The sequence below is a fragment of the Phragmites australis genome, chromosome 7 (genome assembly GCF_958298935.1).
Source record: "Phragmites australis chromosome 7, lpPhrAust1.1, whole genome shotgun sequence".
Lineage (NCBI taxonomy): Eukaryota > Viridiplantae > Streptophyta > Magnoliopsida > Poales > Poaceae > Phragmites > Phragmites australis.
Window position 1 is genome coordinate 37655880 of NC_084927.1, and position 102693 is coordinate 37758572.

The window sequence follows — 102693 nt, forward strand, 5'->3', positions numbered from 1 at the left end:
TTAAGTTACCAAAGGACAAGAAGGCAATGGATCGTGGCTATTTCTGCCTTGTGCTAGCAGGCAGATACCACTGGACGGTTCCCAAGGGGAGTCCATCCTGTAAAAGTGACCGACGCGACGCTATACCGGAAGGCCTCTTCGGGGGTTATATAGAAGATATATCTCCTAGTGTTAAGTGGGATGTACAATCATGAAATTAACTCAATGGATGCCACATGTCAGTGACTGTTAATGCATCTGCAGTTACTGCAGAGGATCCCCACGGCACTTATATACGTATGTATGATTCCTTTCAAGATTGAATTTAAAAAAATACAAATATCCATACTAAATCTAATATTCGAATCTAGATGGATAGGTTTCCCCGCAAGAAGCCAGGCTTGGCTCGTGGGGATCGATTGGGTTCGGGGTGAGCAAACCAGTTCGGCTGCTAGGCTCCAGAACCTTCTTCTGGCTCAGTGGATTAGATCGGAAGCCCAGCAATTAAGAATGGTGATCCACTGAAATTATTTTTATGATGTGTGATGATTGGGTACGATGCATAGCTGTCATGTTACTAATTGTTGAAGTATAATTGAATGGTTCATATTTTCTTATTAATTTTAGCTTCTGTATCAATTGTTTGGTGCATATAGTTTAATATGATATGAAAAAATAGAGTTTTAAGTTTGAGTTATGGTTGACGTAATTTAAATAATAGAATTTTTGTGTCAAAAAAAAAGAAAATCGGCGTTGCTTCTTGTTTCACAAACGGTATACACCTGTTGAACAAACTTAGTTTGAGGTATATATGCCAATAAAGCGAAGATGCTTCAACATGCAGTAGTGATGTGCCGCGTGATGGAACTGCAATGCCCGAGTTGGGCTCTCGATCAGTTCATGGCGTGCTCGTCTGCTTTCGTACCTCGGCGTTTTGCTGTTGGATCAGGGCCACCGTCCAAACGTGCCATTGTCCGGCGTCTGCAGGCATGTGTGATCCGGACGTTGACAGCATGGTGCGTCACGGAGGCACCGCCCTGTTTGGATCGAATTCAACAATCATCTCCTTTCTTTTTCCGGAATTTATAACGAACTGATCATCTCCTGCCCGTGTGATTCATGAGATGAGACCATATGGCCGACCCATCCATTAACCTAGAAGAGCAGGCCAAATACTTCTACATTCACCACCTCTTCTCTTTTTTTCTTTTCTTTTTTTGGAAAAGAGAGCATCATTAATCGAGTAATAGCGTCATTACAATCCTGAAGCAGGACAAATGTGACACAATTCGGCGATTGCGATCTCCATACTACACAATGCACCGTTCTAATGGCTAATTGAGCAACTCCATGTGCCACTTTATTACACTCTCTTAACTAAACAAATTTTACCTCCAGAAGTAATGGCACAATACCTTTAGCTTCACGTACCATCGAGCTCCATCTGGACCCATCATCCTCATTATCTTTATTTGTCTATAAATCAAGTTTTATTAACTTTTATCGTTACATAAAAAAGATATAACAGTATAAGATTTCACTTCTAATTTTTACATAGCTGAGATGCACATCACCAACAAAGAGAAGAAAAAGAATAAAAACAGAAAATGCGCAAGGATGTCATTTGCAAGCAATCAGAATTCTACAATCACCCTTTGGCATGCCCACTCCGCGGCAAGTTTTCGCTGACGCAGCTGCAGTCTCTCGATTCGCCAAGATGAAAGGATGACTTGACCTTGATGATCTCTAATAATAATACCGATACTAGCTTCTCCTGTATTTGCCCGAAATGCTCCATCAGCATTTAATTTAGCCCATCCTAGAGGAGTAGTTGCCCACTTATGTTGCTTTTTCATACTGTCATCGTTCTTTGTAACACACCGCTTTCAAATTTCACTTACAGTCCAGCCCGTATTATATTGAACGGACTCATATATGTATAGCACATCTCTTACACTTTCACTCTCGTTTCGTATAAAAAGTTTAACCCCAAGGTGTTATGTTCGGAACACAACGGCTTATAAGTCGGTCTCAATCTATTTAAATTACCAAAGTGATATTAAACTCACTATACCGAAACACTTAGCCATACGAGTTAAAACCTGAACACTAATAGACTGAGTTATTACTGTCTTCTTATTAATTGCCTTCTCGTCTACCAGCTTTGCATTGCCCTTCCCACTTGTATCACGTTTTTGCCGGATCTGAAACAGTGACTCGCAATACTTATGCAATAAGACAGCGGAGCCTATCACCGAGACCTCTCCTTCAGCGAATATGATAGCATTACGCATATGCCAGGATCTCCATAGCATCATGAGAATATGGATTCTAATGTCGCGCCTTCATCAACTGAATCAAGGAATATTAACAGCCAGTCAGGTCCACACTTTCTGAAACACTCCTCTTTCGGCAAACACCAGGATTGTCGCATGATATCACGCAACGCCCTGCGTTTTGTAAAGTTGACCATCTCGTGACGCCTATCCTCCTCCTCCCTTCCACACAAATTTTACATGTAGCATCCAGGATTAGTCTCCTGCGCGCCTTCGATTGAGTTGTGTAGCTAAGCCTTCAGTAGCAAGTTCCCATGCAAAAGTTCACACTTTTTGTGGTACATTTGTTTTCCGTATGACCTGCCAAAGCTTCCTATCGCCACTTCCGGCACTACTACTTTCTCCTATCTGATTATTTAAATCTCGCAGCTGCAGCCCAAGTCTATATGCATTCCGAACAGAAAATATGCATGTTTTCTCATGTTGCGATGCTAGAAAACCATCTGAGGGAGCTGAAGACAATCAAATTCAAAGGATTTCTTTTGATTGTATTGTGATAAAGAATTGTTGGATCTTTCTTTGAGAAACATGTGTGTTGATGCTGGTGAGATGCACGGGTTGTAGGTAGTCTTTCACATGGAGTATTCCAAGTTTATCGTATCCACAATGATCAATGAGTAAACCCAATAATATTAGCTACTTTATATTAACAGATTAGTTCTATTCATGAATGCAATTGTATAGAGATGTTGGACCATTGCAACAGATATGAAACAGATATATCAACAAGCCATAGCTACATATTAATTAAGCTAGCTCTATCTCGGTAGCTTATCACTTGTGATTCTTATCCAAAAAGATAATTATTGCATGATATATGAGAAGTATTTTTAAATCTATTATTTCCCTCGGTTATCACCTACTAAGACCACATAGACTCCCTAATTCTTTGTCGCGTCGTAGGATAATTTAATTCTATTGGTTTTAGTGAATACAACCTAGCATGTAGACTCGCAACTAATAAACGTTGGATACATACCAAAAGTCTATAAGGCCAGTATAAAACTAGGATCTACCAGTGATTGACTAACAGGTCTAATCACCACGATTATATTTACTAGCTAGTCATCTAGTCGCAAACTAGACAAAGAACAAAACATACTATGATGATCAAGACCGAAGGAAAACAAGATCGCCAGCTTATGATAAAAGCAAATAATACTTCTTAATTGATACATGCACTGTCGTCGTCTGCATACCTTGATGACGATAGATCTAACTCTGAACCTCAATCTAATTAGAATCCAAATGTTTAATTAGATCGTCTAGACCAGTCTAACTAACCTAAACAACTAAAACTAAAGGGGTGTGAATTTTCACAAATGTAGCCCGGAGGTACGATGCCCACTAAAAAAGAAGTTCCACTAAAGACACTATACTAAGGAGACAATCCCTTTTTGTATAAATAACATGGACTCTTGCAGCTGTCTAAGCAATACTGATATCTCCTCCTGCTTAAATAGCAATTGGACTGACATTGAGAACTAGAGCAACCAATCTATATAGGAATCGTCGCCAGTGTGTCATCCGCGCCATCGAGCCATCACACCACCGAGCCCCTACGTCGGTGGCCACGTCGTCATCGCCTCTCGGCACCATCCACTTGTTCTCATCATCGTCACATGCGCCAATTCAAGTCAATGCCTTCTGCCGCAACTCTATGCCATCGCCGCCTCCCCGTCGAGGCCTCCGCTACGGCAACCAGTCGAGTCATCAGCCAGATCACGCTAATTTTGTGTACCTATGCGCCCGTGCTGGTGTTTTAGGCTTGCACCCCTCTCCATGACAACGTTCACGGCACCCTGCTCTCGGCTACCTCGGCAATAAAAATGCTACCATCCGCATGAGTTACTCATCGGTTTCTCCAGTCACAACATCTGCATCATATTGTTTCAGCTGCGGAAGATGTCATTCTTCTTTTTCTTCAGTCCCATCGTCTGCGACGCTCCCGCTGCGAGTGTGGAAGGATGTTAGAGTATATTTGGGATATGATAGTTTATAATTGATTGTAATCTTATAATACATGCCTTATCTTAGAAAAGATTTCTTACCCTTAAACTTTCTACTCTATATATTTCATGATTAAACCTTAGTATAATACATTGAGCACGTTAACCAATCCTGTATTCTATCTTCAACCATCTGAGGAATGCCGTGGCCCAGCATTTTGCTAGTTGGTTGAAACTTAGACAGCCAGACAACGTCGCACCGAGCGCCGCCCGTCGGCAGACGACGCATCCTCCACGCAACACACACACCGGCGCGGCGGCGACACGACCTGGCATGGGCTGGGTAGGGCGGTAGCCGTGACCCGGGAGACCGAAAACGCAACGCACGGAGCTGGCGACGGCGACTTGACCGAACGGGGACCGGCGGAATCAGCAAAACCACGGCACCGAAGCAACCGCCAAGCAGTTGAAGTCCGCCCGTGAGCCGTGACCAACTCACCGCCACCATGCCCGGTTGTGCTGTACTTGCACATGTACGAGGGAGCACTGGAATGCTAGTTGCTACGCACGTCCCGACTTGCGAGGTCGCGTGGTCCACGCTGAAGCTGAGGCTGAGCTGCTAGTAGAGTAGTGAGAAATTATTATTAATTTTTTTACTCTTATCTAGATATTTGCTTACCAAACCATATGGAAATAATTTTTATTTTTAAATTTAGATATTTATGAATCATATTTGATATGGGCTCTTGGTTTTCGAATTTAGCTATTTATTAATTGAATTTGATATGGGTATTTGATTTAATCTAGACCGTTAGATGTTTATAATAATAAATGGTCTAGATTATTTTTTTATTAATATGGTTATTTCGTGACATTGAGAGCCAACGTGGTGCCTTCTTTTTACCTAAAAAATAATATAATAGATTTTTCGTCACTATTTAGATGATGTTTTAAAGGTTGAAAGTAAATGAACATAATATTTTAATGATTTTTGCAAATATCGACTGTTGATCGGGCTATTAGGCTTTGTCGTCCGGCTTAGGCGATAGGGGTGTATTTCTTTTTTCAATTAATGTGGTAATTTTATAACTTTGAGAATGAATCTGTGTCTTATTTTTCTACTCAAATAATAATATAATAGATGTGAGATGCACCTCGATTTGCTCTGGTCCAGTCTCTTCACTCTGCTGCAAGACTGCAACTCGATTTGCACCAACAAGTAGCTTGTGCGTGTTGGCGACCGTGCCGTGCCATTTTGGATTGAACCGGAACTGTTTGTCCATCTGGCTGGAGCTTGGCTGCACACACTCTGGAATCTGGACTCTGACCCTTGTTCTGTATTTGGAACAGCAGATTCGGTCCCCAGCGGATGAATCCTCCTACCTGTCTAATCTTATCCCGAACAAAGACGAAAGCTGTTGTAATGCACTAGCTTTCTGACAGTAACTTACCTGCTCAAAAAACTTTCACAACGGAAAGAGGGAGCTGAGATCATGGTATGTCCAAAAGATGCATTTTTATCCCCCTTATGGATGAAATCACAGTGAAGTTGCAGAAAAAAGAATACTAGAAGAAAGCAACAAGGGACAACGGTAAAAACTTTACATCCCTTTCATTCTTGCTCATCTATCTCACTCACAACCGGCACAACACAAAGGAAAAGGATCAATGCACCACCGAATTATCTTTACAAAAGGGATCAAGAGAAAAATGCAAGCTATGTGACAACCTCACCAAAAAAGATGTTGATGATTCTCCATTAGCACAGCCTCGGCAAGCCTCTGCCACCGGTCTGATGGCAGGACTTGCCCTTGGCCATCTTGGACATCTGGCCCTTCATCTCCTTGCACGCACGCTCCAGCTCCACCACCCGGCTCTGCATCTTCTGCAGGTTCAGCCTGAGCAACTCCTTCTCGTCGCTGGCGCCGTCGAGGTCCACGCTGCGGTTGCGCGGGCCGGCGCTGGAGCGGACGACCCTCCGCGGCGTCTCGGACGGGTCGTGCCTGCCCTCCTTCGCGGTCGCGGCGGGCTTGTTGATCTGGAGCTTGGACTGCTGCGATGCCAACGCCTGCACCGCGACCCCCGGCGGGATCCTCCGGTTCTTGGCGAGATCTTTGCACGCCTCCAGAGTGAGCTTCTCGTAGTTCACGCATCGGCACAGCGTGGTGCGCTCCTCGAGGGATAGTGCCGGGTGCGACTGCATGCAAAGGGCGCAATTAAGAGCAAATTCAGCAAAAATTTTCATCGACAATACTCCTCTTCTGCTAAGTTTTGCCAATGGTACTAGCATATTTCCTGATTGTGGTAAGCACAATGTGAAGTTCAATCATTCAGCAAGCACTGGATAATGTTAAGCAGCAAGAAAAGAAGAAAAGTGCAATGCGCGAGGTTTTCTTAGCACTTTTTTATTTTTTGCATGGGTCTTACCATGCACGCTTGAAGGAAAGACAATGGATGCGAGGGAAAATGCAGTGCACAAACATAAGGAAAGTAGGGAGATGATTAAAGAAGAGCCATTTGCACATAGAAAGCATCAAAGGCCCGAGTAAAGGCAATCTGGCAGATGGGGCACTGAAAGGCTCCCTTGGTTCCATTGCACCAGTAATAAACAAAGGCGAGATCTTAGTTGTAAAATGATCAGAGATCAAGACAAAAGGGGAACCAATTCGATGCTAATGACAAGACGAATCAAAAGTGCACTGCAAACAGGGCAAAAGGTTAAAGTTACGTTGCATGCATGCAGATAAAGTTTTAACAGCCATGTTAGAAAAAGAACTCTTGTATTTGTCCGTGTAAGTTACTGAAAATTAATTGCACAAAAACTCACTGAGCTGCTAACACAATATCCTACTCGTCACAGCAGAGAATGCTCATAAGTTAGAACTAGAAGGAGACTGGAGACTGAAAACTGTTCTGTGTTGCTGAAGAACAAAAACTGTGCAGAAAAGGGGATGCTGATGTGTCGAAGTGTGCTAGCTCTACTGGTTCCCAGTAAGTTGAATTGATTAACATGGATCGAAGGTTAAGAGTTAAGAGACAGTCACGAAAGCAAAGACATGTACTGTGGCCTAGCATAGCAGCAAGGTTTGCAGATTTTGAACCAAAAGCGCACGCTTGCACTGTGTAAAAGGGCTAAAGGCATGTCAAATTAAATGGTTCCCGCCATAACACAAAGTACTAGACAATCTATCTGTTCACCATTAGCATCCCATGATAGTACTGCCGAACTTTATTCAGTTGCTTTCTCATAGACTGGACAAAGCAGCCCGTCAGGCTTCTCCTTCTAATTAATACAACATGTAGTTCTCCTGCCGGTTCTTTCGTAGATTGGACAAAGAACCGTCACCAACATATGGGCGAAAGAAAAAATAAATAGGCAATGTCTGAAAGAAAAACAAAAGATACTGGAGAAGCAGTGTGATCATCTCAGGAGCATCAAGAAGAGAAGTACCGAAATGTTTTGCCACCTGTAACAGAAAGTACAACCCCTGAATCCCCGAATTTTTACCCTTCTCACCGTCAGCTTATTCTGAACAGCCTAGTGCCTAACTCGTCATGACACCAATCATAAACTGACAGGATATTCGCTGCCAGGTGAATACTGTCTATCTGATCATCACCACAACCTTGCTCAGTCAGGACGCATGAAGCCAGAGTAATTGGCACCAGGTGAAACAGACTCGCAGCAAAAATGGCAAATTCAGAACTCCAGCATGTGGTTTCTCAGAAATTTTCAGACCGTGGTTTCTATAAAAAAAAAATCAGAATGTAAAGCTGGTGATCTGCCTGACAACGAACAGGGCATTCCGAACATTGCAAAGGGGTAAAGGTAAAAAGTTACTAGTTCCTAATTCCTAAGGTATTTTTTTTACTAGGGTACCAGAAACTACTGCCATATCTGCCCCTAGCACCATATGATTTTTTTTTAGGAGACTAGCACCCTATGATTAGCTGCTCAATAGCATCAGCTTCAGTTATCATTCCCCAATCATGATTCGAAACAGTAACAGTACAATCAAATCCACTACCAGGATGAAAATTGGCATGTTTCACTGGGGAAATGAACTTAGTGAGTCGATGCAACTTCTAGAACAAAACTTCTGAAAAATGTTTTTTTTTCTGAAACGAAATTAGCCGAATAGTTTACCTCAAGGTAGATGTCCAATGCCCTGTACACGCCGTCGTAGCAGTCCCTCGCTGAGTCCGGCAAGCTCTCGGCGACGGCGAGGAACTTGGACACCTTCAGCCCATGGTCCGGCGAGATCTCCCCGAGGTACTTGTCGATCAGCCTCCCCACCTTCCTCATCCTCTGCGACGGCGCGTTGGCTTCCTCTTCGGAGCTCACGAACACCCTGACCAGCCTCATGACCAGGTTCACGTCGTAGACGCCGCCGTCGTCGCCCGAGATGAGGAGATCGTCGAGCGTGGCCTGGTCCAGCATCAGCCCCATGAGCCTCTCCAGCTTGTGCCTGCACTCCTTGCTCAGCCCCACGGCCGACACGATTCTCAGTACCCAGAACAGGCCCCGACACGAGAACGCCGTGCCCCCGACCAGCGCCACGCCGTGCACTGCCGTGTCCGCGAGGCCGGCGAGGGTGCCCTCCTTGCAGAGCGCCGGCCTGCGAGTGGCCGCGCGGAGGTAGTGCAGCAAGAACCGTGTCAGTATCAGGTTCTTGTTCTCGATGCCGTAGCAGCCGAGCACTCGCATCACCTTCTCGATGGTCGGCGCGGATAGGGACGTCATGTCGTCGAACCACCACTCCCTGCCGACGCACGGCTTCATCGACTCCGGCGTCTTGGTGGATGACGACCGGCCGAAGCCCACCGTGTCCGGCGAAGAGGAGCACGATGACGAGGAACGGTTCGGTGTCCCCACGGCGGCAGCGGTGGGCGTCTCTGGGTTGGCGGTGATCTTGGAGAACAGAGCCGAGATGAGCTTTTGGAGAAGGCCGGAGGCATCGACCGCCGTGGCGAAGGGCTCGCAGCTCTTGACCGCGGTGAGGACGTCGGTCCAGGTCCAGTAGTAGAGCCCGTTCACGAAGGCCTCCGCTTGGCTCAGCAGGTTGCAGGCGCACACCTCCTCGGTCATCTCCAAGAACACGGCGGCGCAGTGCAGGAGCGGGAGGTTGGAGGGGCAGAGCGGGACGCGGCCATTGTTATAGCAGAACCTGGCAACGAGCTCGAAGCCCTCGGCGCCGCCCGGGAACTCGGCGAACTTGATGCACAAGGCCTCTTTTCTGCTCGTCTTCTTCTTCTCCTGCTTCACCATTGTCCTCAGCCTCCCCGAAAAGGAACACATGACGCTCTGTTACATTGCAACGACGGTGAGATCAATTCAGAACCAGGAAAAGATGGTTTCTTGATTTGAGACCCCTTGGGAAGAAGAATTTGGCAGGTGGTACGTGCCTGGTGGAGATGAAGCGTGTGATGACCGTTGATGTGCACCTTGAGGTCGCAGAGCTCATTCATGGCTCACGAGACGAAGAAGAAATGAAATGGGGAGGCCGTGGGACGTGCAGCCAATGGAGTATAAAATCTGGGAAGGTGAGAACTGAGAAGATTTGCTTTTGCTTGCTCAGCTGCTTGGGGCCTCCTCAAGGCACGCACAGTCACAAGCTCACAGTAGTGTAGGCTACTGTGAGATGCAAGTTGTGTTGTGCATGTGTCCCGTACAAAGATATTGGGTGACTCACGCATGATTCCTAAGAAGAAAACAAAAGTAAGTCTTGGTTTGGGTAGGCTCTAGGTTCTCAGATCTTATTCATGGCTACTGTGGGTTGAGCTTTTGCATTGTTCAGAATCTGCACGTGACTAGACGTGGCAGGACTTGATTGATACATCAGATTATGCAACAAAACTATATCATGCCGTGGAGTTGTTTTTTGAAAAGAGCATACCGTGAAGTTTGCAATAGCAGTATATTTCAAATAACCCTATGACTTTGCACTGTTGAAAATCTTGTCTGAAAAAACATATAGAGCAAAGAAGACAACAGGACACATCAGCCTCCACATTTAATTTACTTGTGAGGCCCTGACAATTTGTTCAGGTATATGTGCTTTGTCAGGAGCTGGTGCAATTGCAGTGGATTTTAGTCCAAAAACTAATTGTGCCAGGTTTGTCACATTGACGCTTGGGCCATCCAAGGTTTTGTATTTGTGCCCCTAAGGCAAGTCTTTTGTTTTTTAATTCACTGTAGACCCCCCCTCCCCCCCCCCCCACAAAAAAAAAAGAAAACTGTTTTGCTAAGGAGGAGGAGCGAAAGAGCATGGACCATTGCAATTTTGCGATGTCTTTTTGGTGACACGTCAATGGATGTAGCTGAAGAACCTACAAACATGAGGGAGAACAAGCATGCAAAAAAAACAGCATCTTCTAGTTCAAGGATGAGCTGTCATATTGCTACACTATTACAGGTAAGCATGGCAAGATTTGCTGAGCGTTTAGCTCTCAAATCTGGAGATTTAAGCCTCTGATATCAGGTTAGCCGATATACATTCGGAGACTGACAAAGGGACAAATCAACTGAAGGCTAGGTACGTGCGTAGTTCAGTATTCTAATGGTGTCAGACAGGATTCAAAGAGGGTTAGGACGAACAGCACGATTAGGGAAATGCTGCAGATGCCTCCAGGCTCGGCGAGAACAACAACATGCAGCAATTGCACTAGCTAAGGAATCAATTGGCAAGTGGCAGAAGAAATGGCTCTGATGTCAGTCTATCAGCAGGTGTGCAGCAACTCCAAAATGTGCAATCACAATACCACCACCAAATACATCCACTGGTTATGATGGAAATTAACCACCTAGGGAGTATGGACTACAGCCATTAGGGACAGTTTGATCAGACAAAAATCTGACCCTAAATTTGGTTCTGACCCTGCTGAACGTAGCTAGTTAACACATAATTTGATGAATTCGAATTCGACGCATTTATCCTAAAACCTCTGAATTCAACGCATCAAAGACATGCTACTGAAGAAAATATGTGTTACCTGCATTATTAGCAATTTGAATACAGTACTAGTATATTTCTATATTTCGGTATGTGGACAGATAAAATCTAGAGGCAACAAAGACCAATGCCAAGAAGAATATTGATACTGAATAGCTAAGGCAGTGACCAATCTACATTATCATACATGTCCATATGGAACAGATATCCACATTTCGCGGAAATTATTCCCGGGGATGGATCACGGGAGATGCTTTGGGGGACAACCATAGGTTGGCGTCGGCTAAAATAAGGTGTTGGGAAGCGGAGATGAATGTTCTCTTGGTTCCACTCACCAACTGAAATGGATAGTGATGATTCCCTCGGCGCCAAGGCGTTTTTGCTGGGTTCACGAGCACTGAAAGCAAAAGGCGGGCGGGAGAGGAGAAAAAGGAAAAAGAAACGACGGACCTATCGTTTTCCTTGCATGGCCATGAACATGTATGGTGTCCTACCTAATTGTTGCGAAGTCTGGCTAGATGGTGAAAAAAAGCTTTCAATCGTTCAATGTCGTTGTAGTGGTAAAAGCCTGAAAGTGAATCTTGCAGACAATCTGTCAAATCATCTCTGCGTCATGCAACCCCACCATTCGGAGCTTTCCAACTCTATTCAAAGAACATGGTGAGCCCAGGAATCTGAAATCCAGGATAGGCCATGAAGGCATGAACGCATGACAAGACTGACAAGACATTGGTGTCAAGAGCAGCATGAGATGACCTTTTGTATGCAGGAATGCGTAGTGTTTCGTTCTGCAAGTTTATGTGGCGATCAGTTGAATCACTTCACGGGGCTCTAATCCGCAACTGGTTATCTAAGCAGACGAAAGGAACATGCAATTCGAGAGCAAAGAGTCACATGACGAAGAAAAGAGAGACATGAGTTAGGTGCTCCTCGCGGGGGAAACAAGATCCGTTGGGAGCATTTGGACATGGACGGCGGTGCCTTGATCTTTGCGTATTGCGGACAAACGACCGGCCATAGATCTCCAAGCAGCGCCTCAACGCCGGCCGTTCACTCCGATCATTGGCTTATCGGTATCATCTTCTCCTCGCCGACGGCTGCTCACACGAACGGCATCGTCATCCGCGGGGTGGAGGCATGCACGCCGCCCGGGAGCTGAACCGCTGGACCGCCATGAGCCCGTGACTACATTACACGAGGAAGCCGGGTCGGGTCCATGGGCCAACCCAACAACCGAATAAGGCCACTCCCACCGAACGCGTGCCGTCCCGGTCGGGCCAGAGAAGCAGGCTGGCCAGCCAGTTTTGACCCTACCCCTGCCTCCGTCGATTTTTTATTTTTATTTTTAATATTTACAAAAAATACATGTTTATTTTAAAATATTGCCTAGATATACAATATTTTGAAATAGACATGTATTTTTAAAAATATTAAAAAAATAAAAGAATTCTGTCTCTATCGCCATCGCACTGACCTCTCAACACTGCCTTTTCACTCCCACAAAAGTATCGTCCTGTCGAGTGTCGAGGTCTTCCCAATTGATTTTTCTATTTTTATATATTTAAAATCCTAAATTTGCAAATATATACTTTCTATTCTGGATCATGAGAGATTTTTTAAATTTAGCATTTTTGCTTCTCATTATACAAGTAATTGTTTGCGTTGAAATTTTTTAGAGAGCTAGATGATAGCATCATCTATATTAGAATAATAATTTAGAAATTTTTATGACTATTTTAGCAGTATTTTGAGTTTTGAGAGTATTAAAACGTTATTATTTAGTCCCTCTCGCCCTTCCGGAGTATAGAGTTGTAAAATTTTAAAACGAACAAGTATATTTCTAATTTTCGGATTTAAAGAAATAAAAAATGTCTTTTCCAGTTCCCACCCTAGTGATGGGGAAATAAATTCTATGCACACCCGGGAAATAAATTCTAAGCATTGGTACTACAGAAGTATCCTCATGCAACATCACTGAAGGTTCGCTATTTATTTTTAACGTAGATGTTAAAGTGATAATAAGATCCACTCAATGTTAATTATATATATTAAATAATAAGTATATAGAATATTTTTTTATTTTGACGGGAGTCACCGTTTTGAGATTCATATTAAAAACAAATAACGGTTAGATGCTGCTGCACAAGTATACATATATAGCACCGCTGTATACAATTTATTTCCGGTGACGGCGGCGAGAGTTGAAACCGGAGAGAAGAATTTGCAGGAAGCTTCGAGAGGGGAGGCTACATTTCCTAATTACCGCCCCGACGTACGAACCCAAAACCCAAATTCGCTTTCCCCAATCGAGCCACGGTTTTCTCCGCCGTCGGCTTCTTCTTCTCAGGTATGATGAATCCATGGGCGGCAAGAACCCTTTGATAATCGGATTCCTCGAACGGTCTCGCGGAGGGAATTCGTCTTCATCGTTTCCCCTTCGGGTTCCCGGTTGCAGGTGCTTTCGACTGACACCATGGCTGCGGCGCTCGCGGTGACGGACGAGGTGGCGCTACCGATCCGGGCGGTGGGGGATCTGGCGGCAGCCGCCGAGGTCTCGCGGGAAGAGGTGGCGGTCATCACCCAGTGCGAGGCGCTTGGTGAGCTTCTTCCCGTCCTACCCCTTTCTTATTCGCGCATGGCCGCAGAAACAGATCGATTTATTCTCCTGTTTGTTTGAAATAGTGAGCCATCTGGTTTGATCATACATGTTTGAAATAAAATCTTGAACGGAGATTCGATTCTTAGGGTTTAGTCATGTAATTTGGAATTAGGTCCCAACTTCGTGACAGTTGAATCGGTGGACATGTCCTCAGGCCTTTAGAAACTTGTTTCGCGTTGTCTTGTTGAACCTTTCTTTGTAGTTCCTTGCTCGATGGTTATGCCTGTGTTTCATATGCTAGTTGCTAATTCAATAAGTTCACAAGTGTTAATCTGCCTATCCATCCATCATGCACACACAAAGGAAAAGGAAGATAGGAAAGAATGGAGGCAGATATTTTTCACAGAGATAGAGAAGAAATATAGGATAGTTTTATGAGAAAATATATGAATTTTTTTTATTTGTGAAGGATGTCTGAATTTATGTATCAAGTAACATATATATGCTACCCAACAATGGATTTGAGCCCGTTTCTGTAAGTTAGGACAAGCCAATGCTAGTTTTCAAATTTCGGGGGCCTATATTAGACATTTAGACGCATCGGTGATGTTCAATTTCGAGTTGTGTTATGCTTCAATATGTCATATCCTTGTACCTACTTTTGTTTATCATCATAAATCTGTTATCTAACTGTTGTCAATGGCATGGATCAGGTGGCAAGTTGCCCTTTGATGATGCATCAGTTGGTGCTGTTCTTGCGGTCATTAAAAACGTGGAAAGCTTGAGGGACCAGTTGGTTGCTGAAATTAGCCGCGTGCTGAAAGCTGGGGGGAAAGTACTGGTGCAGAACTTCGCGTCCTCCTCCAGTCAAAATGTAATTTATTTGAAATAGCCTTCCTCACATCCCTTATCTAGCACTGTTAATATAGAATGTCCTAATTCTGATTGTCTCTGTGTTAGCCAAATGCCAATATTGAGCGCAAGTTACTGATGGGGGGATTTGTTGAAGTGCAAGCTTCTGCTGCAAGCACGCAGGACAGTGTGCAATCTGTTACTGTGAGTTGTCCAGATTCATGTGTTACAGTATGTCAGTGGTGCTGGGCAGGCTCAGTTTTGGTGCTAACTTGAACCACTTTGCAGATTAAGGCAAAGAAGGCCACCTGGAGCATGGGTTCTTCTTTCCCCCTTAAGAAAGTAACAAAGGCCCTTCCTAAGATTCAAATTGATGATGACTCTGAACTGATTGATGAAGACAGTCTCTTGACCGAGGAGGATTTGAAGAAACCACAACTTCCAGTTGGTAGTGTCATCAAACTGTTCAACTTACTTCGACATTTGTAATGATGTTCAGTTTAGGTTTAGATCCTAAAAGGTTCTCTCATGTTTCACCAGTTGGGGATTGTGAAGTGGGGGCAACAAGGAAGGCATGCAAGAACTGTACTTGTGGCAGAGCTGAGGCTGAAGAGAAGGTGGAGAAGCTAGAGCTCACTGCAGAGCAGATCAATAACCCTCAGTCAGCTTGTGGCAGTGTAAGTATAAAGTATTACTTCTAGAATTATAGTGGCACTGGTACATTCAGGTTACTGATATATCTCTTTATGTTTTTCTGTAAACGATAATTGCAGTGTGGGTTGGGTGACGCGTTTCGATGTGGTACCTGTCCATACAGAGGCCTCCCACCGTTCAAGCCTGGCGATAAGGTATTGTCTTCTTCTTTCTCCTCTAAATTCAAGATTCATGAGGAGATCAAGGTTGTCAATTGTGATGTCAGATGCTCACTCTTTTCTGATTGGCAGGTTTCCTTGTCTCTCAACTTCCTTGCCGCTGACATATGATGGTAGCTGGTAGAGAACAGCAGCGCCATTGGGAGATAGAAATTGCCTTATTTGATTTGTTCGTTCGTTAGGACGATACGTTGTTCGTGAAGTATGAGTGATGTTTACCGCAGAACCATTGCATTTGAAGTTGTTCCCGTTAGCTTATGCGTTCTGCATTTGAAGTTTGTCCTCGTTAGCTTTATACGTGTCAGCGTATGTGTGTCGCCTATGGATCTTTTTGGGAATATGCGTGTCATGGGATGGGAGTGGATGGATGGGGCTATCCTATATTTTTTTTCATGTCTAGTTGGATAGATGGGGGTGGTTAGGAGAGGAATATTCTTTGAAGATGTTGGATAGGCGATCCGGCTAAAACAAGTAAACAACAGTCGGACCGAGCGATCAGGTTGGCTCGCATGCTGGATGGGCGATCCGGCCGAAACAGCCGGACGGAGCGGTCCACGTTGGCTCGCATGCTGGTTCGTGTTCGTACTCACGTGTGTTAGTATTTTTTATTTAACTTTTGATTTTATTTGTAAGTACAAAAGTGGTCTAAAAATTTATATGTTTTGATGAGCAAATTAGAGCTCATTAACAATCTATTTTAATTGGTTTGATCTAAAAATTTTAACTTAATATTTAATTAAAATTCTTCAAAGAAACCTATTTTTATAACTTTTAGTAATTTTTGTATCTTAAATAAATTTTTAAAAATCAGAGAAAATCACTAATATTCTTTCTATGTGATGTACTAATTTATGAAAATATTTTAACTCTTAAGTTATTTGATGAAAAATTGAGTTCTTTGTAATGCTTTATTTCTATGTATTTTTTATCATTTCATGTGATATTATATTTTTAATTTAATTTGAATTAAATAAATTTAAACATGCATAAATTCATCTAAATGTTTTACGATCAATGGGTAAGTTCATTAAAAGATACTCATAACCAATTCAATTTATCCAATTCCTTTAATTAAACAGAAAATTAACTTATTCTATATACTTTAATTCTATCAACCAAATAAAAAAATGCTTTTCATTCTCCAATCAAATAGAAAATTAGATCTTTTTATTAAAAAACAAAAATGACTCTATCTCGTACAACTTCATCCTCCCATCAAATGCACCCTTGCAACACATCCGTATATGTTATCTGCAGATTTTGCAGGTCTCGATATGGAGACCTATGTCCAGGGACATGGCTCGTTCGTCCCAGTCTAGATAGGTCACTCGTCGTGAATTCAGTCCCTGTTGCGCTTTCGCACTCCGAAGTGCTGAAGCTACTGAGCTAACAGATCTCTGATGGCTCTGAACCTCCAGAATCCAGAGCCTACACACCACTATCATTCTGCTCGATAGCTTTTTTTTTTTTTTTACGGGAAACGGCAGAGGCCTATTCAGAAATTGCAAAGTTACTTTTCCAGCTTTTTTTCACTAATCATCGCTTATTTTTACTGTTCCCTTCTCATCCTACTCCCTCCACTTTTAATCAAACACGTATACCAACATATACTAAGAGTAGTACTAATTTTAAATAGAAAATGATAAAAATGCTCTTAAAAACTAGCCCAAATATTTAGAATATACCGTAAATAGGTAGGTAAGAGATAATTTATAAGGGTAAAATTGGAAACACGTCTTAAAAAATATGAAGTGATAAGTATTTAAAAACAAATGAAATGATGAAAAGTGATAAGTATTGAAAAATAGAGGAAGTAACCTAACCAGTTTCCTTCAATAGTTTATTCCAACAAGCATACCCTGCCTCCAGTTTACCCCATTTGTTCTTAAATTGACGTCTTTGGTACGAAATATCAGTCATCTATCGAAACTTCTCAATCACAATTTTTACCCTACGTTGTTCAAATGGGTACTCGAATATTTTACACACTTCACTTGTTCTGCAAATAACTTACAAACAATACAAGTATTATCTAGTATTCTCCTCGGACCAATCGGCAATGTCCGCCATCTACATTTCGCAGTTCAATGAACGAAATTATGTCAGCCGAAAAGAACAAGCTGGTCATGCATTCATGGTCACAAGCATTCTGATTAGCAAGATTCAAACGACAAATTGAAGTTAGGAGGTCATTTACCCATGGCGAAGAAAACTGAATACTACAGTGGAGTATTGTGGAACGTCATTTTCCGTCAAAGTCTGCTTTGTAGATAAAGAAAATTGTTCTGTTGGCGCTAGAGTCTGCTTTGTAAAAACATTCTCTAGTTTTAGATTCGAATCAATTGTCAAAGGCACTTGATAGGGATTTCACTGATTTTCTGACTGGAATCCGAAACGTTTCTTGCTAGCAAACGCACGCCGCGCCAATCGCTACACCACTCAGCTCGACGGGTGCGATACTAATCTCTTGTGCACCAGACGCTCCGCATCGCGAAGCTCCACCTCGCCCGGCGTCACACCGCCGCCACCGAACAGCGACTCGATCTGCTCCAACGTCTTGCCGCTCGTCTCAGGCACAAACAGATGCACGAACACCACGGACAGCGCTGAGACGGCCGCGAATGCGGTGAACGCGCCGGCGACGGATAGGGCGCGGCAGATGGAGAGGAATGACATGGCCACGGCGCCGCTCGTCATCCTGTTCAAGGCGAAGCCCAACCCCACGGCCTGCGCTCGCAGCCGCAGCGGGTATATCTCCGAGCTCAGCACCATGTTGATGGGGCCCATCCCCACCGAGAAGAAGGCCACGAAGCCGCACACCGTCAGGATGGCAAGCCCGATTGCCGCGCCTCTCGGTAGCGCGTCGCGCGCGAGCAGGGAGAGCGCCGCGGCTAGCACGGCCAGACATGCCGTGATGCCAATCGTGCTGATGTAGAGGAGCGGCTTCCGGCCGACGCGGTCCACTAGGACGATGGCGATCACGATGAGTGCCGTCTTGGAGAACCCCACCGCGACGGTGGCGGCGAGGAGCTGGCTTTCCAGCGTGATGCCGGCGTCCCGGAAGATGGTCGGGCTGTAGTACACCAGCGCATCGATGCCCGTGGCCTGCTGGAAGAACTGGACGCCCAGCCCGGTGATCAGCATCCGACGGATCACCGGCGACGGCCGCAGTAGCTCCCGCCACACCGCCTTGCCGGAAGCAGTGATACGCGCGGCCTCCTCGATCTCGGTGAGCCTTTCTTGTGCCTCTTCCTCGCTGTCAGTGACCTTGAGAAGCACCGCACGAGCATCGCCAGCCCGGTTCTGCATCACCAGCCACCGCGGTGACTCCGGGATCACGAGCAGCACGAACGCGACGGAGATGGAGGGCAGGATGCCTGCACCGAGCATGACGCGCCAGTTGATATGGTCGGGCAGGCCCGCGAAGACGAGGTTGGAGACGTAACCCAGGAGGATTCCGAGGCTGATGAAGATCTCCGGGAAGGACGCGAGGGAGCCCCGCAGCGTCGCCGGGGAGATCTCCGAGATGTACACCGGCGCGACCATGATGCCGATGCCGATGCCGATGCCGGCCAGCAGCCGGCCCGCCATGAGCACCGCGAAGGACGGCGCGAACGTCATGATGGCCGCGCCGGCCTGGAACACGGCGGCGGCGAGGCCGATGGTCCGCTTCCGGCCGATGGCGTCCGATGTTCTGCCGGCGGCGAGGCTGCCAAGAAGGGAGATGAAGCTGAGGCACCCAACGAGCATTTCTTGCTGCACCTCGGTGATGTGGAGGTCCTTCTGGATGAAGATAATGCAACCGCTCATCACACCCACGTCTGGACACATCAACACATGAACACTGTCACTTAAAGATCACACATTTTTGCAGACTGCGGAGTGAATTGGAGAACTAGTCAGATGCTCCACCCATTTCCAGGTACCTCATGCAATCTCGGTATGAGAAAACGGTTTGACAGTCGTAATTCAGTAGTTCCAGTTTGAGGTTGGACATGCTAGTAATTAGTAAACGAGACTATCATCTGAATCTGTGACACATCAGTTCCATATAATCTCAGTATGAGAAATTAAATAAGATTTCTACAGATCTGTTGATTCCTGGTTAATGTGGACATAATACTGACGGTCACGAACAAACACTTGGCAGCAGGAAACTTTTCGAAACGTGCTTTTAGCAAGTTATTCGAATTCAAAATGGGAGAAACTTTTTTTTATCCTGTGAGAGAGAAATGGGCAAAATATGGTTTCTCTCATTTCTAAATAACTCATTTCTTATTTACAACTGCCATCCTCTCTTAAAAATCAAAATCCATCCAACTAGTCAAATAATTGCATAAAAAAAATTCTAATTCACCAAAAAATGGTTTCCAAAAGAAACCGACATCAAACCGTTTTTGAGATAATCCGTAACCTTATCAAACTAGCCCTTAGTTTCGTCAGTAAAAAAACCAGTAACACAGAGTTCCCATTTTCCAGCAAAAAAAGTCAACGCAGTCTACTAATTGTAACCCAAGTTGTTAGTTGTTTAAACCACCAAAGAAAGCAATAGCCATGTCTGAACTGAAACCAAATCTGCATCAAGAAGTGCCATTTCAGTAAAACTCACCGTAGCCGAGCAGGACATGGTTGAGTGACGCGAAGACGGAGCAGGCAAAGACGTATCTCCTGCAGCTGCCGCTGCCGCGAACACGGACACCACCGCCGTCTTCTTCCGGCTCTTGCGGAAGCACGTCGTCCATGCGCGCGTACCTGCTCTTCCTCCCCAAGAAACCCAGCAGACTGTCGCCGCCGGCCGCCGCCTCGGCGGCCTGAATCCCCATGATATCTGTCTGGTACTCTGCCTTCCTCAGCCTCTCCTCTTCCTCTGCCTCAGCTTGTGAATGGGAAGAGAACAATGGATCTGAGGAAGGAAGGAAGGAAAGAGATGGAGGAGGAAACAAGGTGGGATTTGTTTAAGACCACCTAGGTGTTTTATATGTTTCAGCGATTTTCAGCTCAGGCGATGTGGTATCTCTGCTCATTTGCTCAACTCAAAGGAATCAGGAATCTGCAATCGTTTTCAAATGCAAGTTTTCCTTACCGTCCCGGAGTTTTGGTGGCCGGTGATGCTGCTGTGAACTATCAACTTGTACACGGTGTACACTGTCATGCAGAATCCACATCTTCTAGGCGCCCCCATCTGCAGCGATGGAGGTGTAGCTTTTTTTAATGTTCTAGTGCTACGAATATTTCGTTTTTCTAGCATGCAAGTCAATTTTGCACTGAAATCAGAACATTAAGCAATGTGAAACTAGAATGTTAGTACAGTAGCATCATGCACATCCTATACGGTATCAACAGGCCTGAAACTAGAAACCACAGAAATGACGTTTTTGCAAATTTAGTATGTGTATTTGTTACCTCATTTACCGAAAATAGATTTTTGATACACCGTGCATCGAAAATTCTCTGGTCCCATCTTTTTCAATACATGAAGTGCTGAATACGACACTATGTACCATATCCAGCATTTTATGTGCTGAAAGGTCTCCATATTCGACATATGAGATGCCAAATATGACCCACCGTACCGTATTCGGCATACGAGGTGCCGAATATGACCTACCGCGTCATCACATCACTTTGAATGCTGCTTTTGTCGTGTCACATCGCTTCGGCGCGAATGGCCCGCGAATGTTGCATGCTCCTGCCTTTTGCTCACGGTGCCTCGCGCATTACCCGCTCAAGGCTTTTGGCGCGCATTAGGCCGGCGTGCTGCTGCTATTTCCTTTTGTCACATGCAAGCTTTCGGTGTATGAAGTGTTGCCGTTGTCGCGTTAAAGCTCTATCATGTGGTCAATTAGTGTCTAAAGCCTGAGTTAGGATAGAAATATTGTCATTATAGGCTTACATTGATGGTTGTTCTTTCCCGTTTAAAGCTCCGTTGTGTGGTTACTTCGTGTCTAAAGCCTAATTTGATAGATTATCTTATCGGCGTAGAGCAATAATAGTACCTCACATAATTGGCAGAAAAATAGACATATTGCATAGCTGTTGAATACCTAAGATAATCTCAATATGGTGGTGGAAAGTGGTGAAGCAAATTAGTGGTAGAATGATAGTTGTGTCAGTTAATGCTATCAGGGAAAGGTGTTTATCGTCTCGAAGTTGATGATAAAAAGTTGTAAGGATGTGTATAAGAAAATCCACCTTCATCTCTAGGGTCGTCAGTGTCGTCTCGAGATAGAACCCTCGGAGGGATGAGTCATTATGATATGAAGTCGTTATCGTCATCTTACGCTATCACGATAAAAATATGTCCTATATCATTTTTCGTTGTCAGTGACCTTGAGAAGCACGGCGGCAGCTTCTATCTAGGCAAGCCTCTTTTAGTCTCGTCCTCGCTGTCAGTGACCTTGAGAAGCACGGAGCGTGCCTCTTCGTCCCTGTTGTGCACGACCAGCCACCGCAGTGACTCCGGGATCACGAGCGCGCAAAGGCGATGGACACCGACGGGAGGATGCCGACGGCGAGCATGAAGCGCCAGTTGATGTGGTCAGGGAGGCCAGAGAAGGCGTAGTTGGAGATGTAGCCAAGGAGGATCCCGAGGTTGATGAAGATCTCAAGGAAGGAGAGGAGGTAAATGAGCCCCTGGACGCGGCAGGGGATATCTCAGCGATGTACACTGGCGCGATCATCACGCCGAACCCGATGCCGACGCCGGCCGAGGACTGGGAAGGTCGGAGCGAACGTCATGATCTGCTAGGCCCACTTCCGGCCGATGGCGTCCGATGTCCTCCCGCCGGCGAGGCTGCCGAGAAGAGAGATGAAGCTGAGGCACCCGACCAGGACTTCTTGCTGCACCTCGTTGATGTGAAGATCGCTCTGAATGCACAGAATGCAGCCGCTCATTACACCATGATATTTGGACTTCGGCAGGTACAAAAGGTTTAGCAGCACCCAACTCGTACTCTCATCAACGGCCGCATTAGGTTGCAGGTCAGTTCGAAGGATGCCAAAATTTAAACCTCAAAATTAAACCAGAAATTGTTTGACCACACTCATAAGCTGATGAGTATACATTAAGCACCTACCTCGGGTGAAACAACATAGTGCTATCAACTCTTGGATTCAGGATAGTTAAGGTATTGCGTGTCATGCTGCAATACTGATTGATTGTATTTCAATGCCAAGAACTCATGCAAATAGTACACGGTTGGGGATCAAGAGTCCTATCATCACCCTGTGAGCACTGACTATGGACTGTGTACAGCAAAATCAATTGTTACAGATAATAACATACATGAAACCACCAGGATTCCTGAATTCTTGTAGCTCCTCAATTGCGTTTCCAAATTCCTTTTCCCTGCTCCAGTGGCAGCAATGTGGTTCTTCAGAAGAAGCTTCTTGCTTATAGTTACATTTACAAAACTAGAAACATCGGACAAGTATGACTGACGAAACACTTGCTTTGATATGACACCAACTAAACTTTTTGCAGCATATTTATGTACGTATAACTTGAGAACATGACAAACAATCTTCTATACCTGCAGGAATACATGGAATATGTTGAATTGTTGATTTTCTTGCATATAATGCACAAAGACATAACTAATCAATTTTCTTATTTTCTTTTGAGTTCTGAGATAGAAAATCGGGGCTGTTTATTTAAAAAACCTGACAAACTTATGATCTTTTATACAACAATGAGCTTCCTTAACTACTGAGGTAAACATGATTCCCTATTGTTTCTCGATATGGCTATTGATAGATGCCAACTTGATATTATGATGGCACCTAGTCATTGACTCTGTATGGCCATGATATGTCATGTGGAACCATATGTGGATACGATAAAATCAGAAACTTCATTTCAAACTTATAAAGGCTGAGGATTGACCTCCAACATTCTATTTAAGTTCGTTTCTAAACTCAGATGGCAGAAATGATGCTTTCTCAGTAAAAATGTAGACAACATTGCAAATATAAAACTTTTATACTTACCAAACCCACTGGCTTTTGTGTGCAGCCATTGATTGATAGCTTCTGGACGGACTACTGTTAACTAGTGTATAGATTGGTCGCTTTGAACTTGAGGAGGAGATCAGCGAAGATAACCAAATGTCAACCGGACCACTGTACTTGCGAAGAATGTTCAGGCTTGCCTACATTTACAAATAATCCAACATGGATCATCTTAACTCCAAGCTAATGTGTTACTCTCAAGGAAAAGAAAAAACAAGAAGAAACATGGTACAATCAAGACAAAAAGAGAGAGTATACTAAAAAATAAGCCAGAAATTTTAGCATTAGCTTGAAACTTTTGCAATGCAGAAATTGCCTTCATTTATCAAATAGAAAAGTCACAAGCTTTGTGTTCATCCAATATATGTATAGCATAAGCAATCAAACTATTTATTTCTCTCCCATGTCAAAACCCATTCAATTGGAGGTCAATTATCCTAGTGCCAAAGACTCTCAAAAAATTAACACTAAAAGAGCTAAGTCGTCAACCCAATATAGAAAAGGCAAGGGTATCATTATTATTTCTGCCTTTCTGATTCCAAGGAAAACTATGAGATCAAAACAGCTTTAAGCACAGCATAGACAAATTCAAGAAAGTAACACATATTCTATTCCGTTCTACAACGAAACAATAGGAAATCAGTCTGACAAGTAAATCCAAAGAAGACGGTCCAAGGATTTCAGGGAAGAAACTTACAAGTTCCCAAGCTTCAATGTTTCCTTGCCCGTTCTCATGCAAAAACTTGCTGTTCATACAGATGGAGACCTTTTAAGACCCTTGAGCAACAGAATACAAATATACCACATATATGTGGCAGGCATATATGCAATTCAAAAAGCAATAAGTGAACGAAATGTGAACAAGTAGTGCACAGTCAAAGACAACAACAACTCATATACCAGTCATATTGGGATCCAAATCTAACAAACAATTTCAGCAATTCAAGTCTATGGTACGGTGGCTACCCATAAAGTGCTAAACCAGATAATTGAAGTATTGAACTAACCATATGCCGTGATGAACATCTTGGTGATTTGGATGGCCTGATACTCCATAGGAATCAAAGGTCACAATCTAAGATGGCATCAAATATTGCATCAGTAAACAGAGGCAGTCGAAGGAAAATAACTAAAAAGTTTTACATAGCAAATGAAGGTAAAGTGACAAAATGTATGTGTTTCTTCAGTGTTGGGCAGGTATGCAACTTGCAACCTCTATCTGCGCAAGGAGAGCAACTCAAGGTGACGGCACGATTGACCAAGGAGCGTAAGGAGAGGACCTGTGAGAGAACAAGTGCAATTTCTACTCTGGCGTGTTGCTGATAACTTTCTAGTTCTGTATCAGGATAATTTCAGTACTTAAGCTTTGCTGGATGGTGATAGGCTTAGCTACATTTGTTTCAGTTCTGATGTGCATGTGTGCCACCATTTACTTTTGCACTCGTGCTTTTTGCTGGGATGAACTCAAAACTGTATGGTTTCGGCCTAACTTTTGTGGGTCCCTAACAAAGGAAACACAGAGTTGGATTTTCCTCTCTTGATCAAGAATTGCGCATCTTGCAGTCATATGCTGTGCAATACTTAGTAACTATTTGCAGAGAAATCATGTTGAGATTTGAAAATGATGGTAACTAATATAGATGTACCAGAAAACAAGTCTTCACTCTAGATTAAGTAGAGTTCACAAAAAGTTGTCAAAAGTATCTTTACTTAAAAAAAAAAGTGAGAAAATTTGAACAAGCATATCCCCCAATAAACGGTGTTCGCTTAATCATTCAGGAGAAATAAAAAGAAAAACTGATACTCCCTCCGTTTAAAATTAATGGCGTATTTTATCTTGGAAAAGTTAAAGTTTGTATATTTTGACCAATAATTAGTGAAATTATAAGTATGTTTAGCTTATAAGAATTATATAACTAGATTCATGTTTCAAAATACTTTCACACTATATTGGTTTTGTAGCTATAAATGATATATTTTGTGAGAAAACAATGGTCAAAGTCTAATTTTGAAGATTGGGCCACAATAAAATACACCGACAGAGGGAGTAACTTGGTGAGAATTGCTTCTTAAACATCTCTTATATCGAACAAATTACTTCTAAAAAAAATAGGGCAGGAGAGCTGCCATCCATATATTGCACAAATCGCAGACCAGCACATTTTTGTACTCTAACATTCATGTTCCTTCAGTGTGATAATTTGGAACATGAAGGAAACATGCATATTTAAGGCAACCTAATACAAGTGGCAACGTACAAAAAGAAGAACTGCACTGTACTATAGAGTTCATTCATATGGTCTCTGAGGTGAAGTCATTACCGTGTCAATGTCCCATAGTTGGACCTGCTCCAAGGTATGTTCTGCTAATAGTCCATGGTCCCATTTCTCAAGAAATCCATCCTACGATATATAATGGGTCAAGATCGCATACATTTCAAACGGTATGTACAGGTATGCAAGCATAGATTCAAAATAATGTACCTGCAATTTCGAGTGGTCCAATACTATAACTTGTTCACGTGGAATCTGCAATTGTGAGAGCCATTTCAGGAACCAAATAAATTGCTCTTTGAGGGTAAAATGGAATAGTGTAGGACTTGAGTACCTTAAGGGTGTCGCAGGCATGGTACAGTTCTTCCTTTCGAGTATTTCCAAGACCATCAGCATTACCTGTGGAACAGTGGAAGGGGTACGTTAGTTCTGGTGATCTACTGTTCACATGGACATGTCAAGCAAAAAAGTACTAGAAAGCTTTGATCTAAAAGCTTCCTTAGCACTTGAGATATATTACACTTCGTCAGTTACCATCATCATTGATCCACTAAACATCATGGATATAAAGTGGTATTGCATGCTTAAGCACCGTGTATCATGCATCCTAGCAGAAAACGGACATCATGGCTTCCTATGTGCTCTTGGATGACAAAATGCACGCTGCATCCTTGCAGCCATTGAAACAACCATGCCTATGCCGTGCTGGGGCTGAATGAATAGATGTGCAGAGTATTGTGCTAGGACAACATAAATACACATACATCGTCAGACGCTAGCCATCTTACCCTGAGAAATGCACAGAATGTGAATGCTGTGACCATTTGCCTTGAGGAAAAGAATAGTTGGAGCGAAGAACCTGTCGTAGTAACAACAAGAGGATCCAATAAGATATCAACCGAAATAGCAAATTAGAACTAAGCAGACATTTGACAAACTAGACTATTGAGCATTGAACTTCAAGACAAGGATAATAAGGTTGCCTACATTTGCAATGCAATTAGGCATTTCGTCGAACATGTGTCGTGCATCCACACGAAGGGAGAATTACCAAACCACGGCGCTGTGCAGGGAGGCCAAGGCATCGCATGCTCACCATTAACTATGCAAACCTCTCTCAAGGACTGGTATACACACACAGAGAAGGATTCAATAGGGCGTCACGTACATGGACTCGTCGTCGGGGTGGGCGACGACCAGCAGCACGTTCCGGCTCCTCCTGCCGCCGCGAAGTGGGGGGAGGAAGGGAGGGCTCGGGGGCACGCAGGACGACGCGGGAGAGGAGAGGATCCGCCCGATGGATATCGCCCACAGGAGCATGAGCATGGCTCCCGCCGCGGAGAGCATCCAGATCCACGCCATGGACTCGGGCGGCCGGCGCGCCGCTGCTCGTACGGGCCAGTCTCAGCGTAGTTGCCGGGCGGAGGCGGGAACTGCGATTACGCCTTCGGAGTTCACCAACGCACTTAGAGCAGCGTGCGTAATAGAGAGGAAACGGCTCGTTACAATGTAAGCGATGCTAGCCGTCCATCAAAGGCCCAACGGTATCAAACCCAGCCCATGAGGAATTGGATCGCGGATAGTGATCGCGATCCTGTTTCAGCCCATAGGTAAATTGGATCGCAGATAACAATCGCGATTTCGTTTAGGCCCATAGGAAACAGAATTGCGGATGGTAGTCGCAGTCAGCTCGGGCCCACGAAAAGCTGGGTCGCGAATAGGCAGTGCGGTCTGATTCGGCCCATGAAGATTCCAAGAAGTTGCAGAGTACAGCAGATGAGCTCCATCGCAAGGGTTTTTTTACCGATAAATAAAATTTAAATAAACATAAATAAAATTTAAACTGATAAATATGACGATTTTTTCCTACCAAGATGCACAGGTAGACTCGGTAAACCGAATATATTGGATATATTGGGCCGAATTTTTTTCCGTAAGACACAAGTCACAAGTTCCTCTCAGAAAAATCCCTCACAAGTCACAAGGTCACATGAAATCCATGGCTGCGGCCTAAACAGAGACGTGTCCGTTAGCTTTCAAGCTAAATTAGCCTCAATTTTAGATCAACTGCTGCCATGCATTCCTGAATTTGTTCTTGGCTAGTTGTACAAAAGTAGAAATAAGAAGCAGAGGAACCCAAAAGATGATCTCAACTTAAGCCTGTTATTTTATTCCATGGCTTGTGAAAAAGAATTGTACAGCGCACGAGATCGATCTGCTCGTAGATAATGACAGGCATGGTCTCATCACCAGCTCCTAAACACAAAGGTTACTACTGATCGTGCACATCAAACAACGGAGCAAATTAAAGCTGCCCTGCTGATCCCTTCCCTGCTCGACGGAGTTGTCACCCCGGCCCGCCGACGACGTCCGTCCGCCAACGTACGTCAGCTAGCTCAGGCGAGGCCGACGAGCTTCTCGCTGATCTCCCAAAGCTTCCTGGCCTTCTCCGGGTCGCTGGCTTCCTGCGACAGCTGGTTCTCGAACGACGCCGAGTCCTTGTTCCAGCTCCAGTACACGCCGGACTTGGTGAGACTAGGGTCGCTCACCACCTGCGCCAGCCTCTTGCCGGACTCCGCCTCCGACACGAACCCCTTGGTGATGAACTTCTGGAACGGCGGGAACAGCAGCCGGAACAGCGGGATGTGCTCGCGGAATAGCCCCGTCGTCGCGATGCACCCTGGGTACAGCGACGCGAACGTGATGCCCGTCTCCTCATGGAACCGCCGGTGCAGCTCCTGCATCGTCAGCATGTTGCAGATCTTGCTGTCCTTGTACGCCTTGGCGCCGTCGAAGCTCTCCGCGCCGTCGATCATCGCCGACCCGTTCTGCCCGCGCAGCCCGCCGGCGAGCCCGCGGAGGTCGCCCAGCCCGGCCTTGGGCGGCACGTTGCCCGCCAGCGTGTTGGTGTTGCCCGTGATGGAGCCCAGGATGATGAGCCGCCGCGAAGGGTAGTCGGACTTGTTGAGGTCGTCGAGGAGCAGCCGCGCCAGGAGGAAGTGGCCCAGGTGGTTCACGCCCACGCTCATCTCGTACCCGTCCGCCGTGAACGTCGGCGTCCGCGCCGTGGGGCGGTAGATGGCGGCGTTGCAGACGAGCGAGTCGAGCGGCATCCCGGAGCGACGGAAGCTTTCGACGAACTGTCGGACGCTGTCGAGGGAGGCGAGGTCGAGGTGCATGATGGTGTAGCTGCCCTCCGCCATCCCCGCCGACTTGGCCGCCTTGGCCGCCTTGAGGAAGTCGCGGCACGCCATCACTACGTGCCACTTGCCCGTCTCCGCCAGCGCCTTCGCGGCGGCCAGGCCGAGCCCGGACGACGCGCCCGTGATCACCACAACGCCCTGCCGCAGCGTCTTCTTGCGGTCCGCCACCGACGTGCTGGACCCCGGGGTGGCCACGGGCGCCGTCGCCACCTGCGCTCTCACCGAAAGCGACGGCACCTGCAGCTTCTTTTGGGTGACGCTAAGGAACGCCGTGTCCTTCACCACCGCGCCCAAGCTGCCCTGAGTTAACAGCAACCATGGATAAGCTAGCTAGCAATTGTGTTAGCTGAACAAATTACCCACGAAACAATGTACTGACTCCAAACAACTACAATTTGCGTCAATTTGCATGTTCGAAACGATCGATCTTGTGGTAGAGTACCTTCTTGGGGTTGGGGACGGAGAGAGTGCAAGGGAGGAGTGCAGCCTGCAGAGCCATGAGTGGAGCTTGGAGTGTAGCTCGCGAGCTCAACTGGGAGGAGTTGCACTGGTGTTTGCGGCGAGGTGACTACGTTTGCTTGTGTACTCTCCGAGGTGGCGAGTGGCAGTGAGCTCGGGGGTGGTACTTATACGCGGGCCGAGGAGTGAGGAGCGCCACGGAGAGAGGATAAGGGAGTGGGCCCACCTGCCGCGGTGGCGGCTCCCCAGCCAATCACAGCGCGTGGCCCGGATTTTCGTGGACGATATTTTCCTCGAGACATCGCTTCAGCCGACGCAGGGGACGGCGACGTCACGGGATCTTATGTGCAGGCTTGATGCATTTCTTGTACAACTTTGATGACGTAGTCGTTGCTGATTGGTGATTCCGGTGGGGCATGCCGGCATGGTGATGTGCCCGAGGGTTTGGATGGTGCGACTATGTTTGGGGCCAGAGCATTGGATCCGAAGCCTGCAATTATTATCCAGCATGGGGAGGAGCGGCTACTGGCGGATGGGACCAGTTCGTACGTAGATCTGTTGTTTTGCACGGATCGCGATGCGGCTTGGGCGTCACAAGTGCCCACGTGGGCGTGCGGCAAACGAGTGGCTGTGGGGCGTGACACGTAGGAATGACCCATTGGGGCTTTCGCTGATGTGGCATCCTACGTGGTCCCATGATATTGATATTTACACTTTTCACCTGTGCCAAAGGCAGCGATAAAATCCTAACGGTTACAACAAACGTGGAAACTCTATACAAAATGGCATACAAAAACTAGACTTGGTTGTATGAAGTTCAGAAAAAGTGTAGTGTAGTCCCGAATAGGACTGTGTTCTACGAACTGCTTAGTTTATCGTCCCTGTCTTTGTTAATGACCATTAAGCAATGAACGAGAGAGAGTTTTACTACATTCTTCATGCAAAAAGAGAAGGACTCCATAGCTCGCTATTCAGTACAATTAGGTGAACCCAGGTAATCCATCAAAATTATATTCTACAGGGATTGAATCGCAGAGTTAGAAAACGAACAATGTGTGTATAAACATAGCAACATAACTGACCCCGTGCAAATTAAACTAATAATATATAAATTTATATCTAATATTAAACTACTCATTGGTGACATCTAAGATTTTTAAGGGTTCCCGGGCATATCCGAAACACCCATAGCTCCACCAATCACGAGGAAGGTTTAGGTATCACTGGGAACGTACGGTAGTGAATTCAGAGGCATACATCAGATTGCATTGTTAGCCATATGCGCTAATCAGAACCGCATGGATGCTCCTTTTGAGTGGGCTCCAATATATGCATCATTAGTATTGGTTCTGGGACAGATTCCCAACGATGACAGACAGGCCACAGTAATATATGCCTAAAACTTTGCAAGTTTATCTGTCTGAACTACTTGAGAATTGAGGCCTTGCGAAAGAATTCCGTGTGAAATACCACATGGGGCTGCAGTGTGCTCTAGATTAAGAGTAGAATGATCAGCCATGAATGGAAGTAGCACGCACAGATCGAGTATACATGTTGGGAACAGAGACGAGCCGATTGGAGTAGTTCAGCATAATATGAGATATACAGTGAGAGAGGATTTGAAGGCGAAGAGATCTAATCTAATAGTGAGAGGCGTCTGTAGAACATCTTTCTTCACAAGAAGCAGGTAGCCTTGATTTCTGACATGGCGTTCTCACCATCTCTAGCCAGGCAGGCCTGCATCCTAGCAACAGCGTGAAACGGAGGCCACCCCGTCCTCAGGCTGCTCGGATCTTCAGGCTTCTGCAATCCGTCTTTCGTCTTCAGGCAGAACTTGGATGTGTAATCTTAGCTCTCTTGCTTGTTGCTGTAACAGCTGCTTCGGAAGCAGGGCCTCTGGATTGAACACAAAGTATACTGAAGCTACATTGAACGGTCGGCACTTCCTGCCTGGCAGTTAAGCAGAGGTCAGGTCGCTTACTGATGAAACCGTGACCCCATCACGCATGAATGACCTGTCTTTGCAAAGGATGTAGAAGCCTCTCCATGTGAAGACTGAAGAAGCCAAAACACATCAAAACTAGGGTTAACAACTTTGTCTGCCTGTGAGCGCCGATGCAGCAAATCGACGCTACTGTTTCATGGGCTCAACCTAACAACCTAGACAAGTAGTGCTTCCCCCAGCAATGATCAGAAGCAGTGACCTTGATCCATTCTCCTTGAGGGCCGCTTAGGAACACATGATTCGCAAAACACAAGAATAGGAAAAACACATGATAACAACACCCTAACACCTTAAATCCAATGGAATGGAAAAACACAAAAAAAGTACAAGAATAACCGTTTGGATGTAACACAGGAAAAACAAATGAACTTTTCCATAAGTTTGGACCTTATGTTAGAAATCCTCCAAAATTCCTATGGAACAAGTCATTCCATAGGATTTTCATACGAATTTGACAAGCCAATTCCTTTGTTCCGAAGGACCCTTATAGGAAAAGTTACTAAGGATTGGACTCCTCTAAAATTCCTATGAAAATCCTACAATCCAAAGGGCCCCTGAAACGTTTACAAGCCGCCAGGAGTAGAACTAAGAGATCATCCACCCACTGACCCACCCATCAGTTCAACAAGGCAATGACTTACAAAGAGCTAATAGATGCAAATGAAAGAATTAGATACCTATGCCCCAATATAGTGACAAAAAAAATACTATAATGTATTCCATTACTGCCCAGCATAGGTAAATACAGCTGACGTTCTGACAGAGGGAAGGCTGGAGGTTCCTTCACAAAGAAAAATGCTGAAGGACCGAGTTTCTTGATTGCTTATTAAGGCACACTTACAGTTTACTTGATGTGGATTCTTTCTTCATATTGCTAGTGTCCCCCATCTTGTGCTCTACGCATAAATAAGGGAGATTCACTTTCCATTTGGAGTAATCATCTATCACCAAACATAAGATTGTTTATTTGATCAATACTTATGTCTGAAATGGGTTCAATGGGACTGTCCGCTTCCATTGCAGGAGAAAACGTCACACGCTCCCGACTATTTTCATCTGCAAATTAAAAATGGCAATAATATAAAGAACAAGAAGAGATTAACAATTGTGAAGAGTGAAGAGTATAATATAATGGAACCAATGTCACAAACATCAAGGACTGAGCTATGCATGTATATATAGGAGGTGTGGATCAAAATTGAATGAGAATGTATTGTTCAATCAGCTGTGCAATGTCAACAAGCATTACGCTACTGGCGTCAATCTGTTGCATTGTTGGACAGAGGTACAAAATTTCATGTGTAGGGTTGATTATGAGCATGGGGAAGCTCAAGTGTAGAGAATTTTTTTTTATGGAAAATGTAATAACCAAGATCCAACAATGCGAACATAGGAAGGAGGAAGGGAATTCGGTCTCACAAAAAATGGTGTTGAAGGAAGTTGGGGGCGGGTGGCGAGGAAGTTGAAGCCCATAAAAAAAACACTGCTATAATGTATTCCATTACTGCACAGCACAGGTAAATACATCTAAAGATCTAGACCGAGGGAAGGCTGGAGGTTCCTTCACAAAGAAAAATGCTGAAGAACCGAGTTCCTCAGCTGCTTATGAGGCGCACTTAAAGTTTCTAGATGTGGATTCTTTCTTCATATTGCTACTGTCCCCCATCCTATGCTCTAAGCATAAACAAGGTAATCCCATTTTCTGTCTGGAGTAATCATTTGTCACCAAACATAAGATTGTTGATTTGATCAGTACTAATGTCTGAAATGGGTTCGATGGGCCTCTCTTCTTCCATTGCAGGAGAAAATGTCATACACTCCTGACTATTTTCATCTGTGAACCAACATGGGCAATAATAATTACAACAAAAACAAATTAACGATAGCAAAGATTAAAGACCAAAATCTAATGGAACAAATGTCGCAAACATCAAGGACTGAGCTACCCAAGTATATATAGGAGCTAAGGATAAAAAATGAATGAGAATGTATTGTTCATCAGGTGTCCATGTTTAGCACGCATTAAGCTCCTGGCGTCGATATGTAAATTCATGATGGCATGAACCTGCTTCATGTGACGGATAGAGGTTTACAAGCTCATGTGCCGGGTCGGGATAGCCTGCTGCATTCTACTAAGATACCCGAGGGTGTTTTGCCTAGTCTAAGTGATAGTTTATTAGTTTGGGTTTCGTTGGTTGACACAACCAAGTATTTTGGGGAGGTATCAGATCTTGGTAGTGTCCTGATCAAACTATACTTTGAAGTGTTGTGAGACTGTGGTTCTCTTAATAAGAAAACCAGGGGACCTTTTTATCTAAAATCATGTTTCAGGGTTGATTACAAGCATTGTGGAAGCTTATGTGTAGAGAATGTCTTAAAAAAGGGAAGGACAACCAAGAACATGCAGAACAATACGAGCATACAAAGGAGGAAGCGAATTCGGTCCCACCGAAAATGGTATTGAAGGAGGTGGGGGGAGGAGTGGCGAGGAAGTTGAAGCCCATATAGATGACCATGGACAGCGCCACCACCACAATCACAAACGATGGCACCGCCAATGCCCAATACCTGAACGAAAGTACAGCAACCAAGCAAGCCTTCAGTTAGCTAGCAAGTTACATTCATTCGACTTGATCTCACTTGACAACTACAAGTAGCAATCCTGCCAATGCATGCAGGTTTGATTTTATCTGAATTTTGGTCATCTAATGTCTATTCCAGTGCAGTAAATAGTATATGATGATACAAAAGTAGCGCGTGAGCTAAAACCAAATAGAACGAAATGGTCATGGACAGACTGGAGCAGAGGAAGCAAGGCCGGGAGGGTAAGAACTAAGAAGATAGAGAAGCAGTACTTGCTAGGGTAGTAGGTGATGCCAAGGGAGCGGAGCCATGGCTCGGGCGTGTAGTCCCAGGCGAGGTAGACGGCGGTGGAAATGACGGTGGTGATGGATCCGACGAAGCCGTACACCTCCGACGGCTTGGGGCCGTGGTCGCGGCGGCGAAGGAAGGAGACCTCGAGGAGGGATCCCAGTCGCGGTGGGGGCGGCGATTGCGGAGGAGGCTGACCGTCTGCCTTGGGCTGCGCACCACCAGCGACGGCGACGTCGTCGTCGGCGGCGGCGGCCACTCTGTCGTCTTCCTCTCCCCCTCGTCTTGGGCAACAGCGAAACGGGTGGTGCTTGCTCTTCATGGGCCAAGGGGGAAAATGGGCCATCAGCAAGTCGAGAACATGGGCCTTAAGATACATGCGCTCTCCACACGGAAAAGAATATATATATATATATATATATATATATATATATATATAGAAAAACTAGTATATACTCTTTACTATAATATATCATATAAATAAACTGGATATACTTCTTTATCACTATAAGTATATTTATATAAATATACTCATTCTAAGATACTCTAATACAAATTACATGAAAAAATCGAAAAGAACTCCATCAATTTTAATAGGTTTTGATAATACTTTTATATTTATACATAAAATGTAATATAGTAAAGAAATATATAAAAAAAATATACATACCACTTGAATGATCTTATATACTGACATGCTCTTCATGGGTCTTCATGGGCCAAGGGGGAAAATGGGCCATCAGCAAGTCGAGAACATGGGCCTTAAGATACATGCGTTCTCCACGCGGAAAAGAATATATATATATAGAAAAACTAGTATATACTCTCTACTATGATATATCATATAAATAAACTGGATATACTTCTTTATCACTATGATATTTATATACTCATTATAAGATACTCTAATGTAAATTATATGAAAAAATTGAAAAGAACTCCATCAATATTAATAGGTTTTGATAATACTTTTATATTTATACATAAAACGTAATATAGTAAAAAAATATGTACAAATAAAAAAAATATACATACTACTTGGATGATCTTATATACTCACATGCTCTATGTACGTACCATTTATCACATTAGACTCCTATGTTACAAGATACGTATGTGAGAGTATATACTCCCGGAAGTATCAAATATGTCCCTTTAAAAAAATTGTATAGGTAGGCTATCGTTGCTCGTTCAATGGGTGAGAACAAGATCTCACCCGTTGAACGGGCGGGAATTTATGAACTTCGGCGTTTAGTGTATTAAATAATCAGAGAAATGAACATCTCACCCGTTTAGTGACCGAAAACTTGGTCTTGCCTGCTGGAACATCTCACTCGTTCAGTGAGAGAGAACATGCTCTCGCCCGCTGAACGGGTGAGACAAAATTCTTTATTAATATACAACAGCATAGGCATATGTATAATTATTTTTTCTAATATAACCTTTGTATATGAAAATTTAAAAAAATATTGTATATTCATTCAACGAAAAATACAAGTTTCATAAAATCACATATATGTACACCATAGTAGTTGTGAAGCACAATGATTATATAACTCAGCACATAGGTTACATGTGCTAATAAATATTACATGGGACATGAGGTTTATCGTCGCTGCACGAATGGATCCTAACAATAAAAAATGACGGCAACAAACGTTGGCATATATGGTACGTGTAAAGACTAACCTAATAGCATATCACTGCTAAACCTAAAATGTCTTAGGGAATAAAAATAGATCGGATTACAATAGATACTCTCTACTAGGTGTATATATGATATTTGCCTTTTCACATGGCATCAGGGCCCATCACCTTAGCGTGATGGGATCTCTCTCACTTCTTTTCCCTCTATGATTCTCGTGCTTCAGCTGCAGCACGCTCCTCCGTTGCCTTCCTCATGCGCTCCTCCTCCCAACGCTTCAGCCGTAGTTCCTCCTGTTGTTGCTCGTACTCCCGGTGTTCGTATGCTTCCCTCCTCCACCGCATGCTCATGTCGACCCACCGCTTCTGATGCTTATTTTACTACATGTCGAGTCATTTCATAAAATCACAGATAGGTGGAGGAGACTGAACAAACAAAAAAAGATGGGAGATTAGTAAGACAGTGCATGAAGTCGTATGAAAAATATCACATGAGTGATCTATATCGCTATACCAGTAGGTACTTGTATGGTCCATATCGAGGAGGGTCGTATTGGTAGTTGACATATATGAAGAGGCTATGGGTGTAGGAGATGTCCTGGGACTCACGAAGCCTACAAGGATCACCACAGAACCATATCGGTAGTTCGACCCCCTAAGGGATAGAAATCCCTCAATGTTTTTTGGGTAGGTTTGGTGGTGTTGAGGAAGACATTGTAGTTGAGAGAGCCAAAGAAGTAGTGATCTATACATGATTGAGGGTGAGGTTATTTATGGTGGCTAGGAGCTGGTGCATGGATTGAGTGCATGGGCATAGCTGCGAGCTAGAGTATGGGATTCCCTGTGAAGGCTAGAAGAGTTGTGACATTGATGTTTGGCAGAGATAACCTATGAAAGTTGTTACTTAGTGTGGTCATTTCATTCTGCAAAAGTTTAGAAAAGAGTTATTGTTGCCTCTCGTGGAAATGTGGTTCAACTAGTGCAAACCATTGAGTTTGTTACCGCCAATGTATTTCACCTAAGGCATTCGTGTGTCGTATGCTACGTGTATCGTACTATTGTTGTTGCAGTTTATGAGAGTATTGTCAATTCAGTATGACTAGAAGCAACATACCATGATGTACTGTCTTAGCCTTACGTAGTATTTTATTGTACCATGTTATTTGTAATTAAATAAATTGTACCATGTCATATAACATTGTATTATGTTTGCACGCGTGTTAGTGGTAAGGTTTATAATGCGAATGGTTTTGATGTGGAAAGTTGCAAGCCAACGATTAATTGCCTGACAGGATGACACTACTACTCTGACCATTGCCTCTGGCATGCTTTCACCTACATGATGACGCTGGTTTTCACCTTAACATAGAGTAGGTTTCAGAAACTATACAGTTATCAGGGGTACCCCTAATAGGTTGGTGTAGTCTAGCGAATAGACTTTTCGATACTACCCTTAATAGGTTGGTGCAGTCTAGGCAATAGGCTTTTCAGTGATGCCACATATATCCACTACCGTCGGGACTTCATGTATATAAACAATATTCAATCGATTCTCTACTAACACATCTCCTGATCTTGAATTGAATAGAGATAATGGCGTATCCTCATCCTCCCGATGGTCCCATCGATGCAGCGCCTCCACATCCTCATTTAGACGTATGTGGTACAGATTACTATGGAAACCACAATACTCTTCCTTGCTTGTTTTGGCCGCCATGTCGGCATGGATTTTACGTTGTAGTCCAAGTTTATGAGCATTTCAGTGATGCAGGTCGTCGATTCTTCCATGTCCATATTTCAGAGTACGAATAAACAATAGTCACTTTCTTTCATATTATCTCCACACCATTTACTTATCTCATCTATCACTTTTTCTAAACGGATGATTGTGGGTTCCAGTACTAAATTGACCCCCGGATAGAACCACATATTCAAGAATACATCCGTCACCTTCACGTCGTCATTGAGGAACTACATGAACAATTGTGCCAAGTGAAAGCCAAAAATGTCAGAATATGCTATATCCCGCCTCGTATGGCGGGTCGGAGGAACAACTGTGAGAAATATCGATGTGTTCTAGCTGTCGACAATGGATTTGATTTCATATTTGACTTGTACTATTTTTCTTTCCCTAAGGCATGTTAGGTGAAACATCGGTACACCACTAGGGGTATCGTACATGCCATCGTTCATTCGATCGATATGTTTATTATGATTGTTATGGAATGGTGGTTGTACGAGTCATTGGTCCGAATAGAATCACAAAACAAAAATACGGTACATGAAAGCTATTATGGCAGTAACAATAATATAGTAGCATGCTCAGGCCATCCACCTGGTTAGCTGAGTACGTCAGGTGGTCTGGTGGAATGATCAGCCGCTCAGGACATCCAGCGGGTGGTGGAGTGGCGTACTCGTCTCGGAAGGCTGTGTCCCTGGAGTGGTGTGCTAGGTAGTTACGACACACCAAGCTTGTCGCTCTATCTGAAGATGAATTCGTACCCAGGGACCTGAGTAACGTCACTGCTAAGCAACTCCATGTAGCTACCATAAGCCTCTATGTACTCAAGAGGTACTGGTTTGTCCTTTGGTTCACTCATGAGCCTCCCTGCACGCTCATGTGTTTACTTCTTCGTCAGCTCATCTAGTATCTTTCAAAGAGCACCAAACTTCTGTTGCTGGTTCTGACCGCACAGCCTCTTGAACATGTTCACAAGGTTTTTGTTCTTAAATTGATGGAAGAAGTTTGCACTCAAATACCTCATGCACCACCTACTCTGCAGATCTAGCCACACAGGTCCAATCAAGCCATCGTATGTTCCATTTTGTAGATCCTTACTTGTCGCGAGCATCCCAGCATACCAGTCATGTATGAGGCACACGTTCGACCGAGAACCAATAATTATAATCCTCACATGATATAAGAACCAATATCATCTATTGGTGTTCTCACTCTCCACAAATACAAAGGCCAACAGTACAACTTGGTTGTTCCCATCAACCCCAATAGCAATCAGGATCTATCCCGTGTACTTGCTGCTAAGAAAAGTGTCATCGATGCACAGGATAAGCCGACAATGCTTGAAAGCTTTGGTATATGCTCCTAATGCGAAGAAAGATCGCTTCAGGACGTACTTACCAGATTTGGACAATAATGAGTATTTATTAATGTTGTAATATATCCCTGGATTCCTTCGAGCAATGGTCTGCAGCAAATATGGTAGATTGTCATATGATGCTTCGTAGGTCCCGAATCTCATCTCAATTGCCTTCCTCTTCGCCCTCCATGTCTTATTGTAGCTTATAGTGTATTTGTACTCTTCCTCAATTTGCCTGATTATGGACCCTAGTTCGTAGTTCATGTTATTCATAATCTGAGCATAGATCACATTGGCGACAAAGGCTGAGGTAATGTTTATGTGGCTGGGCTTAAGTTTGTCCATCATATAAGTGTGATCGATCACAATCAACACCTCCCAATAATCAACCCACTTCTCCTTGAAACCGTGCACCCGCCATGGACAATTCACCTTCACGCACTTCACATCATATTCCTTCTTGCTTAACTTCACAACATAAAACTGTCGTCGAAGCGATGTCGTCCATTGAGTCACTGCATCCTTCATAGTTTGATTAGTATGATACCTAGCATCCTAGGTCATCTCATTTTTCATATACTCTCAGGCCACCTAATTCCCCTCATTCACTAGAAGATTGTTGAAGTTCGTACTATTCCCATCCGCAGGAATATGAGCATCATCCTCATCATGTGAGATGTCATACTCAGGGGATTCGTCAGCCTGAAGATCATCCCGCTTCATCTGTTCAATTAGAGAAGGGATTTGTTCCCCCTTGTCTGCATCACCGATAGATTCAGTTAGATACTCCGATGAATATGCACCATCTGGATCGACATCATCCTCATGCTCTTCCTCATCACCCACCTCCTCCGTGTACCCCCATCCTGCATCTCTCCCACTGCCTTCTTATTCTTCCATTGCACAAGCAATATAGGAGGCAAACCTCTGTGCACAATATCCTGCATGTACCTTTTCCACATTGAATCTTCCCAGAGAAGGTACACCTCTCGGTACACACCATCTCTCACTCGGTTGCCCACAATGTTAACAGTTATCTCGTGAACCTTGGGGTCTATTTTGAAACCCCGCATCAACCGAGCGTAAAGTGTCCGACACTTTTGTGCATAGTACTAGAGATACCCTTATCCATTTGGTGAAATACGAACAGTACTACCCCTTCCGGACCATATAGTATTTCACTGTATCTATAAAAAATCCTAAACTACTACATATCCAACATATCTGGCAACGATCAACAAAAATACTAACATTATTATGATAGAACAGAAATAATTATGTAACACTACATCTACAATGAAAAATTGATTACAAACATAGCATATAATCTATACTGCAACAAAATATTTTCAGATCGCTACATCAAACACCTCTAAATCATACATCTATTGAACCAGTTATGACTACACTATATCCAAATCATATATCTATTACCTAACATATGTCTAAATACTACATCTAATTGCTAAAAAATACATATAAAAAGGATCTAATAACTAAAATATATCTAACCCTAATTCTAAAACTAAATCTACATTCTAACATACTGTTTAGTGGCTATCCTACCAGGTTTGTAAAAAAATTCTAGATCTAGCATCTGACCTATGTCAAAACCTAGTATTAGTGGTTATCCTATCGGGTTTGTAAAAAAAAAACAGAGAAAAAATCATACATCTTTCCTCCTGTAGGGCTTCGCTGCACAATTACCCTCTCCCCCTCCCCTCCCCTCATCTCCTCTCCTCTCCTCTCCTCTTGGTTGTGTTGGTATGAAATGAGTGGTTGACGTCGGCAGGGTTGGCATGATCAGATTAAATACCCACAATATCTCGCCCATTCAGCAGGCGAGACCTTTTGGGTGGGTTTGCAACCACGGAGATCTCGCCCGTTCAGCGGGCGAGACCTAGTTCTTGCTCACTGAACGGGCGAGATGTTCATCTCTCCAATTATTTAATACACTGAGCGCTGAAACATTTCTCGCATTGATAAACGAGTGGCAATAGCCTACACATACAATTTTTTCAAACGGACATGTATTCTTAAAAATTATATATATATATCCGTGAAACATCCATCCACAGTCCCAATGTCTCCCTCCCGGATGATTTATGTGAACTCCCTAAAAAAAAAGGTCACACTATTTATCAACCGTTGTTTTTTGTTTTTTTCAAACGATCCAACGACTCACAAGCGTCTTCAACCTCCCACTTGCTTCCCATCCTCGCCTCCGTCTTCAACCGCCCACTAGCTCACAGCCATGCTCGCTACGCTACCTCTCGTCCTCCTCCACCCGGATCTGGCGATGCTTCCGCCGCTGGATCCATCGTCATGCTAACCCACCCTGCCACTAGTCCACCAGCCGTCCTCTCTCCCAAGACCTCTTCTAAGTCCAGCGAGACAAAGGAGCCCAAATCAACCCCTCTAACACCGTCAATACTGTCGCGAAATTTAGGATGCGTAAAAAAAATAAGGACGATTAATGTGAACGAACAACCTCATTTTTTTTTGGGACTTTGACGGTTGCATCTAATCAGACGATGCATATTCTCCTCTCAAAAGAGAAATGAAGATGCATATTCTCCTCTCAAAAAAGAAATTAAGATGCGTGTTCTACAACTTCATTTTCTGGACCTTGTTGGCAAGCTTCAATCAAGATCATGATTTGTCGATCGTATTCGTACGTTCTTAGCTGGTTAATTAGATGATTATCTGCTCATCTTTGACCAGCAATCGTCCTAATCATTGACCAAGGACAAGAACTAATCACGTGCTAATCCTGCACATAGTATGTGACTCCAGTATCGTGTCGTGTTGTAACACAAAAAAGGACAGGATGATCGATACATGGGGAGGCGTGCATACACGAGCAAAGACAGGCTGATATATAATCCGATTGCTCCCGTTGTTGGAGTGCAACTTGCGATTTCATAATAGACTGGTGATGATCCATATCCCCTTATCATGCAGGCGTCGCCGTCACCACAAGAATTATTGGTCAGGACACCAGACTCCCAGAGTTTTAAATAGCTGTGTATATATATATATATCATCATGTGCAGCAGTGCTGCATGTTTTGTAGGAGATTATATTCGGATAAGTTTTGTTACTCCGGTTCAACATTCGGGAGTAGTATTTGATCAAGTTCTGACCAACACCTCATAGTATCAGCAGAAGTGTGTAATCACTCCATTTCAACTCCCTTTTCAGACTAAGGCTGTGTTTGTTTGCTGCTTCTGAAACTGTTTCTGCTATTGGCAGAAGCTAGAAGTCAGAACAAACGAGGTTCTGGAGAAGCCAGAAGCCTGTTTCTGAGTAAAATGAACTAAAGCTAAGAAGCTCGCTGAGATGTGCTTCTCTGAGAAGCTATGTGCTAAGAAGCCAAAAATTTACTGTAGAAACCAACAAACTATTTCCAAAAGCAGCTTTTCAGATAAGCCAAAAGTACAGCTTTTCAGAAAAGCTCAAAAGCAGAAGCTCAAACAAACACGGCCTAAGACAGCGATGTATATACACTCGCTCGTAGCTACTTGACGTAGAAAATAATATACTCCTTCCATTCAGAAATAATATACGTACCTTTTAGGTTCGGTCTTCGAAGATGAATTTTGATTAATATTTTCTTATAAAATATATCATTTATAGTTATAAAATCTATATAGTGTGAAATTATTTTAAATTATAAATCTAGATGTATAATTTTTATACACTAAGTATTCATATAATTTGATTAAATATTAATCAAAATATACAAATATTAATTTTTTAAAAAATGCATCTACTATTTCTAAATGGTGGGAGCATGTACATGTGAATAGCAGCACTACTCGCTTTGGTAGGAGCATGTGTGGCTGCAAGATTATTGTTTTCTCATACATACTATTATTCTGTGCAGAAAAGATGGCTGGTAAGAGAACTGGGAATGCTCCACGGCTCTCAGGTCAAGGCGGCAGGTGAGGTTGACAGCCTTGCGCCGCCCGCCGGAGTTTTTAGCCGAAACTGCTGCCATTTCCCTTGTTGAGTGCTGCGCTCCTACTCGCTAGTCTTTTAGCCATGCAGTCAATGTATGGGACACATCGGTCGTCTTTCATCTAAAAAATAAGAGTCACTCGGCTTGCAACGCCGGCCGATCGGTCTGCCTCGTCACGATGGACCCAACGCGTTTCACATGCACTGCATGCGTGCTATGGTAATGTGTTGCGAGTATACGGAGTAAAGAGCACAGTAGCAACGTTGGAGAAGAAGCTTTTTACTGCCAGTACGTGGTTAAAAATCTGCATGCATGCAGCATGCAGGTAAACAGGACTTGGGAACCCAGATAGATCCTGGCCGGTTTACTAGAGGAGCTAGAGGACACAAGCATGGGGTGCAGCGAGGAGCCACATCGACGACCAAACCAGAGCAGCACAAGGTGTGCCCTCTGCTCGTAGCATTGGCCATGGCCGACGCCCCCACATGCGGACCAAAACTCGGGCTGCGACGACAAATGGAGAGTACCCGACGGCGACAGCGCTATCGAGCTTTCGCGGGGCCCAACCCGCGTAGGAAAGCCACCGACCAGGACCCACCCCCGTGTCCTTTCTCTCGCCAACCTCCACGGCGCGGGGCCCGTGGCCGATCTCTCCGGTCATTTACGCCGCCACGTACGTGATCCCTTGCCGCCCTGCCCTGGCCTTGGCCTCTTCACGCCCGCCACTGTAGTGCGAGCTGGCCGTTCCCAATGGCGGCGCAATAGGCCAGAGCACGGAATAATTGCCCGGAGCTGCAAGCATCACACTGCTCGCGAACTCTCTCGGCTCGACAGGGCCGTTTCCTCGGAAACCGCAGTGCTGAGCACGGCGCGCGATCGTTGGCGCCGACGACCGATCAGTGTAGTCGGTCACGGAAGCTAGCTAGCTTAAGCCGGAAGGAGAGCATCTGCTGCGTCAGCCGTGGGCTCCACGGCCACGCTCGTTTTTCCGGCCGCCTCTCCATACGCCATAGTGGGCGCACGCGTCTCGAGAGAACCAACCCAACATTGCCGTCCAGCTCGGACTGACTGCTACACTACGCCTTACTGCTAGGATCTACAAATAGCTTTGCCGGCGGCTACCTAGCTAGCCCTCCCGGTCATTTCCTCCTTCCCGGACCCAGAGTGACTGAGATCACGCGCCCACAGCACACAGGTCTCCAAGCTAGGTAGCTGGCCTAGCTGATTGCGACCGCCGCGGACGCACTGGCTGGTTTTAAGCCGACGACGTCCGTCCTCGGCATGCGCTGTTCTGCTCGCCCGGGAAATGGCGCCTGCAACTTCGATCCTTGCCGCCACCTCCGGCACCGCCGCCGCTTCCAAGCGTCCGGCCGATTCCGACGCTGAGCCGCTCGACTCCTCCGCCCTCCCGCAGGTCAGTGATGATGCTACTGCTAAGCATGGCGCGTATGCTCGCTTCTGCCATTTGCAAAGCTGTGAAGGAAGTGACCACTGACGCATGCGACTGTGGCTGATGTTGTAGGGTGATGAGGCTGCGCGCAAGAGCCAGCAGCCGAAGCAGCAGCTGGAGTGCCCGCGCTGCCGATCCACCAACACCAAGTTCTGCTACTACAACAACTACAGCACGGCGCAGCCGCGCCACTTCTGCCGCGCCTGCCGCCGCTACTGGACGCACGGCGGCACGCTGCGCGACGTCCCGGTCGGCGGTGCCTCCCGCCGCAGCGGGAGCAAGCGGCGCAGGGTCTCCGCCGAGCCGTCGTCCGCGTCCTCGCCGCCGCAAACGACAACGCGGGTCGAGGGCTCGTGGCCGGACCTCGCGACCAACTTCCCGTTCCTCAGTGACGGCAGCTTCTTGCCGCAGTTCGATCTCGGCGTTGCACCGGCAGCGTTTTTGTGGCCGTCGGTAGTCTCGGATTTTTATGACGGGCTCGCTCCGTGGGACGATGGAATAGGCGCCGACGGTGTGACGGGCGCGTGGGGCGACATCACCGGCCTCGAGCTCAGCTGGCCACCGCCGGGCAACTGATCAAGGCAGCCGGTCTAGCAGCGCGACCTCAGGTAGTGTCCTTCCCAGTATGTTTTGCCGAGCTAGGAATGTAACCAGCTCAATTCTCTGATGACTCCACTGTTTCTTCTCGTGCTCATTACGAAATGAAGCGGTAATTATTACTTAAATCAGTGAGCCGTGATCTGTAGCTAGAGCAAGTAACATATGTGCAGTGATTGTGACAATAAAATTACACACTTGCTAATGTTTATGTGCCTGAAACTTCGGAATCCTTCTGGTGATGGTGTGAACATGCGCCGGAGAAGAAAAAAGGCTGACGGCGAGGTTAGCGGGCAGGGTTCCAGTGGGTTCACCGAGTGCGTCCACGGGCTGGCCTGAGGGTGGTGGGCGGTGTTAGCGCGGTCGTGGATGGCGAATCCGGTGGCAGGAGAGCCGGAGACAATAGGGGGTGAGCAAACGCAAGATTTGAGCGTTGGGGGAGAAATAAAAAAAAAATAGGTGGGCGTCGGGAGATTGAAGATAGGCCGTGAGAAAAGAAGAGATTTCAGGCGGTTAAAAATTAGTATCGCCCATAAAAAATTTTCAGAACAGCATTGTGTTCTTCAGTCAAGCATGTACTATCATGCTGATAGCTAGACAACACAATGCTGAACAGCATTGATTGCTCAAGCAAAACATAAGGACAGGGAGGAATGGAAGTAAACTGCAAACGCAATTCGTGTATGTGAAAACATCTTCGTATGTCACTGTATAAGGAAAGAAGTAAAATATGAACAAATAAAGGTATTGGGTGCACAAAGCTTTGTATCAACAGTGAGAATGATAGTGTGGTTTGAAGTGAGCTCTTGAAGCATCCAACCAGACAGCGAAACAGAAGGAAAAAAAAAGAACTTTTAGTAAAAGGCCCTAGGACAACCGTTAAAGAACTAACGATATGATCTATACAGTAAATGAACCAAACAACTCTGCGTAATCACACTAGCTTTACACCTGAACTGGGAAGCCAAAATTCTGGAACACCCTGATTTCGCCTCCCCGTCCAGCAGTGACAATCACCAAGCCCCACGCTGACCGGCGCTGAACATCCATAGCTCCAATGCAAATATCGGATGAGCAGTGACCGGGACTGCTCTTGGCAGAGGGTAATTTTTCGTCAGGCCAGGATGTGGATGCTCCATCAACTGGATGTTTTCTGCCGCTTCTGCTCACACCTTCGCAAACTGGGCTCTCATTGTATCTATTATCAGCCGCATCCGAATTGTGCTCAGTGTTGTCTACAGGGACGTCTCGGCCAGAGTTCACTGCTTCATCTGCATCACTGTGTCTGCTGCTACGAGATCCAAACGAACTTCTGGCTTCAGCACCGGGCCATGTGATAGCTACAGTCACGTCATGGCAGTGGAAGTGCTCATATGAGTTGGTTACATCAACTGCACTCCTGCTCCTGCTCGGGTAGGAACTGTTGTCATGTCTCCAGACATAGACATGGGAGTCCTCACTTGCACAGATTACATATTTCCCATTCGGAGCTACAGAAGCTGAGATTTGGCTGCTCGTGTTGCGGAACCCTGATGAAAGGATTAAACATCGAGTGATTGTTAAATTCCGACACTAGCACATCACAAAGGCAAGAACTATGTTCCCCCAAGATACAAACAGAAATCAGATGTGTAGGATTACATTATTACTGTTCTTTATATTTGGTAAACAATTCACGTAATTGATCTAAAACATGAATCGTACATGATTTACGATGGCAGGAGAATGAGAAATTACCTTTAAATTTGTGAACCAATTCATCGCCATTAACAACACGGATTCTTGAATCTGCAGAAGTAATCAGAACTTCCGAGGAGCTTCCAGGAGCAAACTGTTGCATGAAACACAGATATTCAACTAAGTAATAGACACCAAGATCACATTGGAGGCATCATTAATGTATCCCTTCTAGAGTCCAAAATCACCAAAGATAAGAATGTGTCATTCTTAACCCCCACCCCCCAAAAAAAGGCTAGGAAATGCATGCTCCATGCTATGTACCTGGAAGCCAGTTATCTTCTTCTGGCCAGACTTCTTTTTCCTGATTCTTAAATCAATCTGACTTTTGTATTGAAGCTTCTTCTCTGCAATCATTAAAGAAATGCGTGGACTTATCATCTGAGGAAGCGGAACTCTCAATGTTACTATAATTTTACTGGTGTCTAACATATACAGAATCCATAGCAAAGATTGAAAAAAAATTATGTGTGAGAGCAAGAGTGTCATACCAGATGTATCGAATATATGACAGCTTCCTTTGTGAGAACCCACCAGTGCAACCTTCAAAGACCACAGAGAAATATAAGCATGTCTAGTTTTATGGTAAAAATAAATATTTAATAGAAAGAAACTACTTCAACCTGTCCATCAGGGGAATAACAAGCAGCGGTAACCATCTCATGAAGATCATTCCAATCCTCAATCTTACGATCTTGGACATTCCAGATGCGAACTTTCTCATCCAGTGATCCACTAATGAAGAAGTTATCATCTACAGGATTGAACTGGATGCAAGTCACTGCAAAAAGGTTGATTGCAAAAAAGCAAGTCAATCCTCTGGCTGGTCCAAATTCCAAACAAATACTTATAGTACTGAGGAGAAAAAGAGAATGCCCCTTTCTTTTAAGAAAAAGAAGATGCCGTAACAAATGGATAGAAATTTATCCAGCGACTAAACTCACCATAGTCTGTATGTGAGAATGTTTTCAAACAGGTACTGGTAGTAATGTCCCAGAGTTTAACCGTTTTGTCCATTGAGGATGAGAGCAAGTACTGCAAAGGAAAAGGACCGGCGAAAACTTAGTGCCTCCAAAGAGTGGAATCTTTTCTCAAGTTCAAACTAGGGTTTCCCCCTAGTTTATCCTTATTTGTTAGCAACTATGCGTGCACATTATGCTGAGTGGCCCTCATCTCTGTACCCCACTCAAACTGAAACAAGCCACGTTATTAAAAGCGCATTCAAAAGCAGAGAGGTAACAGTATCAAGCTTATGGTATTTTTCAGAGTACAAATGTGGTTCTGCATATGACACAACTAAAAAAAAACTTCCAGACCAAGCTGCAAGTGTACTGCATGAATGAATGTCAATGAAAGCTCACAGTGGACACGGAAGGCTGATTTGCTGCTCATGCATTTGAGCACTACATAGACCCAGCATATGAGGTGTTACTAGTAATGTTATGCAAATAAGTAGGGTACAATTGCAACTATAATTGATATTATCGGACACAAAGAACAACAACTACTTTTGATGGTGACAATAAGTGTAATTAAGAGCTGCAAGGCTAGCATTTGTTAAAGTAGCTTCTGCATGGCTTATCAAACCATGAATTACAATAGTATATTGTACACAGCATTTGGGATCCATGAACCACGTAGTATGTGGTAGCCATGTTTTGTCAGGACAGACATATTGAGCGTAAAGGGTTCAACAGGTCCAATATACAATACATGATTTCAAGTGTTTGCTAATTGATCATCGAGTGCCACTTTTTACAAGACCTAAAGTGTCAAAAAGAAACACACAGCAATGACCTGGGACCTTTATTATTGTTGTTGTTTTCTCATCATCTTTTTAGTGGGATCTTGTGGGTTTCATCTACCTCAACACAGTAATTGTTGTTGTTAATGACCTACTTATGGGGCAATACCCGAGTCGAACCCAATTAGGAAGATATGGTGGAAGATCAGCTAAATCCCATCACTTGAACTATATTATGTGCATCCTGAAAATCTTCCCAGATAAACTACCATAACAGTACTGCTAAAACAATCTAAAAGAAACCAACCATAGTTAATTAGTCAAAACCGTGCAACACATCTTTAGGTCCGTATTAGTATTTTTTTTCTTTACTGGACATGGAAATGGCATCACATTTTCACACATAAGCTAATGTAGTCAAAGTGCAAATCAAATTACAAGCAACAAGATAAACTCATTCAGTATCTATGCAAAAGAAGTGAATGCTTCATCAGTGCGAGAACTGTAGTTCTCAACAACCAGGTCTCCTGTTCTATTGGCAACATGCAGTGTAATACATGCTGAAACCTATGTCCAATTTCCCATGGCAACACGGCAAACATGTCTTGTTTGCAACATGGTGCATTGATTTGGTTTTTACCTATGCTGACAATCATGGTCCTTACAACCATACTAGACATCATCAGAAACGAACAAGACTATCGTTTCTGTCCTGAAGAACACGGCAGTGTGATTATTGGTTAAGATGTTTCAGGATGTACCAAAAGTACCAGTAAAAAAATGCTTGAGCAGTTGAACATTCAATAGAAGATCACAAATTCGCACCTGGGATTTGGACCATGACAGATCAAGGACATCAGCGGCATGCCCCAGGAGTGAGCAAAGAGGCTTGTCTCTGAAACCAAACACACACTCAGGCACAACTAGATGATCAGACCCCACAGACTTCCGATTGCTCTGCTTCCTCGGTCTACTCTTCTTCTCCACATAGCCCCCGTCAGCGCAGGTCGATGACAGTGCTGCAATCTCCGGTGAGCCATTCCCAACGACAGCAATAAACGGGCTACAGCCACCACCATTCTCCTTTGTCACCGAAGCTTCCCCGAGAAACTCACCCTTTCTCTCTCCCTCCGACACCTCCCACACATGGATCAGACGGTCCTCCCCAGCAGTTGCAAGGTATCGTCCATCCAAGCTGAAGTTGATGCACCACACAGAGCCCGAGTGGGCAGCCAATTCCTGCGTCATGAACAGGCCGGTGAGTTCCTTGCATGTCTTCCCGTACTGCCGTACCCGGATCCTCCCCGCATTGCGCGAGCCGGTGCCATCAAGGCTGTCATCGGTAGCAGAGCTCAGGCGCCGCGCTTCCCTCTCCTTCTTCTCCTTCTCCTTCTCCTTCTCCCCTTCCTCGGTGCTGCGGCGCCCGTACGCGACACTGCCCGCCAGGTGCCTGATGCCGCGCAGCCAGCCTCCAGGCTTCCTCCGGGGCTTGGACGCAGGGGCGGCGTGTTCTGAGGTGGACGAGGACGTGGTGGTTGTTGCCCGGCGCATGAGCTCGCACACGATTGGGGAGCGGCCAACGCAGAGCTCGAACTCCTCGAAGGTGAGCTGGCGGCCAGTACCCACCTCCCGTACCACCTCCTCATGCACCTCCCCGACCTCGAACTCCGTTCCATCGTCCAGGTTCCGGATCCGGCATTGCTCCCCGCCGCCGGCGCTGGGGTTCCGCGCCAGCGGCGGCTTCCCGAGCCCAGCGGATCTGGGCTCCTCCACAGACGCCTCCAGCAACGCCGGCCAGGGCGGAGGCGAGGAGGGGGGAGACGTGTAAGGGGACGGCGAACGCGGGGAGCGACGCGGCGAGGGAGGCGGCAGTGGCTCGGATGAGAGGCCGAGGCGTTGGAGCAGGAGGCGGCGGCGCTCCTCGACGGAGGTGGGCTCGGAGATCCAGACGTCGTACGCGGAAGAGGACGCGTGCGGAGGCGGGTGGTGGTGGTGGCGTCTGCGGCGGCGGTAGTCAGCGTCGTCGTCGGAGGCGGAGGCGGAGGAGCAGGAGGAGGAGGAGGAGAGGATCCGATCGAGCGACTCGTAGAACTCCTCCTGCTCCGCCTCCTCGCCCGCCGCCGCCGGATCCAGGTCCGGCGCCCGCGTCGCCGCCTCCGGCATTGCGACTGGGGGCTCCGGCTCCCCTTCGCCTCCGGCAGGGGCAATCACTAGGCGGGGCGGCGAGAAGCGGGGGAGGAGCCCGCCCAAATGGCGATTTATATGGGAGATTTTTGTTTCGTGTTGTTTATCGTGCCGTTGTTTGCTACTGCCGCTGCTGCGTGCGGAGGCGTCCGTCTAGTCCAGTCCAGTTGGAGGAGGGAGAGGGAAGCCGACCCAAGTCGACACCTTCGCTACTAGCGTGATTTGTTTCTCGTATTAATTAAAAGTCTTAATTTATATGGATGGAATAAGTAGGTTATGTGAAAATATATTGAAAAGTTATACTTGTTAAAAAAATAATATTTAATTAGTTGTATCTGTCTAAATAGTTTGAGCTGAATTTTTATTTAATTAATAATCGAATTTGAGATCGTAAGAGCGTTTGAGATTTGAGACTATAATTGATTGATCTTATAAAAATAATTTGTGACACTGATAAGTAAATCTGTTTGTAGAAACGGATGCTAGAGTCTGTATTTATCAAATTAGACTATAACGTACTGCATTTGTCAGACTAATTAAAACAGAACATATAAATCACTAAATATGTTTCTTTCTCAGATTAGATATATCCATCGAACCATGATGATCTCGAGCAACTAATCACACACTACGAGGTCATCTCCCTCGCTTCGGCGGGTTTGGATTTGGCACGACCTCGCTGCTCGGCCTCGGCACGTCCAGCTGAAGCTGATCCCGACAATGACAGGTAGGCCCAAGCAAAATATCTCGCTAAAAGTAGTGGATTTCCGTGTGAGATCATGCTGAGTATTCGCACACTGAAACACGCTATTTTACTTGAGTTGCTTCATGAAAAGAATTGTAGCAGCCAAACTTGAAGTCGTCATTGTAAGCTCGTTATCTAAACGTCCCGCGTTTTAGATAACGGAGTAGCATCTGGACTCCGCATAAGTTTATGCAGCTCCTCGTTACATTTAAAGTTTATAGATTAAAATAAAATAATTTAAGTCTCTATTTTAGTTTTTAAAAAAAAGCAAAATAACTAACGCAAATACTACTTAGTATATCCTCAATTTTAGCTCACGAATTTATAAAGCTCCAAATACAACCCTGAATATGATACGGCTAGATGGTCCTATCGTGATGTTGGTTGGGAGGAATGCGTGGAATAGATGACATGGCGAGGTCTGTTGAGCGGTGGGGCACAAGGACGGTAGAGAAAGGGACGCGAGAAACAGTGCGACGCGAGAGGTGTCCTTAGCTCAACTAAAAAACAAAAGTCACGTCAGCGTTTTTTGTTAGATATTTAGAACAAGACAGAAAAATTGATGTCAATGGAACATAAAAGATGATATACATGGAGGAGAGTCAAGTTCATATTGACTTTTAAACTGCTCTCTCTTCTTTTTCATTTTGAACAGAGATAGATAGATAGATAGCTGTTTGACAATGGCGACCTCTCAACCAATTGATGAACATCTGATCCCCAAATAATTAGACTGTAATCCCTTTCTTTTGAACAGAGGGGCATGCAGCTGTTTGAACTGAAATGGCAGGAGTGCTCTTGAACCGCAGGCAAACTGGACGGGAGGCTATATTTTGCGTTGCGGGCGGTACAGTTGGTGAAGTTTGGCAGGTGGATGGAAATGGCGCAGAAGCTGGCTGCTGCTGCTGCTAGCGTGCAATGCAATAATGGAGGAGCCGGAGCCGGAGCCGGAGGCACGTTGGCGATGCTTTTTATCAGCAGGTCAATGGCTAGCTGGTTGGCTTAATCCTCTGCTCAGCCCCCATGGATCTCAACTCTGATTGCAGAGGACAGCCAGGCCAGCTTTGTTAGTACCACCTCTTCTTCTTCCTAGTCCCATTTTTAATATCTTAATCCATGGCTCATGCCCACCAACCACGCGGCTGCGTGCTAATAGAAAAACAGGGAGAGCACGTTCCAGGATTTCATTTGGCTGGATTACATGTAATTTCATAGTTAGCAGGTCCTGATTAGATTCCAGCCTAGATCGTTGACATGCATATATGCCTGATCATCAGCTTCGTTCGTTCGAAATGGATGGCACATGCATCCAGTTGGTGCTAAAAGGAAGGAATTGAATCCGAAGAAGAAGATCACATCGCGCACGCCCGGGTTAGGTTATCTTAGCTGTACAGAACAAGAGTTTCACAGCAGATAATCTTGCATGATCAAACGTGGAAGCTTTGGGGACAGGACAACGAAATACTGGTGCACCTCTGCAAGGACTGCATCTTCAAAAGGGATATTTGGGCATGCGTTGCTATTTGGTATGCATTAAGAGATCGGCCAAGCTTTCGGGATTACAATACAATTAGGGCATGGTGACATCGGGCAATCAGAAGAATAGACAAAGGCACTGGGAACAAATTTAATAGGATTACAATCTATTTTTGGTAAAACATTTGGAATGAGCGAAACCAAAGAACTTTTCAGCACGAAGCACTCACATCAACTTAGGTATCATGCAAGTCGAGCGTAGCTCGATTGGTATACCCCCGTCGAGGAGCCGACCCGCCCGGACTCGAACCCGGACATATGCATGCTATCCCAGACCACCACGGTGGCACCGGTGGGGCCTTTTGTGGTCTCGCTAAGCTAAAAAAAAAGGTATCATACCAAAAGAAAGAGGACATAGATCGGGCTAGAATGATATTTAGTCATCGGCAATGTGAAGAGCTAGTTGTTGAGTACTAGTCTTTTTTGCTAGTGGTACTGAATGGGATCTCTTTACAGTCCTTCCGTCTTCCCTTTTGTCACAAGGGGACGCTCAGGGTGCTGGTTGCGTGCTATTGTATCCTTTTGTATGTATAAACCTCTTTATTTTTTTTCTTCTTTTTTCTTCTAATAAAAAATCGGCAGAGCTCCTACTATTCCTTCGGGAAAAAACATATATGCTAGCTTGGCTATCTTTGTTGACGCATGCAGCAACCGATCTTCAGGGTAGCCCCCTTTCTACCGGCTGCCACTCCTCTATAGCCTCTAAGTCTTCATTTTTTAAGAGAATAAGGAAAAGAAGCCGAGCATAAGGTGGAAAAAGAGGTGAAAGAAAAAAAAAATCAGCCCCTCTATGACTTATGTTGCGTCCGTCACCAACACATGTATCCAACCTCTTGCTGCAGTTATTTTTAGATTAATAAATATTTCATGATCCGTACCGCGTGTTAGCGTCCAAGCTAAGCACGAGACACCCTCTGATTAGCTGACACATGCACGCACGTATTCTGAGGATGACTTATGAACACGTTTACATCGCAAATGGCCATTTTAAAAATATGTTCTTGCATGTTGGAAATGGCATGCGCGTAGCTGGACATGTTTGGAGGGAGCAATTGCTGGACAGAGCTAGTTTGTGCTTGCTTTTCCGTGCCGTGGAATCAGGTAGCTATGAAGAATCTTTACTAATTGTACACTACGTAAGATTTTACTGTTGTTACGGATTAAACATGATGCTTTTAATTAGTTCCTCTTGCAAAGTAAAAAAAAGTAGCTTTTGAAATATAAGATCATGTTGTTTGGTAAAAAACCCAACCAACCTCTTTGTCCAAAAGGAAAAAAAAAGAGCCTCCGGAAAAGTCTGGTGCACATTTAGATCTCTTGCTGCCGTTTACTTTGCTGGCTGGACAAGAAAACAGATATTTGATTGTTTGCTAGCTATTTTGGTGCTTGTGCTTTCTGACTTTTTCGAGTGAGCCAAATCGGCTCTCTGTCAAAAGCAAAGCTAGCATTGCTTGGCAAGATGAGACGAGCAAAGAACCAAGCGCGCCCTACAATGCTAGACGTAACTTTAAGTGCTAAAACAAGACTGCAGCAGAAATCATGATAATCGATGACCCTTAGTTACATATTTATTGTTTAATCAACATACTAGTAACACTGTTTATAACTTATAAGTAGGCATGACCGTATGGGTTAGAACATCTACAAGAGACTTAAAAAATCTACTCACTATATCCCTGTATAGTGTCATCCCGATAGAATTCCTCCATATATTGCTTTACTATCCAATATACTCCATGTCTGTTGCCCACTCTCTATATTTTAACAGCTCTCTTTCCTATCTCACTGATAAATAGACTCACCTGTCATATCATTTCCACTTTCTCTCTTTTTCTTCTCCCTCTCCACTGTTCAGCACACAACATGCCGCTCAACATTCAGGACAATGAGGACCTCGTGCACGTCCCGTTCAAACCGGTGTAGTCCAAATCGACTTCGTGAAGTTTTGCATCTCAAGCTCTCCTCGCTCTGCAACTCAGCAGTGAGCTCTCCTCGCCCAAGCACGGTGAGGTCGAGCGCGACGCGGGTTAGCGACGCTGGGAGCACGGCAGCAGGCGGAGCCAGGGTACGGCAGGTGGCAGAGGCAAGCAAATGAACGGGTGGGGCTGGGTGTGGTTGTTGCTCATGTGAGGGCAGGGAAGGGGATGGAGACGGCGAGGACGGAGCTGCTGGTGCTCGGCGGCCACAGAGTTGCTAGTGCTTGGTAGCCGGGCGAAGGCTGGTGGACTCGGCCACAAAGAAGCCGAAGGGAGCTCCCACGGAGAAGCAAGAGGGAGCGGCTCGCGTGCCGGGGGGGGGGGTGGCAAAGGCTTCTGCATTTTTTGTCGGGGATGGGGAGCGTCGATAGGGATTCTGACTCGCTCCCGAGAAGTAGCTAGTCGATGGTCACGGATAGGGAGTCGCTAAACATGTAGAGTGGGATAGCTAATCTATTATAGCTCATTTTTCGATCCAACTCTTCAAATTTAGCTATAAGGAGTTTGATAGTTAATTTTTTGAAGATGCTCTTAGGTTGCTACCTAAGAGCAGTACAGCACAGTAGAGTAGACAGGCGTTGGCCCCAAGCCCTACCACCATTTCTCCATGGATGCATGCATGATTCATCAAGCTCTGGTCAGAGAGAGTGGTCACGTACTCACGCATGTCGATTGTCCTGTTCTGGGGCCTACGTTTACCTAGCTCCGGGTCGAGCCTTGACGCCTTGTAACTTGGAGCGGAAATCATGTGCAGCTACATACCCAGCTGCGACAGAGAAAGGCAAAAGGCAAAGGCAAGCAGCGATCCATCCATCCATGGGAAATGCATGCAGGGCAGACCCCTTGATCCATCCACGTTCATGGCTGCGGCCGTGTCACATCGACCGATCCCTGGAGGTGCTGGGGAAGCTGGCCGCTAGCTTCTCTGAGCCAGCCAGCGGATCGTCGCCATATGTATGAAGAACAGTTCTGCAGTGCAAGTGCTCTTACTGTACTACGATTGATCATGGATGGATGGATGGATGGATGGGTGGCACTGATTGATGAAGAGCGCCATCAATTCGAAAAGCGAGGCAGGACTTCACTTTCCCCCTATTGCTCCTGGCCATGACCGAGATCCAGAGTCCAGACCAACCACGATGTGACGGAGCTACTCTGATCAAGGATCTAATAAGCTAGCACAAATGCACAATCAGGCGTACATATTTTACAGGACGACGATAGGAGGAGACAAGACAGACAGACAGTGCATATATGTTCGATTTGATCGCAAGGTAGAACGTGATCGAGGAGCGATTCTTTCGGTTCAGGCATCCAATCAAGGTTGCAAATTGATCCGATTCCGATCCTCCAGTCACATCAGGTGAAAACTTGTAAAGCCGGATTCGGTGCCAGAAAAGAACATCCCGACGGATGCGCATGAGCAGACACAGCAGAAGGCATGCTTCCTCCGTCAGACCGCAACCGCCGCCGCTGTCGCCGGCAGACACGCGCATCCTCGTCTTATACAACGAGCGAGCCTGTGTCGTCGAGCCAGGCTACCCGGCGCCGGCAGTTAACAGCGGCGAGACACGGCCTTGCCGGACCGCACAGGGACACGCCAAGATGCGGCCTTGCCATGCAGGGGACAGCCGGGGATGAGAGAACATGCTATTTTCTGTCTCTCACACGGTGAAGAGAGTGAAAATTTTACATGGCGATCGATGACGACGACCGCCACCGACCACGTCTCGGTCCCCCAGCTCCCAAACCAGATGCTCGGAATCGCAGTCTTTGAGTGTGACTGTGTGAGCAGATTTCAATGGCGGCATAAACAAAGGTTCGCTGCTCACCGGGAGTAGGAAATTTCTGCAGATCCATGATTCCGTACGGAGCTGCATGGTTTGGGTGTAGATCGAGATTACCGAAAGATTATCTTGCCAGCAGTTAACAGACACAGGAACGGGGCCAATCTCATCTCCGCATTACATGATTCCTTCTGAATGTATGCACAGAAAAATCCATTCCAGCCGAGTAAGGTATGTTCTGTTCCTGACAGAACTACGGGGATGAGATTCACACGCAGCACAAGGCAACAACACGTCACAGTACTATCACACACCGGTCAAGGACTGGTGGAACACGCCCGATCTGGGCATCGACGAATGTACAGGCAGCCAAGCCATGCACTCCTAGAAACGGACGATGAGGCACCGGTGACGAGAACCGGGTGGCTACATGCGGGTCATGCCGATGCCGCCGACGATGGGCGGGGGCACGGCGGCGACGTCGCGTGCCTTGGCGTAGAAGAGGTAGTGCAGCTCGCTGAAGAGCGCGGTGAGGAAGGCGAAGGCGGCGCCGGCGGCGAAGACGCCCTTGCGCAGCATCGCGCAGTCGGGCGGGCCGCCACGGAACCGCGGCGTGTACTTGGTGTGGTACGCGTTCCGGACCGATCCGGCCAGAAGGCACAGCTCCGCGATCACGAACGTGATCCTGCAAAAAGCAGAGTGGTTCAGTTCCAGTCGGTATAAAAATATAAACTGAACTCTTAAGCAGCCAATTTAGGATGCAATTTTTGTATTTTCTAAGTTATTAGGTCCAAGTTAAGGGGAAAAACTAAGTGTTAATCTATAACTACTAATGAAGTATCCATTTGTATCTTTAAGCTTACTGCATTGTTGAGAGCTTGTTCGGCAGAGCTCTGGGCAACTTACCGAGTGAAATCTGAGGAGTTCTGACAAACAATAGCTTTCAGTTTTAACTTTTAGAGTGAAATATGTGGATAATTCTTTAAAAATAAACTAGATACTGGGAGCTAAAAAAATAGCTTCTCTGATTCATTTCTCACATAGAATCATTTTCTCTCTAAAATTTACTTAAAAAATTAATTCTAAAAAAATCACTTCCTCTAAAACAAATTTAGATAAAAAATACTCTACCAAATAAGTCCTGACTGGTTTCTACTATACTTTCTAGCACGTGATGAAAACTGAAAACTCTCAACTTACAACACCTTCATTTCATGATACATAGGACTCAGGGGCGGATCCGTAGGGGGGCTGAGGGAGCTCCCACTTGCTGAAATGTCATCGAAAGATAGAGGTGGAAAAGGAGGGGGCGAAGAAAGAGGAGGAAGAGGAGATAGAGAAAGAAACGAGGAGCCCCTACGTTTCACTCCTAAGTTCCGTTAATAGTTGATAGGGCTTGATAGTGCTTGTGCGTACTATCTCATTACCACTAGTTGGTACTATTAATCAGTGGCAAAGTCAGCAGCGAAAAATCATTATGGTGCCGGACAAATCGGCTAATTTCTGACTTGTGCACGGCCTGAAAGACATAAGAAGGGCTGTTGGTTCAGTTATGGACCAACAGTTTCAGTTTCCCTGCATGTGTTCGCAGGCAGCCAAGTCTGAATACCAAAACCAACCCCTTCTCAATTTGCTCCATTTTTAGCTAAGATTTAGGAGATCAAATATCTTCCAAGACACAAATAGCCATCTGTGCCAGAGAGGTGTGATTTGCTTTGCACCTGTCAGTATCCGGAGACAACCTTGTAAACTCAGCGGCCAGATCAGCCCAAGGTGTATTATAGAAAGGATTGCAAGTTGGAAGCCTACTATACGACGATGGACCAAATTGTAAAACAAATTAACTGGCTTGACTAGCAGGCTGCCCGCACAAGGTATGCGACTGCAAAAGCAAAAAACTCCAGGGGTGTAATTGCACAGAGAACAGTGGGCATCAAAGCGGAGCATCGGGTTGAGAGCAGTTTACCAGCACACGATGAAGCAGACGCCGGAGTACGCCCGCCACCGCCCCGGCGAGAGCGCGCGGCCGCAGCAGAAGCACCGGCTGGCCACCATGACCACCGCCTGGCTGGCGAGCAGAAGCAGCAGCGCGCTGACGCCGTACGCCGTGGCCGCGTCGGAGCTGTACACGCAGTACGACCGCCCGGTCTCGTCGACGTTCACGTAAGCCTGAGCCGACCGAATCGCTGTATCAGTGCTTGAAGAGCTGCATGTGAATCAAAAGAACTACTTGTGCTCGTAGCATGCTCACTGAGCTCCGGCGGCGCTCGGCGCCGATGGCGAGGACGAAGGCGAAGATGTCCATGGTGAGCACGACGGCGATGATGATTATGGACGCCATGGAACCGATCGATCGAGTACCTCAAGCTTCCCAAGATTTTATTCGGAGGAGGCCGGGCGGGGGTTCACTTTCCTTTTCGTCGGTACAAGCACGACACAAAAGAGAGAGGATTAGGCCGAACGGGATGTGGAAGATGGAAAGCTGGGTTAGCTTAGCTTAGCGAGGTGAGGTGAGGCACTACCGCTGCTGTGACGTTGACGTTGGCGCGACGCCGGAGGTGTACCACCTCACCTGCCTCCTGTGGTTGACGAGCGGGCCCTGCCGTGATAAGCCCAGATTCTTAGTTGTATCATTGATTGCAACGGGACGACACCTAGCTGCTAAGGTGTTTTTCTTTTTCTTTCACGAGGCGGCAGACGCCCTTTTCTTTTCGTCACGGCGATGCTGCTACTGCTAAGCCAGTGCCCAGTGAAGGAATTTGATGTGTTGCACCTCGTGTCGTAGACTTGGTGTACAGTGCCATTTTAGCGTATATTTACACCAATATACGTGTACATATATATGAAAAAGGAAAAAAAGAAGAGAGAAAAAAAGAGCCTCTCTCACTCCACAGGGCTGCATCATCCCGTACCTGGTTCCTTACCTCTTGGCCCAAGGCCGGCTTCCTCTCTTCAGGCCGCAGCAGCTCGGGCGGGCCCGTGGCCGCCCTCATTTTATCTCCATATCGAGCCGGTCCATTCGGCTCCCTTCTTTCTCCCCCTCGCTCTTATCCGCTCGCCCGAGTGCTCCTATGTTTCTTCCTCCTTCACTTGGCCGCCGCCGCCACCTGCCCAGCCGAGCCTCACCGCGTCTCTCTCCTTCCCCTACTCCCTGGGCTCATGCCGCCGAGCTGTTATCTCCTCTGCTTGGCTCGCGCTGCCAGTTCCTCCGCTCGGCCCGCACCACTATTGTTCTTCTTCTCCACCCGCTCTAGTCGTGTTGCCCCTGGCTGAGCCCGCGCACCGCACTGAGCTGCCGCCTTCCTCTCTCTCTCTCTATCCCCCTTGAATCGGGCTTGTCTCTATCTCTTACGCCCAAATCGGAACCACTCGATGCTTAGCCCTTCGCGAGGAAACCCCGGCCGCCTATAAGAACAGGGAGGAGGTGCCCGGTGGAGGAAGAGGAATCGGGGAAAAAAGAGCGGAAGCCTTGTCAATTTGCTACCCGGCCACCACATAAACTCATCTCCATCGACCATAGCTTTGCCGTAAGCTCAGTACCAGCTCGTGTCTTCTTCACTGCCTCATCTGTGTTCATCGCGATGGGTTCTCACTAGAGCTTCACCATCGGTAAGCCCCATGTCGAGTGCTCCCCTACTCTTTGATGCCATGTGAGTGTGGCCGGCCATCGAGTCGTGCGTGTAGCTCTGGTGCCATGCGTGCTTATTTTTGTGCTGCGCTTATGCTTCTCCCCAGCCTTCGAGCTGTGGTGCTGTTGCGCCTTTGGCTCATAGTGATGGCCCTACTATTCTGTATGTAGTCGGTTGTTGCGATTCCCCTGTTGGTGCAATATGTTTCTTTTGCTATTCTGATTATCGGATAAGTACGGGTTGTTCTCCTACAGCCCCATGAATTTTGATGTTCGTTGATAGCTGATTGCAAAGTATAAGGTCGGATGCTAGGCTGTGATGGTTTGTTGGCGAACATATGTTGCAGGGAAGGAAAATGGGGGGGGGGGGGCTTTCTTGCAAATTGCCCCCTGTATTTGATCTTAGTGCTTCTTGGTGATGCTAAATGCTTGGTGGTTCGGTGCTAGGCCGATGATGACAAAACTGAGGCCCTGACTGCCGTATTCTCTCTGTCTGTGTTGTGTCATGCTGCTGGTGCGCCTTCATACGGTAGGATGGAGTCACCTGAGGGATACCCTTGTGGTTGCCCCACTCCTTGCTGTCTCTCGGGACCATATGAGGCATTTCAGATTGTCTCTTTGAGGACCATGGTGGCTTGATGTTTTGCCCTTGTTGGTTGAGCCACAATGCTTTCGTGATGCTATAATCTCTTCATTGTCAGTTATGGGTTGATAACTTGGCTGGCATGAGATATGTTGCATATATTGATATGTCCGTTCAGTAACACTGATCGCAAAGAATATAGTGCCCTTGTGGCTGGAGCCTTTGTGGCCCGAAGTGATTACCCTGTCTACGTGGCTTCGCCTTTGTGATATGTTGCCTTCGGTCGATCGATGAGGACACGCCCGAGGCCAAGGAGGAAGTTAGTGAGTCAAGCATAACATCAAAGCTCCCAGTTGTGGCCTTTTTGCTGCTTCCGGTTGAATCTACACGTCATGCCGCGTTCCTAGCTCACCTCTTCTCACATACATAATTCTGAGACCTACGTGACCGATGATGACCTGAGATACATAAACAGTCAAAAAAACTCATGCTAGACTGTTATCTCGTTCTTCGCTGCCTTTTGATTTATAATGCTTACTTTACTTGATCTTTTTGTTGCGTGTGACTACAGCCTTGTAGACTCGGAGACGACCTTAGTATGACGACCGCTAGCGCAGCTTAATCGGAGGCAACCCGATGACAAGCGTAATTAACCGGAGAGCTTCACGAAGCTCCAAGAACCATGACAAAATAATCGCCGGATCATATTACATAGTCAGACAACGTGTACATTTGTGGAGTAACACCTTGTAATTGAAAATGTACTTTATGAATTCGACACAAATTAATAAAGTCTATAGTTTTATTACATTGTTCTCCTATCTCTCATATACTTGGATACTAGCACACCCGTAATACGTACATTCATAGTTGTATAAATACAAATTTGGATGTATGTTTCGAATCCGCGAAACACTTGAGGGAACCTATAGAATGCAGTCATGGAGTTTAATGGCGCATCTACCTACGGAAAATGAAATATACTCCTAAATGAAACGCAGTAAAACACTGTGACTTTGGAGGATCCCTGTTTTAATACTTATTTTTATTTTTCTCGAACGAGAATCATCTTTTTATAGGACGGTGGTATGAAACAGTGGGCCAACTTTTGCTCAAGTCCGCATGGAATGGGCTTCTGCACATGTGAGCCGAGAGGGAGTCTGAAAGCCGACCCACCCGCCTGTCTACCAACAGATTTTTTTATTTTTATATTTTTAAATGCAACATTTTACATTTAAAAAATACATATAGCTACTGTATAAAGTATGGATTGTTTCCCGCGTCACTTATTCCTCTAATCTCCTACCATCTAATATAAATCTCTAAATTTTAAATAATTTATCTATTTTTATTATCCAGCTCTATTCTTCTCTTTCTTATCTCGTTACTACTATAAATATATGACATATTTTACTAATTAAAATAAATATAAAAATTAAGAGACAAATTAGCGGACAATCTATCATTTTCAATCCTATATAAAATCAAACTATAATATCGCACCTATCATATTTGTTAGACGACCTCTATAATACATACACATTTCTATATATTAATTTTATAAATTATATTACCATATTTAATATTTATATTTTCGTTAGCTTAGTAAAAAAATTCTCCACCAACATGTTATTGGCTGGATCGCGCCGGACGATAGCAACCAATTGGCACCATAAAGGAGAGGTTATTTATATTATCAGTTGTTCAGCTGGTTAGATAAACGCTATCATTCGGATTCGATATCTAGGATCGAACTTGGGGTCTTACCAGAGGCGCGTCTAGTAGAATTTATATGCTCGCACACTGAGCGCCTATGCCTTTTAATATATCTTTAACTTATGATTAGAACATATATACGTGTGTATAGAACATGAGGTGGTGTATGTGAATTATATACGTCATCAGTTATACCCTAGATAAAAAAGAAGCGGAATAGCAGTTTGGATCCTCCTCTGCTCCTCGTTGCAGGCACTTCCCCGCGGGCCCGCAGCGAACCGAGCAAGCTCCTTCTCGATCGAGTTCGTGGTTCGCGCGATTCGACGCTCTGCGCCTGGTGGATCCCGCTCGACTGAAACCGGTAAGCGCGTTGGTCTCTTCCACACAGGAATTTTTGACCTGTGGTTGGTTAGGCCTGTGGGGGATGTAATGTAGCGTGGGGAATTACGGCTTCTTCCTGTTCGGATTGAGAATGTTCTTCAAATCAAACGTGCGATTTAGAATCGTTTCTGGAGTTCTGGAGGCATCGTGGGTATATGCGAATTTGTGATTTTGTGCTCAGTTAGTTTTTGGCTTCAGCTTGAGCTCCAGCCTCCAGGACGCAATCGAATGTAGTTACCGCGATCTGTAGGGTTAGGCTGTTCGGTTTACCTCGTAGGGGAGTTTCAGTGCTCGCTGGGTGTTGCTCTGTGCTCTATCTGATCGGTTCCACACTGCGCAGACTCATTTCATAGCGCCCACTGCCAAATAGCTTTCAGTTCTGGTTATAGGTGGTTCTGGACTCTTTAGCAGATCTGGTTGAGCTGCAAGAGAATAATGTGATACGTGTTATTTGATTTAAGAATCCACTTTATATGTTTGTCGTGCTAGTTTTCTGTAACCTGCAGTACTGATTCGGGCCCTGGAAGAAATTGCCAGTCTACTATTTATATTTCATCACCCATCATATATTCTTATGCATTTATCAACTATGGTAGGTTTTTTGTTTCGTGCTGTTTCCTAAGCAAGCCGTGGCTCACATGGTTGATATGAACCCAGACTCTGAAGATACATGTGGTAGCGGTGGCAATCATAGAGACAGTAAAGTTGGTGGTCTGGGCATAAGAGATGGTAAGTTGTTTATTTACTGTTGCTAAATTTACATGGTGGATCCCAGTTTCTTCAGAACAACAAGAAATTGCTCATGTAATTGTTGTACCAAGGATTGCTAGTTACTTACTAACTACCCTTTAGTTTGTTCCCACGTTAGATAACAGATCTGATATTGAGGCGCCCTGTAGAAATCCTGGGCATTGGCAATGCTCCATTTGTGCACACGAAAATGGTACAAGTCATTTGTCCTGTGAGCTATGTGGTGTACTTCGGGATTTGTCACTGTACTTCAAAAATGCCAGTGAAGCTGAAGCTGGAGGTACACTATAGTATATTAGAGTTGTCTTCTGCTCCTGAGGTGCAATACAATTGATTTTGTTTAGCCCGCTAATTTAGTTTTTTCCCCTCCTGAAATCTAGGTAAACGCAGAAACAGGTATTCTGGAGTGTCTGTACTGGCAAGATCTCTTTTTGAACCATCCAGTACAAAGACAAAAGCTGTTGTTTTCTCTGATGGCTTCCAAGCGAATAGAAATGCAACAGGGAATAAGCAAGCTACCATGGATGCTCTGCATAAGACATACATGACCCGCAAAGAGCACCACATCAACATAGGTAGACTACATTGCTACACCGAGCAAGTTCTTTACTTTGTACAAGTTGTTTTTTTAGTGAAAAACATAATCCAAATTCTTGTTGGTGTAGCTGTGCTATCTTTCATTCTGTCTATGTCAGCCATTTGCATAATCAGACATTTGGTTAACCAACTGTACTTAGCTAGCAGGCTCTTCTGTTGAGTAAAGCCGTAATGGCGGTAGCATGGTACCTCTTGTGTGACTATGAACTCTGGGTGTATACTGGTTCTGTTTGAACTTAAACTTTGTGTCATCGTTTTTGAAGGGACAGCGAACTTACAGATTTATGTTCCGCACTATAAAGCTTAAGCCAGCCCTCTTTGCATTTTCTACAGAAAAGTGGAAGCATGCAAGTGGTATCTGGCTAATGGGCCTTAGAATTTTATTAAGAGGGTTTATAATTTGGATTCTCATGAACTACTTTGAGGTTATACAGAAATTAGCATATTGAGCTTATAAGCTTTATGTCAAATATGCCAACTCATGGAATGTGCTTTATCTAGGCCTTTTGAACCTAGATAAAAATCCTCATTTTTGCCCCTTGGAATTTGGATAAATATATGTTCGTTCCTAGGAGGTCCATATATTGTAGTTCTATAATGTGTATTCAAACACTTAATTTTTTTACTGCCCACTTGATATTTTTTTCATTTGCTGATTTGATTTCAGAGTAAAATTACCTGGAACATGACTGCATTATGTTGATATTGACAGTGCCTTTCAAGTTTGATACACCATCTCCTGATGATATGGTCACTACAGGCTTAAAATCATCCAGAAATTTTAGAAAAGGTACTCGTTTCACTGCTGTTCCCCTCCATTTATAGATGGACTACTGAAAATGCATGTAAAAATTAATGTGTGGATCCTTTCTTTTTCTTTTTTTATGAGATCATGTGGATTTCGTTTTTCTGTTTATGCTGAAAGAGCGAGTCTGGTCGAATAGAGGACAAATTTGAGTCAATATGATTATAAACCATTGGCTCGTGACGTAGATATCTGTTGGCTCTTTTTTCCCCATTGAGAAATTGCTACAAATGGTACTGATGAATGTTATGTTACAGTTACTAGTCTTCTTTTTATTTTTCTAAAGTGAAGATTCTTCCACAAAAAGAAAATAAAAAAAATGGTTGTGTACCTCTTGCTATAGTTGCATATTGACTTACATTTATACCAGTTGACACAGAGGCTCTATCTAAAGATATTGTTGACGTCACCGGAAAGAAGATGATGGATGATGATATTCCTTTAACTGAGAAGGATACAAGTATGGACCCAAGTTCATCAGCAAAGTTGAATGAACTTGGCGGAACTAGTAGCAATGTTCCTTCCAATGGTCAAAATAAAACTCTTGTTCTGGATCATGAGCTCCAACATTTGAGTTTGGAGAGGAAGCCAAAGAACAGTAAACCCAAGATTAAGAAACCAGTTTCTATTTCACAGTACAAGCCAGAACCATGGATGCTCCACAGTGAAGATCAAGAAATACGTAAACAGCTAAACCTTGCTATTGTAAGCAACAATTGCATATTTGCTGTTTCAATCGTTTTACATACAGATATGAGATATTTCATTCCTTCTGCTGTTAAGTCAAACCAAAACGTTTTTCTAGGTTGGTCACGTTGATTCTGGGAAATCAACTTTATGCGGTCGATTACTACATGCTCTGGGGCTGATTTCAAAAAAGCAAATGCATAAATATGAGAAAGAAGCTAAAGAAAAGGTCAGTTCTATTATTCAAATTTTTAGCACATCTAAGCCTACAGCTATTTATATTTTACAATTTTTCTTCTGTCAGGGGAAAGGATCATTTGCATATGCTTGGGCTATGGATGAGAGCACTGATGAGAGGGCGCGTGGCATTACAATGACTGTGGCTGTAGCATACTTTAACACTGAAAAAAACCGTGTAGTTTTGCTTGACTCCCCTGGTCACAAAGATTTTATTCCGAATATGATATCTGGCGTTACACAGGCTGATGCAGCTGTCCTAGTTGTTGATGCCTCTATTGGCTCATTTGAAGCAGGTATGGGTGTTAATGGGACTGGACAGACAAAGGAGCACTCACAACTTATTAGGAGCTTTGGTGTTGAGAACTTGATAGTTGCTGTTAATAAGATGGATCTGGTGGAATATTCGAAAGAGCGGTTTAATTTTGTAAAATCTCAACTTGGTATCTTTCTTCGATCATGTGGGTACAAAGACTCTTTAATCACCTGGGTACCTTTGAGTGCAATGGCAAACGAAAATTTAGTGACAGCTGCTTCAGATTCTCATCTTTTATCATGGTAAGATATTGGTAATGGTGGACCTCTTTGCATGTCACTTTTTTTTCTCCGAGTTGCTAGTTGATCGTCGATGTATTGGTGCTCGATGTCAGGTACAATGGAAATTGTCTGCTGAAAGCCATAGACTCATTACCTCCTCCTCATCGTGACATTTCAAGGCCACTGTGCCTTCCAATCTGTGATGTTATTGCATCCCACACACTGGGGCATGTGGCAGTTTGTGGTAAAGTCGAAGCTGGAGGAATCCGAACTGGTTCGAAGGTACCATTCTGATGTTATGCTTTGGAAACTATGAAGTTTTGATTTGTAATACTTCCTCTTCCCGTGCAGAAGATTTCCTTATGATTGTACGACACATGATATTTATGCGTTTCGCCGCTTTCCTGTCCTGGTTGATTACCTGCTAAACAGCATATTTCCTTTATGTTTGCACGGTCAAACCAGATATAATTGGTGCAATTACCTTCCTTTATTTGCAAGCTGCTCAAGTTGTTGTCTGATATTCAATATGCTGGTGTCAGGTTCTTGTCATGCCTTCGGGAGATTTAGCTACAGTAAGAACCATTGAGCGGGATTCCTCGAGTTGCAACTTGGCTAGAGCTGGGGACAACATCTCTATTGGTTTGCAAGGGATCTACCCTGGTCATATTTTGTCAGGAGGAGTTCTTTGCCATCCAGATTTCCCCGTGTCCGTCGCTTCTTCCTTGGAGCTGAAAATTTTGGTTCTAGAAATCACTATGCCGATGCTGGTTGGCCTTCAGGTTAGTGGAACAGCACCACAGATAACATTTCAAGTTCAACTTTAATATGATTATCTTATATATCGTTTCCATCAAAATGTTCTAGTTTGAGCTGCACATACATCATACGAGCGTGTCTGCGAGCTTGGTTAAAATACTGTTATTGTTGAACCAGAAGACCGGCAAGACCTCAAAGAAAATGCCACGATTGCTCACTGCGAGGCAGGCTGCTATAGTTGAAGTAAGCATACGTCACATGGAATCGATTGTTTTTGCTAATCAGTCAAAAAATTATCCTTGTTTTTTGCAATGTTTTTTTGTTCGTTGTCTTTCAGGTAAAGCTGGACAAGGAAGTCTGCGTGGAAGAATTCTCAACCCTGAAGGCCCTTGGCCGAGTATTTCTGCGATCTCAAGGTAACACCATTGCAGTGGGCGTTGTGACTCGAATACTGGATCAGGCTTAGACCCCTTGGTAACCAGGCATATAATGTACACGATGTTATCGGTTGCTAGTCGATAGATCTGTATTATGTAGTTTGGGGGAAGAATCTGGTCAACCAACTTGCTGTATTGCTCGAAAGCACTAACTTCAGAATTCAGAACCTTTGTAACTTCATCACAGAGTTCTCAGTCGTCATCAGCTGTCTGCTGCAGCCTCGCAGCGCCATCCATAAATTGCGTTGTGTTGGCACCACGCCATAAATTGTCGCCCGGGGCGCGGAAAATTTACGAACCTCACGCGCGGGAGCTGAGGCGATCGGGCGATCGGGCGAGTCGACCCCTGCTGCCGCGCCGGATGGATTCGACCCGGGACCGCGCCGCGCCCTCGGCCCTTCCCTGCCGAGTCCGTCGTGCCCCTCACCCGTATTCCATGAGTTCTACTCCTGCCCCTGCATCCAGGCAACAAGCAGCTACGGGTAGGTGCAGGCAGCGGATCATTGGTCAAACGCGATGGGAATAGAATTGAATCCTCGCCGCTCGCGCGGCCGGTCGAGGTGCTTGGAATGGTTGGTGGCGCGTCAGTTGAAGGCGAACCCCCGGCGGTGCGGCTGGAATAGAAGCGTCCTTGTCCGGGCTCTGCTTGCTCGTACGCCCGGTCGCTCGCTTGTTGCGATCCTGCGTCGCTACTGCTCACTTCTCGTTTTCAAAGTACGCACCGACACATGCTCGGGGTACAGGCGAGCTGCGAGCGACCGGGACCTAGGTCCAACACGCCACACTACTGCTGCTATTCCTTTCCCACGACCAAGTTCGACATGCACAAGATCTTTTTTTCCTATCCTTTTAGCAAGTAGCAACTACTCGTAGTAATATTGTAAGACTCTGAGGAAAGGCGTTGTACTGATACCTGTTGTCAGCATGAGTGCAGTGATGAGCTGTGATTTCTGCCGGATTAGCCAGCGTTTTGTCTGGGGAGCTCCACATGGGCACGCACACGCAGTCATCGGCCGTCGTCGCTGGGCATGTGCTGCGTGCATTACGCGGCTCCATCTGTTACAGGATGAGGAGGGCATCATGCATCATTCATCCGGATGGTCCCATGTATGCAAATGATCCTTCCATTTCCTGGGACGACGTCTCATCCTCTGCCTGTCTTGGGCTCTTGGCCACTATTTTACTTGCAACTGCAGCTGTTTGATTAGCAAGCTGCATGCAATGCAAAGCAACGCGCGTTTACCTTTTCTTTTTCAAGTTTGTAGATGATCGACTGGCTTGTGCTACGGCAAGGTAATTTTACCTGTCTGTTGAGGTCGTTGGACTTGCCGGTCGCTTTGCCACATCACAATTCAGAGCCTGTCTGAAAATTCTGAAAGTAGATGCAGTGTTATATATGGGACAGAGACGCTTTGTCTTTGTATGATGTGCCACCAAACGTCAGATCAAGTTCATATATTCAGGAATCTCTCGAATTAAATAGACCTGTGTATATCTCTATGGCCGCACGTTACTTGGACCAGTTAAATTCAGCAAGCCAAGGTTCGCTGGGCCTGAATAGTTTAACGCAAAAGGAAAGAGTCGTGGCCTTGTGGGTATCAGTGTGGCATGGCATGTCCTGGCATGTGTGGATTCGGCACGCGGCAGAACAGGAAGGGGAAAGAGGTGCCTGGACCACATCGAAAAGGTCGTTTGGACCCGGAACGGAGGGTGGCCGGAGCGGACGCAGGGGGTATCGACCTGGACGACCCAACCGTAAGGGTGATCCGGGGCAAAATGAAGGCACGATCACGCACCGGCGGTGTACCTGGAACAAAAATTGATGGGGCATTAACTTACATTTTTTTGCCGTAGGGTTTTTATAATTTATTTGTGTGTGGTGGTATACATTGTAAAAATTAGTCAACTGAAATGATACTATCTAGCAAACTTGAGTAGGGCTAGCAGTAAGTTGGATCGAATTCAGGTAGAGAAAAACCATGTCCGATCTAAAACCAGACAACTCCAGCCCGACTCGTATCCGATACTAATCGGGTGAGATCTCAACCCGAATCTGAAACTGTGGGTGCCCTTCGGGTTGTCCTGCGTGGGCGATGTGGCAATTGCTAGGTGGCGACAGCAAAAAGGTCGGGTAGCGACGGACGAGAGAGGGGTGACAAGCTGACATATTTGTGGCAGGAGGAGGCTGGATGGCGGCAGCCGAGCGGCGGGGAGGTGGCGGCCAGTAGCTTGAATCGCTCGTTGCGGTTGGTGGGCTGAGCATGGGAGGCAGTGTGCATGAATGTATGGAGTGGGTTTCCTGTGTTGATAGGTTGAGCCTAGTCATGGCAAATCTGCAGATTAGAATAGATTTCGGTGACCATGGGAACACACGAATGAAACTGAAAACCTTGTTTAGTGTGCCTTCGGTCAGCCTTACTTGGATCCGGCCCTGTCTCACGCTCCTGCTCGCACGCTTGTACCGTTTCAACCCTCCGTCTACACATGCACTCACCGTGTGTGTGGTCCTCTTCCTCCTTTGGCCATTCTCTATTTTTTTCCTTTCTAAAAGGCAGCAAGGAACGCGCCCAATTGAGCCATTATGTACACGAATCAGAATATGCTTGTGTAGTCTTTGCCACGTTTTGCCGGTCTACGAGGGATAATGGAAATTGGCTACGTACATTAGGTACATAACTCGGGAGCTATTATGAAAGCGAACGTACAATACTCCTGTAATTCTAAATCTGCAGTGAACAAGCTTATATTAAGAAGCTGTTTCGATTTCAACAAATAGAAGAAGAGTAGGGCCACTATTCAATTTTATCGGATCTTTTTTTAAGGAATTTTTTTTGGATCTTTCATTCCAAGTTCCAGCTCCACCACTGCGATTCCATTTTCCTAGACAAGCCAGCTGAACTACTGCTAATCATGAAGCCACCAAGCTGGCCCTATTTTAATCACGTTCTAGTTTCTGCTAAAAATACTTCCATTTCTGAACATTATCGTTGCACTTGGAAATTAATTACGACTAACCTCCAACACTTGACTCAACGGGACAAACCTGTCCACTCAATACTCTACTTACCGAGCACAACAAATTGTTCACGCGTGCAAGGTTTCTGTGACTTGTACTTAGCTCGAAGCCTTTCGCACCCGTGAAAACAAAGGAACGCTTGTGAATCCCCGCTGTCCCAGCACATTGCGTTCAACACATTTCTCGCCCAATTGATTACTCATTAGCAGACCTGGTTAGAAATTCAGATGCGATTGTCTAATTGTAGACAACATAATTCCGACACGCTATCTTGGCATGTTTAGGAAACGAACACGCAAGTTTCTTCACTCGCATAAGCTGAGTTATTTCAAGTGAAATTCCTGCATTCCAAAAAATACCTTTATCTAGTAAAATGCTTGCGTAGAAAGGAGTAAAATTCAAATAATGAAAACAGGTGTGAGCCGAGAAGACCAAAGGATTGGTTCTGGCCTCTAATAAGCCTAGCCAAAATTTGGCTTTCATTTAGATAAAATTTAGCCGTCTGATTTTTTGCTGACTAAAATTTTAATTTAACCCCAAACTAAATATTATTTAACATAACCTCAGTTTTAATATAACTCAATTTTAGCTTGCATCCTACGGATGAGAACCAAATACCCCCAAGATCCATGCCCAACGCCTCGACTCTAGGCCAGATCCACCGGGGGAGGGGCCTACCTTAGGCGTACCTGGAGCCCCTTAAATTTTTAGACATAGAAGCAAAAGAAGAAGATAAAAAGAAATGGAGGAGAAAAAAAAGAAAAAAGAGGCTCTGGTGTTACTGCACTAGACTCTAATTTTAATCGGCGATCCCTCCCACTCCCACCCAAAGCTTTTTTAATTCAAAATTTTCGAACCGCACCATCTCGTCTTCCTCCTACTCCTGCTTCCCTACCACGCCCCACCCCACCCAGACCAGACAGCTCCGTTTCCCCTCCCCCCTCCTCCACCTCGACCGCGCACCAAACCCAAAATCGCAGCCACATTCCCTCCCTCAACCCCCGCTTTCTCGCCCCTCCTCTCCGCGTTTCCAGCTGCGGCGGCGGCGCGGTGGTGGCGCCCTCCCTCCCTCCCCTGGGCAGCGGCGGCGACGGCGGCGGAAGGGTTTCTCGTTTCTCCCTGCAAGAGGGAGGCTCTGGTGGGAGCGTGTACGGTCGCGTTGTGCTGGTGACAGGCGGCGGCGCGAGATCCGGGCTGGAAAGTGGGGGTCCCGGGGTGGCGCCGTGGCGTCGGCGTGATCTGAAATGAGATTGAACCTGGTGGGGCGCTATTCAGAGCGGAGGTGCCGGCCATGACGACCAACACTAAGCGCGCCTACAAGCTCCGTATCCTCGTGAATTTGTTTGTGCTATTTCGCCAAAAAAAATTTGATTTTTTTTTTTGTTTATGTCTGACCGATCCGTCGCTACTCCCGCGGTAGTTCAACTAGTTGGGCGATTTGATTCAGCAAAATTCAGAGGGAGCTTTTAGCTCCCAAATTTCTGCTTCTATTTCCCCCCTCGTTAAGATGATTAGGGATTTTGTGGTTGTGGTTGTGAGATTGGGTCACATTGAGCTGTTGGTGATTACTGATTAGTCGTTAGTGATTTATGTTTGATTACTTGAGAAGCGTGATTGCTGGCATTCTGTGTTTCTGAAACGTTTGAAGCGGTACATTGACGTTATGTGAGTTCTTGGGGGTGATTTGGTTGCCAAAGGTGCGGCATTGGAATGCCTTGACTACATTTGGTGTAGAGGAGTTTGTGGCGCACTCGTCCAATGTCAACTGCCTCAAGATTGGGAGGAAGACCTCACGGGTTCTGGTCACAGGAGGAGAAGATCATAAGGTTAATCTTTGGGCTATCGGGAAGCCCAATTCAATATTGGTAAGATTGATTTTGCTGATTCTAAGCATGGACTTGAAAGTCTTGATCATATGTAAAATGCGCTTCTACAGTTGAGTAGGAAAACAAAAACCTGAACTTGACCCAGCACAACTCTTGGCTGAACCTTGAAGTGGTTACAAGATGAATAATTCTCTTTTACTGTTGATGGCTTATAGTTCTCTTTATGTTGGGATTCAATTAATACGAATATACTTTTATGTTAACTATCAGCCTACTGCGTGATAATGTGTTTAGCATAGTGCGTTTAGTTAACAGAGGTGTCATATGTAATGTTTTAAGTAATGAAATACTTTATTGACCCACTCTTTTAACTTTTGGTGCTTGCACAGAGTTTATCAGGGCATACAAGTGCTGTGGAGTCTGTTAGTTTTGATTCCTCAGAAGTGTTTGTGGCTGCAGGAGCAGCCAGTGGAACAGTAAAATTATGGGATTTGGAGGAGGCGAAGAGTACGTAAATATGGATATTTAACTTACTATTATATGTATATATGAATCTTTTATTAACTGTATCACTTGGCTCATTCCCTATGCAGTTGTCCGCACTCTTACTGGACATAGGTCAAACTGTATGTCAGTTGATTTCCATCCTTTTGGGGAATTCTTTGCCTCTGGGTCATTGGACACTAATCTGAAGATATGGGATATAAGGAGGAAGAATTGTATCCATACATACAAAGGTCACACACGAGGGGTGAATGCTATTAGATTCACACCTGATGGGCGGTGGGTTGTGTCTGGTGGTGAAGATAATACTGTGAAGGTAAGCATTTGTCAGTAAGTCTATTTCAATCGCTAGTTCTTGTGATGCAATTTCATTTTTCTTTTTCATAATTCTTCTAATGACATAATCCTTCTACTTTATTGAACTTATAATCAGTTTTGCCTTGGCAGGTCTGGGATCTGACAGCTGGAAAGTTATTACATGATTTCAAGAGCCATGAGGGTCAGCTTCAGTGCATAGATTTCCATCCCCATGAGTTCCTTCTGGCAACAGGTTAGGTTCAGATTTTATAATGCTGATCTGTCTCTTAATTATTAACTTTTCTCTGCCCCTTTTGGTTGTACTCTGTCTGTACTTGTTTATGCTTAACTCTTTGACTTTTGTCTTGGCATTTGGTGGAAGAAAAATCTCGGTTGTTCATTGAGTGGCTAAATTAATATAAGTATGTACATGCTATTTAATAACAGGGCTTGACGCTTGTTTATTGAGTGGGAAAATTATTTAAGCATGTACGTGCTAACTAAAAATAAGAGTTGATTCTTTAAATGGTAAATTGTGATGTACCATATTATGGTTGTAAATGATATCTACTGTCCCATATATGTTGTACATGCCCAGGTTGTTAAATTACTTTACTTTTCTTTGCCAAAACGCCAAATATTTGTGTTCTGGCATATTTTAACTTGCTGTAAGTAAATCATCTGAGGAGCAATACATGTCCAGTCTTAATTTTTTGTGGGATATCTTGCTTGTTTCCACGTATAAGCTCCCTATTGTTTATCATCTGAGGAGTTTTAAGGTATTGGTAGATCCAATCCTTTACACTGTTGAAACTATGAAACAATATTTTATATAGAAAATTTTGATTTAGTGCCATCGAATAAGAAATTCCATATTTGTTCTAGTGGAGATGCACTGTTTTTGTGGGAACTCAGAAAGTCATCTTTGCCTGTTTTGTTTTGAAACTAAATCTTTCTTACATAACACCTGTTGCTTCACTCAGGTTCAGCTGATAAAACTGTCAAGTTCTGGGATTTGGAGACCTTTGAGTTGATTGGATCTGCTGGACCTGAGGTACATTAATATATTCTTTTGTTTATTTTCTTTGCCTTTTGCAATGCAACACGATGTTAGCATTATTTCCTTAATAACAAACTTGGGTAGTCGTCTCCCTCCTGTTTCATCAAAAATAAAAACTGAGCAGAAAGAAACTAATATCACCTTGGTTGATACTATTTTCTCGTTGTAGAAGGTAACTAATATTTTGCAAGACAGTTCAGTTCAATGTGGTCGCTTATTAAATTCATTTGAATTGCTTCTTGATATTTCTTTTTGAATTATCAGACAACAGGTGTTCGATCCATGACATTCAATCCTGACGGAAGATCTCTGTTATGTGGGTTGCATGAAAGCTTAAAGGTAGCACATTTCCTTATGTGACCATGTCACAACAGCTTCTTCTTTCCCATGTCTTCCAGAGATAAACTTTTCTTATATGAATCAGGTTTTCTCTTGGGAGCCAATAAGATGCCATGATACTGTTGATGTGGGATGGTCTAGACTTGCTGATCTAAATGTCCATGAGGGAAAACTTCTTGGTTGTTCTTTCAATCAAAGTTGTGTTGGAATATGGGTTGTTGATCTAACGGTATGTTGTTGGCTTCTGCTACATCTGTAACACTTATCTGTTACCCTCAACTGAATTACTGGAGTCTTCTTTTTGCTTTTTGTGGAATGTACTAACAAAGTAATCAATTGGCAGCGTCTTGAGACATATGCAACTGGTACTTCGACAAAACTAAATGGTCATTCTGAATTGAAAACTTCATCAAGTGGCACTATGCCTTTACAAAATGACAGTGGTTCAAGGGCTAACATTGGTCGATCATCAGTTCTTCAAAATTCAGAGAATAACTTAAATACTTCTTCAGGAAGACTATCGGTTTCTCAAAACTCAGATTCTGCACTCAAAGAGACAAAATCGACAGCTTGTATGTTGCTGATCTTCTCTATCTGTACATTTTTACATTTAATGTTTAATGCACTTAATATGCCTTATCTGCCTTTTATCTATTCTCTCACCATACTGAAGCAAGTGGAATGGTCCCAAGCACACCACAAAGGGCTGGAATCGGCTCCAATACTAAATCTGTTGGAAATTCAGCTTTTGCATCTGGTGGCACCACCTTGAAGAGAAGTTCACTGAAGAGTAACAACACCTCTAATCTTCACAATTTTAGTAAAGCTGATGTAGTGCCTGTGATTGTCCCAAGAACTAGCTCAGGAGAGCTGGCTAATGATTCTAGAAGTGACACTGCTGATGTGGCACCTGTTCTTTCTAAGGCAACCAGAAGGGTAGAGCCTACTACTGATTCTAGAAAAGAAATTACTGATGTGGAACCTGTTATTCCTAGAGCAAGCTCAAGAATGGAAATATCCTCTGATTCAGCACCTGTTGTTGCTTCCAAGGCAGGCAGAAGGTTGGAGTCTGCTATTGATTCTAAGAAAGAAAGTACTGATGCAGCACCTGTTGTTTACAGGGCAGCATTAAGAATGGAAATGGCCTCTGATTCTGCACCCGTTCTTTCTAAGGCAAGCAGAAGGGTAGAATCTGCTACTGATTCAAGGAAAGAAAGTGCTGATGTGGCACCTGTTGTTGTCCCCAGAACAAGTTCAAGAATGGAAATGGCCTCTGATTCTAGGAGAGAACCTTCTGCTGGGAGAGTGTCACCATTCAGAATCCAATCAAGATATGCTGAGCTACGGAAGCTAAACCAAGCCAAAGTTGATGCAAACAAAGTTGACGTTGGAAGCAAAAATACCGAAACAGATGACTTTAATTGCCAAATATTTCTTCCCCCGAGAAATAGTGTTATTCAAACAATAAATTCTGAAGAAACTCGTGAATATGTTAAACATGGTGCAGTTGACAGGATGGGATTTTTGAATTCAACAGAACCAAATACAGGTCTCTGCAGTGAGAATTGTATGATCCGTACCCTTAACCTATCTGTTTTATGTGCCCTACATTTCGATTCAAGTACTGTTTCACAGTTGCTAGTTGTGCTTGATTTCCTTCACACGTGTTTAATGGACTACAAATTGAACTACCTCCTTTGTTTGATATGTATGTTGTGTTCCATGTGCACGCACTTGTATGCATATAATGTACGTCCCTACATGCATGTAATTAACTAATTATACATTGTTCTTGTTGTGCGTTCATCTGCATATATTTTATCACTGTTAATCAATTCTTATCGAAAAATATACGGATTGCAGAGTTGTTATGTGGTAAGGTGCTGATGCACATAAAAGGTCTTATTTCCTTTGGAATTGTGGATTTCAAATTAAGATAGAGCAATGATTCTTTCAGGATTTTAGTGAAGTTTCCATTTTCCTATACTGAATCAAGAGCTAATGAGCAAACGATTTACCTTTTTAAGGAAAGAAGCAACTAATTTATTTGTTCAAGGTGCTCAATAATTTCTAGAGCTAGATGTTTTGCATGTCTTATAGTTGTCATCTGAATTTGATTAACTAAATCCTGTTTGCTCAGCATTAACTGGATGAAGCATGGGTTTTCAGAGCTTGTATTGTGAATCTTTGATAAACACATTGTCTGTTGTCTTGTTGAGTTACTTAGCTATCTTTGTGTTTTGACAAGAAAACATACTTTTGGGTAATCACACCCTTTTTAAATTTCCTGTGAAGTTCATTTAATATAAATAAGTTGGAAGTTCCCTTTTGAGCATTATGTGTTTCGTTTTACAGATGTTTCTAGAATGCGTAAACCAAGAGATAACTGCTATATTGAAGTTTCAAGAGCAGGTATATTTTTTGCTACTCTCTGGTTCATCACATAGTTTCTTCCGCGGGTCTGAATAAATTATCATGTAGGAAGAGCAAGATCAAGTGTCTCTAATTGGGAAGGGTGGGATCAGTCCCCTAGTAATGAAGAACCAACAACAAGCAGTTCTTCGCTGGCTCCTACAGGCCGTTCGTATTCATCTGTATGTCTGAGACAATCCATAAGCTTTTATACATTCTGTTACTTTTCTGTTCTTTCTGTTAATTCCAGTATCCACGCTATCTCTGTCTTGTATCTCTACTTGATGCTGCTGTTATACTGTCTTTAACCATTATGCAATTTGGTTACAATGATGCTGTAAGGTTGTTAAATGTAGTTGGCATAATTAATGCCCTGCTGTTCCTCACATGGATATATGTTCCTGTGTTTCCCCCCTTGTCTCCAGGTAGTTAATTAGAAGATACTGTGCTTGCTCTATAGTCTATAGTTGATTTCATGTTTCTTCTGGCATGGATATCATGGACCAAAGATAGAGCGTGATGTAAGTACCTAACAATCTCTAACCTGAAAATTCAACAGAAGATATGCTTAATGGATCATCAATCTTACTCTTGCCTCAGCCTGGACCAATCCTTAGTTTCCCATTTGGAACGCAGGAAAATTTTCCCGATTCCTGCGGTTCCTGTAAAATTATCACATCATTCCTGTGTTCCTGGCATGTCCTTAACATATTGAAAAGTTGCAGACCTTAAACTCCGTTTGGCATCTCAGCTTATACCTGGAAAATAGTAGAATTCATGGTTCTCCAGCTCACTCGCATGTTTGGTCATCTATTCTTTTTATGCCGAGATATATATAAAACCTTTTGTCTTTTGCAGAGAGGAAGCAACCAAGCTACTGAAACTCCAATCATAGCTAGTGACGAGGATGTTCTATCTCTTCTAGTGGAACAACATGAGCTATTTCTAAGCTCAACACGGTCTCGGCTGACAAAATTGCAGGTCAGGGCAGTGCTTGACTAGTTGCCAGTTGGCCTTATTGATTGTGTAATATTGTAATGTTGCTGAAGAAAAAGCAATTTTATAATCTCACCTTTACGCCTACTGATTAATCGGATAATAAAAATCCTCCAAGTTATTAATGAAAGGAAAGAAGATATATATGCCCTATGTTGTGGTGTTCAAGATTATAATAAGGTTCATTTAATAGTTTGCCCTGAAATGTTATTAGCTGAATGGCCTACACAGCAGTGTGGTGCAATCACTGACTTTGTAAGTCGCTGTGTTGCTCAGTGGAGTAAAGCACTGATTTGTATAAACAATAGGCTTTTAAAGTGCAATTTCTCAAAGGCGGTTTCTTTTTGTTGATGTGCAGATTATTCATCAAATGTGGAATAGAAACGACATCAGGGGTGTTATCTCTGCGATGGAGAAGATGTGTGATCATGCTGTCAGTATTTGACAACTCTTTCTTATGTATGCAATAATCAGCATGTTGATGATTAAATGATTTCTGGTACCTGTAGGTCTCTGCTGATATGGCAAGTGTTCTGATGGAGAAAAGCGAAACAATCACACTAGATTTATGTACCTCTATCCTGCCTGTTTTCACTGACCTCCTGGAGAGTAAAACTGACAGGTACTTTTTGCTGCAATTTTTGTGAGTGATTATGATGATTTTCTGGGATTATATTCAAACAATCATAATTGGCACCAACTTTTTCGATTCATGTCAGTTTTGTGCCGTCTGAATTGCCACCCTGATGTGTTATTAATTAAATATATGCAGACACTTAGGCGTTTCATTGGAATTGTTGGTGAAGCTTGTCAGGACTTTTGGGCCAGTTATACATTCAACAGTATCAGCAGGTCCTTCTGTTGGTGTAGATCTTCAGGCAGAGCAAAGGTATTGTTTTTAGTCAGCTGCTTCTATATTAGGCCATCAAAAGTATGTGATGCAATTTACTTGTTTGTTCATTATAGGCGGGAGCGCTGCAACCTATGCTTCATTGAATTGGAGAAGGTCAAAAATAAGCTTCCCTTTCTTACAAGGTATTGAACAATCTAAATATCATACCTCAGGGAAATTATACCTTTGATGTGTAATAATCATGTAACTAGATGGCAATAATGACCTGCATTTACTGCTTGGGTTGTTGAGTCGAAGAGTGCCATCGGTCATCATTGCCAAACAAGACCATCCACACAAAACAGGGCAAACGCTTCACTGCTAGAATTAGCTGAACCTTATAAATATGTTACAGCCAACTTGGTTTAGTTGAGCGAATCACTCATTGGAGCTTTGAAACCATTCTTCTCTGAACTAAATGTGTAGCTTCCAGTCATTTATTCAGCACATCAAGTTCTTTACAATTTGCATTTTTCGTAATATTCATATCTTGATCCTATCTGTTTAACAGAAGAAAAGGGGCAGTTGCAAGTGCAGCACAGGAGCTCGCTCTTGTCTTCCAGGAAGTTATGAGTTGACTGACCACACACTCATAGATATACACAATTAGGTGGGAAATGCTTTTCCCCCTGATGGCGCCGAGATTGGATATCAGTTGCCATGGAGCGCTGTTCAAGCTCCAAGGCCATACCAAGAGCAGAAACATTTTGTTGCTGCTGTTCATGCCTTTTGAACACATGCTAACACAGAGTGTCTGACATCCATGTCATTTGGGAAGGGAAGCCACCATGGACTCCGTGGACGTTGCTTCATCGCCTTCTGAAGATGTTTTAGGCCTCGATCACCATCGGACCACAACCTAAAGATGGAAGGCATTTTCGGTGCTTCTAGTGCTTTGCTGGTTGTAACATCTTAACTTGTGTATCATTAGTATGTGCATGTGCGACAGTCAACAGCTTGCATTTGGTAGTTTATGGTTGGGTTGGGTTGTTTGGTCGATTCAGTGACAAGATTGACTAGTGAATCAAGCCATGTACACCATTTTTGAAGATTTGACATCTATTCTCCCGATGACTCCCTCTTTTCCACTTGAAGTGTGAAAATGATAAAAATCGGTGTTGTTGCAACGAAAGTATGCGACGGACTTGCGTTTTCCTTGGTATGACAACTATATCCCTGTATAAACTGTTAAGCAAGCAGCAAGTTCGTCTGCCATGTTAAACAACAATTTGAATTTTGATACAGCCTGACATACGTATTTCATCTTGTGCAGACTTTTTGTTCTGAAGGAAACGTGAGATTAGTGCCAAGAACAGTATGCAAACAAATTGAACCTGCATTCAGATAAAAATTGCAACCAAGCTCTCTCCATCACACTATCACAGGACCAACCGACTGGCCAATTTGAACACACACGCCTACACAGAAACCTGGAAGAAACATACGAACCAGAACAAATGACACCAGAGGTATGCATGCAGCAAGTACCCCAACCTTATTCCCTTCATCAGCTTCAGAATCGACTCTCCTGCAACCTAATTACGACTAAGACACGCAATGCAACGCGCAAACCTGACCACGGAACCCGACCGATCTCGCCAGCATGTCGCCGCCGCCGGCTGCTCGGCCACGGCCAGGGCTCCTAGCAGGTGGGGACGCAGGACTTGGAGCACTTGGCGGCGCACTTGCTGTGTGCCGAGAGCGTGCAGCCCTTGCCGCAGAGCAGCTTCTTCTTGTGGCACTCCTCCTTGGTGAGGCAGCTCTTGGCCTGCTTCTCGCCCTCCTTGCTGCTGCCCTCCTCCTTGCTGCGCTCGTTGCTGCCGCCTGACGAGCCCTGGTCGTCGCCCTGCGTGGCCACGGCGCTGCTCGGCTTCCCCTCCAGTGGCGCGTTTCCGCCCCCGTCGTCCTTCTTGGCCGCCCAGACGGACGCCAACGCCACCCTCGCGCCCTCCGCGGCAAGCAGGCGCGTGGCCTCCTCCAGCTGGTGGGCGTCGGACATGACGATCCGCTTGTCCTGGGGCTCCTCGTGCAGCAAGGCCGGCGCGGTGGCGCTGGCCGTCACGGCGAGCGCGAGGAGCACTGACACCGCGTAGCAGCAAGAGCGAGACATGGCTGGCTGCTTTGGGTTCTTGACGTCTCTGCAGCTACCTAGCTTCGTGTAGGCTGAAGCTTGGTTCTTGAGCTGCGAGAAGAAGGCCTGTTGTGAACTGCGACAAGGTCTCATCTCGTGCGTATTTATAGTGGTACGTTTGTGAGCTGGAGCAGCGACCAGGGCGTGCTGCAACTAACACTAGTAATAAGCAAGCTGGTTCGGTAAGAAGCGCGAGCTGCATGCATGCGTGCTCGTGATCGAATCGTGTGCTTTCCCTTCACTGCAGGATATATATGTAAACCATTGGCTAAATGGATTCCAAACATTCGATATATATGATCCATTTGACGGACAAGGCGAATCATTACTTTTCTAATTCGTATATTTTAGCAAAAGAATACAAGAGATATGAATAGCAAGGAAGCAACAGTGTCACTTTCAGCCAAGTATGTGGCATCATGTACCGTGAAAATACAAATCTGGTGAAGTGTCACAAAGATGGACCTTAGAGGCTTACAAAAGTTCTCGAAAAATTATTAGGTGCATTGAGTACAATTTTTGTTTCTTACGATAAAATTTAATCATATTTCAACCATAGATTTAAAAAAAAAGATTAACCCACATAAATATGTAAACCAAATCGTCATATTTCAACCTGTACTCAGTAGAGTACAATTATTCAAGTACCATTATCACAAAGACAGCGACGATGGCCGTCCACTTCGACGATTAATCCTTGAGAATTTCGGTGGATATTGATCCCAAGAAAATGATGAAGTGGCCCTAAGTTAGACATTGAGAACTCATAACCAAGTTTCGAAATTAGATGGTGCAGAAAATAATTGGAATTGGCCGTTAAGATGATTTAGTCTACATATAATAGAAGATATGTAGTGTGTACATTGGATTTGTAGATGAATAAGGAAGAGTCTGCACAGGAGGAAATGAGAGAATCCACGATTCTAAAGACAACCTGTATCGTGGTTGGTTTGATGATAGGATTAAAAATATTTGTCATAGTCAACACCAGCATTATGAGAGAAGCCACGCACACCGACCTCACTTTGTACCTTGAGAGAGAGCCGTCAGGACGGAATTTGTGGCGAAAATCCCACTTTCCCATCACAACATTAGCACCAAAGACCATGTTGTTGGATATTAGAGTGGGCCACCTTACTAGTTAATTTAAATAAAGATGCAAAAATTGACTTGCTAATTAGGAGGTTGTCGGTGATACAGGAACCAGGGGTCTCCGAGTCCCGAGGTCAGATCAGCAGGTTGCCATGTGACGTCCTCCCGCGGGGATTATCTCCCCGAGGTGCGAGAAGACTAAGTCCCGGAGAGGGTGCTCGGGGCCATGAACAGTGGTCCCCGAGTACCCGAGTTCCCCGATGACCCGAGAAGACCAAGTCCCGGAAAGAGAGTGCTCAGGGCTACGAACAGTGGCCCCCGAGCACCCGAGTCCCCCGAGGACCCAAGGGAAGTCAGTTCCGGGAGAGAGTGCTCGGGGCCGCGAACAGTGACCCCCGAGCACTCGGTTCCCCGAGGACCCGAACAGCCAGTTCCGGGAGAGAGTGCTCGGGGCCATAAACAGTGGCCCCCGAGCACTCGGTTCCCCGAGGGCCTGAGAAGTCCCTCGCCGGTGGCCCTCACAGAGGTCCAGCGGTGAGGTATCAACCAGTGAAAGGCCCGATGCTGCATTTAAGAGGGCGCGTGGCCTGTCACCTCCAACTACTCCTCCACGCTTGCTGTCAGTCCCTGCCAAGGTGGGGAGGCGTGGGGACATTTAATGCACGAGTCCCATCGCGGGATATCCGGCGCGCCTCGGGATAACATCGCGAAGCCTAAGGCGTCCCGCCTGCCGCCCTGCTATGTCATACTCGCTCTGACCGGGTGGGCACACCGGGCTGCTCAGTGGCTGCCCGGTGGGCCCTCCCCGCGGCGCCCGTTGAAGAACGGTATGATGACGAACAAGATCGGATGGGGGCGTGTTTTCAACCCTCCCCGTCACCTCACGCAGCAGCCCATGATGATTGCTTTCCATTTATGACGCCTTGGAACTCGCGCCATCCCTTTCTGGGCATGCTACCGCCCCGACGGGTATTTAAGGCAGGGCGGGCTCCCCGGAGAAGACCAGTTGGAATTAGGCAAGATAGAGGTTCAGTACAACCAGAGACGAGTTCGGACCATATTGAATCCTCGGCAACCGGCGACGAGCACAGAAGCTTAGATCGGCCGAGGAACAAGGAACACGAAGCTCTAGACTAGACAAATATTCTTGTAACCCAGCAGAACCTCTGAGAGATATTCTCAGAGCATTTATAGCATATACACATGTAACACCCTGAATTTTAGCATATAAAGATATAGCAAAATTCGCTCCAAATTAAATCTTTTTCTAATTATTAAACAAGTATAAAATCAAGGATATATATATTTGATGTATATATTCAAATATATTGTTTTGGCTAAGTATTCCAAAGATCACTAAGTTAATTTATAAATTAATCATTGCATAAATTGAGCATATGCATTTTGGTTTATTGTTCTTATGGTTCTTTGTGTGGCGATTCGAGTGTTGTATGCTTCTCAGTTCGAATCTATTCTAGTTCTTCTCGGTAATTTTCTAATCTAAATCAATTCGTAAAGATCGATCTTCCAATCCAACTCAAATCTATAATTCAATTATTCAATTGAGTTATCCCCATTTAATTTTTGTTCGACTCGAACTGAATGTCTCTCAAATTCGAATCTCAATATTTATTCTTATCAGCTCAAATACAAATTGAATTCAATTCCTTTGAATTCAAGCCTCTCTCAAATACCGAGGTTTTCAGTTCAAACCTTTCTCCTAATTCAAATACCCTTATTGAATTAATGCCAAACTCAGATTCAAATACTCCTATTTGAATTAGTATCAAATCCTATCTCAAATCCATATTCATCTAAATCCTAATCGAATTGCATTCAAATACAATTCGAATCATTCGAGTTATAGTCCAATTCAATTTCTCAATTCATTGATTTATCCAAATTCCATTTCCATTCCAAGTCATTCTTTTGAATCATCGCCGATTTTATATTCGAATGCATTCGTTTGAATCTTTGCAAATACAAATACAATTCAAACACATCTATTTGAATTATCACACATTTCATTTCCAAATTCAAATACATCAATTGAATTTGTCACAAATATCTCTTTCTCTTATCTCACTGTTGTCTCTCTCTCATCTCTCCTTCTCTCTCAACCCATCCCTCTGTCCTCTCTGTGTGATCACCGACCAAATCAGCAGCCCATGCTCTGCACCGGCCATCTCTCCCTGATCTCCACCGAGCAAGCCAAAAGCCAGTTGCTCTTCTCCTCTCAAGCTTCATCTGCAAGCCTCCACGCCATACAAACACACATACATGCATACATACACGCGAGCACAGCACCCCAGCGGCAGCTCCCCTCTCTGCTCCTCTCTTCAGCAGCAGCAGCACCACGTCGTCGCTCTGTCTCCCGCATGTGCACGCCGTCCCGAGAGCTGCCACGACGCCAAGCCGCTCCAGCCCTCTGCGCCCTGGGCCGCAGCACCCCTGCACCGTCACGGCCGCTACCGTGCCGTGCCACCCACGCGCCATCGACTTTCGTCACGGAGAGCCGCCTCCCTTTCGTTCACTCTCCCTCTGCGTCGCCGCGCCACCGCTCCTCTGCGTGCGCTGCTCGGCCACGCATGCCGTGCCGTGCTGTTGTCGCGCCGCCCAGCCCACTGGCTGCGCCACCCTTGCACCGTTGGCCCGCGCGCGCCGTAGCTGGTCCGCGCGCCGCCCCTCACTCCGGTGCCTCTCCTCCCTCTCCGCGTCGCCGTGCCGCTCGACTGCCGTTCGCGCGCCGCGCGCGCTGCCGCGCCGCGCGCGCACAGCCGCCGCCCGCGTGCGCCGTGCCGCCTCCTGCCTCGCCAACCGGCGCCTCCTCCTCTCTCACCGGCGCTGCCGCTTCTTCCGCCGCCGCTCCCTCCGGCGCCGTCGCCGCCCCTCCCTCTAGTCTCTCTCTTCTCTGAGCCGCTCGGGCAAAAAGGCCACCCGGCCTTATCCTTCCCCCCCTCTCACCGCCATGTGGACCCCATCAACCGGCTAGTCCACCGGCCGGGTCCACGGTAGACCATACACCGAGCTCCCCTTCGGTCTACCGGCCTACACACCGAGCCCACCGATAGCCCACAGCGCCCGGTCCACGGTGGACCTCCCTCACAACCCACTCCGGTTCACAGATCCATAGACCCAGTCTGCGAAATAGTGCTCCCTCTCTTTTTCCAGGAATTATCCTTTTCGGTAAATCTTCCGACGTCCGTAATTCATCCGTTTCAACTCCGATTTCAGCGATTCTTTCGCTGATATTCCTCTAAAATCATAATCTACCTCCATGCCAAATCTTGTAAATTTTGGAGTTCGTTTAATTTTCTCATTTGGTAATTATTTGTATTGCGGTATTTGATCTAGATTTAGATTTTCTCCTTTAATAAATAACGTCGAGTTAGATAATTCGATAATGATGTTTAGGTTGTAATCATAGATTAGTCACTTATGATAACCTAGCTTAAGCAGATTAATTCCTTTTATTAATAAGAATAACTAAATGTTGTTTCAATTAAGTGTTTAAGAATAAATTGATATTTCATGTGATATTCCATATGATAGTTTATAGATTTAATCTTAGTTCAATTAAGGTAATAGGTTAACCCGTGTAGTGGTTAAATAAATAAATATATGTTAATAGAATATGATAGAATAATTTAACATTGGTAATTAATTAATTGAATAACTTTTTGATAATTAATTAATTAGATTCAAAGAATAGATTAGCCAAATTATTAATTGCATGTATGCTTTTATGATAGCAATAATATTGTGGCAATTAAACAACATTAAGTAATTAAATTAGTTGCTAAATAACCAGGTTTAGTGCTATAGATTAGAATAATTAATCTCCACACTTAAGCACAGATAATCATCTAGAGTTATACTTATGTATATATGTATACATGCTCACATACATATAGGCGTAAGTATTACACATACGTTAGGTCGATACACGTGCACTCACCTACTTATAGAATCTCTAGCTGTTGTCCTTCGACAGTTAATCTAATAAGAGTTCACCTAGTTAATCGTGATTTGTTCAGGTTTTCTCTTAAGTTGATAAAATAACTAGGTTATCAGCTTATCCTAGCTTCGCTAGATTATCCCGTTATTCTCTGTGTATTAGTTTTATATTGATTAGAGTTGTCGTTTGTCTTTTCGCTGGGTTTAGCCTTCGTCGTTTTCTCCGTTGTTTTTCTTCCGTTTTGGCATTTCTTGGTTTTGTTCTGGTGTTCAATTGCTTAGTCATTGTGCGCTTTTTGTCGTTAATATGCGTAGGCTTGAAGTCATGGTTCTAAGCAAGAACGCGAGGAAGGAACTGAAGGCAAGATCTAACGATGAAGAAGAACCCCAGGAAACTCAAGAGACAAGACCAATCGTGAATTAACCCTTCAAGAAGGCAAGTCCTATTTCCTTGATCATATTGAACCTATGTTTTTGAATAATATATATGATCAACTAAAATCGGACTTATTATCGCATGTGCTATATATTGCATTTTCTTTCAAACTATTTGTAGTAGTTAACCCTATCAACACTGCCATGCCATACATGTCATCATCCAGAATACATATCACCCCAGGAATACCTGTTGTTAAATATATTAACGATGGACGACGTCTTGATATCTAGCATGCTTAGGATTGAATACATCTCCTCGGAGATGTCGCTTTTTAAAATACGTCTCCTCGGAGATATTGCTTTTAAAACACTTCTCTTCGGAGATAAGATTTATTGTTATCAATAATAACTCATATACCATGATTCCTTGATGGTTGTGAATTCCGTGATTGTGGTGAAATCCTTGATGTCGGGTGGGACATGGAAGGTGATGTGTAAAAATAGGTGAAAACTGTTTTAGTGCGGGCAGGTAGAGTAGTCCTCCGGGGAGGATGCTCTTGGGGCGTGAGTTACATGATGGTATTCATTGCCCATGAAGATGCCTAGCCCGGCCGCTTAAGGACCGAGTGTTGCGCCGTCATGCTTAGCCACCCCGTGCAACCATGCGTCCTGTATGGGCAGGACTTGACTTCTCCCTTCACCAGACTGGGTTGGGCATAATACCAGGAGGCTGAGAGCAACGAGCAGTCAAGTGACTATCCTGTCGGCTGTTTGGAGGTTTCAGGTACCGGCTTAGGCTTAAAAAGGGATGCTGGCCTTCAGAACATACAGCTCTGGTCCTTGACGTGCGTCGTGGAAAAGCCCGACAGGGAAGGTGTTGGAAAGGTCTCGGTATGATTCGCTCCTCCGCTTGCAACGGATGGAGGCTGAGCATATCGCATGGGTAAAGCTGTACAACCTCTGCAGAGTGTAAACCTATTCGAATAGCCGTGTCCGCGATCATGGACATGCGAAGGCATGGCCACGCTTGACTAGACTCAGGGTGCGTGTGTTTTGATGAGTGAGTGTGTGGATTAGATGTCCGTGTGATGTGGTTCCTGGCTCGTTCTGCCAAAAGCTGTGTGGTACTAGAGGTACACCAGATGTGATAAAAGGGACTGCGGAGTGAGGTATAGCCCCTCCCAGGACTGAAAACCCCCAGATACAACTTGTTACCCTGGTTTTGGTTTTAAAACTATTTCGACAGCTTTGCTATCAGGTCACCTTCTAATACGTTGGGGACTTGAGGTGATACTCAGTACCAACAGAAGATGCCTGAACCGTTTTACTTCTAAATCGTTTGAAAGCTTTGTTATCAGGTTACCTTCTAATGCGTTGGGCACTTGAGGTGATACTCAGTACCAACAGAAGATGCCTGAACCGTTTTACTTCTAAACCGTTTTGAAAGCTTTGTTATCAGGTTACCTTCTAATGCGTTGGGCGCTTGAGGTGATACTCAGTACCAACAGAAGTTGCCTGCCTTTGTTTTCAAAAGCTTTGTTATATTTATTTCAAAAAGGTTAACGGTGGAGAATATAACTGGATATTTGCATAAAACCTGCTTTACGCTTAAAACTATGCCGTAAAGCCTTATCCTTGAAATATTCATTATGCATCTATCAACCCCCCTTGAAGTAGTATAGGACTTGTTGAGTACCTTCCGTACTCAGTCTTGTTGCTTTCAGATTGTTGAGTTGGAGATCAACCTCAACCCAGATGAAGTCGAAGAGAAGAAGTCTAAGGTCGCGTCCGCACCCGAGTTGCCTGTGGCATTGGGTTGCATCGTCGTTTCGCTCCGCTGCGCTGTAGGCTCTTCTGCCTGGCTGGTCTGCTGTGGATTCTTGTCCATCAGACCATCTTTTCTCTTTTTAGGTATTTATTTTACTTATTTATATTCGAAGTATGTATTTGATATCATTCTGTTGAATTCTGTGCGTATCTGCTACTTGATCCAGGGACTGATACAGGAGGCACAGGGGAACCCGGGTCCGTGGTCCTGACAACACAGGAGTAAGGTGTTACGTTCAGTGCGGCCCGAACCTGTCTAAAAACCTCCTGAGCATTTTCTCCTTTTTGCATCCGATCATTCCATTCCACCTGCATCGCATTTACGCCCATTTATTTCACCCGCAAAACAGATTCAGAATCATCCCCCGGCTGAATCTCAAAGGGGGTCCCTCCGGATCCCTGCTTGAGGAGTTCACCCTCCGACAGAGGTGCTCAAGATGCATGTCTAAAGAAAAAGGGTACAAATTAAGAGGAAAGGAAACCGATGAAGCAACAAACACCATTCCAAACTGACAACTACCATCACCATTCTAGCTCAAAATGTGGCGGATGGTGGAGCGAGTCGGCTATCTAGGCCCCTTGCCTTCTTGGTTGGCTCTTTCAGATGTTGTTTGTTTTGGCTTTTCAGTTTGCTCTTTGTTATGTCCTTCTTCTTAATGCAATAACGACTGTATTTAAGGGGGGAAATATAACTTAAAGTTTTCCAAATCATGAATAGCCGTTTAGGTGGCAATGAGTTTAGCTGTCTGTAGAAGGGGATCTCAAGTTGAAAACATTTTTGAAATCAGGCCTTTTCAGTTGAAAATCTCCTAAATATTCATTCGAATGTTAAAAAACTGAGAGCAGGTTTGGCAATTTCAGCTTAAAGTATCCGATTTTTCCATTTGAAAGTTTAGTTTGAAGCTAGCCGACTTTCAATTGGAGGTCTCCATATTTGATTTGAGATGAAACTTCCCGAATTTTGCATATGAGATTAAGGCAGGGGGAGCAATAAAAGCTGGGGAAGAGAGAAATGGGGGAAAGGATAGGAGGGGGTATTGCGACTGCTGATACTCCAATACCGGTGAGGTCACCGCCGCACAACAAAGGCTGGATGGGGCCAATAGCGTCCAAGTCCTAGCCAGCTGAGGGCACCTCCAGCAGCTTGCAGGCTAGGACCGCCAGGATAGACACGGTGGCGTGTAGGCCCGGGAAAAGCAAGAGGTGACCACCAACGGTGGCACTGGCATATAGATCGGGGGAGAAGGGGTGGAGGAAAATGCACGTGGTGGCGGAGAGAGGGAGCAAATTGAACACATACAATATGATCATTTTGTTCAGCAAAGAACACAGTGAATTCAAATCAGATACACGATGCGAAATTATATATGGCGGTTCAAAGGACTAAAGACGAACAAGTACACCATGATACTAGTTGATGACAGAATGAGAGTGACTTGCTTTGTCCTCTTGTGATTTTCTTTATTATTCACCGTTAGAAAAAAGAAGAACTTATTTTGTTCAACTCGTTGCAAAGAACAAAACGGACATACACATGCTACACGTTTATGTTATCTGACTTGTTGATCACAGTTTTGGAAATACACCTCTCTACCACTGCACTAGCATGGTCAGCAATTCCAATTCACCATTTGTTGGCCCGAATCAGAGAACCGAAAGTGCCTAAAGGAACAAGCAGTTATACTTGGTAAAAAAAAAAAAATCAATAATGGGGATTGCCTATCTGCATTAGTTGATTACGGAATAGTTCAACATAATGGAACCGGACATGAGAGTAAAGTTTACGAGCAAAAAGAATACCGACGCACCAGATAGAGTGTAACCGAGATGACAGAGTTGTAAACTACTCAAAAGAGGCTAAATCAAAGTAGAAAGACTGAACTGAAGTAGAATAACAGCAAAATTCTAAAATAGGAAGAGTCATTCTCAAACCATATAGCAACGGGAGCAACATCAAAATGACCAAAGGATGGAACATCAGGGGAGCTTGATTAATCTTCATTTTCCTTATCAGAAAGATGCTCATTCTCAAATGGAGGTGCACCAGGGAGTCGTAAGAATTGGTTAATGGAGGGGGAGGTTGGGCGTCACCAGGAAGCCTCAACAACTGATTGGTAGAGGGAGGTGGGAGGAGGATGAGGTTGACATCGAGCAAACAACCACCAATTCACTGTTTCCAGTAAACCTTAGCATCACGTAGGAGGTCATTCTTGTTCATCTCTCAAAAGCTCTATCTAAATATTCAATAATAAATAAACATGAAAAATAATATCAGTGAAATCACACCAGAGTTTTTTTTATTCAAAATAGATTTTATTATGAGCCTTTCAAATAGATCAACAAACAACAACAATGCCAGTATCTTTGCTTCACCTCATTGCATATAAAAGAATAGGAACAAAAAGAGCGTTCCATTGTTCCAACTTCCATGCACATTTTCTAATCGATCAGCCATGTGTATGGAATTGAAGACCGTTGATGCTATAAGTTGACCGCTAAGGATGACACATCGGGCTAAGTATATTACTTGCATTCTTCGTCACAGAAACAAGAGAAAATTGACATATAATAAATAAATAGACAAGGACATGACCAAAGAAAACAAACGGCAGATATTGAAAGAAAGTAAGAAACAAAGGGTAGGTCGCGGTTTCTGACGTCGCAGGTTTTGCCGTTTGGTTCGAAGCCGCCCACGCCCACCGTCGCCGACTTGCCGTGCAGTGCCGCGGCATATGCTTGTGCCCAGGAATCATCCACCTCGAGAACTTCATATACTGAAGATTGCTGCGGTCCTGCATAGTATGTTGTATTTGATTGTTTAAATTTATTATAACCTGTTTTTAATAAATATGTATAATTTCAAGAACAGATGTATTTGTTTGCCCATATTGACTGCTCTAAGTTGGTACAGCAAATGTAAATATACGTTTTTAATCTGGTCTAAGAATGAACACACCGTAGCTTGTAAGATCACTTATCACAGTAACATACATCTATCATATAAACATACTACTTGTCAGTTTCATAAAATTATTTTTATACAAACAATCAATTAATCATAATCTTAACTCTTATATCTACTCATACGATCTTAAATTTAATCAACTAAACCAAAACTCAATTACTCTACTCAAACAAATACAATTAACCAAATATTTTTTTCAAAAAATATAACTCTAACTTCCTATCCATCAAACTATATAATATACTTCCTATCCATCAAACTATACAATATACTAGTTCCGTAAAACTCATAGTCAACGGTACGGTAAAGGAGACTGACCGTCGAAAGCAAATTTTATAGAATTTAATCCTACAAAAGACTTTCTTGTGTGATGATACGTATTCACTTATTCTCTCACGTCTTTAACTCAATCATTAAATTATAAAATAAATAATATAAATAAGATTGCAAAAAATCTTTATTGGAAAGGTACCGTAGATTTTGCTCTCAGCTGTGAGCCCACCACTTCCCTCGAAAAATAGACGCGAAAAATAATAGAAACATTAAAATTCAGTGGTCACTCCCTCTCATCCGGCTTCCACCTCCGCTCGCCGCCTTCGCCCACGGAATCGCGAAATTCCCCATTCCTCCTCGGTCTCTATAAAACTCGGCAACCAAATCTCAAATCCCATCTCGCTGTTACTCAACACCACTCCCCATTTCGGATCGCCGCAGCTCCGGAGAGACAAGGAGAGCGCGATGGCGAACATTGACATGGCGGCGATCCTGGCGGACCTGGAGCGCGGCGACGGCGGCGGCGACGCGCGGCTGCCCAAGACCAAGCTCGTCTGCACGCTCGGCCCGGCCTCCCGCACCGTGCCCATGCTCGAGAAGCTGCTCCGCGCCGGCATGAACGTCGCGCGGTTCAACTTCTCGCACGGCACGCACGAGTACCACCAAGAGACGCTCGACAACCTCCGCCAGGCCATGCACAACACAGGCATCCTCTGCGCCATCATGCTCGACACCAAGGTCCCTCACCCTCAACTCTCTCTCTCTGTGTGTGTGTGTGTGTGTGTGTCGCTTCTCCGCTTGCTCCGCTCGACCTGCTTGACTTTACATCATGCACCGGTGTCCGCTGCTGTGTTTCTTATTAGTTGGATCGGGCCAGTCAGGGGGTTGGTTCCGTCTGGTACCGGATGATTGGACTGGGATCTACTGATCTGCCGAGTGGGACGAACTAGGTTTGAATTGGAGGTAGCATAGTTGAGTTAGGAATTAGGACCCGAGCTTTGGAGCGATCGAGTCTTGAGTTGAGGGGTTAGATTTGCCTGCTGCTCTACGCTTGCTTTGTTGCACAGGCGTTGGATCTTGGATTGGGTGAGTCGGTTAACCGTTGACGGTTAAGGCCGGATGATTCATGAATGCATTTTCTCATGGGGTAACTTTGGACTTTTGTTATATGGACCTTGTGACGATTATGGATTCGGTAGTAGTCCGTGTGTTTATCGTTCATTAGGTTGTTGCATGTCAACATGTTGGTGGAAAGGAAGCAATTCATCTTGTATTTTTTAAGCTAGCTTTAGATTTTGTCCATGTTATTTTGTCCAGTAGTACTTCTGGTATTGTGTTTAACTGGCAAATGAATACTTGAATGTTCGATATGAGGCAGTTTGGCTACTTATTGGTTACACTATAAAATTATTCTCTTTCAAGGCTTTGATGATTAGTGGTCTCGAATGAGTGTTGGAGCCACTAGGTCGCTATTTTGACCCTGATGAGTTTACTAAGGGGCTTTTAGATCTTCCTCTTAACTCCGTTAACGCATACAATGTGCTCTGTTAATGCATACAATGTATATGATTAACACATACACAAGCTAGTGCATCCTTAAGATTAGCTAGTGCATCCTTAAGAGTTCTTTGTCCACTAGTAGTTTGTGTGTTTAATTGGCAATAGATTAATTGAATGTTTGTGTATTTGAAGTGCTTTGGCTGTTTTTTAGGGTGTAATATCAAAGCTTTCTGTCTCTCTAGATGTTTAGGATTGGTGGATTTTAAGTGATCTGATTTCCGATTCATTTGCTTGGCTTGATACAATGGTCAACACGGAATGAATTTTCGAGTTCCTTCCTTGCTGTCAGTTGTCACATTGTTCTTCCATTTTGTGGTGTTTCTTTTTATAGCTCACATGGTCATATATGTTGGTTTCCTTTGTAGCTCAAATTGGCTACAAAATAGACTTTCTGCACTTGGTTTCTTTTATGTCATTCCATGATATTTATTACATATTCCGATTGAATACTTGTTCGTATGATATTTAAAGTATCTGAACCCCTTTTAATCTTCTTTGATTGCTGCAGGGTCCTGAAATTCGTACTGGATTTTTGAAGGATGGTAAACCAATCAAGCTAACTAAGGGTCAAGAAATCACTGTTACTACTGATTATGATATCAAGGGCGATGAGAATACGATCGCTATGAGTTACAAGAAACTACCTGTAGATGTGAAGCCTGGAAATGTCATTCTATGTGCTGATGGCACGATCTCCTTGACTGTTCTGTCTTGCGATCCTGATGCTGGAACTGTGAGATGTAGGTGTGAGAACACTGCAATGCTCGGAGAAAGAAAGAATTGCAATTTGCCAGGAATTGTTGTGGATCTTCCTACACTGACTGAGAAAGATAAAGAAGACATTTTGGGATGGGGTGTTCCAAATGATATTGATATGATTGCTCTATCCTTTGTCCGTAAAGGTTCAGATTTGGTGAATGTCAGGCAAGTTCTTGGGCAACATGCCAAGCGCATTAAGTTGATGTCAAAGGTCCGTATGTATTATCACTGTTGACTTTTAAGGGGTTTTATTAGTTACTTTTCTTTCCATAATTTGTTCCACTCCAATTTATGTTCTGTGTTGAAACCATGAAATAGTGCTGCATGTTTGAAACCACGTTCTGCAACAGGGTGTCTGAGATGTAGTGCTTTCAGTAAGTTGCTTTACACTTTAATCCTTTATTGATACACAATTGGAACCATGCTTTATTTAAATCTCTCCTATGAACCTGACAGCCAGTTTGTGCAATAGCATGTAAGTGGTATATTGAGCACTCTTCTTCTACATGCTTCCTACCAGTGGCGGACCGAGAATTTGACGATTGGGTATTCAGTATTAAAAAAAAATATTTAATCTAAAATACGAGAAATCTATAGTAGCGTAAATTTTAAAGTATAAATTGTTTATAGTAGAGAAGTTTCAATTAATTAAGAGAAATTACAAAATACTTAAAAGAAAATTATAATTTAACTTTGTGTTCCTTCATGGTTTGGAAACGTTAAATGATGTCACTATCCTTAACTTGCACAAAAAATTCACGCTCAACTGCTGACTGCCGAACTGGACAGTCACAACATGGAGATCATGAACTCTTGATGCTTGTTGCTGTGGTATGAGAAGGTGGGCTCTTTCTAGTTAATAAGCCGAGTGGAGGATGAATAGTAGCTTGGACTCACGATTTGCTGAGTGGTCTGATAGATTAAAGCAGCAAACAAGTAAGTTGGTCTAACTAGAGATATATATATGTAGTATAGCTGCTGTATAATCAATTTTTCGCAAAAAAATTGGGTATTCACTTGAATACCCATGCATCATGGTGGGTCCGCCCATGCTTCCTACTAGGATAGTCCTTGCCTAAACTACAATGTTTCACAAGAATTTTTACTTCACTTTTGGTTAGCAAAATACCCAAAAGGAATTTTGTTTCTTTTTACCCTGCATTTCCTCCCAGTAAAGGTTCATTCCAGATCTTGGTGCTCCTACAATTGATCCAGATTATATTGAACTTATTTACTGCAATGTAACTGAAATTCTATAGTTTCCTGCTATAATTTCATTCACTTGACATGATGATAATGTACATATAGCATTTCTTGTGATCATATTGGTTCCTATGCCATGGATCTGGATCTGATTTCTTTCATAACTTGTTATGTAGGTCGAAAACCAAGAGGGTGTTATAAACTTTGATGATATCTTGAGGGAGACTGATGCCTTTATGGTTGCTAGAGGTGATCTTGGAATGGAGATTCCTGTTGAGAAGATTTTCCTTGCACAGAAGATGATGATCTATAAGTGCAACATTGCTGGCAAGCCTGTTGTTACTGCTACTCAGATGCTTGAGTCAATGATCAAATCTCCGAGGCCAACTCGTGCTGAGGCCACTGATGTTGCAAATGCTGTTCTTGATGGAACTGACTGCGTCATGCTCAGTGGTGAGAGTGCTGCTGGAGCATACCCCGAGGTTGCTGTGAAGATCATGGCTCGTATCTGCATCGAGGCAGAGTCTTCCCTCGACTATGAGGCTGTTTTCAAGGCGATGATCAGGTCTGCGCCGCTTCCGATGAGCCCACTGGAGTCTCTTGCATCCTCTGCTGTGCGAACTGCCAACAAGGCCAGGGCTACACTGATTGTCGTCTTGACTCGCGGTGGCACCACAGCCAAGCTGGTCGCGAAGTACCGGCCCAGGGTTCCAATCCTCTCCGTGGTTGTCCCTGTGCTAACAACCGATTCATTCGACTGGACCATCAGCTCTGAGGGCCCGGCAAGGCACAGCCTAATATACAGAGGTCTCATTCCCCTCCTTGCCGAGGGCTCTGCCAAGGCTACCGATTCAGAGTCCACAGAGGTGATCCTGGAGGCAGCACTGAAGTCGGCCGTCAAGAAGCAGCTGTGCAAGCCTGGTGACGCCATTGTAGCTCTACACCGTATCGGCGTCGCTTCTGTCATCAAGATCTGCATCGTGAAGTGATCATCAGACACGATTATTTGAGTCCCAGGGTTTCGCATCGCTGGGATTCATGAAACGGAACTTCTCTGCCTGTTTTAGAACTCCATGTTTCAGAGACAGTTAATTACGCGCCCTGCCTGCATTTTGCAGGATGCCTTTATTTACATAGATTTGAGCTGGTAAATGAGGAGAGAGGACTCCATTATGCAGAACTCTACTACTGTCTATGTTCATTGTCCTGTATTTGGCAGGTAGTTTTTTAAAATTAAGTTGAAATATGCTTTAGTATATATGTGATGAGTTATTGATAATGTTGAATTTAAAATGACTTTAATTGATATGAGCTTATGTGTGTGATCTTATTTATGGTTAATTAAAGTTTGAATTAAAACAGACTATTTTAGAGTCTAGTAAATTATGCCTCATCGGAACATCCGGTGTGTAGGTTTTTTTTATTATATCGGATAGTCTGGTGTTACGGTGAAGTGAGTATTGAAGTATTTTTAATGTTGAAGTAAAAATAGAAGTAAATATCGGATGGTCTGGTGATACATGTTGAGAGCGTTGAAGTATTTTCTACAGAAAGTAGACTTTTGGTGTTAAGTTTGATTATGTATGTCGGATAGTTCGGTGTTGAGATTGTGAATATCAAAGAATGCATTCGATTTTTTTAAGAGAGGTTGCAAAAGTGTGGTTCGGTGGATTGGTATGCGCTGGAATCTGGTGATGTGCATAAGATCATCGGAAGCTTTTAGCGGATTTTTTTTTTCAGAGAGCAAAATTTTTCTAGAACAGATAGTGTTACACTCACCGGATGGTCCGGTATTCAGAATTAGAACGTATCAGAACATCCAGTGTTCACATTTTTTGCAGGATATGCTCTGAGTTAAAGTTTTTGATTTTGTGCTAATTTGGAGATATTTTGGAGTGTGGAGAAATATGTTTGCTTGTTTTAAGGTGTGTATGTGACGGATGAAACTTGGCGGTTGACGGCGGGTGATTGTGGCTAAATGGGTGTTTGATGCTGGAAGATCAAGGAGGGCTGGACGAAGTGAAGGGTAATCCTATTTGTGCACATGAAGGTCAAGCAAGATATGAAATAAAGTATAAAGACAGCGTGTTGATAAAATCAAGCGAAGATGATGTCAGTGCAAGTGACAAGGCGGTCTGAAGGATCAGGAGCTGGAGAGACTTATCGGCGGTCAAAATCGCAAGATGTAGAACACGAATCATCATCAAAGTGTTTGTTTCAGTGAAAGCAAGTGGCAGCTAGTTACACTTTGAGAAGTATGGTAGGGTTTCATGGTTTGATCTCAAAACCATAAAAGGACTGGAGGAGTACATGGTATCATCGTAAAGCTTGCGTCGAGACGAAGCTAAATCAATGCGTCCAGGTCATCCGATTAATACAGAAGAAAATGGATCAAAATACTCTCGGTAATAGGTAGGAGTGTGCTATAAGAGATGGGTATTTTGGAAAAAGTTAGAAAACTTAGGGTCAAGTTTTTAGACCTATAAATAGAGGGGTATGGCTATAGAAGAGGATAAACCAATCATTTGAGCTCCTTGTGCTACCCATATGAGAGTATTGTGTTAGGATTTTAGAGGAGAGGAGGATGAGTGTTTAGTCTATATAATATGCGAGAGTTTTAAGAGGAAAATCTTTATAATTCACTTAAAATAGGATTGACATCTTTGAGTAATAAAATTTATTTTGTTTCGTATGCTTGAATTCTCCTTCTTCTAGTTTTACTCTCTTAGTTCTCTTACCTTGTGTGCAAGTATTTTCTCTTTTGTGTTAATTTTCGTTTTTCCTTTTGAGCTAAAATTTTAATACATTGGGAGGTTATTCTTCTTAATGCTATAGGCATAAAAATCATATATACATGTATATGTGATAGGGTCTTAAATTCCTTTGCTTTTAGACCATTGTCTTATAGATCTTTTTTACCCGGTATTCATACTTTTATTCTTGAGTGATCTTTTCTCAAGATTCAACATTCGTGTGAGGATGAGTCATATATTGATTTGTTATGGAACCTATTATTCGATGCTAACCATAAGACCCACTTTTTATTAAATCTTCTAGTTTAGTTTTTGATCTTTCTTCAAAGTTTCCAAAATTTTTAGTTAGATGTAGTTTTTCCGTTACTATTTGTATTGTGTTCTGTTGTGATTTTCTGGTAGAAATATGTTAGGTGTTTGAATAGGAGAAGATCATCAATTCTATAAAAAATTTATTGAGACGTCTATTCACCCATTTCTAATTGTCACTCTCAATCTTACATTTTTCTGGTAGCTGTTTTTATAACGGAGGACTCCTTTTTGGTGGTGATGTCGACACGTATGGTAATAAGATTGGTATCATTGTCGGTATCTATTGAGTTCGATTAAAAAGCGTTTTGAGCAATATGATGATGGGACGTGCCGTGGATTTCGCATTCGTCTCTGTTTGAATCATTGTGCTTTTGTCAGCAGTGCAAATCACAGCTTAGGATAGGTTTCAGTTTCCTCTTATCAATGTTTTGGAGGATAGTAAATCTCTAGACAAATTTGTGCAGAATACAAAATGTGAAAAACCCACGCTAAAGTTACCAAAGTTTTAGGCCATGTTTACCTCAAAATTTGTGGTTTTGAGTGCAATTTGCTCCTGTTTTTTTGAAGAGACCGCAACCTCGTTCAATCGTACTGTACTTGCTTTGGAAGCCACGTTTCAATTTGCCGTCGAGTTTGTGCGCTGCTGCTGCTCACTGGACGTCCGACCCCGGCAGTGAGGCGCGCGCCTAACCGTCCACGGGAAGGGCAAGAAACGCACCACCGGGCAGTGAGGCGGGCGGCTTGCAGGAGACGGAGACAGGCGATGCCTTCCTCCTGCTCCGCCGCCACCACGGATGGGTCTCATTGAGGGCCTCTTCGGCGGCGACCACAGCAGGGGGAGGGGCAACAAGGGGCACGGCAGCGCTGAGGAGAAGGCGGGCATGGCCATCCCTCCCCTCTCGCCCACCGCCGCCTCCGTCGTCCGCCGATGTGCCCGGTCCGTCCATCTCCCGGGTGTTGCTGGACGCACGGCGCACTCGGTTTCTTGACGCCAAAATTATCGTGACGTGACATTGCATCGCGTGGCCATGGCAGGATCGCAGGCGTGCCGGTGGATCAGCTGCTCCGGCGGTTCGACACGGAGGAGCAGGGCGGCCGGCCGCTGGAGTACGCCAGGAGCGTCGTGGAGTACTGCTCCTGCATTGCCCTGCGCGTCGAGACCAAGCGCCAGGATTACCTCGGCGACAGGGAGTTCCACTCGCTCACCTACGACCTGATGCTCGCCTGGGAGGCGCCCGATGAGGAAACCGACGCCGTGTTTCAGGTGAGATCGAATCTCCGTCGTAAAAACAAACCGCGGCACCATGTGATGCATCATCCATATCGGAAACCGATCAAGACTGATTTTTTTTCACGATACAGAAAACGGCATTCAGCATTCTCCGCGACGACGCGGACGACGACGACGGTGGATCCATATTCTATTCAAGCCCAACGCAGATGGCCATTCAGGTCCTTCCATTGTTCTTCCTGTATATGCTCTTGTTCTTGATCAAACCCTTCCATCAAATGCTTGCTTTGCATTGCATGATCGTCTTCGTTGTGTGGAATTGATGACTAGGTCGATGGGAGGAGGACGGTTGGACCCGAGGCATTTGCCAAGATTGCTCCTTCCTGCCCAGCCATGGCGCATCCCATCACCGTTAGTAACCTGTTCGACGCGCTCACCAACTCTACGGGAGGCCGGTTGCATTTTCTCATCTACCACAAGTACCTCAAAAGCTTAGACCAGTAGGTGCATGTATTGCTCAAACCTATTTCATTCTCTGAATGATGGCATTATGGATAAGTAATCGGTTGGTTACTTTCACTGCGTGACTGCCTTACTGTGGCATCTCTGATGCTAGGGTGCTCAGCTCTGCAAAACGTATATCGGATGGACACAAAGCTCCTGCCATTCAGCTTTCGGACGGTGAAGTAATCCTCGACATCCATGGCGCCGCAACGCCCAAGCCGGTCCTTCAGCACATCGGGACGTCCACATGGCCTGGTTAATCATCTTCCTTATGGTAATTTTGATCAGTTCCGGTGAGCTGTTCTTCTTCACAAGGCGCTTAATGTGTAAGGGCTGCACATTACATAATGCAGGGAGGCTCACACTGACGAATCACGCACTCTACTTCGAGGCTATCGGTGTCGATTTCTCATATGGCGAGGCTGCTGTGTATGATCTGGCAAGGGACTTGAAGCAGCTCGTAAAACGTGAGTCCACTGGGCCATGGGGTGCTCATCTCTTTGACAAAGCAGTCATGTACAAGTCTAGCTCAACGTGAGTAATTGATTCCTACAGAACAGAAGGCTTTATTCTAATGCTCTTGACTCTTGAGTAACCAAAAAAAGCTACTGCCTTTTTTTTTCACAATGCACCGCAATCTGCAAGTACGATGGCTAATGTATATTTGCTACCGACAGAAGCGAACCCGTGTTCTTCGAATTCCCTCAATTCAAAGGCCACACTCGCCGAGACTACTGGTTTGCGGTGATCAAAGAGGTGCTGCACACGCACAAGTTCATAAGGAAGTACATGCTTACAAATTTTCAGAAGGCAGAGGCTCTTTCAGTTGCGGCGCTTGGAATTCTGCGGTACCGCACAGTGAAGGAGGGCTTCCACATATTACCGGCACATTTTAAGACCACCCTTGCCTTCAACTTAGCAGAGAAACTGCCCAAGGGGGATAAGATATTGGAGGCACTGTACGGCGAGCTGCAGCAGCATTGCTCAAGATTCAGAGGAAGCGAGGATTTTGCACAGAGTAGTTCAGATGAATTGACACTTGCTGACCCCTTCCCGCTTTCAGCGTATACAATGGTGAGGATGGGTTTGCTGGCACTGAAGGAGGAGGACAATACTGAGGAAAGGGATTTCACGGCTCGAGATGTGCAGATAGGAGGAACTAGCTCGGTGCAAATGGCTCTAGAGCGATCGTTCGGTTATTCGGGCAGAGTGGAGGCGGCACGGGCAACGCTTGATCAGGTCAAAGTGGAAGACATAGATACTAATGTAGCTGTGTTGAAGGTATTGCTCTTCATTTCATAGTAGTTCATCATGTTACACAAGATTCTAAATCAGGTACTGGAACTCTGAAACGAAAACCACAGGTCTAAGGAACCATGTCGGTATAGCCTGATCTTGTTTGAAGAATAACAACGTAATAACGGTGGTTAATTCCCTCCTATTCAGGAACTACTATTTCCTTTGATTGAGATAGGCAAAGTACTTCTTGCTTTCGCTGAGTGGGAAGATCAACTTAACTCATATGTCTTCTTGTTCTGTTTCCTCTACATGGTATATAGGTATTGTTTCTTGATCATTGATCTTGTTATATGAGACAGCTTCACAGCGTTTCTGCAAATTCCAGTTCGAAGGAAGCATTTCTGACCAAAATGGTTTGTACTGCAGTGGTTGGATCTGGTTCATGTTTCCTGGCTTTTTGCTCGGCTCTAGCCTCTTCATGCTATGGCACAAACACTATGTGAAGGGGCAGTTGATAGGAGCATTTGAGGTCACAACCCCTCGGAGAAGAACTGTCCAGCAGCTCCTGGCTTTGCAAGAAGCCATCTCGCAGTTGGAAGCACACGTGCAAGCCGGAAACATTTTTCTTCTCAAGCTTCGGTCCCTCATGCTTGCAGCATTTCCTCAGGTTCTGTTTTCTAGCCATCTTGTTTGCAACTTTGCCATTTTGACAGGTGGAATTTGATTTGATGCTTGGTTTCAGAGCACCAGCAAAGTTGCGGCTGCGTTGGTCGTCATGGCTGCGGCATTCGCGTTCCTGCCGTTGAGAAGCATCATCCTGCTGGTTGTGCTGGAAGCATACACGAGGCAGATGCCGGTGAGGAAGAAAAGCAGTGAGAAACTGGTGAGGAGGTTGAGGGAGTGGTGGCTCCGGATTCCAGCTGCTCCTGTACAGCTCCTGAGGCCTCAGGACACTAGGAGATGGAGACCGAGGTTGAGATCGAGACAAGCAATCTAGAAATGTTGGATTTTTTACCCGTACATTCTTCCGAGTGGTAGAAATGTTGATGTTATATGGACAGGATTAAAGTGCAGAGGAAAGAAGAGTCTGGGTGTAAGCTGGGGCCTGTTCTTGGTCAGTGGAACTAAATGAAATAATGGTGTCTTGTTTATTGTTGTAACAGATTCCTTTCGTTGAAATGGCCGGTACCAGTTGGGCAAAATAAATGGACGGGGAATCATATGTGT

General features: G+C 44.6%; 14 protein-coding genes across 23 annotated transcripts in view; 6 read left to right on the forward strand and 8 right to left on the reverse strand.

Moving 5' to 3' along the window:
• Positions 1-5791: 5791 nt before the first annotated feature.
• Positions 5792-9982, reverse strand: LOC133925238 (BTB/POZ domain-containing protein At1g50280-like). The gene is made up of 3 exons (XM_062371134.1): positions 9671-9982; positions 8412-9569; positions 5792-6461 (listed from the first exon to the last, which is right to left on the reverse strand). The coding sequence occupies exons 1-3, from the start codon at positions 9731-9733 to the stop codon at positions 6024-6026; spliced, it is 1659 nt and encodes a 552-aa protein (XP_062227118.1). The 5' UTR covers positions 9734-9982; the 3' UTR covers positions 5792-6023.
• A 3411-nt stretch (positions 9983-13393) lies between these two features.
• LOC133925240 (anamorsin homolog) lies at positions 13394-15766 on the forward strand. Its single transcript, XM_062371136.1, has 8 exons — positions 13394-13564; positions 13673-13814; positions 14530-14690; positions 14777-14872; positions 14957-15116; positions 15209-15345; positions 15442-15516; positions 15613-15766. Exons 2-8 carry the CDS (start codon positions 13691-13693, stop codon positions 15649-15651), a joined length of 792 nt encoding a protein of 263 aa, XP_062227120.1. The 5' UTR covers positions 13394-13564; positions 13673-13690; the 3' UTR covers positions 15652-15766.
• A 2026-nt stretch (positions 15767-17792) lies between these two features.
• LOC133925239 (probable polyol transporter 4) lies at positions 17793-20772 on the reverse strand. Its single transcript, XM_062371135.1, has 2 exons — positions 20150-20772; positions 17793-19361 (listed from the first exon to the last, which is right to left on the reverse strand). The coding sequence occupies exons 1-2, from the start codon at positions 20361-20363 to the stop codon at positions 17980-17982; spliced, it is 1596 nt and encodes a 531-aa protein (XP_062227119.1). The 5' UTR covers positions 20364-20772; the 3' UTR covers positions 17793-17979.
• Positions 20773-22659: 1887 nt separating this feature from the next.
• LOC133925241 (probable N-acetylglucosaminyl-phosphatidylinositol de-N-acetylase) lies at positions 22660-27293 on the reverse strand. The gene is made up of 9 exons (XM_062371137.1): positions 26992-27293; positions 26612-26682; positions 26158-26222; positions 26034-26078; positions 25872-25952; positions 24558-24625; positions 24248-24296; positions 23530-23690; positions 22660-23072 (listed from the first exon to the last, which is right to left on the reverse strand). Exons 1-9 carry the CDS (start codon positions 27183-27185, stop codon positions 23009-23011), a joined length of 798 nt encoding a protein of 265 aa, XP_062227121.1. The 5' UTR covers positions 27186-27293; the 3' UTR covers positions 22660-23008.
• A 679-nt stretch (positions 27294-27972) lies between these two features.
• Positions 27973-29621, reverse strand: LOC133925242 (protochlorophyllide reductase-like). The gene is made up of 2 exons (XM_062371138.1): positions 29469-29621; positions 27973-29326 (listed from the first exon to the last, which is right to left on the reverse strand). Exons 1-2 carry the CDS (start codon positions 29523-29525, stop codon positions 28220-28222), a joined length of 1164 nt encoding a protein of 387 aa, XP_062227122.1. The 5' UTR covers positions 29526-29621; the 3' UTR covers positions 27973-28219.
• A 1264-nt stretch (positions 29622-30885) lies between these two features.
• On the reverse strand, positions 30886-34709 carry LOC133925243 (phosphatidylinositol N-acetylglucosaminyltransferase subunit P-like). Of its 2 annotated transcripts, none has more exons than XM_062371140.1 (5): positions 34346-34709; positions 33940-34058; positions 32469-32546; positions 32332-32386; positions 30886-31540 (listed from the first exon to the last, which is right to left on the reverse strand). In XM_062371140.1, the coding sequence occupies exons 1-5, from the start codon at positions 34705-34707 to the stop codon at positions 31486-31488; spliced, it is 669 nt and encodes a 222-aa protein (XP_062227124.1). In that variant the 5' UTR covers positions 34708-34709; the 3' UTR covers positions 30886-31485. The 2 variants fall into 2 exon arrangements, with proteins under 2 accessions (XP_062227124.1, XP_062227123.1); XM_062371139.1 differs by having other exon boundaries at positions 30887-31435.
• A 9240-nt stretch (positions 34710-43949) lies between these two features.
• LOC133925246 (dof zinc finger protein DOF5.8-like) lies at positions 43950-45798 on the forward strand. The gene is made up of 2 exons (XM_062371142.1): positions 43950-44481; positions 44590-45798. Exons 1-2 carry the CDS (start codon positions 44374-44376, stop codon positions 45091-45093), a joined length of 612 nt encoding a protein of 203 aa, XP_062227126.1. The 5' UTR covers positions 43950-44373; the 3' UTR covers positions 45094-45798.
• Positions 45799-45801: 3 nt separating this feature from the next.
• Positions 45802-50973, reverse strand: LOC133925245 (uncharacterized). Its single transcript, XM_062371141.1, has 7 exons — positions 49421-50973; positions 47796-47886; positions 47475-47632; positions 47343-47394; positions 47116-47198; positions 46852-46945; positions 45802-46643 (listed from the first exon to the last, which is right to left on the reverse strand). The coding sequence occupies exons 1-7, from the start codon at positions 50756-50758 to the stop codon at positions 46060-46062; spliced, it is 2400 nt and encodes a 799-aa protein (XP_062227125.1). The 5' UTR covers positions 50759-50973; the 3' UTR covers positions 45802-46059.
• A 6016-nt stretch (positions 50974-56989) lies between these two features.
• On the reverse strand, positions 56990-59328 carry LOC133925247 (uncharacterized). Its single transcript, XM_062371143.1, has 3 exons — positions 59075-59328; positions 58790-58992; positions 56990-57508 (listed from the first exon to the last, which is right to left on the reverse strand). The coding sequence occupies exons 1-3, from the start codon at positions 59162-59164 to the stop codon at positions 57250-57252; spliced, it is 552 nt and encodes a 183-aa protein (XP_062227127.1). The 5' UTR covers positions 59165-59328; the 3' UTR covers positions 56990-57249.
• A 3537-nt stretch (positions 59329-62865) lies between these two features.
• Positions 62866-68121, forward strand: LOC133925248 (uncharacterized). 8 transcript variants are annotated; one of them, XM_062371148.1, is made up of 12 exons: positions 62866-63111; positions 63728-63860; positions 64000-64161; positions 64262-64456; positions 65191-65268; positions 65654-65988; positions 66089-66199; positions 66275-66765; positions 66858-67026; positions 67287-67526; positions 67681-67746; positions 67841-68121. In XM_062371148.1, exons 2-12 carry the CDS (start codon positions 63770-63772, stop codon positions 67967-67969), a joined length of 2067 nt encoding a protein of 688 aa, XP_062227132.1. In that variant the 5' UTR covers positions 62866-63111; positions 63728-63769; the 3' UTR covers positions 67970-68121. The 8 variants fall into 8 exon arrangements, with proteins under 8 accessions (XP_062227132.1, XP_062227131.1, XP_062227129.1 ...); XM_062371147.1 differs by having other exon boundaries at positions 62869-63111; positions 65663-65988; positions 67612-67746; XM_062371145.1 differs by having other exon boundaries at positions 62870-63111; positions 67612-67746.
• A 3705-nt stretch (positions 68122-71826) lies between these two features.
• Positions 71827-80370, forward strand: LOC133925249 (katanin p80 WD40 repeat-containing subunit B1 homolog KTN80.4-like). Of its 2 annotated transcripts, none has more exons than XM_062371154.1 (18): positions 71827-72281; positions 72691-72821; positions 73172-73289; positions 73376-73602; positions 73734-73836; positions 74567-74637; positions 74908-74982; positions 75068-75211; positions 75326-75554; positions 75656-76531; positions 77338-77394; positions 77464-77576; positions 78253-78375; positions 78749-78823; positions 78900-79012; positions 79163-79279; positions 79357-79425; positions 79794-80370. In XM_062371154.1, the coding sequence occupies exons 1-18, from the start codon at positions 72248-72250 to the stop codon at positions 79858-79860; spliced, it is 2742 nt and encodes a 913-aa protein (XP_062227138.1). In that variant the 5' UTR covers positions 71827-72247; the 3' UTR covers positions 79861-80370. The 2 variants fall into 2 exon arrangements, with proteins under 2 accessions (XP_062227138.1, XP_062227137.1); XM_062371153.1 differs by having other exon boundaries at positions 71829-72281; positions 75656-76549.
• A 331-nt stretch (positions 80371-80701) lies between these two features.
• Positions 80702-81471, reverse strand: LOC133925251 (uncharacterized). The gene has a single exon (XM_062371155.1). It carries the CDS (start codon positions 81390-81392, stop codon positions 80925-80927), a length of 468 nt encoding a protein of 155 aa, XP_062227139.1. The 5' UTR covers positions 81393-81471; the 3' UTR covers positions 80702-80924.
• A 10686-nt stretch (positions 81472-92157) lies between these two features.
• LOC133925252 (pyruvate kinase, cytosolic isozyme) lies at positions 92158-96685 on the forward strand. The gene is made up of 3 exons (XM_062371156.1): positions 92158-92643; positions 93974-94435; positions 95604-96685. Exons 1-3 carry the CDS (start codon positions 92371-92373, stop codon positions 96414-96416), a joined length of 1548 nt encoding a protein of 515 aa, XP_062227140.1. The 5' UTR covers positions 92158-92370; the 3' UTR covers positions 96417-96685.
• A 2498-nt stretch (positions 96686-99183) lies between these two features.
• Positions 99184-102693, forward strand: part of LOC133925253 (uncharacterized) — a 3570-nt gene continuing 60 nt past the window's right edge. The window contains exons 1-10 of the mRNA XM_062371157.1: positions 99184-99429; positions 99528-99756; positions 99855-99944; positions 100054-100223; positions 100340-100482; positions 100581-100761; positions 100905-101508; positions 101674-101786; positions 101893-102133; positions 102209-102693. The exon at positions 102209-102693 is cut by the window's right edge and continues 60 nt beyond it. Coding sequence (XP_062227141.1) covers positions 99287-99429; positions 99528-99756; positions 99855-99944; positions 100054-100223; positions 100340-100482; positions 100581-100761; positions 100905-101508; positions 101674-101786; positions 101893-102133; positions 102209-102463 — 2169 coding nt within the window. The 5' untranslated portion in view covers positions 99184-99286 and the 3' untranslated portion in view covers positions 102464-102693. The remainder of the gene's footprint in view (positions 99430-99527; positions 99757-99854; positions 99945-100053; positions 100224-100339; positions 100483-100580; positions 100762-100904; positions 101509-101673; positions 101787-101892; positions 102134-102208) is intronic.

Excerpts from the sequence above, each read along its gene's own strand:
- LOC133925242 (XM_062371138.1), bottom strand. The coding sequence starts at position 29,525 with ATGGCTCTGCAGGCTGCACTCCTCCCTTGCACTCTCTCCGTCCCCAAC. Across the intron at positions 29,327-29,468 it reads CCGTCCCCAACCCCAAGAAG|GGCAGCTTGGGCGCGGTGGT; the intron begins GTACTCTACCAC and ends CTGTTAACTCAG.
- LOC133925243 (XM_062371139.1), bottom strand. The coding sequence starts at position 34,707 with ATGGCCCATTTTCCCCCTTGGCCCATGAAGAGCAAGCACCACCCGTTT. Across the intron at positions 34,059-34,345 it reads ATCACCTACTACCCTAGCAA|GTATTGGGCATTGGCGGTGC; the intron begins GTACTGCTTCTC and ends ACTTTCGTTCAG. Across the intron at positions 32,547-33,939 it reads CTCCTTCAATACCATTTTCG|ATGAAAATAGTCGGGAGCGT; the intron begins GTGGGACCGAAT and ends TTTAATTTGCAG.
- LOC133925245 (XM_062371141.1), bottom strand. The coding sequence starts at position 50,758 with ATGCCGGAGGCGGCGACGCGGGCGCCGGACCTGGATCCGGCGGCGGCG. Across the intron at positions 47,199-47,342 it reads TCATATATTCGATACATCTG|AGAAGAAGCTTCAATACAAA; the intron begins GTATGACACTCT and ends TAATGATTGCAG. Across the intron at positions 46,644-46,851 it reads ATTGGTTCACAAATTTAAAG|GGTTCCGCAACACGAGCAGC; the intron begins GTAATTTCTCAT and ends TCCTTTCATCAG.
- LOC133925251 (XM_062371155.1), bottom strand. The coding sequence starts at position 81,392 with ATGTCTCGCTCTTGCTGCTACGCGGTGTCAGTGCTCCTCGCGCTCGCC.
- LOC133925246 (XM_062371142.1), top strand. The coding sequence starts at position 44,374 with ATGGCGCCTGCAACTTCGATCCTTGCCGCCACCTCCGGCACCGCCGCC. Across the intron at positions 44,482-44,589 it reads ACTCCTCCGCCCTCCCGCAG|GGTGATGAGGCTGCGCGCAA; the intron begins GTCAGTGATGAT and ends CTGATGTTGTAG.
- LOC133925238 (XM_062371134.1), bottom strand. The coding sequence starts at position 9,733 with ATGAATGAGCTCTGCGACCTCAAGGTGCACATCAACGGTCATCACACG. Across the intron at positions 9,570-9,670 it reads ACACGCTTCATCTCCACCAG|AGCGTCATGTGTTCCTTTTC; the intron begins GCACGTACCACC and ends GCAATGTAACAG. Across the intron at positions 6,462-8,411 it reads CATTGGACATCTACCTTGAG|TCGCACCCGGCACTATCCCT; the intron begins GTAAACTATTCG and ends CTTTGCATGCAG.
- LOC133925249 (XM_062371153.1), top strand. The coding sequence starts at position 72,248 with ATGACGACCAACACTAAGCGCGCCTACAAGCTCC. Across the intron at positions 73,603-73,733 it reads GTGAAGATAATACTGTGAAG|GTCTGGGATCTGACAGCTGG; the intron begins GTAAGCATTTGT and ends TTGCCTTGGCAG. Across the intron at positions 78,824-78,899 it reads AGAAGATGTGTGATCATGCT|GTCTCTGCTGATATGGCAAG; the intron begins GTCAGTATTTGA and ends TGGTACCTGTAG.
- LOC133925241 (XM_062371137.1), bottom strand. The coding sequence starts at position 27,185 with ATGGCGTGGATCTGGATGCTCTCCGCGGCGGGAGCCATGCTCATGCTC. Across the intron at positions 26,079-26,157 it reads ATGCCTGCGACACCCTTAAG|ATTCCACGTGAACAAGTTAT; the intron begins GTACTCAAGTCC and ends TCACAATTGCAG. Across the intron at positions 25,953-26,033 it reads TGGACCACTCGAAATTGCAG|GATGGATTTCTTGAGAAATG; the intron begins GTACATTATTTT and ends TATATATCGTAG.
- LOC133925240 (XM_062371136.1), top strand. The coding sequence starts at position 13,691 with ATGGCTGCGGCGCTCGCGGTGACGGACGAGGTGGCGCTACCGATCCGG. Across the intron at positions 14,873-14,956 it reads ACAGTGTGCAATCTGTTACT|ATTAAGGCAAAGAAGGCCAC; the intron begins GTGAGTTGTCCA and ends ACCACTTTGCAG. Across the intron at positions 15,117-15,208 it reads GAAACCACAACTTCCAGTTG|TTGGGGATTGTGAAGTGGGG; the intron begins GTAGTGTCATCA and ends ATGTTTCACCAG.
- LOC133925252 (XM_062371156.1), top strand. The coding sequence starts at position 92,371 with ATGGCGAACATTGACATGGCGGCGATCCTGGCGGACCTGGAGCGCGGC. Across the intron at positions 92,644-93,973 it reads CCATCATGCTCGACACCAAG|GGTCCTGAAATTCGTACTGG; the intron begins GTCCCTCACCCT and ends TGATTGCTGCAG. Across the intron at positions 94,436-95,603 it reads GCATTAAGTTGATGTCAAAG|GTCGAAAACCAAGAGGGTGT; the intron begins GTCCGTATGTAT and ends CTTGTTATGTAG.
- LOC133925247 (XM_062371143.1), bottom strand. The coding sequence starts at position 59,164 with ATGGCGTCCATAATCATCATCGCCGTCGTGCTCACCATGGACATCTTC. Across the intron at positions 58,993-59,074 it reads CCGAGCGCCGCCGGAGCTCA|GCTTACGTGAACGTCGACGA; the intron begins GTGAGCATGCTA and ends CGGTCGGCTCAG. Across the intron at positions 57,509-58,789 it reads GTCTGCTTCATCGTGTGCTG|GATCACGTTCGTGATCGCGG; the intron begins GTAAACTGCTCT and ends TGCTTTTTGCAG.
- LOC133925248 (XM_062371145.1), top strand. The coding sequence starts at position 63,770 with ATGGTTGATATGAACCCAGACTCTGAAGATACATGTGGTAGCGGTGGC. Across the intron at positions 65,269-65,653 it reads ATCCAGAAATTTTAGAAAAG|TTGACACAGAGGCTCTATCT; the intron begins GTACTCGTTTCA and ends CATTTATACCAG. Across the intron at positions 66,200-66,274 it reads AGAAAGAAGCTAAAGAAAAG|GGGAAAGGATCATTTGCATA; the intron begins GTCAGTTCTATT and ends TTCTTCTGTCAG.
- LOC133925239 (XM_062371135.1), bottom strand. The coding sequence starts at position 20,363 with ATGGGGATTCAGGCCGCCGAGGCGGCGGCCGGCGGCGACAGTCTGCTG. Across the intron at positions 19,362-20,149 it reads CCATGTCCTGCTCGGCTACG|ACGTGGGTGTGATGAGCGGT; the intron begins GTGAGTTTTACT and ends TGATGTGTCCAG.